A 140,568-nucleotide genomic window follows, 5' to 3' on the forward strand; every position below is an offset into this window, starting at 1 on the left:
ATGGCTAGTTAAAGAAGGGATTAATCGGTTTTATAACACAACATTCAAACCAAAATAATTTGTGAAGCATCATTTGCACTGACTGTACTGCTCTGCTTTCCCAGCTAGTGCAAGTGCCCAAACGCCACCTTCAGTTTCAAATATTCCAGCAAAATGGATTCTCTGCAGATACCTGCAGATGTTACTCCAGCCTCATTGAAAGTATTTCCAAATCAGTTAAGTAATAGCTACAGAGACAGTTCTCTATATTCCCAATTACTATTCCCAGATTTGTTTTCCAGTATAACCTTTTCTCCGTTTAAAACCCAGATAGAAGGGTCACCACTGATGAGATATTAATAACTCTAAAGGATCTGTAGTTGCTTTTCACTTCCTTTAATCCATCCTTTGCCCTCCGATAGAATGGGCTCCATCCCTGGCAGAATGACTAATGCCATCTTCCAAACTCAGAGTATGGAACTGGATCTGTCTGTGGCATCTAGATGTGTACAAGCAACACTGCCAAAGTCCTGGATCAGGGCAATGATTTTGTTGAAGAACCTGCCCTAGGGAAGGGGCTCCTAGGATGAGTCCCTGCATCCAAAGATGCAATTGTAGGCTCAGCTGGCTACTGCCGTGCTTGTTTTCCTCCAGATACTGCTAGACACCATGTTGGAGGCATGATAGGCTGGGTTACAAAAGACCAACCCAAATACTAAACCCTCATCCTTGGGGATTTTGGGTCCCCAATGACATTTGTCCAGGTCATTGCAGGAGAGCACAGAAAGAAGGGTAGTTCAGGAGTGAACTCTTCCAGCCCAGGTATCCCTCCCAAACCTTGGTAGATCCATGGGACATATGGGCCTCTGTGCAATAATATCTCCTGACCCACAGCAATCTATCCTGGCTGAAGGGCAGAGCTCAGAGGGTCGTGATCAATGGGGCAGAGTCTGGATGGAGGCCTGTCACTAGTGGCGTTCCCCAGGGGTCTGTGCTGGGTCCAGTCCTGGTCAACATATTCATCAGTGACCTGGGGGAAGGGACAGAGCGTCCCCTCAGCAAGTTCGCTGATGATGCCAAGCCGGGAGGAGCGGCTGATGCACCAGAAGCTGTGCTGCCATCCAGCGAGAGCTGGGCAGGCTGGAGAGCTGGGCCCAGGGGAACCTCAGGGAATTCAACCAGAGCCAGTGCAGGGTCCTGCCCCTGGGGAGGAACAACCCCCCGCACCAGCACAGGCTGGGGGGGACCTGCTGGGGAGCGGCTCTGCTGAGAAGGCCCTGGGGGTGCTGGGGGGCAGCGAGGTGACCCTGAGCCAGCACCAGGCCCTTGGGGCCAAGGGGGCCAGCGGTGTCCTGGGGTGCATGGAAAGGAGCGTGGCCAGCAGGGCGAGGGAGGTTCTCCTCCCCCTCTGCTCTGCCCCAGTGAGACTGCATTTGGAGCATTGTCTCCAGTTTTGGGCCCCCCAGTTTAAGAAGGACAGGGAACTGCTCGAGCAAGTCCAGCGTAGAGCTGCAAAGATGATCAGGGAACTGGAGCATCTCCCTTGTGAGGAAAGGCTGAGGGACCTGGGTTTGTTTAGCCTGAAGAAGAGAAGACTGAGGGGGGATCTCATCAATACCTATAAATATCAGAAGGGTGGGTGTCAGGAGGATGGGACTGGACTCTTCCCAGTGATGCCCAACGACAGGCCAAGGGGCCACGGGCACAAGCTGGAACACGGGAAGTTCCCCCTGAACATGAGGACAAACCCCTTCCCTGTGCGGGTGCCAGAGCAGGGGCACAGGCTGCCCAGAGAGGCTGTGGGGTCCCTTCCCTGGAGACATTCACCCCCCGCCTGGACGCGGCCCTGTGCCCCTGCTCTGGGGGTGCCTGCTCCAGCAGGGGATGGGACGGGATGAGCTCCAGAGGTCCCTTCTGACCCCAACCATTCTGTGATTCTGTGAACCCCTTGACAAGCTTCCAAAGATCAGGTGAGGGAGCGATAGTGGCCTTGGGCTGCTGGGGAGCCTCCTGCCAGAAGAGTCTAGGGAGGAAGCTTGAGTGATGGCACGCTTGACAAGGCTTTAGATAGCCAGGGCTAGTGACACAAGTAAATCCATGGAAAAAATGTAGAGTCTCAGCAAAAACATGCAGTGCAGACCCCAAAACCCTGGCCAGAGTCAACACATGTTGCTTGAGCTGTTAAACAGGGATGGAAGAAACGTCATAAATGATAAACCACAACCACAGGAGCCTTCTGCACACAGCTGACCTGCAGAGACACCTGCAAGTAACCTGCCACAAAAGTAAGCGGTGGTCTGCAGCAGAGTGGCTGAGGTTTCCAAAGATGATCATATAGTGGATGATATCCTGAAGCCACGTGGCCATCTCAGTAGGGAGAAACGGTAGCTCCTTGCTCTTCAGTTATACAAAATTTTGGTATGTTAGTTACGAGCTGTTGGATTTGACTCCTCGCTGATCTGGTCCAGCCCTCACTAATCTATATATAAAAGTATTGAAGCGAGTGATAATGTCCCCTTCGAAAAACAACACTCATGTAAGGATTAGAGGAAGGCAAGACCGTCTTTTTTTCAGCAAGGAATTAAGATAGTAAGAAAAGCATGACAGTGTACAGCCTAGATTTACAGCAGGGTTTTTCAATTTAATTTGTCATTGCCAAATACATTACGTTGGGATTAAACTGTACAGGTTATTAAATACTGATTACAAGACAGTGTGCTGTGGCAGGCAAATAACTTACAAGTTATTTAAATTAAGGCTTTGAAAAGGTTTTAAGGGAATTAATGTTTAATTAATGATTTTGATATATAAGGCATTCCAGTAATAGCTTCAGTAAGAGATTACACAAACCTGCTAGACATTTGTAAGCAGAGGGATACTTGGTGTTAGTGTCTTTTTTAATTAATCCTGCATTGAAAGACCTCCATGAGGAATTTGGAGTTTGGTGTACAATAAAAGGGTCATCCCAGTTAGCCGGCTCTTCACCTTCTGTGCTATTTTTAAGATGTTCAAATTTATGTGCACATCTTTTTAACAACGCAGCATTAGATGAACTCTGAATTTAGCGTGACTGAGAAAATTCCTAGTTCAACACCCCAAGTTAACTTGGATGTTAAACTGCAGGGAGGGTTACAGATATGAGATGGTTGGCTTAATAGTCACTTTTATCTTCCACTGAATTTCATCTTTCTGCTACTGACTTGCAGAAACAACATAAATCAGCAGCAACATTTAACTTTCCAGTGTGACTGCTGATGTATGTTAGAAAACTTATCTTACCCTAAGGAATTGTTACGCAAAGTCTTTTCTTCTTTTCACTAAAAAAAATGTAGTGTATGTAATTTCTTATAGTCAAACCCAAGTCACGGATCCTTTACTGTTTTGCTCACTACATTCACCTCGATGATCTGACATTACTTTCACAAGGCTGTAAGCGTCATTAAGGAAGTTTAAAAGATGTTTGTGTCAGTAGCTGTTAAAATACAAACAGGGAAGTCTACGGAACTGAAAACAGTATCTGGCATCGGTGCCTCTGCAGAGATGATGTTACAAAGACTCTTCTACAGAAAAATTTTCATTAGGGTATTTAATTTCATGGTAACTTATAAGTGCCTTGGCAGGAGATAAATCCCACATGAGATTCAAGATATCTAAATAGTGGGCCTGTCAAGTTCTGTAATTATACAGGTGCTTTTTAACTCTTCTGATCCTGATGGGTTATGGAGATACCGGGACGATACAACTCCCATTACAGATACTGGAAGGGGAAATGAATATGTTTTAGAAGATTTCAGTACAAGAAAATGGCAGTTTATAAGTCTTTAAGTTCATCTTCAGTCTGCAACACATCACCTATTTGCTGATGTACTGAGCAAATAAAACTGCAAAGACGTTTTGGAGGATTCACAAGGCGTGATAAGTTTGCAAAAATCACTTTGAAAATGAGGACTTCTTTCCTTTTCCTCCTTGTCTCCTGGTGCAGCTGGACCAAAGCCAACATCACTACACAATTTTTGGTTAAGTCCATCTGGTTACAAAATGGATCTGGCTTTATGTTTAAAATATATTAATACTCATTACAGCTTACTAATATTCATTACAGCTAATTTTTATCACTGGTTATAATATGCTTTGTTTCTCCTCATCACTTTGGCTATAATCAGTTGGTTTAATACACAGAGCACGTGTCGTCTATGCTGCCTGCTTAATTATTTTCACCTCTTTTTATGTCACATTTTTCAGAACAATAATTATGTCAGATCATATATCCCATCCTACAGTGACAATAATAAAAACCTGACGGATAGTAATAGTTGTTTTGTAACACGGAACAGGGTGATTCACTTTAACTAAACACTTAATTTCTTTCTACTTAGTTTAATTAATTCAGCTTAATTATTTAACCTGCTAACCAAAGGTTAATTAAATTGAATCTCAAGCACTCTCTTACTATATTTATAATGCTTATTTTTTTGGAATGGGACTAGTCTTTCATTACCTCTCTTGCTCATTAATTTTAGTGCTGCTGTTACTCGTTCTTGAAACATTTGTTTTCTCCAGGGCCAAATTAATCCATAATTCAGCGCTAATGGTAAATCAGTTGTGCATTACCCGCTGTGCACGGCCCACAAGGAGACGCCAGGGTTTGCGTGCAGGAGATGGACTGCATTGTCTCACCGCGGTTAGCATCGGGTGACAGGACCCACTGCAGGAATGCACCTTAGACAGCCTCAACCGTCCTGCCTTGGGCTTTAAAAGGACACCTTCCACCTGCTTTTCATACTTTTTTTTCCAATGCCGTCTTCTAAAAATATGTCCCTGCTCTTCTTCCCACGCTGCAAGGGAGCAGGGTGGGACAGAGGCGGCAGCCCCGTTTCTAAAGGCTGTTTTGAAGAGCACCTTGAAAAATGAAAGTTCAAAGCAAACGCCACAGTACAAACCAGCCAAGGTGTTAAAATCGAACTCAGCAAACCCAAGCCCAAGAGCTGTTGGGAGCAGCCCAACTGTGTGGCCACAGCTGAACTGAACTGCTCCCACCCAGGGAAGTCGTGGGTACCTGCAGTGCCTGCCCTCGTCTGCAGGGCTACCATGGCAGGCTCACCTATAAACTGTTATCTCTCCAAACAACTTACATAATGATAATGGCGATAGTCTAGAAAAACAAGGACCAGGGAATAGAAACACCTCTATTGCCTGTACACTTAATTTTCATCGGACACGCTCGTGGCTAGGCAGCTAAGCATCGGCGTAAGCAGGCTGTGTTGGTGACAGGGCAGAGCCACGGCACGCCAGGGGACGGACTCCCTGCACCACATCGAAATGTGCCCCACACGTGCCAGCAAAGATATGGATGGTTATGACAGGCTGGGGAACCTGGCAGCCTCTGAGGGAAAGGACCAGACCTTTCTTAAGAGACACTTAACACAAAAATCCATCTACTGACTCTGAAAAACTGAGCTGGGGGAGTTTACACAGAGGAAATGTGCACAAAGGCTCCAGAACTGCTTGACATCAAATTTTCTCCAGCACTTCAGAGATTTTAATTCCATCTCTGTAGGACAGCAAACTCTGCACCTGTAACCCACAGCCCAAAACCCACTTGAAGTCCCAGCCCAGCAGGTGCATCTGTTGCAAAAGCACTCACCTACCTACATCCCAAGTACCCAGAGAAGCTCAAGAGTCAGACCCACCACCTTCAGGCTTAGATTTAACAAGCCCCTGCTAAACAGAAAGCCGGATGAGATCACTATCTGGTCCACGGCCAGAAAGTAATGGTGCAGTAATGGTTTTATTGGCTTTTTGAGAAGGAGCTGTGTGATTCGAGAGACAGAGCAGAGTCAACAGAAACATTCACTCCTGCTAATCTCATTTCCAAAAGCATGCTGAGTGAGAAGGCGCCTGGGCACAAAGCTTTGCTTGATTGCTCTCTGTTTATCTAGGATTACATTAGGAGCCCAAGACGCATCTGAAAACAGCCCAGGGCAAGAACCAGGGTTTTGCGAATGGCTTCTGCAGCATCAGGTTCCTGGGAAGAGATATTCCAGTGTTTCCAGCAAGTTGTTGGCTGGATCGCAGCCGGTGTGCTCAGTACAAGTGCTTCAGAATTAACAGAATAGATGTGCAGGAAGGGGAAGATTTAAGGATGTAAAAATAGCGCCTTTCTGTAAAAAAAGATTTTAGATGTGCAAGCTTCAGACATGCAAATTTTAAGACAGTGACAAAGCAAGCACTACAGCTAACAAGTGTTGATTAGGTAATCTGATTAATTTAAAATAAGGTATTTACCTTAAGGAAAGAGAAATCGAATGCAGGAGTGTGAATTTGGCCTGGGTGAAGGGACCTTGTACGGGGAAAACATGACAGCAGAAGTTAGCCTGACGATGATCTGGCCTGTTGTTCACAAGATAGTTGTTTTAAGAACCAAAATTACCACCAAATCTGGTATATCAGCTCTTTATTTCAGTGTCTACAACACAAAGAGATGGCTTGCATTTTGACACCAGAACCACACAAAGCACCTATACACTGAGAACAAGATACTGAACGAGTGTCTCTCTCCTGCTACATGTGGAAAAATTTAGGCAGGAAGACTCCGTTTTCCTGTGTGTTCTGCCCTATCCTTCCACAAATCAACCAGCTGCCAGGGGTGATAATTAACCTTCATTCCATATCAAATCATTTGCCACTGAACAGTATTCCATCATGCCCTGAGCTGCTCAAATATGCTTCTGTAAACTTCATCAAGGACCCAGTCCTGCTCTCGGTTTACAAGGATGAAGTTCCAAACATCTCCAGCTACAGGAACAGACTTTAATCAGAGGTACTGAATTAATGGAGAGCAGAATTTGGCTCAAAGGATGATCATCTCCATACAGAGGCCCAGAAAAGGCCCTTATTAATGTCCCAGGCAGAGGGATGTAGAGACCACCCTAGGCTCAGAGAATTGTCATGTGCACAGAGGACAACTAGACATCCTGAACTATTAAAAAACAGTGGTATAGAAAATTAAAAGGCATAAAATAGTGGACCAAAAAGGTTCCAAATAAGGCATCGGTAGGTCCCGACTGGATGCGTTCCCATTGTGTGCACCACCCTCCTAGTCAGGGTGGTGAAGGATGCATTAGGATTGTATTTCTCACCTCAGTCACTAAGCACTCTGAGCAACCAGAAGGGTTCAAGTTCTGTTCAAAAAAGGAAAAAAAAAAACAAAACTAAACTAAAAACAACCCCCAAAACAAGGAATATTCTTTTTGGTAAGTATTTCTTAGAAAATAAAATAAAAGGTTAAAGCAATTTGTTTAAATGATTCTTTAAAAAAAGACAACATTCCTGTAAAGTAAAAATATATATATATAGAAATAGAATATAATTGGTTTTGTTGTTTTTAAAAAAAGACATTCAGTATCACATCAGCGGATTCTGATCAACTTCCCATCCGTCTTCTGCGATAACCACTGCTCGTTAAGGCAAAACGTCAGGTTGGCACCGTTACAACAGCTGAATCAAACTGGCCGAAGGCGAAGCAGAGCAGGCAGTGTGCTGGTGTCAGCGAGGCTGCTTCTCCCGCACGCTGACCGAGCCGTCCTCCATGCCGAAGTACACCACCTCTGCCATGTCAATGAAGAGTCCCGTCTCTACAACACCTGGGGAACAAGGAGTCACATGCCAGTTAATGCCAGAGCCACTCCATTACTTGAATCCTCTGCTCTGACCATGGTTTTGTTCATTAAAAGACGCTAATGTCTCCATCGGAGGCTTGGAAAGAGGTGTCCAACCTGGGTGACGTTGCATCAGCCACACAGGGAGCCTCCAGAAAGTCTTTTCCATGTGGCCACCCCAGAAGAAACTCTCCCCAGAGAGTGAGAAACAACTCCCAAAGCTCCCCACAACATTCACAGCCTCCCGGCCACCACCGTTACACTGACATAATCACGAGCGTGGCTTTTTCAGCCACCTGACGACCCACAGGAGAAGCAGCAGCTACACACAGCCACAGGCTTAACTCACTCTGCCATTAAATGCATCTAAAAACCTATCCTGTTAGAGAACACCTGGATAACGTTTGAACAAGTGTTAAGACACAGCAGAACTGATGCAACCTCTGCAATTTGTAGCTTGTTTGCAAATATACTTTTGGTTGCATTTAATTATGGGGTGCTCCTAACTTCACAGTGATCACAGAGCCACAGCCAGGAAGGTGGAAAGAAATGGAGGACAAGCCCTAACACAAGCACGAAGCGGCCAGAGCCCTGCTATCACCACTGTGTTCAGGCTTTAACAGTTCTGCTCATCCACTTTTGGGTAGTGAAGATGCTCTTCTCCCCTTAGCAAGCCCATTTCTGAGCAGCAAATGGTGCAGAGACTATCTCCACACCAACATGATGGAGCAGGTACCATCACTTAATTTACCCCTTCATCTCTTGACCACAAGAGATAAAAGGAAGACAACCTTGCGGAGAGGCTGTTTTGTTCACAAACAGCATAACCAACCACTGTTTCTCTCTTGCACAGAAACAGCTCTAACGATACAGACATTCGGACAGCCACGGGCAGCAACCACATCAGGATACAGAGCGCTGCACCAGGGACAGCCCAGAGCAGCTGTGGACACCAGTTCATTTACATCAGTCGCTGGTTCATTTAGATCTGCTCCTGCTGAAGGTCCAAACCTGCCATATCTACTGCTGGCTGCAAGAAAGTGCCAGGTAAGCAGGCTGCAAAGACACCAGGACAAGCAAGGCAGAGGTGGCATCCTAACAGTTTGCTCCTAAAGTAGGAAAAAGAAAATGGGTGTATTTTCAGTAAATCAGCCTTCTAGGCAGCACTGAGGGAAGCAAAGCCATTGACCAGAAGCAACTAGAAGTTACTGGCAACTCTTCACCTGGCCTACACCCGCAGCCTCTGCCTCAGCTTGTGTTTTAATCAAGGTGCCAGGACAATATATTGCCACTTTGTGGGGATGTCGGGGTTTCTGCAATGGGATTCCAACCTGTTCCTGCATGCTCTGACAACACATGGTCAGTGAAGGCAGCGGCGTTATGGACTTCGGGGGCAAGCAGGTATCTGGGATAAACTCAAAGATTAAAGATACAACAATAAGCTGACCAGATTTAAGAGCAGACTTTGCCAAAATAACCAGACAAGGTATCCAGGTGTGGTTGAGCCAGTCTATCTGCTGCTTCACCGAAGTGCAGCCAGTGCTGCTGCCACCAGACAGACCTGGATCACCCAGAAGCAGCTCTGGCCTGGGCAGCAGGTTTCATGCAAGGCAGGAGTCCTTGCAGAGAGGCTGTTTTGTCTGCAGTGGAATTGGCCGCTGCTTCTCTCCTGCACGGCAATAGCTGCAGCAATAGCTAGGATATGCTGCACCCTCACAGCAAGGTGAGCCCATAGGACTACGCAGTCGTAATGGGATGCAGAGCTGTAAGCAGCTTCTTGAAAATGCTGTAACCCAGTGCAAACCCTTGCTCTAGGGTCCACCAGTGCTTCCATTAAAAGCCCCTCTCTAAATGGGCACAAGGAGAGTAAGAAAGAGCACAGGATTTGCATATCTAATGGAAAACAGTATCAGAAGTCACCCGGCATCACCCCAGGTTTTCACCACCATACGGGGATGCCATTTGGGTACAGTTGTACTAATTCAGCTGATAGATGTCTCAAGTAGAAAGAAATGTATGGACCCATAGGAAGGCAGTAAACATACACGCATTTCCTCCTAGGCAGGGGAGAGCTCCCACAGTCAGGGTTATTCTCTAGCACAGACCAAGCCTTAGCGGGCTTTTGCTTTTTTTTTTTTAATAATCACAGACATTACCTGGTATCATTTTTATAGCAGTGTTAACTTTACTCCATTCATGAACCTCGTCAAACTTCCAGTCCAGGATGAAGTTCCCATTGTCCGTCACCACGGGGCCCTGGGAATCAAACACATTTGCCAGCACTGTGAGCTCCTTGTCTAACGAGCACAGCCAGGGACTGTCACAGCCTCTCGCCGGGAACAGCCGCCCCTGCTGCAACAGTTCAGAGTCATCATTCAAGTAAATCAGGGCAGTCCACAATAAGCCTGTAAGTAAAGCCACTGCCCAAGGTAACTGCTCGTTCCTCATTCTCCGGCGTACAAATAATCATGCAGAAGCTGGAAACAACAGTGCAACTTCATCACTGCAACAGGGGATCCTTTTCACAAGAGTAAAGCTACATTAATGTCCTAAAAAGGCTATTACAGGCAATTAAAGCCAAAATAAGATGCCTCCACCCCAGTGATAAAAGCATGCTGCTGGCTGCCATGGGGAGGTTTTGGAGTTGAAGACTTGCTGGCCTTCAGCATCCCAGATGTTCCCAGCACTCTCTCAAGCCCAGCAGAAGGAGCAATTGGATCCTTTCAACAGAGCAGAGACAGCTGGGGCTGTGGACAAGGCGTTTCAGCAGCGCTGAGCAGGGCGTGCAACCACACGTGCCACGAGGGACCGGCATCCTCCAAGGACACGGCTCGTGTCGGAGCAGTGCATTCCCTGAGTGAGGCTGGTCTCAAGTTCAGAGAACGGAACGACTAGTTTGCTCTTCCCAGGCACCCAAATGCAGTCTCTACAGCCTCTTGGGATTAGACACATTAAAAACAAGCATTCGGCCTTTAGGCATTAAGTCCAGCCATTACTGCAGACTCCTCCTTCCCCTGCCATGCAACGTGGCCTGGCAAAGCCCTGCTGCCCAAGTCAGGATAGGACAGTGGCAGCAGAGGCAAAGCAGCTTCAGTTTTAATTTAGTCTGGCTCTGTGTGGTTCAGAGGAGCCTGGGACGGACCGTAAACTGCCCCCCAACCCAAGCCTCTGTTTGGCAACGCAGACTGCCCTCCAGCCCCACAATATCCCCGTGGAGCAGCGGGTCAGACCTGGGCTGGCAACCCCGCCTCTCCCTGCTCAGGGATGCTTGCTTTAGGAGACATAAGCCAGAGAGAATTTCCACGAGCAGGCTGAACACCTAAACACACAGTTCATTAACCAAAGTATAATTAGGAGGAATTACACAAGATGCCACTTGCAGGAGTGAAAGCCCAGACCTCTGGTCCTCCGTTTGCCCACGTTCAGGCGGCTCCTCAGGGACACGTACCGCTTTGCTAACAGCCATCCGCAGCTCCGCACTGCCTCCAAAGTTTTTGGTCAGGGCTCTGGTGACGGGGACATAAGCCATGGGGATGACTTCAATAGGAATTCCCTTCTTCCATTGCTCCCCAAGGCTCTTTGATTTTTTCCTGAGGGCACAGTTTGAGGTGGGATTAGCATCAGACGTTGCATTACTAACACCACTAACATTATCACATTACCTCTTGCAAACCCCTCAGGCACAGCAGTCAGTTCACATGTGCACACATGTAGGAAGAATTTAATGCACGATGCTCTATTCACTCATAAACCCTGTTTTGACCTGTTTTGGACAAGGTGGACATGAGTTGCTTTTTTCTACAGCCCTGCGGCTGTACATACAGGAGGGGAAATTTATTCCCTGCTGACAATCACTGAGCTCAAAGAGCAGAGCAGCCATTTCCCCACAGGCTCTGCTGACTCCGAAGGAGGCTTGCTAGGTTGAAAATCAAGAAAAAAAGCTAAACTGAATTGCTGAAGCACTGGGAGTCAGGCTCATTTCCACCTATTCTTGCTCCCCGATCCCCTGGAAGGACAGTAATGGCCTAACATAACCGAATACTCCCATGAGACAGGGAAGTATAATGAATAGTAATATTTTTACCTGTAATCAGCAATAACAATGAAGCATTTTGCATATCCTGCAACTATCTTCTCCTGCGTCAAGCAACCACTGCAAGGGGGAAAGAAAAAAAACTATAAAGATCAGAAAACAGGCTGATGGTCCTAAAGCCCATCCCCTCCACCACATTCTTGCTGGTTTTGGTGCTCCTGTTGCCCCATGCCACGACTCTTTCCCCAGCCCCATCACTTCAGCCCGTTGTCCCCTGCACCCGCTCTCGGACAGGAGCCATCTCCCACTGCAGGTGCACGCACAGCCCCGCACAGGATCCCGTCAGCCTCTCCAGCCCAGCCCCAGAGACACATGCAGCCAGACAAGGACGCTTAGAGGCCACTGTCACCAGCGCCGTGCAGACAGATGGGCAGCAAGGCTCACCCGCCACCTTTGATAAGGTTGAGGTCAGAGTCCACTTCATCCGCGCCATCGATGGCGACATCAAGCTGTAGGAAGAGGAGAAACTTGGTGTGGAAACCTCACCCATGCAACATGAAGGCGCTGCTCTTGGCACAGCTCGGGAGGGTGTCAGGTCCCAAGCAGCAGCCGAAGATGTTTGGTTCAGCGAAAAGCTAAAACAAAACATGTGGTTTAGCTGGGACCATCTTGATGCCAGTCTTGCCAGAGACGAGCACTGGATCAGCCACCTGAGCCTACCAGCCCCAGCTAAACCACAGGCGTGTGAGAGCAGGAGAAAGAAATACCAAAACCAACTTCTAGCCTTCAAGGCACATCATTTCAGCCTCTGGCATTGTCACCTAAGGGGTGGGCGGCTCCTGGGGAAAATCTTGGTCGCAACACTTCAGCAGTGTCATATTCCCATCTCAGGCCAGCAAGCCTCAGCCTGAAAGAGGTGCCAAACACTTGGAAGAAACATAACTCGGCAGCCTACCTGCCATCTAAAGGGACAAGCACTAAGACAAGACTAAGGCTTGGGGAAAAAAAAATAAACTAAGCTAACTCTTGCTTATGTTCAGCAGTGTGGCTGCCTAAACTCTCATCCTCAGGGGAGGACAAAGGAGCCTGATGGTTTATGAAGGACCAGATTACAGGAAGGTCGGGTGAGGTCTCACCTCCCTGGTCCCACTCACCTCTGGATGTCGGTCCAAGTCACTTAGCGTTAAGCCGTTCTGCAGGATCAGCTGACGGGCCTGTGCAACAAGAAGACAGCAAACACCATTTACTGGCGGCAGGAAAGGAAAATGGACTCGTGGCATCATTCCCATGGCTGCGACACGGATGGAGTCTCCCTGGGAGACCTCCACTGCTCCACCCTGAGCTGGTGGAGAGGCTGCAGCCAGCGGTGGGAACACATGGCAAGGAGAAAACAATGCTTTCAGACCAGATTATTGTAATCAAAAGAAAACCCTGCTGCTGATTCCAACTAAAATGCTCATGTGGTGCTCCTGGGTCCAGGTCTCTGTACTACATAGCAGGAGGCCCCATCAGCTTGGTGGGAACCACTTGTATCTAAGCATTACAGCAGATATGGGATTTTTGAGTCCCATGTTCTTTCAGCTTGGACATCGTTCTCCCTCACACCCATCCAGCCCCTCCGATTTCCTTTGGCTGAAAAATGGGAGCAAGAAAATTAAATGTTTACACCATAACAATGTGGGACCAACAATGAAAATATTTTTCATATTGGAATAAACCAAACAAAAAGGCAAAAAAGGAAAGCACAACTCATGGAAAAAGTGTGGGAAGCCTCCTGAAACAGCTGTTTGGTGGCTCGGATCTACTTTTCCTGCAGTGGCTGTGTATTTCCCTCTAGTGGCAATACAACACAGAGCACCCGGAGCTACCCTCCACTCCGTCCGTCAGTTTAAACAGGAGTTCGAGCTTGCAGAACTTGGAATTGGGTGAATTTTCTGCGTTACAAATCATCACCTGGGTGAGACACCCTCCTTGCATGGACACTGCTCGAGTCTGAACTTCCTACCGTGCTGCAGCTAGTCCAAGAAACCCCAGTGCAATAGCCTGGATCAACTTATTGCCCTGAATTTTACGCACGAACACTAACAAAGCGCATAGTCACATGTATTGGCGTCCCAGAAGCATTAAGAACTAAGCAGGCGGTAGTCCTGGCAATGAGATCTGAAATGCCATGGTAAAGGGTTCAATTCATAGCATGCAATCTTAACACCCATGGGCTGCAGGTTCTTGATCTGTGCACTAGAATTGCCCTAAGAACTCACAAAATTAAGAGAATGAAAATCAGTGGGTTTACATTCATTACGTGGTGTCCAGGTAATGAGGTATCGGGGATCTGAGCACTGAAGGCACTGAAGAACATTGTGCTGCACATGCAGGCCAGATCCTGAACAGGCTCAGGGTCAGCGGTGTGGAAACGAGGTGGCTCTTTTCAGGCTCTCTGCTTGCAAGGCGATGGGAGCAGACCAGCGGGAACCAAAAGCAGAGCTCCCGCAGCTGGGGGAGGAGCGTCGGTAACTGCGCAGCACTTGCCAAGAAGGGCCTCGCTCTGTGCTCTCGGCACACGTCCAGGTGAAAAGAAGAAACAACGCAAAAGCCAAGGGACAGATACTTACCCCGGCTCTAGTTTTACTGATGGTGATGGAATAACCCAACCTGACCACGGGGAAGGGAGGAGAATAAAAGCCACTGAAACCAGTTCTTCCTTGCCAGTGACCTCAGGCAGCCATTTACACCTGTACGTAGCGAAAATAAGATGCTGTTTTGCTGACCTGGGAATGCTTCACTTGGGACTGGCTGGGGTCTAAGACTGCAAAAGATACGAGGCAGCCCCGTGTCTGGGGGATTTTGGCTCCTGCAGGTGTATGATCTAACTCTTCCCTTTAACAGCAACGTTTTTGTTTTACTGGTAAGAAATTCTATAGAGTTACATGAACTATCCAAACGTTTCAAGGCAGGACAGGCTCCAGCCCATGTTCACTACGAGAGCTTTATCAATATTTTCTGTAAGACCTAATGACTGAACTCAGAGGACTTTTCCTAGGTGAAAATGGGATATGGTATCTCAGGGTGGGGACCATTTTAGACAGGTCAAAGAAAGACCCTCACCTCAGTCTATATATGCCACAGAAGTAGTGATATAGGTTAAAAAAGAAAAAAAATAGTTTTTTATTTTTTGCCCTTTGCAGCAGCCTGTATTATACCCCAGTTGGCCACTGGTTGTTTGCAACAGCTGGGAAAAGGGAGAATCCCATCATCCCACACTCACACTTAACATCTGCAGGGTAAGAGGATGCCAAGTTTTCGTAAGATTTTAGGGTAATTCAGGTTGGTCTCTATCCAACCTCCAGGTCAAAGCAGGGTCAGCTACCACTTTGCTCAGGGCTTTACCCACACAGGTCTTGAAAACCTCAAAGGACGGACTCCGCACAGGCTGCCTCACTGCTTGATTGTCCTAACGGTGAAAGAGTTGTGACAAAAGTACAATCCCAAGGTCCACACCAGGACCATGGGAAGGACGCATGCCCAATTTCTAGACCAGGACAGTGCCACCCAGCCTTGAAAACCCTGCAGGTGGTCCCCATCATGTCACGTCTCCCTGCCCAAAGGGGACAAGGTGACAGCTGCTCCTCCACAGCACCTTCCCCTCTGAGGGAACAGAGGCAGAGAGACCAAAGCCAGTTGCCTAAAGGCATGGAAGCAGCTCAGAAGCCTCCCCAAGCAGCTCTGCGTTTCACCACCAAGCCACGTTCTTCCTCTCCAAGCAAACCTCTCAACAGCTAGCTTGGTATGAACCAATCCCTGCAAAAGCTGTGCAGCAAAGGAAAGATTAAGCTGATTTCTCTTCTGCAATTTCTTATAAAAGCCAGCTGATGCATTTTAAGTTCCTCCTGGAAACACATGAGCTTGCTACTATTGCTTGCAGTGTGATTTTTACAGCTCTCAGGACTTGATAAGGAATCAAAGGAGACTAAGTGTCTCCAATGAGTTTTGCATTATGAGTCTGGTTCACCACTAAACAGCAGTCTTCTACAAGCAGGATCCAGACCAAGCCACACGCCAGCACTGACATAACCAGCATTACCACACTGGTTCAAAGCACGCCTCCTGGCTCTACAGCGTCCCTGCAGCTCAGGTCAGCGTAACGCAGCACCATCACCACCAGCTTCATGAGGTCCACCTGCGGGCCGCATCGCGGGCTGCATCACAGCCTCTTTCACCACAGTGCTCACACGGCGATAAGCCAGTCCAGAAAGCGGTGAGGTTGCCTCCTGCAGCCAAAGGGAAGATCCCCTGAGTGAGTGTTTGGACTAGCAGAAAGTAAAGGAGGAAAGTGCTTACCTGAAAAGACGTAGGGATGCAGACAATCGTCAGGTTCTCCTGTTTAACCCGCTCGGCTGTAGGGGAAAAAAACCAGAAGCCTCGGTTTGTTCGTTGCAGAAGGAATAAAAATAAACCAACTTTCACTTTAACAAATCTCAGTCCAGAGGAGCCCCTTTGAATCATTGCAATTACTTGCTTGGCTTGCAAATAACTCAGTCACGCTCAAAATGCAAACAGGTGCCACCCTGCTCAGTTTCTACAGTCAGAAACGTTTACACACCCACCCCGGCTCAGCCCAAGACACCATTAACCTTCCCGTCTCCAGCAGCAGAGGAGCCTCGTCAGCAAATCGTCACCTGGGACGTGAGCCCCACTCCCCTCTCTCTCTCTCCATTAGACAGGTTTTGCTGTGCTCCTTGTAAACAGCTTCAGCAGCTGTCTGAAAGGTTTTCTGGCTTGTTGCCTTGGGGACATCACTTTCATTTATTATAGAACATTTAAATATATGGCAGGAAAAGGACTAATAAAATAAAGTATTCCATTAAATGGAAGGAAATATTTCCTCCCCCAGGTTAACCTCAAATGACTAAGATCTATTACTACGAAATCATTACAGACAAAATGTTGTTTTAGTAATTACAATACTTCGGCATAAGCCAACAGCCCATGAGAGCAACAGCTCTCACACCACAGCAAACACACGGGCTACATGCTTCAAGGCAATGCTGCTGCTGAAAGGACTGAAGATGCAATACATGAGGCTGTATGTTGTTACGACCCACATCCCAGTGCCAATGCGTTCAGTAGGCCCGAGAAGTCTGAGTTTGCAGCCTGGAACAGGCACTCCACTTAAATACTATACTCATTTATTTGGAGACTGATTCTGTGTTAAGAGTTGGGAGTGGTTGCAATACTGAGCCAAACCCAGAAAGCTGAACCACAGCTCCCAGACAAATAACTGTATTATACACACGGCATGGGGTGCTGTTTTCCTGCCAAGCGAAGCGCTGAGCGGTGCTCAGACCTCAGCCCCGCTCGCCCATGGGCTGGGGACAGTGCTGCCCAAGGGAGCTGGGGGTCACAAGGTGACTTCCCAGCCACGCAGAGCCACCCAGGTGGGACACACTGAACTCTGCTTCCGAACGAGAGTCGCCCTCCGTGTCCGAGCAAGGCCCCAGGAACGACAGGGCTGATGCTGTACTCCAGACCTGTTGCACATGGCTGCTCTGTTTTGCATCCAAGGACAGTGAAGCAGGATGAGGTACAGCACCTCCTCAAGCAGACCTGCCCTAGGGCTGAGAATGCCGGGAAAAGAAACTTTAAACCTCTCCACTCTCTGTAATGAGGCGTGAGGACAATTACCCTCATGTTCACTGTGCTAAAATGCCTTACTTAAATATTTTGCTGAAATTTTCTGAATCACACCTTGAGCAAACTTGCACCTGGGGCAAGCAGACAAACCTAGCTGTAAGGTATAGTAAAAAAAAAAAAAAAAATACAGCTGGATTTTTCATTCCTCATTTTCATCACACCTCAGCAGGACCCTCCATGTGAATAACGTGGATGCGAACAAGCAGCATCAGCCACATACAAATGGGTTAATGGAAGCAGAGCAGCTGCATGGCCCAAAGCCACAAAGCAAGTTAGGACTGGGCAGAGTTGGAAGGAACGGAAACATTTAGCTCCAGTTTGTGGTGGGTGCCAGTAAAGCTCTTTGCCTGGCTGCATGGGGAGAACAGGTGGCAATCATTACCGCCTCGGGACTCCCTATGCAATAAATTGGGAGCACAAGACTCGGTTTTAACCTTCAGCTTCAAGGAGGACACAGCCCTCAACGAACAGACCTGACGCATGAGCTCTAAGTCAGCATCCCGATGATTTAGCGTGGTTTTCAAGTAGTTGGGACAGCCAGACAAGGGGATTTTCTGCAGTGGGAGGAACATGAAGGGGAGCACCCTACCTAATCGATGCACTGCGTGGACAATCGTAGAACCACTTCCAATCCCAAGAACTTGATTGTTCTGCAAATCAAAGAGACACAGGAGAGCTGTTACTGAGGGCTCGGCACAAGGGCTGTCCGCTTTTCCCCGTTGTCCTGCTTTTAGCTGGGATAGAGTTAATTCTCTTCACTGCAGCTGGCACAGTGCTGCATTTTGGGCTTAGTATGAGAATAATGTTGATAACACACCGATGGTTTGGTTCGTGCTAAGTAGTGCTCACACTAGTCAAGGACTTTTCCAGCTTCCCAGGCTCTGCCGGGTGCACAAGACGCCGGGAGGGGAGGGGGCACAGCCACGAGAGCTGATCCAAACTGGCCAAAGGGATGTTCCATACCATACGACATCATGCCCAGTATATTAACTGGGGGAGTTGGCCAGGGGAAGCAGCGATCACGGCTCGGGGACCGGTGGTGTTGGTCGGCACATGGGGAACGGTTGCATCACTTGTGGTTTGGGTTTTTTCCCCTCTTCCCAAGGTTTCACCTCTCTTTCTCTGTCGTTATTTTCCTTTTTATTATTATTACTACTGTTTTATTGTAATTATTAAACTGTTTTTATCTCAACCCACGAGTTTTCTTACTTTGGCCCTTCCCATTCTCTCCCCCTCCCCACAGGGGTGGGGGGAGTGAGCGAGCAGCTGCGGGGTGTTTAGTTGCTGGCTGGGGCTAAACCATGACACCGGTAGACCCGACATTATAAACACACGCAAGAGGAACCTTGCCCAGAGATGCACACTGACACACGCCATCTTAGCACACTGTAGGCAAGGAAAAGAACACACCACACTAGCAAGGGCACAACCACTGCCTGCTGCTAAGGGATTCTAAGCAACTCACCCTCTCCTTACAGGACATGTGCTTACTAAATACCAGCACAGTCTGACTCTCAGGGTGTTCAATGCACACTCACTGCTGGTTGCTGGCACTCCATGCACCCGCTCCTGCCGGAAAGCTGGGAGCTTCAGACAATACCACAAAGGAAGAAGCTGAAACAACCTCAAGATAACATCTCCCACGGAAGCCGCACAGTAAAAGCATGGGTTTGGTGCCAACGGTATTGTTAGTAAACAGTACGGATGTACTGGCGGCCAAAGCAAAGAGCACAGCAGCAGTTTCTGGAGTCTAATAAAAAATGCCCTCCAAAATGGAGTATATAACTGTCTATATGAGAGTCCAGCAACTCACTTGAAAGATGGGTGAGCCTGGCAGGGTATGCTGAAGACAATCATAGTTTAACCACAGCTCAGCCCTGGCCTTTCTCTGCTTATGGTCTGGTTTAAGGAGGATTGCTACTGCCTCATCAGTAATACAGACACGCTTCTAAAAGGTGCTGCAGACTAGGGGTGGACTGAACTAAGGGTGCGACTGTGTCACCTCCAAAAAAGGATGTTCTGCGATGTAAATCTCTGTTTATTATCAGCTCAGTCTCCCACCCATGGAGAGCTACGTGCAGCCCCTTGCACACTTCCAATTTTCAATGTACTTCCCCTTTTTTGGATGGGATCCAAAGCGTAAAACGACTTAAGGAGGCCCAATATCCCTACAGAGACTTCAGACAAGAAAGACTTGAAGCCAGACAGAGATGCAGGCACAGAGTTGTTGTGCATTATCTCTTGGACGTTAGACAGGTCTGGAGCTCCTTCTCCATGCGCAGCAAATCCAGAGTTCAGCAGCTGTTGAAAAAGCCACACCTGCAGCATTTCAACCATCTGAAATCTTCCTGGAACACCAACTTGCCTGGAAAGGTGGAGGTCAAGACAGGTCATGCTCCCCCAAGATTAGTGATTTCCCTTGCTTCTGCAGGTTAAAAGCTTAAAATCCCAAAAGTTCTCCAAAACCCAGTACACATACCAGAGACTCAGTTTATATGCCAACCTTCACTAACCACTGTGACTCTGCAAAAGACGTGGAAGGCAACCGATCGCAGCTGCACGCCTGCAACACTGCCAGCAGAAACCCAATAGCTCCCGAGGTTTCTTGGTTTCACCTGCCCAGCAGGCAGAGCCAAGCGTGGCCAGCCAAGGAAGGAGCAAGCAAAGCTGCACGGAGGCTGGCAAGACACAGGCAGTACTGATGCTCCCAAGAGAATTGTTTCGACCTGGGAAGAGGCTGTTTCTTCTCTTTGCCCTCATTTCTATAGGGTGGGACAGCTTCTCGGAACAGCTGGATGCCCTAAAGGGATGGGGAAACACCCAGCATCAGCCACTCCACTGTAATGAAGTGGGAAGAGCTTACAAGGGTCCCAGCCCACCGCTGGAAATAAACTTGAAGGCATTTATCAGTGATGAGTGGTGAAGCGGTAGAAAGACCTTGGGCTAAGTGGGTTTCCCAGAAAAATGGTTGAAGCCAGTCTAAGCTGGTGCTGTCACAACCCCTGCCTTACCTCAGCTCCCACCTCTCCCTCCTCAGCTCCAACCCCAGCCAGACCAGGGGCAAACCTAGCCGAAAAACATTTTCTTTTAAAAACAGGCAGGGCAAACATGGGTGAGAAGCAGACCATGAGGTCAGTGTGCAAGGGGCAGGCCCAGCTCACAGCACGGAGGAGCAGCACCCCATGCAAAAAAAAAAAAAAAACAAAGAAAAAAAAAAAAAGACATTTCAGATTGTTTGCTAAAACCCCAGCAAACAAAACCAAGGCTCTGAGCCACAGCACAGCTGAGGACCTGTGTGTGGACTCCACGAGCGGAGCAGCACAAGCATGAGCAGCAACCACAGCGTTTTCTCCGCTACCCCAAGGGCCTGGAGACGCTGCCCAACGTTACAGATGCCGACAAGGCAGCACACATTGAGTGGGTATCGGCAGCACCACACGGGCTGGCTGGTCCAGCCTAAGTTTCCAAGACTACAATTTACATGGGCAAAGAGCAGGAGTTAAATACAGTGCAAAGACTGAAGCTTCCTCTTCTTAATCTTCAGCCCTCTGCGCAGCAGGACCTACAGCTCTTGCCCATCTTTTCATTTCTAATGGAGACGCTAACAGGGCCTGCCTTTGGAGGCACTGTATAAATGCAAAGCCAGCTCTCCCCAAGCAGCTTAGGGCCCTAAAGCCCCGAGCCACGTGCCAGCCCTCTCTGCCAGCCGTCACGGCACCGCGGCTTCTGAGGTTGGTCGTCTTGGGGTCCGCTCCAGTACTGGAGGACTCTGTCCCTACAGCTGCCCAGGAACAAGTGCTGTGGGTAAACACACCAATCTGGCTTTAAATTAAAAAAAAAAAAAAGGAAAAGAGTTCTCCTCTCCTAATCCCCACACCGACCCCCAGGGTTATATCTGCTGCAAGCCGCAGGAGAAGCTGCTGTACTGGCACAGATAAGGATGGACGTGAAGGAGGATGCCAAGCAAGGAGCCTGGTCTAGTACCAGTACCAAGCCCCTGGTGCCACAAGTTCATGGCACAGGTAAGCAGAAGAGACTTGTCCAGCATAACCAAGCCCTGAAGTCAGTGGCGTCTCCCACACGTCCCTGCCGTGCAAGGGAGGGAGCCTGCAGCTTTGCTTTCAGAGATCACGTTACTCCCTCTGTTAACAGCAATAGCTCTAACGGCCAAACACAAAACCATCCGTTACAAACAGCAGCTGCACCTTCCCAGCACAAGCTGAAGGGAAGACAGGTTTTGTCTGACAGCCGAGGCCATTTGGCTCCTTGGCGGCGACTCTAACCTGCTTCCCCACCGTTGCTTCAAGCCAACCTGCGCAGCAAGCGTTGCAGCGTTACCCTGGCCACTGCGTGTTTTACTTAGTCAGCCTCACTAGCCAGGCCCCGAACTTTAATCAGCTGGGTCGTGACTAGAAACATCATCCCAAGTTTGCTTGACCATAAAACAGCGCAAAGGCCTGCTATTTCACCTAGGAAAAGTCCAAAATTAAGAGTCGCGTTTCAGCCCAAATCAAAGGCGCGCCCAGCTCGTGACGACCCGCAGCAGCAGTCCTGCCTCGGCTCCAAAGTCCTTCCTCGTGCAGCCCCTCAGTGCACAACTTTGGGGCTTGCTTTGGGTAAGAAAGGAGTTTTTTACGCAATTGCTGGTGCATCCCCCAGGCTCCCCCCACCCCACAGACTGCTTTCGAGCGCGCTGGCCTGGCAGGGGGCTAAGTCTCACACAGCACGTGGCTGTGCTCTCTGCAGGCAGGTTCAGACTGTTCAGAGGAAGGAGAGGCTGGAAAAGAAGTAAACATTAACGGGACATAAGCGAAGCCATCAGCAACTGAACCCAGCAGGGTGGGAGCAAGAAAGATAAGGGAATTTTTCCCCCCCAACTGCTAACATCTACCTTCTTGGCAGCAACTCTAGGACCGTTTCATCACTGCTGTTGCAAAAGGGCTTGCAGAGCAAACATTGCGATAAACCACTGCGTGACTTTAACTGTTGATCTTCCAAGTGTTCACAATCAGACTGTGCCAAACACCAAGCAGCTCCAGCCCTATTTGACCTTCAAGGGGTTGATTAAAGCCCTTTGCCGCGCTTCCCTCCCTGCAGGGGACAGGACACGACCCCCTGATTAGAGGCTGTTGATTCTTGCTTGGGTGCTCTGAAACAGGATGCAGCAGCCGAGCACCCAGGACTTGGAGAAAGGAGCAGGACATGGCGTTAGCCTGAACTCCCACCGCAGCCCAGCTCACAAACCGGTGCGCAGTGAGGTGCAAGCCATTACCCCAAACTCGGGGTGCAGCGTGCTGAGCTGGGCAAGGCGCGGAGCCGCTGCCTGCGAGGCGTGCGCTGGGCGAGCGCAGAGACCAGAAGGGAAAAGTAGTTTTCTCCCTTCTCTCCAGGCTAAAGGAGCGCGGTCCAAAGCCAAGGAGGAAGAGGCTCGGCAGCGCCCGTCCATGCGCCCCAGGGTCCCTCCATGCATTCCGGGACCCTCAGCGCTTGGGGGGGCCGGGGAGGGGGAGCAAGGGGTCCGTGTACTCCACAACCCGTGTGTGCACACCGGGGCTGCTCCGTGCACTGGAGGGGTCTGTGCAACCCAAAGCCCAGACGTGCATTGGGAGCCCTCATACACCCCATGGCCACTCCGTGCACTGGGGGTTGGAGTGGGGTGTGTCCCTGCACCCCGGAGCCATGCCGTACACGACAGGGTCCTTCCCTGCACCCTGTGGCCCCTCGGTACATTGGGGGGGACTCTGTGCACCCCATGGCTGCTCCATGCACTGGGGGTCCATCCCTGCACCCCAGGGCCGCTCTGTGTACTGGGGGGCTCCGTGCACCCTGTGGCTGCTCTGTGCATTAGGGGGTCCCTGCACACTGGGGCCCCTCCACGTACTGGGGGGCTTCGTGCACCCCGGGGTCCGTCCCTGCACACCACGGGCGCTCCGTGCACCGCGGGGGTCTCTGCACCCCGGGTCCGCTCTGTGCTCCTGGGGGTCCGTCCCTGCATCCCACAGCTGCTCCATGCATTGGGGGGTCCCTGCACCCCGCGGGCGCTCCGTGCAACCCGGGGTCCGTTCCGTGCATTGGGGGGTCCCCGCACCTCACGGACGCTCCGTGCAACCCGGGGTCCGTCCCTGCACCCCCCACGGGCGCTCCGTGCATTGGGGGTCCCCGCACCTCACGGACGCTCCGTGCAACCCGGGGTCCGTCCCTGCACCCCACGGACGCTCCGTGCACCCCGGGGTCCGTCCCTGCACCCCCCACGGGCGCTCCGTGCATTGGGGGTCCCCGCACCCCACGGCCTCTCCGTGCACCCCGGGGTCCGTCCCTGCACCCCCCACGGGCGCTCCGTGCATTGGGGGTCCCCGCACCTCACGGACGCTCCGTGCAACCCGGGGTCCGTCCCTGCACCCCACGGACGCTCCGTGCACCCCGGGGTCCGTCCCTGCACCCCCCACGGGCGCTCCGTGCATTGGGGGTCCCCGCACCCCACGGCCGCTCCGTGCACCCCGGGGTCCGTCCCTGCACCCGAGCAGGGCTGGGGTCCGAGCTGCCTCACCTGGACGTGCTTGTCCACCGCCGCGCAGGCTGCCAGCCGCTTGGCCTCCTCTGCCATGGTGCCGCCGAGCCGCCCGCGGGCCAAGGCGCGCCTCCCCGCCGCCGCCGGCCCCGCTCGCAGCCTCCCCGGCGGCCGGGCAGCCAGCGCCGTGCTGCGGAGCGGGCCGAGCCGGCCGGGGAGCCGCATGCCGCCGCGGCCCGCCCCCGGGGGGCTCTCCCGCACGGGCTGCAGGCCTGGGACGGGCCGGCTCCCTTCCTCCTCCTCCTCCTCGGGGAGGCTGGGACTTGTAGTGCTGCGAGCCGCCAACTACAGCTCCCACAATGCACGGCCGGGCCCGCCCGCCGCGCCCGGCCGGCGGCACCGGGGGCGCCCGGTTTGGCGAGGTCCAGCCGCGGCACAGCGGGCGGGCCCGGCATGCGGGGGTCGAGGCTTTCCCGGGAATGGGAAATGCTCCACCTGCAAGTGCTGGGGGAGGAGGGAGGGTGGCGGGGGCAGCCGCTGCAGGGCGCTGGGCAGCGGGGTGAGCTCGGATCGGGGCTTACCGGAGCTCTGCCGGGGCTTCCAGAGGGTGTAAGGAAGAGCCCCTTTCCCAGACTTGTACTCAGACTTCGTAGCACGAAGCTGGGAGCGACGCTGCGCTGCAGGACTCACGAGTGGGAACAAGCCGGGGAAGTGGGCCTGTGAGCACCTCCTGAGGTTCAACGAGGCCATGTGCAAGGTCCTGCACATGGGTCGGGGCAATCCCCTGTATCAGCACAGGCTGGGGGGTGGGGGGATGGAGAGCAGCCCTGCGGAGAAGGACTTGGGGGTACTGGTAGATGAAAAGCTGGACGTGAGCCAACAATGTGCGCTCGCAGCCCAGAAAGCCAACCGTGCCCTGGGCCGCATCCCCAGCAGCGCGGGCAGCCGGGCGAGGGAGGGGGTGCTGCCCCTCTGCCCCGCTCTGTGAGACCCCCCTGCAGCGCCGCCTCCAGCTCGGGGCTCCTCGGCACGGGAAGGACACGGGGCTGTTGGAGCGGGGCCAGAGGGGGCACAGAGATGCTCCGAGGGCTGGAGCCCCTCTGCTGCGAGGCCGGGCTGGGAGAGTTGGGGCTGTTCAGCCTGGAGAAGAGAAGGCTGTGGGGAGACCTTATTGGGGCCTCCCAGGGCTTAAAGGGGGGCTGTAGGAAGGATGGGGGCCACCTCTAGCAAGGCCTGTTGTGACGGGACAAGGGGTGATGGTTTTAAGCTAAAGGAGGGGAGATTTAGACTAGATATAAGGAAAGAATTTTTTACAATGAGGGTGGTGAAACCCTGGCCCAGGTTGCCCAGGGAGGTGGTCGATGCCCCATCCCTGGAAACATTCCAGGTCAGGTTGGACGGGGCTCTGAGTGACCTGATCTGGTTGGGGATGTCCCTGCTCACTGCAGGGGGGTTGGGCTAGATGGCCTCTAAAGGTCCATCCCAACCCAAACCATTCTGTGATTCTGTGATCTAACATGGACATGAATAAAGATGCTGGTCGTCTGACACCGCTGCTATCAACCAGCAGGAGGGTCATGATAAAACCCGATGGAGGTTTTCTGGAGCACATAGTGTCTTTTTTTTTCTCCCATCTTTTTTCCCCCTCTATCCTGGGTTAGCATCTGCTGAAAGCATTTGTGAAAAATATTCGAGAGGCCAATCAATCTCCCAAGTGCTTCTGCAGCAGCATTTCAGACCTGGGAGCCACGTTAAGGCCACGCACAGTTTCTCTCCAGGCTGCAATCCCACCAAGAGGGATGAGAACTGCAGGTATTTACCCCTTACTACTCGACTCCAAGGCCAAACCACAATGCGCAGAGAATAATCTTTATTAGTTGCACGACAGAAAAGCCGCTGTTGGCTTTTTTTTTTTAAATTCTGTGCATGACTGACTTGTTTTGCTGCCAACCTCTGTGATTCTGCTGTGATTTTTAAGGGCTAGAAACGTTTCCTTTTGTTTTCCCTGGGTTGGCTCACCAGCCTTTGAACAATGCGGTGGTATTTCAACAAAGACTCTATTATTGTTGCCCAGGCTTAGCTCGGTGCAGTTAGGCCTCACCTTCCAGCAGAGAGCAGGTGACCTGCTATTAAGAGTAGCACATGATTGTTATTCTGTTGTTCGGTGTTTTCCGCTAGCTGGCAATGATCTTTCCTGCCAATTACTCGTTTAAAAGTGTAAATACACACATCTAGTGGGATATATATTTCAGAAAGAATCAGGCCTAAGTACTGGGTTATTCCACGATACATTAATGGCACAGCCAAAGGAGCAGCTGACTGGGTTTGGGGTTATTCCCTTCAGTATCCCAAGTGTCTGACTGCTGCTCGAAACAAAGAACAGTCACTGGGGTTTTACACCGATTCAGGAAGCCCGTCCCGACATGTGGGCATCTCTCAAGTCTCACTGGGATGGGGAGTGTTAGCCCAGAAGTGTGGGGTGATAAACCTGTTTGTATCCTCACAGCGACGGCTGATGCCTTTGGCTTGAAACACACCTTGCAGTGCGCCTGCCTGGAGGAACGCAGGCGTTTCCACTTAGGGATAACGGGCCTTTCCGTTCGCAATTCATCTGAATCCGCTGCTGAGGTACAGTCTCAGTGAACACAGGAAAATCATTTATGGTGTGCTGAGCCTTCCTTATGCACAAAAAGGCAGTGCTGGACATTTTAGAATTTAAGTTTCAGCGACAACCAGCTCCGTCTGCAAACAGCTCAAAGTCCTTTTGTACCAGCCTGTGCTTGTCCCATGTCAAGGCCTCTTCGAGAGCCAACTCTCATGCTCTCTGCTTCAGTACGGAGGGAGGTGTTTGAACCTGCTGTGTTTGAACAGATGTTTTGCTTGTCGGGTGGTAACTGCGAGGCGTTAACCTTAGCGAAACGCCACACTGAGGAACGGAGCAGCTCGGGCCATCAGGCTGGCAAGGGTGGCAGCATGATTTTGGGTACTGAATTCTGCATCGGAGGCTGGAATTACCTGTTAGGAAATTACACGGTAGCTGAGATAACAGCTTGCTGTTGAAAAAAAGGGAAGCTCCTGCTCTTTCCTCCCTTTACCATCCATCCACCCTCCGCTCTCAACCTGGGTACAGAGTTTGTGCTGGCTCTGGCATTCCTCTGGCCCTGTCTGGTTCACCTTGCGTGAGGAGCGTTCCCACCCTATGGTCCATAGCTTGCCAAGTTTTCCCGCTACTTCCATGTGTTGGCAGAGAGGTGTTTTTTCTGAAAGGTAATGCAACCAACAAAATCAAGGTCATTTTTCCTTGACGTTTCCTGAGGAAGGCAGCAAGATCAGTCAGTAGGGAGCAGGAAGGCTGTAGGACCATCTTCTGTGGGAGACTTAGCCCAGCTTAAACCTGTTGCAAAAGTGCATGCTAACCTGAGTGAAACCCTAGTGAAGGCACAGCAGCCTCTGGGTGTCAGATGTGTCTATTCAATTAACTCTGTGTCTCTCTCACTTGATAAGGCATAAAACAGCTAAAAACCAACATGACCCATGAAGGTAAAACTTCACCGACTCACTGGAGAAACCAAGTGGAAGATGAAGCACCTCTAACTCATCTTTCCAGATAAACCCGCTTTCTGGTTGGCAGTGGCTCTCCAAGCCTGTCATAGAACCATAGAATCATTAATTTTGGAAAAGACCTCTAAGATCGTCAAGTCCAACTGCCAACCCAACACCACCACATGTCCTAAACCATGTCCTGGAGTCTACGTCTATGGGTTTTTTGAACACCCATTCAAAAAATGGGTGTTGAATCTCCCACCTCTCTGGGCAGCCTGTGCCAATGCCTGACCACTCTTGCAGTGAAAATATTTTTCCTAATATCCAATCTAAACCTTCCCTTGCACAACCTGAGGCTGTCTCCTCTTGTCCTATCACTAGTAACTTGGGAGAAGAGACCAACACCCACCTCACCACACCCTCCTTTCAGGCAGCTGCAGAGAGCAAGAAGGTCTCCCCTCAGCCTCCACCAGGCTAAACCCCCCCAGCTCCCCCAGCCGCCCCCCAGCACACTTGTGCTCCAGACCCTGCCCCAGCCCCGCTGCCCTTCTCTGGACACGCTCCAGCCCCTCAAGGCCCTTCTTGTCCCGAGGGGCCCAAACCTGAGCCCAGCATTCAAGGTGGGGCCTCACTAGCACCGAGCACAGGGGCCCCATCCCTGCCCGGCTCCTGCTGGCCACACCAGTGCTGACACAAGCCCGGGGGCTGGTGGCCTCCTTGGCCACCTGGGCACTGCTGGCTCATGCCCAGCCAGCTGTCAGCCAGCACCCCCAGGGCCTTCTCCGCCAGGCACTTTCCAGCCCCTCTGCCCCAGGCCTGCAGCGTTGCCTGGGGTTGGTGTGACCCAAGGGCAGGACCCAGCACTTGGCCTTGTTAAACCTCATAAAACTGACCTCGGCCCATCGATCCAGCCTGTCTGGGTCCCTCTGCAGAGCCTTCCTACCCTTGAGCAGATCAACACTCCCGCCCAACTTGGTGTCATCTGCAAACTTACTGAGGGTGCACTCAACCCCCTTGTCAAGATCAAGGATAAAGATATTAAACAAGACTGGCCCCAACACTGAGCCTTGGGGGGCCCCACTCGTGACCAGCTGCCAGCTGGATTTAGCTCCATTCACCACAACTCTCTGGGCTTGGCCATCCAGCCAGTTTTTTACCCAGCCAAGGGTACACCCGTCCAAGCCATGAGCTGCCAGCTTCTCTAGGAGGATGCTGCTGTCATGTCCCAGCAATTACATTCTTGCTACCTGATTTTTTATCCTGCAAACTCCAATTCAGTGACATTTCTTTTGAAAAACACCTACTTCGCTTGCCTCTGGTTGATCTGTTGGATGAAGGATTGCTTGGTTTTACTCTGCTTGTGCAAAGACATCAGCAGGGGTGCTGGTATACTAATTACAACACATGCTGCTTTTTGATGGTCTGAATTCTCCCGGGGGAAGATGCAGGCTATAAATGATCATTTTACAGGGGACTACGAAAGGCCCTTGGTACAGGGCAGCCACGAGGTGGCACGCTGGGCTTTCGCTGCTGCGCCTCGCCGCTCCGAGAGCAAGTTATTCAAGAAAAGGAGGCAGATCTTTAGTGGAGTTATGTAAAACATCACTCCTATTAACATCCATCCATCCTGCAAGAACAGGCTGTGATTTCCACATAAATGGCTGGTCAGATTTGAAGTTATTGTCATATGATTGAAATAGATCTCTTATGTCAGTCAGTCAAAACAGAATGGAGAATGTGAGTCATGCTTTGCAAAAAGCAGGAAGTTTGGTTTTGTTGGCACGAATTTTTAATACAGAGAGAAAATTATATGGCTGTATTGCTGTGTTTGTCTTAAGGATTTGAGGATTTGTGAATAACATTGTCCATGCCTTAGAGAAAGGTTTCCAAAACAGAAAAGTAAGAGCTTTTAGATTACAATTGTTATTCCTTATGTCTCAGTGCTAAGGAATCTAGGAGGAGTCTAGAAGAAAATATGTACTCTCATGCAAACTCTTAGAGCCCCCTAAAATAAAAGGCTGCAATGGAAGTCTGCTGATCTGGGGCAGGGGTGGGAGGAAATACAAGAAAATGAGGTAATACTCATGGGTGTGATAGGCACAGTTGAACAGGGTTGTTGTTGTTTTGCCTTAAGGGTAATAAACCTTCATGAACCAGCACAAAGATAGAAGTGCAACCCTACACGTGAAGTATTCCGGTATTCTGAAACTTGCTGGGGTCTGTGGTTACTGCATATCTGTCTCTAAGCCCCTCGAATAACTAGGGGGACAAGAGGTAAGTTACTGTAAAAAGCATGGCAGAGAATAGTTTTTCTGCACAGTCTATAATGGAGTTTTAAATTTAAATATATTAGAGTTACCCTTCAACATGACTGTTCCAAACATTGCTATGTAAGAAACGTCAGTGTAAATGCGAACAGGTGCAGGGGAGGGCTAGTGAGATGAAGGGGGGGAGCAGAGAGCCAAAAGTGTAAGGGAAGGATAAAAGCCTTTGGTTTGATTTGCCTAGTGAAACAGAAGGAATTTGATTACTCTTTATAAACATACAAATGGGTAGACACTCGAGAGAGGAGTTATCTAAATAGAGAAAATATTAGCACAGGACCATATGGGCACTATAATAAAATGTCATTTAAGTTACCAAAAACGACATGAACTGTTTGGTATGCGGCACAGGGTAGACTCTTTCGGACTGTGTTATAATGAACTAAGTAAAAAAAAACCCCAAACCCTCTTAATTGCAACTGCAGCAGCATTCATGACCTGACTTTGCATATATCTGGTGCTTTAAAAGAGCTGTATTTCCAACTCACCAGAAAATAAGACTGCAAGCAGGAAGAACAATTTAGGTAGAAGTCTAAAAATTACACTGACAAGCTCTTTAAAAAGAGTTCACCGAGTGATCAAAATCAAGAGAGAAAAATACATCGACAAGTCCTGTTTTATTAGTGGACCAGAGAGTGTGATTAAAAATGAAAAATAAATAGCCAAAATGAAGAAAGCAGGAAATAAAAAAGTGTTGGTATAAATGAGACATTATGAGAAGCAGAGTAGCTATTGGAAGTGAAGCACGTCAAAGGAAATCCATAGCTGGCAAGACTAAATCCCAGAAAACCCTAGTAATGGTACAGGCCCATTACTAGATGAACATGATTAATATGTCAATAATGATGCAGAAGTGTTCATTGAACATTTATGATCTATGTTTGTAAAGAAGCAGGAAGATATGTGGGTGGATTACTTAACAGCGATGTGATAAATTTGAGTCCATTAGTAACCCATGAAGCTCTTGTCTTTGAGGGATAACTGTGGCCCAGTAGCTCTCAAACAGCTGGCTGCAGAGACCCCTTGTCTGTTGATGTTCATCTTTGAGTTATTTGATATACGAGGGCAATTCTAGAAAGCTAAAAACGTGCCAGGTTGGTATCCATTTTCAGAAAGGACAGTTGTATGATATGTAGTAAATGCAGATGTAAGAACAGTTCCTGGCTGAATACCAAAAAAGTTGGTACGTGGCTCAGACTAAAGAATTAGTAATGCCAGTCAGAGGTTTAATAGAAGTCCCAACAAAGAATTCAATTTCCTCTGGAAGGTGTAATAAACTTTTTAAAGGATATTTACTTAGAACTGCACAATATTTTAATTTAAAAAAACAGGTAATAAAGCATCAGTTAAGCATATATTAAACACCGGCCACATTTTTTTTTTGAATGGTTATAAATCATTACTGATCACTACTGGGATCCCTCCAGGATCATGTATGCTATACTACACATGTACATAATCAATATTTTCATTAGTCATTTGAAAGTAAATACAAAATCACTCCTAATACAATTTGCAGACTATATGCGCCTCAGCCGGGCCGTACAACTGGGACGACAAGGGCCATTGTTCAAAACAGGGCAAAATGGGTGTAGATAAAGAGACTGCCCCATAAGACAGTCAAATGCAAAGCTGCACATCTCAGGTATGCACATGTATGCAGAGGAAGAAAAGCATCGTGCTGTGTGCTCTCTGGTGGCCTACGGAGACCCTCTGTCCCTGTGCAAAGGGGAGGCACACCTCGGGATATACTTCAGCCTTTTCTGCTCCTGGATACAGATGAACACAGCACTCTTTATCTCCATATTGTGAAATGCAATGCTGAATAAACTCGAACAGGGGAAGGACAAACAACTGTAATTTAAGGGCTGGAGGAGATGCCTTACAAGAATTAAATAGTTTGTAGCTAATCTGATTTGTTACAAAGAAGATAAAGGTGTGGGTTGATATACTACATACCTAGATCTACAGGGATGAACGCTGCCACAAAAAGACTCATGGTAGCAGCACAAGGATCATGGTGTCATCCATTGCAGGCCACAGGCATGCAGTTGGTGTGGGCAACAGCCAACCTCCTTGATGGGAGCTGAAGGAGCAGCACCTTCTGTGGCCCAGAGCAAACGGGATAATGGTAACTGCTGGAAGAGGGGGAAAACTGCCCCTGAAGGATGCAGATAAAGGAAATCAACATCTGTGACTATGTGGGAGAAGCATGAGTTCACAGAATCATAGAATGGTTTGGGTTGGAAGGGACCTTTAGAGGCCATCTAGCCCAACCCCCCTGCAGTGAGCAGGGACATCCCCAACCAGATCAAGTCGCTCAGAGCCCTGTCCAACCTGGCCTGGAATGTTTCCAGGGACGGGGCATCAACCACCTCCCTGGGCAACCTGGGCCAGGGTTTCACCACCCTCATTGTAAAAAATTCTTTCCTTATATCCAGTCTGAATCTCCCCTCCTTTAGCTTAAAACCATCACCCCTTGTCCCATCACAACAGGCCTTGCTAGAGGTCGCCCCCATCCTTCCTAGAGTCCCCCTTTAAGCACTGGGAGGCCGCAATAAGGTCTCCCCACAGCCTTCTCTTCCCCAGGCTGAACAGCCCCAACTCTCCCTGCCCGGCCTCGCAGCAGAGGGGCTCCAGCCCTCGGAGCATTTCTGTGCCCCCTCTGGCCCCGCTCCAGCAGCCCCGTGTCCTTCCCGTGCTGAGGAGCCCCGAGCTGGAGGCAGCGCTGCAGGGGGGTCTCACAGAGCGGGGCAGAGGGGCAGCACCCCCTCCCTCGCCCGGCTGCCCGCGCTGCTGGGGATGCAGCCCAGGGCACGGTTGGCTTTCTGGGCTGCGAGCGCACATTGTTGGCTCATGTCCAGAGATGAACGTACCACAGATGGCTTCCAGGGCTGCTGCGACACTTGGCCAACACTTGGGCCTACTGTCACCACATCCCATCACACACACACCCCTACGGGGCCGAGCTCGTCCACTGGAGGCTGGGGCAGCCGTTAACTGCGGAGCGAGCTCCTCAGGGGAGCAGCTCATCCGGCCATCCCCTTTCACGAAGAGAAGGTGATCGCCAGGAGAAGGTGCTGAGGCAACATAAACCGCCGGCCTCGGGACAGGGTGGCCGCAACGAACAGCTCAGCGGAGCGCGCGGGTGTAGCCGACCCCGGCTCGTCGGCCGGCCCCTCACGCCACCCGGTGGGCAATGGCGGGCCCCGGGGCGGGGCACCGCCCACCGCCCCTCCCGCCCGACGAGCCCATTCCGCTCCGGAGGGGCCCTTCCCCCGCCCTCCCCCACCGCACCACGCGCCGGGTGGTGCGCGCCGCTCGCCCCGCCCTGCCGACGCCGAGGAACAGCCACGTCTCCAGCCCGGTGGAGGGCCGGCCGGGAAGGGGCGGGGCCGCGCCGCCCGGCCCTCCAGTCAGCAGCACGTGTGGCGCTTGCGGCCCCGCCAATCCGAGAGCAGGTCGGTGAATCATGCGCTTTCGATTGGTCGGAACAGCGGTAGAGGGAGGGGAGGGAACGGCGTGACTCCAATTGGCTCGGCGGCTGTGTTGACAAACACCGCTCCTTCCCACCTTCGCCGCCGGTCGCTCCAATCAAGAGGAAGAGGCGGGCGGAGCGGCGTGGCGCCGACCCAATGGGTTCCCTCCCCGCTGCGAAGGGGCGGGCGGCGGTGTCAGGGGCGGTTGCGCGCGGAGTGCCGGTACGTGGCGGGCGGGCGTGGTGGGGCGTGGCGTGGCGCCGCGGGGAGGGCTGCGGCGCGCGGCGGGCGCCCATTCTGTGGCGGCGGCGGCGACAGCGGTGGCGGTGTTCATGTCCTAACGGCTGGTGGCGGCGGGCGAGGCGGGGCCCCTCCATGCGGGGGCCGCGGTGCCGCAGCGCTCTGGTCGCCTTCACCTTGCTGGTGGTGTTAGGGGTGGCGGCGGGCGGCCCGGAGCCGCCGCCGGGCGATGCCGCCGCTGTGGAGGCCGCTTTTGGGTTGGGGGCGGCCGCCGCTCCCGCCGCTCTGCCGGCCGGCTCCGCTGACGTGACGGTGGAGGATGATGAGGCCGGTGTGGCCCCCGCGGCGCCCGGCGAGCAGGAGCCTGAGGAGAGCGGGGAGGCCCGGACCGGCGGCAGGTGGGCGGGAGCAGGGGGGTCGGTGCCTGGGCCCGCTGAAGGGGGCGGCTGTCTGGGTGGGGGGGTCAGTGCCCGGGGCTGTTGAGGAGGGGTTCGGCCGCCTGGGCGGGGGGGTCAGTGTGTGGGGCTGCTGGGGAGGGGGTTACCGCCCGGTTTGGCGCGCTTGGCGGGAGTCAGTGCCTCAGGGGAGAGGGGGCAGCGTCCAGGGGTGGTGCCGGCGTGGGGGGTGTGCCCAGGAGTGGTGCTGGGGGTTGGGGGACCGTGCCCAGGGGTGGTCCTGGAGGGAGGGGGGGAGCATCTGTCCAGGATGGGAATCAGTAGCTGGGAGTGCTGGGGAGGGGGGTCGGTGCGTGGGAGAGGAGCTGCACGGTCCCGGGGTCGTGTGAGGGGAAGGGGCGGTGTGGGAGTGGGCTCGGAGCGGGGATAGCGCTTGGTAGGGTCGGAAGGGTTGGAGTGGGAAACGTGGAGAAGAGAGGCGGGAAAGGTGGGCTGTGGGTTGTTGGGAAGGGGGTGCGTGGAGAAACAAGGGTGCCGCAAGGTAGCGCGCGGGGTTGGAGTGCGGGGACACGCGGGGAAGTATCCGAAGGAGGGAGGAGAGGCGAAGGGGTGGAAGAGATGAGTCCCGTGATGGGGCTGGAGGTAGCGCTGCGGCGGACGGACAGGCTGGGCCGAGGGGCGAGGGAGAGGCTGTGGCAGTGAGGGAAGGGTACTTCAGGGCCTCACCGTCACCAGGGGTATTTCAGGAACTCACCATCGCAAACGTGCTTATTCATTTCTGTGGTTGTCAGTAGATTATTCGTCTAAATTCTTAGGCAAGCTGCCGGATGAAATGCTATGTGACATCTGGCCAGTCTGTGCACCCTGGTAATACCAAGTCTCGATCCCTTCCTTGACTTGTTACCGGGTGGCGGTGCTGCGCCTGCTGGAAGGAGACCCAAAAAGCACCGCATCTGTAGCCTAAACTCTTTCCAGCACCTGCAAGTCACAGTTGTTCAGAGCATCGTATCCCTTGCTGTCATCTTTTTCTTTTAAAGGAAATGCAGTTCTCCTGTTTACTTAATTGTCTGTTAAAGACAGACACTGGTGAATGCTTGAAGGGAAGCAAAACATGCAAGACAAATTGCCGAACAAGTTTCAGAATATAACAAGGGGAAATAAAATACTTAATAACCGCATGTGGCAAGAAGCTCTGGCAAAAGGAAGACTTTAATGAATGACTCAAGTGCAAAAATGTTACTGAGCTGTTTCCAGTCTGTTCCTGAATTGGCTGAGAAAGATGAGGTGATAAGCCACAGCCAGAGTTTAAAGGAAGAGCATGACTAAATGCCTGCTATATTTAAGAACCTGTTCTAAAAATTAAAAGCCCAAAGCTTTTTGTTAGTATACCCGAGCATTCATTTAGAGCAAGAAATTGGCTAATAACTTGACATCCTGTTTTCCTTGGGGAAAATCTATTCACCTATTAGCAACAGGATCATCCTTTTGTGTATCACATCATCCAAATCCTGCCTAGTTTATTACAATTCTACTGTATTCAGTTTTTAATAAGACCTTCATTTATTTACCCCTGAAAATATTTAAAAATTAAGATTTGTTTGACTGCTAGAGCTAAGTAAAATACACTGAAGATGTTCAATTCAGTAATTTAAGCCTGAGATTAAATGTAGGTGTTCTCTAATTGATTAGTGCATAGGAATAGATTTGCTGTCATCAAATAGGAATAGAATGCCTATCTGGCCATAGCATTGGCCATAGTATTTGCCTGCCTTTATTTTTTTATCTGTATTTGCGAGATCTCTACTCACCTCAGCTAATTTCCTTCATTAATAAAATATCCATGTAACATAACAGGTCAATATAGTCTGAAAAAAAGCCCCAAAAAACCCAAACCCCAACTGTTTTTGCTGTAGGCAAATGAATGTAATCATCTTGGTTTTGAGGCTTTGTTTTTAATTTCCTAGAAGAAAATGTGAGGGTTAGTGAATTACCATGCTCTTTACATACAAACATGCAGGTTTTGAAATTGGAATAGCTGTTTAGAGTACAAGTTTAGCAAACAGACGTATTTCCAATGCCCCAAATGGCTTTTGAAGGTATTAGGGTATTAGGGTTATGGGTTTGTTCTGGTTTTTGGGGGTTTTTTTGTTTGTAAACTGAAACAGGAATAATGGTAAATGTTGTACTAAAATGATGATAAGTTCTGCTTTGTTTTTCTAACAATAACAACTTATTTGAATAAATACGAAGTTTTTGTGCAATGAAAGGGTGTAGATGCACTAAGTAAGTGTTTCTCCTGTATCCTGTTTACATCTTCCCTTCAATTGCTAAGTTTGCCCTTCTGTTCGTAGGTAAATCAGAAGCCTTCCTTCGGTAAAGTAGAACAGAGCTGTGCTCAGGCCACCTGATCTCAGAAAGTGGACTGTGTTCATGATAGGATGTAAACAATGGTTTTAAGGCCCAGGACTGGCCTTTTGTCAATGTATGTGGAAGTCTGTAGAAGATTTTTGCGTAGTTTCAAGGGGGAACAAGGGGGACTGCACTTACAAGCTCATGTCTGTGAACAAAAAAAGATAGGAAATGGTAAGAAATCATTTCATTTAACCATAGAGGCTGTTTGTAGGTGGTTGGGATGGGTGAAGTAGGTCCAGATGTGTTTTTGTATTGACAAAGTGCAAATAAAATCTAACTATATAGTATTAGCTTATTCTCTGCCAGCTGCTGAGATTACAGATATCTTTGTATGCACTATGTTGTACTGGCCCCTTGCTTTAGTCCTGCTGGCCATCTGTAAGGGCCCAGAAGGGATTTTCTTCTGCTTCATTATTTGGTTCATAATATGCTTTGGAGCAGCAACTAGAGGCAAGGTGAAGTATGTGTCTTCATCATTTTACTGATGTTCATTTTTCAGGATCCTGGGATTTAAGTAATTGCCCAGTTTGGAGTGATTCCTTTCTGTATCTTTTTTTGTTCTGGTCCAGCCTTGTGGAGACTATTAGAATTCTGGTTTTGTGTTGGTGGGGTTTTTTTTTCCTTCTCTAGTATCTGTGTGATGTGATTCGCTCCCTAGTATAGTCTGTGATTTGCTTTCAACAAATGCCTTGCCATTTGAGGAGTTTGCAGCCTTGATGCTGTTTGGCTCTATCCTCCTCACTTCCTTGGCATTACAGTTGTGGCTTTTGAGCTTTTTACCTTTGACCTTAAGTTGGGTAATATTTTGTGTGGGATGGTATGCAGAACTGAGGTCTAGTTTGGTAGTGTTCGTAGAAAACTTGTATGTTGTTGGAAGCTGGCTTCTCTGGTTAAGGTAGTCTTTAAGCTTTACCCCAGTCAGCAGGTGGTGTTGATAAAGCCAGTGATAAGATATTGTTTTGCAGAGAAAAACAGAGTTTATCAGGCTTAAGGGAAATAGAAGCTAACCTAGGAATTCCTTTTCTTTGCAATTTGTCGATTAGGTGTCCCAAAGACACATCCAGAATATCGCTATTTCAGTTTAATGCAGTGGAATTGCAGGTACAGTCCTAACCTCTTCAGCCAGCAAAGGCTTAAAGGATGGTGAAAAGGATGGCTCTTTATTCTTGAATTGTGGCCGTATTCTACTGGTGTTTAAGAATTTGCTGTAAGAACTGGGCATAATACATGACAGTAAACTTATGATAGCACTGTGGGGTGACAAAAAGCAAGTTGCCTGCCTCTTTTTAAGCTCTGAAATAGTTTCTTGAAGTAGTAATCTAAATTGCTTTTATCAGAATGTGTTAATCTAGTGCTTGATTAGACTACATGAAAGATGGGAAGATCTCTTGTCACCGCTTCATACTCTCAGTATGCAAAGCTGCAAGCTGTGGAATCTCACAGAAAGGAGGGAAACTGGAAAAAAGGGAAATCTGGTGGTGAACAAGTAAAACACTAGCATTGGTCTATGGCACATGGAGAGAAATTGCAAATCTTATACCAATTAGAGTTCAAGTGACACGATTTTAACTCACTGGAGTTGGTCAGAGATGGGAAGAACAGGTACTAAGATTTTAATTTATAGAAAAATAAAGTAACAAAGGATTTTATTACAAGAGTAAGGATTTATAGCGGTTTTTTTCTGACATGCAGGATTATTGCTGAAGAGCAAGACGAAGATGGGATCAGAAACAGGACTATTTAGTTCCAAACGAGTCACTCATTAAAAACAGCAGAGAGAAATGAAAGCTTTTCTTGCACCTAGTTTCAGTTCTAAAAGTAGCCACATGCAAGATTTAAGTATAGCTGAGCCAGTCCTGTTCCTGTGTCTAATCAAAGTGTTTGCTCAGTAGGTGGAGTTTGTGAAACGAAGTCCATTACAGAGCTGGTGGCCAAGGGGACTAATAAAGAGTACCACTGCACCCAAGAGAAGCCAGGATTTTTAGGCTTTGCAGAAGTGGTCAGTTAAACCAGTTTCTCAAAAGACTGGGCTATTGGTACAAAGGTTCCCTCTAAAGACATGATTCCCCCCACCCCATCCCCTCTTTCCTAATCAGCTAAACTTAAAACGTAAGTCCAGTTACACCACAATTTGGGTGACTGGAGGTCATGATGCAGGTACAGATTCCAACACTGCAGTCTTGGGCGGAGGTGGTGAGGCTTAAATAATGAGCTAAGGTTGAGGTTTGCATCTGGTGGGGAAAGATAATACAGAAAGGTAAGATACAAAGGCATAAAACATTTGTTACTTGAGAGAGAAGTCAAGCGGGAAGAATTAGATAAAGGAAAACAATAGGAGTAGATGGGAAGGAAACATTTCACAGTGCGATTTTTAGGATTTTTCTTCTCTACAGTGTTACTGCCAAAATTCCCTCTGTTCTAGCTATATTTCTGCTGTTTTTTTATAACCTAGTTGTCAGCTGGATCAACATAACATTTAAATAGACCGACTTGGAATAATATTTTTATGCTATGCTAGCGGGCTTCAGATAAATTGTTTTACCATAAAGCAAACAGATTATGTTAAATGTGTGACCAAGGCTTTAGTGTGCAAGGACTTGTTTATGGTGCTTGAGCATAGAGTCTCCTGCAATCTGGTTTAATATTAACCCAATCTAGGTTTCTGTACAGTTGGAATAATTGTATGTACTCAGCTTGTAAAAACTCGTGTATTCTGCTGTTCAAATATTTGCACAATTGGTATTTTCTTGAACTAAGTTTTTGGAGGAATGTGATGCGTGGCCACCTTCAGAAGTAGGAGCTGCAGTGATATTTTTTGTACAGGTTAAATATATATTTAATTCCCTATTTATTAACAGTATAGTGCTAAAGTACAGTATAAGGTCCTATAAAATGTGTGAGTTACTTTTACAGGTAAAGCTGCAGTTTTACATGACCTTTGTTATAGGTGATGTAATAAGCCGCTGTCTTTAAACATGTTTTTAACATTGTGATTTTAGTTTCTCCCTCTTTAAAGAAAAACAATAGCCCTCATCATCTCCTCTCTAAACTTCAGCTTACTACACTGGTAACTTTGGACAAGTGAATATATTTGGCTTCAGTTCTAGATAATAATTTAGTGTCCCTTGTTGTTTAAAGTAATGATTCATATACATATCTGTGTGTGTGTTACCTCCCCCCGCCCTTTCACCCCCACACAAAAACAGTTAATCTGCCCATCAGGTTTATTTGCACAGTTCCTTATTCTCATTGAAACCAATGTCTATAAAGGTCCTTCTGGGTCACTAGATCCAGACCCGCTCAGTGCAAGCAGTCTGTAAAGTGACCAAGCTCTACTCCCACAGCCTTTGAAGATTGGTGAGCCTGCTGCAAGCCAAAACTGCCAACACATCTCAGCTTTTTCAGGTCAGAGTGAAACAATCTTCAAGGAAGAAAAGGCCCTTCAAAAATGCCTTGTCAGTGTTTTCTTTGGTGTGTTGGATAGGCTTTTTTCCCCCTCTTTTTTATTATTTATTTTAATTCTTGAATTCTAGCCCAGTCAGAAACACTTATTCTAATTGTACTGCTGTGTAAGAAACAAAATTTACTAAAGTCGATGAGGATCAGGCACTGTAGAAATCAACAGCTAGTCTGCCATTACATGCATCCCCAGACAGGTAGGCTGCTTAAAGCCTACGCTGCGTAAGACAGTTCGCTTGCTTTGTTGTCTGCAGACATTGGAGGTTATTTCTAGTGTCCTGTGTATGCCTTAGGGGAGACTTGTTTTATTCTAAGACTTGTCAAATCTCCAAGATTTCAATGTCTCATCCATAAGCATTTAAAACTTGGTTGCTACTTTTTCTTATGTACTGATTTGCTTGGTGAATTTTATCACGTTTTGGTTGTTTTGAAAGGGCATATTAAAGTTCAGCGTGGAAGGGGCTGGGAAAAATAGGATCTATGCTGTTCACATAAATATCTCAAAAGCTGATGTCATTCAGTGTTGTAGTGGTAACACCTGCATGTGGGAGCAAAAAGTCCACTATCTTCCCCTGAAACTGAGCTCTGAAAGTGTCTTACAGCATGTAAATTAGTTTGACATCCAGCCAGAGACTTCAACTTTTCTACTCTCTTGTTGGTCTGGGTAGAGCTACCAAGTTAAACTGCTGCTTTGCAGAATGCAGAGACTTTAAAGTTGGAGTTGCACTGGGTGAAATATAGCAAACAGCTCATAGATAAACTCCATGCTGCTGTAGTTTTGACAGTGAATGCTTCCAACTTGCAGATCTCTAGTAATTATCAGCACTTTGGATGGACGAATTGCTGCACTGGATCCAGAAAACAGTGGGAGAAAGCAGTGGGATCTGGATGTGGGATCAGGTTCTCTTGTGTCATCCAGTCTCAGTAAACCAGAGGTAAGGCTTAATCTCTTTCCTCACCAAATCTCTAAAACCAGAATATTCTATAAGAAAATGAATGCAAATTCCTCTGTATTTGATAGATGTTAAGTAATGCAGCAATCTTAGTATGGATAAAGTTGATAGCTATTGTCAAACTTTTTATTGAGTGCTTACATCATGTTGCCATTTCAAACTAGAGCGTGTCAGCAGTTTAGTCTTGCCATTGACGTATGTGATAACTATCGAACCAGATGATGTAACTGAGTTTGCGAATTGTATGCAATTGCTGATTGAAAACAAGTTACTTGTAATTTGAAGCAAATAAAAGGATCTTCTGCTTTGTATTACTAGAGTATGTTTTGGCAAGTACTGGCTTTTTTTTTCCCCTCAAGAAAAGCAGAAGTCCTTGTGACTTAATAAATGAACAAAGGATTGGGTTTTTTGTACTAGGTAAGCAGGTTGCCTATGAAATAGAATGTGTTAGCAATGTAGTAGAGTGCTGAAGGTCACCCTGAAATACTGAGTGGTAAAGGGTTGCATCACTTCTTGCTGGTGAACTGTAAGATGGAAATCTAAAGAGGTGGCACCAAACAAGAGATTTATTTCCACCATCAGTTTGAATAAACTTAGGCTAAAAGTTAGAAGGAAGTTTGTTGGGTTTTTTTTCTTCCTGCACTGAAGAAGTAAGATCCATGAGTCATTCTCTCCTAGAATTAGGAGGAATAAATATACCAACTAAGAGGTAGTTTGTGGTGATGACAGAGTGCATGGTCTGTCACTGTCATGGATGGTTGGATTTGATGACCAGTGCTATATCGTGCTTTTACACGACGACCTTCAGGGAATGAAAGTTTAATTCAGGTGTATTCAGGCTGTATGAGCTTCTTGCTTGTGGTTCTTTGTTGCTGTTTAGTTTACGTGACCTCTGGTTCGGTATAAAGAAATCTGAGGGAAGATTTGATCTGTTGCTGTGCTAGTGCAAGTATGAGAGCTAGTAATGGTATCTCAGATTGTAAAAGTAATGTGAATGTTAACTCATGCTCCTTTGTTTCTGAGACAGAATTTTATTTACGGATGCAACTTTTTGAGGCTTGTTCAGATATATTTTTGTGTTTAAGAAAAAACACTGGGGAAAGAACTTTCTTAAAAATATGTTCTAGAACAGAATTTAAAAGAATATGAAAACTGAAGAGCTCTGTAAAAAGGAAGGTGCCAGTTCTAAACTGTGGTCCTTCACAAATGTTTTCAATACTAGATATGTAAAATATTGTTCTGTTATCTGTTGCTGCAAATAGCTTCTAATGACCACTGTGAAAATAGAACAACTGGTTATAAAACGCACATGTGAAATATGTGCAAATGTAAACTTAATTTTTCAGTACAAATTAAGACATGAGCCAAGGTTTTTAAAGATTTCATGAATGCAAGCATTTAATACTATAGAAGCGCTTTTGCGTGTCTAGATTTTGTTGCTCAACTGATCTGTCCAGAGGTTTTATTTTTTTTCCCAGTGTGGTATGACTGTAGAAACTAAAGGCTGGTGCTTAGACAACAAAGATTGTAGCTTGTCCATGCAACATCTAATTCCCTTTTGTAGCTACAAGTTAGTAGGTTGTGTGAGTCCTAAAAATAGGCTTTCAAAGAGTGTTTGTTATGCATATAGGAAGTTTTCAGATTTCAAATTGTTACATTTCTACAACTGTGGCCAAAGACACTGATGGATTTTGGCAGTTAAGATGCAGAGCCTACAAGAGAACTAATTTTGGAAGTAAAACTTCATTCTGGCCTCTTAGAAGCCGTTAAGCGTTATGAATATAGGCCTTTTTAGACTTACTGTCATGTAAACAAATGCTGTTAAGATAAGACAAAATTTAACAAGCCAGTGATGAATATTCCAAATAAGTTACACTTAAACATTTAAATGTTTAAAATAAATAGTTAAATGTTGAATCTGCTGTCAGTATCAGGTGAAAGACTGTGCAGTGAATCTAGGCGCTACTTGAGTGAGTAACTGGCCACATGAAAGTTGCTGGGACAATTCTGTTTTGGGTCAAAATACTAAATTCATTGGAGTCTCAGTGTCTGTTATCTCCCCAGTCTGCAACACTTCCCCTCTGATCTGGGCATGTAGCATGTTAAGTTTTACTCTCTCAAACTATTGAGGCTTCTTCCTCCTCTTCCAACATTTTAGAGGTAAAAAAGGTCTCTGCACTTACAATCACAATATTTATCATAAACCAGTATCACTATGTGAATTGTTAACCTACATCTTCTTGCAAGAAATGGCAGATGAGAAACTCTTTGTGTTACACTTGCACTGTTAAAGATTTGTGTTCTTTCAGAGTGAGGGAAGTGTGTGCTGCTGTGTCTTAACTGTTTTGATGAGTTGGGGTTTTTTTAGCTATCTTGGGTGAGAGTGCAATGAACTGTAGTTCCAGGTCCTGGTGCAAAAGCATCAATTTAGTTTCCAAGTGCCTTTTAAGAAAAGACATTAGATTTTCAAGCTTTCAGTGTTTAATAGAACAGTAGTTCCTTCCTTTCCCTAACCGTAAAATGTCAACTTGGCTGTCTGGAGCTCATGTGTTAATTAGGAAAGTGAGGTAGTAAAATTTCAAATGTTCCAGCAGCTCTGTCAAACACTTCAGATCTTGAAACTGCTGCTTAAGACACTGACAAGTGAGATGTTCATCATTTGTCATGTGAACAGATCAATTAGAAAGGAAAGGCTGCTGAACTATTAATTGTGTGTCTGGGTAACTCAAATTCATTCCTTGGCTCTAAGCTCCAACATAAACAATCATGGTCAGGGTGCCAATGCTGAGAAGGTGTGACTCTGCATTTCAGTTGTGTGCATAACAATTTAAAAATTTTGTTTCCCTATCCATTGTGTTATAACGAAAAGCCCTTCTCTACAAAAGCTGTCTATTTACAACTCTCTAGATTTCTTGTTACTTGCACATAAAGATTGCTTGTTGAAGTTCAGGGTGAAATCATTGAATCTCAACTTTTCTAAAAGGGAACTTACTTTTAATGAAAACACTTTATTCTTTAAAATTTAGCTCTGTAATGAATACTTCATCTATACTTAGAAGAGAGTACTTTTGGGGGAATCAGCCTCTTAAAATGATGATGCTTAATCATAAAGAAAATAGAGAACTGCCTCTGAAGCAGTGGAAATGGTTCATAGCACATCATTATGAGACTGTTGATGTTTACAAACGAGGGTGACACGTCCTCTTACCTGCATAGCTTTATACTAAATTACTTAATGGGCTTTTGTCGGTCTTTTATGAGGATCTGTTATGTGAGGGAAATGCAAGTGTGAACTTGCCTCTATATTAAAATGACTGGCCGGTAGTGACTAGCATGCTGATGGGATGGGGAGAGGCTGGAGAAGAGATGGAGAAGAGATGGAGACAGGAAAAAGCCTACTATGGGATGGATAAACAGCAGAGATATTCCCGTGAAAAAGCTGGTAGCTGATGTTTGATGAGAAAGGGGAAAAATAAGTGGGATACTGGATGTTGATGATGTGAGAGTAACAGCTTAAAAATACATTTATGACTGCTACAATTTTCCTTTGCACTATCAGGTGTGCTGCAGGGAGTTCAGCGTGATGGGGCAGCTCCACTCGTAGTAGTTCCAGTGGCAGAGGCTGCACAGGGATGTACTCAATAAAATTAACTGCCTTTGCTCATGATTTGGCTGTTGCACACTAATCTCTAAGTAAGCATCTTATTTCCTTGTTTGAGAGACTAGGAATCATGGGACAAAAAGAGTTTCAGACCACAAGGCTGACATTTATAGCAGTCATAGTAAACATACCACTGTATCCTGGAAAAAAATAATAGGGTTATGCCCTGTCACAAAATCTGTCTACATCCTTATTGCTCTAAAGGCTCTCAGAATCTTTGAATTGCATTGTTTATATATTCTTGTCATTTTTTTCTTGTGTTAGCCACATAAAATAAACTTTTCTACAAACTTTGACATCTGTGTGATCTTTTTTGTACATAAAAGTGGCATATTTTTGTGGAATAGCCCAGTATTATATTTTTTCCTCCAGAGAAAAGTGGAGATGCAAAGAAGTTTTATACTGAAGTCAGCTGAAAACTAATCGCATTGTAGGCAAAGTGAACCCATAGATATCTTTAGCAGATTGTTCCTTTTCTGCCCTTTGGAGAGGACAGACTGATGCTTAGAGCAGTGAATTGAGAAAGGATTTTGAAATCTCTAAAGCTCCACTGGTGACAAGATTTAATGTGCAGTATGAATGTATCTTTTTTTTTTTTCCCCTTTATCAGCATGACAAACACTTTCAATTTTCAGTGTTTTGATTCCCCAAAAGAAGTACTAAGTTCTGCTGTGAAGTGCCAGGTACCTGGGAATCACTTTAAGGTACTGACTGCCTGCACTTCCCTGCGTACTGGGTAAGGTAACCTCTGTACCCGGTCAAGCCAGCGAGCAGCCAGAAGCTGTCTTATGCTTCAGTGCAGAAGAAATTGCAAAACCCACACTGAAGTGGGTCAGGGCAAGACAAGGTGTCCAAACGCCCTCTGAGGGGCTTCAGTTGTGACTTCTGGATTCTTTTATGTGTGCCCCCAGAGGTTAGGGGAGAGTAAATAATTTAACAGTCTCTTTGAAAGAGAAATCTTGTGATACCAGTTTTAGGAAAGTCACACCCACCACTTAGGGCACCCCTGGAGCAGCATTTTATTAACCTGAATAAAAATGAGGTTTTTGTTTGGTCCATGGCTTTCTACTTATTTTTCAGTTAAGTTGCTGCCTGGAAATATCATCCAACAAAAGGTGAGATGTTTGTTTTGGGCACGGGTGAGGAATACTGTCAGTCAGACTAATTTCTTTCACTTAAACGTTATTATAGCAGCTGCTGAATACTATGAATTTCTATTAAATATGCATAAATCTGTTCTGACTCAGCTAACAGTCACTGGACAAAAGGAGATTTGTTTCAAACTACACAAACATTCTGAGAAAATGGCTTTCTTTCTGGCTTTCTGCTTAAAAATGAATAGGTCTGTCTGGCTGACTAGGGTTAATCTTAACTTGTAATGTATTTGTGCATCTTCAAACATCTGGCATGGGATGCATCAGCAACAGAAGCAATCTTTCCTGCTTAGCACTTGGAAGAGTCTTTGTGCACTGAACAGGCTGGTTGCGGGAGCAAATGCTGTGCAGGGGGTCATGCCCCACATCCATTCAGACTTGCATATACAGAGAATAATAGGTTTCTTCTCTTAAGCATTTGAGGGTGTGCAAAACTTTGCTTTAGAAAGTTTTACTCAAGGAAGTGAGGAGTCACAGACTGGTGGGAGTTGGAAGGGATCTCTGGAGCTCATCCCGTCCCATCCCCTGCTGGAGCAGGCACCCCCAGAGCAGGGGCACAGGGCCGCGTCCAGGCGGGGGGTGAATGTCTCCAGGGAAGGGACCCCACAGCCTCTCTGGGCAGCCTGTGCCCCTGCTCTGGCACCCGCACAGGGAAGGGGTTTGTCCTCATGTTCAGGTGGAACTTCCCGTGTTCCAGCTTGTGCCCGTGGCCCCTTGGCCTGGCGTTGGGCACCACTGAAAAGAGCCCGGCCCATCCCCCTGACACCCACCCTTCAGATATTTATAGGCATTGATGAGATCCCCCCTCAGCCTTCTCTTCTCCAGGCTGAACAAGCCCAGGTCTGTCAGCTTTTCCTCCCAAGGGAGATGCTCCAGCCCCTGATCACCTTGGCAGCTCTGCGCTGGGCTTGCTCCAGCAGTTCCCTGTCCTTCTTGAACTGGGAAGCCCAGAACTGGACGCAGCCCCCCAGATGAGGCCTCAGTGGGGCAGAGCAGAGGGGGAGGAGAACCTCCCTCGCCCTGCTGGCCATGCTCCTTTCCATGCACCCCAGGACACCACAGGCCCCCTTGGCCCCAAGGGCCCGGTGCTGGCTCAGGGTCACCTTGCTGCCCCCCAGCACCCCCAGGGCCTTCTCAGCAGAGCCGCTCTCCAGCAGGTCCCCCCCAGCCTGTGCTGGTGCGGGGGGTTGTTCCTCCCCAGGGGCAGGACCCTGCACTGGGTCTGGTTGAATTCCCTGAGGTTCCCCTGGGCCCAGCTCTCCAGCCTGCCCAGCTCTCGCTGGATGGCAGCACAGCTTCTGGTGCATCAGCCGCTCCTCCCGGCTTGGGATCATCAGCGAACTTGCTGAGGGGACGCTCTGTCCCTTCCCCCAGGTCACTGATGAATATGTTGACCAGGACTGGCCCCACCACAGACCCCTGGGGAACGCCACTAGTGACAGGCCTCCATCCAGACTCTGCCCCATTGATCACAATCCTCTGAGTTCTGTTGTTGAGCCAGTTCTTAGTCCACCTCACTGTCCTCTCATCCAACCCACATTTCCTTAGCTTCTCCTTGAGGATGTTATGGGAGACAGTGTCGAATGCTTTACTGAAGTCGAGGTAGACAACATCCACTGCTCTCCCTTCATTGACCCAGCCAGTCACACCATCACGGAAGACTATCAGGTTGGTCAAGCATGGGCCTCTTGGTCAATCCATGCTGACTGCTTCTGATAACCTTCTTTTCCTCTACATGCCTTAAGGTGACCTCGAGGATGAACTGCTCCATCACCTTTCTGGGGATAGAGGTGAGACTGACTGGCCTATAGTTTGCCAGGTCCTCCTCCTTACCCTTTTTGAAAACTGGAGGGACATTGGGTACTCTCCAGTCCTGAGGCACCTCTCCTGTTCTCCACGACCTTTCAAAGATGATCGAGAGTGGCTCAGCCAGAACATCCCACCAGCTCCCTCAGCACTCATGGGTGCATCCCATCAGGGCCCATGGATTTGCGAGGATCCAGTTTGCCTAAATGATCTCTAACCCAATCCTCCTCAACCAAGGGGAAGTCTTCCCTTCTCTAGATTTTCTCTCTCTCCTCTGGGGGCTGAGATGCCTGAGGGCCAGCCTTAGCAGGAAAGACCAAAGCAAAGAAAGCATTCAGTAACTCTGCCTCCCGTGCATCCTGTGCTGCCAGGGCCCCTTCCTTGTTCAGCAGCAGGCCCACAGCTTCCCCAGTCTTCCTTTTACTGCTGATGTATTTAAAGAAGCCCTTCTTGCTGCCCTTGACATCCTTTGCCAGGTTTAGTTCCAAGTGGGCTTTGGCCTTCCTTGTCACATCTCTGCTGTTTAAAATAAAATTTTAAACATTTCCATTAATGCTGTAAAATTATTTTCCAGCTCTAATATGTTGTGACCAGATACAAAGCCCCAAATTGCCACTCTGTTCAAGCAGGCAGAGTGTAAATCAATGGACTTGTTATTAGGGTGACTGATCTGGGGAAATCCATTTCTGTGCAGGTAAGCTAGTATGATTTTAGTTGTCTGGAAGAGTATTCTAGTAGAGTTCCTTGTGTCCTGTAGCTGATCCTTATTTTTGTGTGCTACTAAGACAGACTTAGAACCACCAGATACTTTGAGGAGATGGAGGTATCATTCCTGTAGGGGAGGACTGGGGTGTTATCCAATTCTCCATCGTACAGGTTTTCTATAATAGAAATGGAATTAAAGTGTACTAAACAAAATACAAGATGCAGGGATTGATAAACAATTCCACAGTTTTGTTGAAGGTTGGAGGCGACCAGTTTAAAACTGCGAATACTGTGTATTAAGAGATCCCATGACCGGTTTTCAGCTGCTATCTCGATTCCTCTGCAGGGGAAGGAAATGTGATCCTGTGCTGCCTGCGGGTAGAGAGAGATATTAGTGTCTTCAATGGTCCTGGAAAAGCTCATAATGAATAAGAAGTGAGTGTCCAGAATTGTACTTCAAAGGAAGATAAATTCTAATTGCAATTGAGACAGAGGCTTCTTAGGGCTATCAAGGGGAGCGGAGCCTGTGTTTTGCAAGAAGAGAATAGATGTGACTGCTCTTTAACTACACAGATCTATTATGATTACTTATGGCACAAGCGGTTCTTTTCATTTCTGTTGCTGGAAACGTGCATGATGTGCATGGCTGTGAAGAGCTGACAGGCTGGGAAGCTTGCTGGAGAGTTCTGTGGATTTCTGAGTATAGATCTTTGCTGCATTCTTGGTGAAACAAAGCCACTATAGATTATAATTCTGCTGAGAATAAACTTAAAATTATGTTTAGTGGACAAAAAATAATTTGCAAAAGACTAATTGTTTTAAAATATTTGGATAGCTAGAAGTTGTGCTTTTCTAGGAAATGCAGCCAAACTTTTTAATGTCAAGTGGTAAACCTGTGGAGAAGGGGAATTGCTGTCAGATGCCTGAGCTGAGTTAGTGGTTAGCATGATGCAGCATTATGATTTTTGTCGGGTGAGAAGTAGGGCTATTGCTTAGACAAGTGGTCTTATGTATTTATCAAACTGCACATCTTCAAAGACAGTCATCCTAGTTCAATGTCTTGTTCGATTAAAAAAACAAAAGACTTCCTATAACTGCAGCTTGGTAGCTTTCTTGCTGACACTTGATGTAGTTAGCACTGATAAAGCTCTGATAAAGTGCTGACATGTGTCCTCTAACTCGTACTGTGAGGATGTTTGGGGGGATGATAACTTCCGTTGTAAGACACGTGGGAAGCTACAGAACAAGGTCTTGTGGCTTGTATGATATCCGACCTTTCAACCCCAATCCTCACAAGTGATGCTTTGCTTTGAACGAAGCCAGAAATGTTTCTCAGAGTCACTCTGGGCTAATTATATGTCCAGCTTTCATCTGTCACACTCACAGACATGGTCAAAATGCATTGTTGCAAATATTGGAAAGGATGTTTATCAGCTCACTCTCTCTGTTGTTTAGTTATCTTTACAATAGCTTGTAATTTAATTACATGTGGTACACTGCATGTTTTGTATTGGCTGTTAAGCAGGTCTAGGGTTTACAGATATTAAAATGGACCAACTCTAGTAATGCCTGGTCAAATACCTGTTTCAGCACAGGAAATGGGTAACTTGGCTATTTGGAACTCGGTTGCCCAAAACACAACAAAGGGATTTACTCTGCCCTAAAGCCTTTTTGAATGTTTTGCCTGCATCTTTATCTGTAAAAGAAAGTGCCTGTTTCAAGCGCTGAGCATTTTGGGCATTTCAGCAAATCATTCCTCTAGCAGCACAGCTGTTGACATCTCATTTCTGAATTTCTTCTGGACTTGTCCTCCATATGCAGGTACTAATCTCTGTCAGAGTCACTGCATGTTTTGTGCGCTCTACTTCGTTCACATCCTTGAAAGAGGAGATTGGGCGTGTGCCATGTTCTGATCTTCTCCTGTACTGGGCTTTGCTTTCCTACAGCAGTTGCTCTGTGACTTAATTTTTCAAGATACATGGACTCTGTCCTTCTCTAAGAAAGCACCCTGACCAGGCAGGGCCAGAGGAAGAAACACACAAGGACTGACAGAGATCAGCTTAAATCCTGGACCCCCAAAGTGGCATGGGCTTCTGCTATTGCCCATTCTCCCCATCTCTGAAGAGAAGCGTCTTGCTTAGGTTTGGTGCTGTAGGAGCCCGGGTAGGCTGCAAGAGAGTGTTGGCAAGGAGGGTGGACATCTTAAAACATCCCAGTGCTAGAACAGTACCAATTTTGACATGGTGGCTAATAAGCTTCTATACAGGGCCTGCTTCTGTAGAGGCAAAGTTCTGGGTAATTTTCATTTTCTTCACTAATCTTCTCCCTTATGTGCTATTAGTTTTAAGGAGCTCAGTGGTGGGCTCAGTAGCAGCAGCTCTGGTTTGTCTCAGAAAGGACTGCTCTTAAGTTCCAAAAGATTGTTGCAGTCTTTTCTTATTAGTAAAACTTGCCACGTTAAAGAGGGGGATGGAATAATGTCAAAATAAAATCTTTCTTAAAGCACCATGAGGGTTTTTTTTTTATTATTAAGGAGAACAGTTTTTAAAAGTCTGTTACCATGGAAGCAGAGCAGGCTGGCATCTCTGTAGTCAAAACCCCGAGTCTTGTTTGACTATGATTAAAGTAACGGTGGTATTTTAGTTTGCTAGTCTTCAGAAGAAGGGTCTGTTTGATTGCATGGCAAACAGTATTGGGGACCTGATCTCTTTTGAAGCTGGAGTGGTCCAGTTAACACATTGCGGTTCCTCCGTTTCCCTGCACCCGATCAGATTTTAAGATCTGAAGTGTAGAATCACGACAGAGATACTAACTGTAGTATTTAATAAAGTTGTTGGAAGGGCGTTGCAGGTGTTGCTTTGATGAGAGAGAAAAAAGGAGCTTTCAGACGAGTTCTCTAGTGCTCATCCAAGTACAGGATTACAGCATCACTTCATGCGCCCAACATACACAAAACACAGGGCTGTGAAAGTTATGTTTATGACTTGGCCCAATCTTCTCTAATCAATTAAAAATGAAACAGAAACTACCAGCTCATGGAGTATGGGCGATGGCGGAGGGAGAAGACAGACTTCTGTCATATGGATGTTAACATGTGCAGGAGCAGGGGACCAGGTTTGATCACTTGACAAATCCTGTGAGCTCCGGTTTCTGGGTGTACCGTAGAGCCTGGTGATAAAAATCATCCTGAGGTTTGAGAAACACCTACACTTGCTATGGCTGTGCAGAGCTAGTGTGCCCTTTTGGGGTGTCACACCCCAGCTGAGATTAACCCTATTTCCATGGCTTCTCTGATACGCTGCTCTGGCACAGGCTGGCTCTTACCTCTTCAGAGGAGGACAGCCATGTAATCCTGCCTCCATAAACTGCCTCATAAAATACTGATTCATCAGGTGTCCAAGTGCAGCCTTTCTCACCGTCCTGGTCTTGAAGATGGTCAACAGAAGCAGGGGACAGGTATGCACTTCATAAACAAGTGTAGTGCTGAGATCAGAAGTAATGGCATTCACAGGAAGGAGAGTTTCTGTAGACAAAACAACCACCTGTCTGTTGGCGTTTCCTGCTTCAGCTTCCTTGTTGCCCTTGAACATGTCTCAGAAGGTTGTTTTGCTGATGTAAATCATGGACTCCCCTTTGCAGTCAATTTTCCTCTTCCTTGACTGGTTAAAGAGCACGAAATGCTCTGAAGAATACTTTGCTATTTTACCAGTGCTTTAGGCAGTGGAATAGCTTAACTTGACAGCCTTTGTTTTTCAAAAGATTGTACTAGTGCCTGGTTCTTTGTTCCCTTCTTAAGGAAGCGGTGATGTTGTGGGCCTCGCAGAAAGTTTGAAGAAAAATACCTCCTTAGACTCTAGCTGGCCCTTCATCCCAGCATACTCCTGTTTGATTAGGATTTGCCTTTTAGTAATAGTATGCTGTCAACCTTGTAGAACCCCGTGCTTCAGGATTTCTGCAGGTAGCTGAAGGGAAAACAGATGAATCCACATCCTGAAATCCAAGCTGAAGAGGAGAAATAACATATTATATTGGAAGGAAGTAATAAACCAGTGCATCTGTGCAGATACCTCCCTGCACGGGTACCAAAGAAGCGCAGACAATAAATCAGCTCCAGACGAACCTGAACTAGGAGTGTCTCAAGACCTTGCCAGTGTGTGCGTGTGTGTATATATGTAACTTGCCTGAGAAATCTGTAAACTCTTATAGTCAGGACACCTGTATTACTGTATGCCTATGAATTTTTTTAAAAAATGTGGAAAACAATGATTGCTTTTGCTTTCCCAGATTTGTTTGTGCAGACTCTTGTTTCTACCCTTTAGAGTAAAGCTGCCATATGTGACTTTTAATATGTTGCCTAGATTAATTTTCAAGGGACTTAAAAGCTGTAGTTCTCACTGAGAAGTAGCTTTCTTAAGAACCTGTCTGATATTGGCTTTGATCCTGTTTGCTACAGTGATCCTATTGTAGAGGTAATCGTAGCAGAAAAAAATAGGTACCCTCCTCATTTAAGATCTTATAGGTTAGTCTTCGTTAATCAGTAACTGGGATGAAGCTCTTGCAGTTTATGGTAAAAGTAAGGTTTGAAACCCACAAGCTGAAGTGTTAGAAAAACAAAGATATAACACTTTCTATTCTAAGGAAAATATTTTACCTGTGCTTAGTTATTTCCTTGGAGTTACTGGAAAGTCCAGCCCATCTGAAAACAATACTGTTGACTGTTTTGGCACCAGGCTTGTTTCAGATGTGTCTGATTGATTTTTGCTTCATATGATAAAGTGTGTTGGGCATGGGAAATGAATGTCACGCTTACTGTTAAACAGCTCGTGGAAGCTTTAGTACTTCAGCTTGTTTTGATCTCTGTTTACACAAATTTTTTTTTGTTTGTTTTTTGTTGTTTATCTCCACTGCTATAAATCAGCAGCTTTCTTCCTGCACCAATCAACCTGCTGTGGAACCTCGCGTGCAGTGCCCTCCTTTCCAGTAAAAAGTCTAGACAGCAAATTCCCTGGTAGCGTATGCCATTTCGGATCGTTATGCCTTTTTGCTTTTTTGTGAAGGCTTTTTAGAAACTGCATTACCTCACCCGTCGGCCTGGAGATTGAGCAGCCAGCGCCGCTGATAGGGCTGCGGCACCCTGCGCCGAGCCAATGGCGAACTTCAGCTTCAAACTCTTAATGAGCAAAAGAGCAGCGTCTCATTTAGGGCTCGATAGTTAATGTGGGGTTTTTTTTTTTAAGTGTTACTTCTGAAAGACAAGCCACTTAACAATTATGTGCCATATTGCTGACCAATGAAGCTGAACAAATAGCTATTTACATTGACAGATCAGAGGAATGTGTAAGTGCATCCTGGTAACCTACATTTTCTGTGCCAAGAGATTTGCAGCTGACTGCCTGGGTGACTCACTCCTTGGATTAGGAGATGAGGTAATGCTTTTGAGATACAGGGTGATGTCATTCCTTTACCTGAGCTGCATGCCGATGCTAGCTGCTGGTACTTTCAAGGAAAGTCCCTTTGCTGCTTCTGATGTACTAGAGAATGAGCTGCATAACTCGGATACGAGTTGTTACTATTAAAGTCCTTCTAAAGCCTCTGGCTAAACTGCTCATTTAGAAGATGTCAACACAAGTGCCCACAAATGCCTTTTGTTATGTGCCTGTGTGTGCACACCTGCAAGTATGCACATTTGCATACCCGCTCCATTCTTTAAATAAGGCTATTTTAGTAAAAGTGGACCTTTGTGGTAATCAGGTGCCAGTCCCTTGTCAGCACCCTGCATATAACCCAATTTATAGATAGATTAATCTTAAAAGAAGGTGATTATTTTTTTTTCTCTGTTCTGAAATACTACCTTTGTGATGCTTAGTAGCTCAAACATCTAGCTTGCATTTACTTATGGTCAGTTTAACCCCATCTGCTCGTACTCTGGCATTGTCCTTCAGTGCAATAGCTCTTTCTGCTGCCAGCGCTCCCTTTTGTGATGTGTTCACCGACAGCAGTTGTGTCTTTTCTCAGCCTTTCTTTCCCAATGTCACACAGGACGTGCTGCTCCCGTAGGCACCCTCAAGGTGGGAGCACGGGCAGGTGATCAGCAGAGCTGACCGAAACACTCTCATCTGTCCTCTGCAGATTATGGGGACGAAGGTTTTAACAGATGAGCAGGCAGTACCCCACTGTCAGGGAATTTTTGAAGGCATACAAGCCATGACCTGATTTGACCCATATCTTGGGAGTACACGAGCACGTGTCGCTGAGTGAGCTTCATGCGTGTTGGGAATTAGGGTGTGTGGTTCCCAGAAATGGTCAACATTTTGCCTGTTGTTTGCTAGTGGAAGATTTCCTACTCAGGCCCTGGAGCAAGAGCTTCAGGACAAGCGAGATGCTTAAGGTGACATGTGTCACGCTGTCCCCAGAGCTCACGGAGTTACCCACCGAGAGTCTCCCTTGCTCGGCGGCGATTTCCGGGCAGTTTGCACCTCTGCCTCCTCTCTTTGCACAGTGATGGGATGGTCTGCAGCCTTCGGAGCACGCCGTTACAAAGCCATTGCGGTTGTGGCTTCCAGCAAGTGTATCTGAAAGTGTGAACTTGCGAGTGGCTGTCTAGCTGCCACTGGCATGTGTCTAGTTTGACCACGCTATATGAATTTAGCTGACTGATGGCCAGTAGAATTTCTTCAGGATCCAACTTAAAGTCAGTTGGTGGCTGGGTTTGATGAGCTTGGGCTCTGCGTGCTGAAACAGTGGTACAGGAGTTGGTTTGGCTTTTGTATATTTGGAAAGCTGCTTATGAAAAGAACTTTTGCTGTTTGTTTCTATTTATATATGGAATATCTCATATTGCTGGAGGTGAGCATGGACCTCCAAACTACTTGCAGGTATCTGGACCACATGCAGGAAGAAACCTTCCAGAGGATTTATTAATGCAAAGTGACAGCTGCACAGCGTAACAGTCATTATCAAAATTATTATGTATTTCTGAAAGAATATATTACAGAAACGTTTTATGATGTTACTCTTCTGTGTTGAATGTTTTAACAAGATACTCCAACATGGCTACAGCTGCAACTTTGGCACTGGCATGTTTTGTTTCTAAAAAGGTATTTTCCAAAATCTGCATGCTTTTGTTTCTCAGGATCGCAAGGCTGCTCTTCAATGTGAATGCTTATGTAAACCTTATTTGTTTGTTTTATTTTTCCACTGATCAGGTGATTTCTACAAATGACTCCTCCCTGCACAAATTTTTGCTTTTTTGTTGGTTTATTTCTGTAAGCATATATAGAGAGCCATGTGTGTGTATTTTTCCTCCCCAATGGTAGACCATAATGTAACATTTCTTGTGCATAACAGATCTCATGCAATGTCTCTTCTAGGATGTTTGGCCTTTTTTGCCATAAGGTAAATATCTGGGAAGGAGAGAGCATACCTCATTTTGCTTTGTAAAGAGCTTTGCAGCTACTCTCAAGGGTTTATTTTTATCGTCTCTTCAATTACACATTGTGCTCCTGAGAGGAGTTTTTTATTTTAATTGTCAGTCATCATGAGGCTTTTCAAAGCCAGAAAGCATCGGTGTTGGATCCTTTAGGGATCTTAAATACAGTCACCAGCATTGTCAGGTAACTCACCTAAATTTTCTCTTTGAATAAGGCATGTCAAACAGTGCAAGAAGAGGTATTAGTTGTGACACGCACACATTTACCAGATCTGTCTTTCCCTGCTTGTTTAGGTGAATCCCAACTATGTTTAATGCTGTTTGCTCGTCTGTGACCCAGTTAGAGGAATAAAAAGTCTCAAGTTAGAGAGAATTTTAATCACGTACAAGATGTGGTTTCAGATCCTCACAGCGGCTCCAGAAATAATAACCAGAAACCTTCTGGATCTTTTGTATGGCGTCATAATACGTATCTGTGCCTTGGAGTCTGAGCAGGAATATTTTGTTTAAAGTGGCTAATATGCATGTACCAGAAGTAGTCTTTAAATCCTGATGTGTAAAGTATCTGAATTTAATGTAATTATGTTGTAGGATACTGCCCAAATGGCCAGAGGTTCTGAAAACGCATTAAAATCTTCTATATTAATCCATATCCTCAAAAGCTAAGATTATGTGGATTACAGTTTCTCACTGTTCTTGATGGGCACAGCCACTGTGGCTCCACAGTATTAGTTATGGTCTATCATGCTGATAATGAGTTTCTTAATAAGTCCCTTAGTACCCATTGACAATGACTCATACTTCCGAACTAGGATCTCCTTGAAAATCTCAGTGTAATGGATGAAACGCTGTATCCTGGTGAAGATATTTTTTTGACTTGTTGTCTGTTTAAGAAAAAGCCAGGCAAGTTTTAAACGAACGGTATACTTAAACATAAGACTTTCTGGGGAGGAGAAGTTAGATTTAACTGTCTGGAAAGGCAAAGGGTGGAATATGAGCTCTGATCTCAATGGTAATTGCTCTTTTTGCTTTATAGGAGGACAGATATTCTGCAGTAGTCATTAATTGTAAAAGAGTTAACATACAACCTCAGCTTTTCTTTTAAAACCAAGTTCAGTCTTCTGATCCAGTGAGAATGATTGATTCTGTGTTCAGCAGTAAACTAGGTCTGGAAAAAAATCACCAGTTAAGTAGAACTTTACCTACAATGTCACTGTCTGGAATCGATCACAAACAATCTGCAAAACTTGCACTTTAACCAGGGACTGTTTCTTCAAGAATGCTTCTCCTCGTATCATATCTTCTACAGTTTGGATGAATACTCATCTATCAATCAATTGAGCTTTAAACTGTTTTGCTACAGTGGAAGAAGTGTCACACCCTGAACTGTTTTTTAACTAAGAATAGTGAAATACAGGGTTGATTTGAATGCCTGAACGTTTTCTGTCTTTAGTATAACTTTGAAAAATAAGATTCAGGGATAAAAAAACATAAAACAGGACACTGGAATAGAACGCACTGTTCTTGCTTGTACACCATTTCTGTTTCTATTTATGATCTGTGTGTTTTGATAAAATTGTGGTTAAATGGTAGCTAACTTTCAATTATTTCAGGTGTTTGGAAATAAGATGATAATCCCTTCCTTGGATGGGGACCTTTTCCAGTGGGATCGGGATCGAGAGAGCATGGAAGCAGTTCCTTTCACAGTTGAATCTCTTCTTGAGTCATCCTACAAATTTGGCGAGGATGTTGTCTTAGTTGGGGGAAAGTCTTTGACAACCTATGGGCTGAGCTCATACTCAGGGAAGGTAAGAGCCTGAAAGGTGCCTTGTGTATGTGTGCTTCGAGCACTGACTTGCAAATAGGTTGCTCTTGAGAGTTAAACTTCAGTACAGCTCAAGTATACAGCTGCATGGCACAGAAGAGCAGAATCCGAGCTTCTGGGGCAATAGATTCAGCAGGCTGGAGTAAGGCTAAGGTGCAGTTAGATGGTGTGGCTGAGCCCCTCGCTGCAATCTCCTCCTGCCTGTGAGATCCTGCTGAATCCCCTCTGCTGGCTTTAACACTTGTCTCACCCTTTGCTAAGTTGGTTCAACTTGCTAACACCCACAGAAAACTGTTCATTTTTTATTGGATTAGTTTTGTGCTGGGTTAGCTGTAGCCAGCTCAGCCAGGGGTCGGGGAGTGCTAGAGCCAGCACAAGGGAAGGGACAGGGGTTTTGTGACCAGAGGTGAGTGAGGGGAAGAAAGAGGGATGACCCCTTTCTGCCGAGCTGGGAGAGGAGTTCAGCTTTGTCATATTGCTCTGCTTGAAGTACTTCGTTGTTCAGCTTACTGCATACCAAAGAAGGCTTTCAGTGACATAGTTCTTTCGCAACTAATTTCAGATTTTTTTGCAACTAATGAGGGATAGCTGGTTAAAAACAAGAAAAACACTCAACATATGCAAAAGTTTAAGACACGTAGTTGTCAGCAAGTTTTCTATCTGTTAGAAGAAGTTCTCCTTACATTTTGGTCATATGCAAAAGTTAAGTTGAAAACTGCTTGCTATCTGATGGGTTCAGAAGGTATTCTTTTAAAATCCATTGGTTAAAAGTTGTATATTTTGAAAAAACACAGAAGAAAAAAGGGCTAGAAAAAGCACAGGAATTAATTGCATTATTCAGAGACCAAGAATTGATGCCCCCCTTCTGCTCCTTAATGTCAGATATCATTAAAATGCTTGTAGATACTTTGTGTAGTAACAAACATTTACTAAATCAAAAATGTCAGTGCATTTTAAAACAAGTTAAAAGATAGATTCAGTTAAAAAGTTTTAAACTTCCAATGTTTGTTTTCCACAAAATCATTTTTTTCATTTTGACCGTAAATTTTCATGTCAAACACTTCTATGGCATGGTGTAGAGCGATCACTAGTGATAAAAAGTGTAGACCCAATGCAAGTTCATGAAATCATTTTGATTTCTTCATTGATAGCAGAGGGCACTGTGCACCAACAGACCGCTCCTCCCCCACTGCTCAGGAAGTGGAAACTTTGGTTTCTGCTTTGATTCCTGGCTTATGCTCACAGTAGCAAAGGTGCCTCATACAGGAAATAGTGCCTGACTCTTCGTCGCTAAGAGTTTGGGCAGTCTGTTGTCATTGGCAGTACGACGTCCATTCAGACTTGCTGAAAGTGTGTTCAGCTCGCTTTTTCAAAATACGGTTGCCCGTATAATCCAAATTCTGTTTGAGACTGGGACTGTTGCAAAGTCTCTGTGACTGAGAGTTAAGTACAGTCATCTTTCCCCTTTAATAGCTGACAAGGCAAAGGGGGAAGGCTCTGCACTATTTTATATAAATCAATAGTACTTCATTTGAAGCTAATGGAGTTATGCTGAGACAAATATGGCACGAAAGCAGGATTATGCTTTTGGGTCTTGTGGGAATGTTTTTTCCATGTCCGTAGAAATAGTGGAGAAAGAGAGAGCTAAAGTTTCTGTCTGTTAGAAGTAGAAATGTGTGCAAAATACAGTCAAAAGGTAGTCAAAATAGCCCAAACTGTAGAGTTACTAGAATCCTTTGAAAATTCTAGTTCTGAAAAGCCCTTATCACTTAAACCAGGCTTTTCAACATCCCACAAGTCGAGCATATAGAATCACAGAGCCCCAAATCGCCTGCGAGCCAAAAACGTGTTGTAAGGATGGTTAGCTTTGAATATTGCTGTTGATAACATTTGTTTGTCTTGAAGTTCTTCAGAACTTCGAAGCATGTGCAAGTCTCTTGCCTCATCCCTTAGGTGAAGTACATCTGCTCAGCTATGGGCTGTCGCCGGTGGGATGATGATGAAGCAGAGCAGGAAGAGACACTCCTGCTACACCGAACCCAGAAAACAGTCCGTGCCGTTGGTCCACGCAGCGGCAATGAAAAGTAAGTGTAAGAATTGTTCAGAAACAATCGAATAGAGGGAAGTTCTTAATACGTAATGTTTTAAGGATTTGACCTTTTTAACTCTCCTTAGACTAGGAATTGCACAACAGAGTTTAGACTGTTAACCAAAGGAAGCCGCCAGATTGTTGACTAGGATCTAACCCCTTTGCTCCTCAGTGCTTTTGAAAAATGACTTCAACTTCAGTTTTACAGATGATTAGGCAGAAAAGACATGCGCATGTATTTATTCCCTCTAAATCAAGTGCAAATTACTTTCCTTGTCCTTGCATACCTCAGAGAGTTTGTCACTGCTCTAGTGCACAAGGCAAATGTCACTAATGTTTGTTCCAATTGTTGAATTTTGTGCAAAGGAGACAGTTTAAAAGTCTTCTTATGACCTACTGATTCACTTTTAAGTTCTGTGCCATGGTAAACATGGTAATTGTCACTGTGGGTTTTTCTTATACTTGATGTCTTTAGCTTTCGTTTTAAGTTGATATTTTAAAATGTCTTCAGTCTTATTTTTTAAAAGTCCCATTCTTAAATCTACTTTGTTAATTTCATAGGAAGGTGGTCTGTTCTTTACAAGCTGTAGGAACTGGTTCGATCTGTGACTTTTGTAATGCTGTCACACTGAAGTCTGAATACACTGAGATTTCTATACAAATACAGATGTGTATTCTACTAAAGAAACCGCAAACCCCACTTCATAAAATACAGGTTTAAAGGGCTGGTTGCCATACATATACAATAACTGCCCAACAATTTAGTGCAGAACTAGTCATTCCCTGTTCCTCGTGCTCCCTCTTCTGTTTGCAGCAGGATTTGACAGGTTGTGCATCTGTAGCATATCAGAGATAACCTAATTAGAACTCCAATAGATTAGCAGATCAGATGTCTGAAAAGAGAAGTCTTGGGTTCTGTGGTTGTTGGAGACTGATATTGGCAGGGAGAGATATGTCATAAAAACATACTTTTCCCTTTGTACATCTCTTTCAAAAATGTAGCATGACATCTTGTGCACCAGAATCCTCCTGTCTTTGTCAGAAACAGAGGTGCTTTCCTGGTGACACAGTATGGCTGCTTTGCAATTTACAGGATAGACCTGCGGTTTTAATCTAGAGAAAGAAAAACTTTTAATAAATCTATGTAAGATATGCCAAACTTCTACCATAAGGGCATAAATTCTTTAAGGAGACAGTTTGGGCTCCTGGTGGTTGCCAGACTGGTCTTAAGAAACTTGGGTACTCAAACATACTGTTCAAGAAATTTTTTCCCCCTTCTTGCTGTTCAAGACACAAACTTGCCATCCTTCCTCATCGGTATCTTCTCTACAGCATTGGGCTTTATCATGGAAAAAGGAAAAAAAATATTTTTTCTCTTTCTGAAAATAATTTTCAGTTTCTGCCCTATTTTGTTGCTTTACAAAAATTAAAGAGCTTTTGGCTATGCAAGACCACTCTGTGTTCCTTATACAGTTGTATTTTTTCAGTGTTAACCTATGGGATATGAGCAATCCTGGTATTATGAAGTACCTGTAAGAGATCCTGCATTAGGTTGTTCGTGGGATTAAAACAAAACAAAACAAAAGGCATTGTCCCTCCCCAGCTTGAAAAACATTATGTTTCAAATTAAATCTGCTTTATTAATGAAATGTCTTGTGTAAAATGCTGCTTCCTAAATGCTTTATGCTTGTTGCTTTCATCAGCTACATAACGTTTTCCTACTAAACAGACCCAACTGTGCTACTTGGAGGTTTTAATTGCCCTCTCCATATACTAAACCTTTAATGCCATTGGCCCTACTTCACCAGCAGTTTTCTCAGCTCACCCATCAGGTTGGACAAGATTTTTCAGCTTGTTTGGTTTGTATTCTGGATTAGCACTCCCCCTCCTGGTACAGTTGTGTTTGTCTGACAGTCTGAGAGTTTACTGAGAAAATATGGGCCAAATATAGGTAATTCAGTTTAAGAATCGTCTGGATGGAGGCTTTGGGACTTCCTTGGAATATATAAGTTGTTTCTACAATATTTTTCTCTTTAAGGTGGAATTTCAGCGTTGGTCACTTTGAGCTGCGCTATGTCCCAGATATTGAAACTAGAGCGGGATATATTGAGAGCAATTTTAAATCAAATATGAACAAAGAAGAAACAAAAATTATTTCAGATGTGGATGAGCAGGAAGCTATAATGAAAGATACAGTGATAAAGGTCTCGGTAGCTGACTGGAAGGTGATGGCTTTTAACAAACGAGGAGGACATCTGGAGTGGGAATACCAGGTAGGGGAAAAGGCAGAATATCAAATGTTACAAAAGCAGGAGTTTCACAGCATCATAGATGATGTCTTTCATCTTGGGTTTCAGGTGCTATCTTTTGTAAAGAAGCACACATCTGCTTGTAATTTGGTTACCTGAAGTTGCGGCTTTGAGCTGCTACATCTGTTACAAAAAGTAAAACAAGGAACTTAAGCACATTGATTAGCATTATTTTTATATAATAGCTAGTTAATTCAACATTAATTTTCCAGTTACCTCTCTCTCCTTCAGTTTTGCACTCCAATTGCTTCTGCATGGCTAGTTAAGGATGGCAAAGTAATTCCAATCAGTCTGTTTGATGACACAAGTTACACTGCAAACAATGAAGTTTTGGAAGATGAAGAAGATCTTGTGGAAGCTGCCAGAGGGGCCACAGAATCCAGTGTCTACTTGGGTGAGACACAGACTGCTGCATTTTCTGTAGTAAATACTAGTCTTTTCTCTGTTGATGTTGTAGTAAAGCAGATCTTTCTGTACTGGTAGATTGCAGTTAAGAGGAGCTTTAAACATCCAGTCTGATATTCTGCATAATGAAGGCTGTTAAATTTAACCCACACTGCTTTATAAAGCCACAAAATTGAGGCTTCACTAACATTTATATCCCAGAAAGGCACCCTGACTTGATTTAAAGAGTTTCAAAAGGTAGAGATGCATTCTCATCTCTTCCTAGCCTGCTCTGGTCATCTTTGCTGTTGTCATTCAAAGTCAGAGTTCTGTGTACCTATCTTAGAAATCCTGACAATTACAGAACATACAATATTCCTTTGGCTATGGCAGAATTAATATCTATGACCATTGAGCCTAAGCTGTGATAGTTAAGATTGATTTTTTAAAATTTTAAAACTGTAAATCTTTTCCTTTTGATTCTGAAATGTTCACTGCTTTGTAGTTTCAGGACATTGGAGATGACTGAAAATCCGGAAACTTTTAAAGATAGTTTTATAGCTAACAAGGCAGTCTTACTGCTCGATAAGCAATATCTCCATCCAGCCTGCTAATTTGTCACATTCATTTTTTCCTCTACACTGACTACAGTAACTTACCATGAAGAAATTTCAGTTAAAATTTTATGTGACTAAGTTTTCATCCAGCTGTCAGAATTCATTTGATATGTGGTTTGTGACAATTAGAAATAGAGTGGCCCCAGGGCCTTCTTCCTCTCAGCTGTCTGTCTGTTTCTGGGAGGCGAATGTGCTTTGGTTTTCTAAGACTTTGTTTGCCTTAGCCTTTTTCTGTAAGTCTTTACACCTTGTAGCTTTCCCGTTAGTAGTTATACAGTTAAAGAATAACACTTGGAAGAAGCCATATTGTTCTAGCCTTCCTGGTAATGGCTGTTGAGGAGTAATATGTACTGGTATTAACAAGGGCAGGAAGTTTGAAAGAAGTCTCAGCTGTGCAAAGCCCAAGCTGCTTCATAGCTCTTAAAAGTTGCTGGCATTTTTCTGTAGCCTCAGCTCTCCAGCAGTGAAAGTGAGATGTCCTGATCACTTGCTTTTCTAAAATAAAAAGGAGTGTATTACTTGAATTCATCCAGCCTAGTAACGAGAGTCAGTATCTCAGATTCTCAAAGTATAAAGAAGTATTTTAAAAAATATTGTTAACCACGTATCTTAACTGGGCAATTTTATTCTGGGGGTGAAGAGAACTAAATGTTAGACTAATATGCTCTATGGTTTATTACTCAGGTATGTACAGGGGCCAGCTGTATCTTCAGTCATCAGTCAGAATTTCTGAGAAATTCCCAACCAACCCAAAGGCTCTGGAATCCAGGAATGATAATGCAATTATTCCTCTTCCCAAAGTGAAATGGAAACCTCTAATCCGTAAGTAACAATTCAAAGTTTCATTTACTATCCTAGCTCTGAAAAGACAGGACATCTTTCTGGTTTCCAATATGTACCAAACTAGTCTAATGTTTCCAGCTGTAAACCGGTTCAGGAACTATCCTTGTGCTTTATTAATAACTTAATTGTTTCTAATTAAATGTTTAATGTCTGCTTTCTTTTACTATGGACTTTACAGGGTCTTTTTTTAATAATGAAATGTTGATTTTTCTAAATCGAATTTTTCTACAAAAAGAAGAAGTTTTTTGCAGTGATGTGAATGAGTGAATTGACTTGTCCAAAACTAGTATTTTGGCAGGCTCAACTAACAGTTACCTTAAAATACACTTCCTAATGTTCCTTGCATTAATTTTGGTTCTCATGGTCTGGTCCAACAGACGTTTTCTAAGATTATGCAACTGGAGTTGCCATGAAATTCATACAAGAATATAATTTTTATAACAGTTCAGCTCAGAAAATTGTGTTTTTTCTATGCTTAGATTCTCCTTCCAGGACTCCAGTGTTGGTGGGGTCTGACGAGTTTGATAAGTGTCTCAGCAATGACAAATATTCTCATGAAGAGTACAGTAATGGAGCACTTTCAGTTCTGCAGTATCCATATGGTAGGTGGAAGTCCCAAATTTTGAAGCTTCAAAGAGCCAGGTTTATGCATTTATTAATTATGAAATTCAATAACTGGCCGTGTGTTTGATCTTAAATATGTTTTGGGTTTTTTTAACATGTAATGAACCAGGAAATTATTGCCCAAGCTAGGATTTCCAAATTGTGGTGTACGTACAATTAGTGCCACACAAAGCACTTTGGAGCGCCACAAATTGCTCCTGTAGAGATACTGTGTGTGCTGGTATTGTCACTGATAGTGGGTCTGAGTGGGAAAAGCTTGTGAATTATTATTTTTTTCAGAATTTGCTAACGGTGCTAGAGACTCAGCCTGGCAGTGTAAAGTTTTCGATGTGGGAGGTATTCTGGTTTAAAGCCATCAGAGGTCAGGCCTTCTGACGTGGTAAACTTTGACTGGAGATGTAGTTGCTGTGGAATCCACCGCCTTGGTTGACTGAATTTGCTTATGTACTGTTTAAAGTCATGGGACGTGAACAAAAATACCCTGTGTTTGTTGAGGAAACCTATTAATGAGAAGACAAAATTGTGTTGTAGTTACCTACAAGTCAATCTATGCCCTCTTTGTGTCTTTTTTACACAGATAATGGTTATTACTTACCCTACTACAAGAGAGAGAGAAATAAACGTAGCACCCAGATCACTGTTAGATTTTTTGATGATACTAATTACAAGAACATTCGCAAAAAAGATCCTGTTCTTCTGCTTCACTGGTGGAAAGAAATTGTTGGCACCATTATATTTTGCATTGCGGCCACAACTTTCATCGTACGCAAACTTTTCCATCCCCACCCTTACAGCAGAGTGAGTATATTTTTTCTGAAGGTATTATTTGAGCTTTTTCTTTCAGTTCTGATTCTGCAGTGAGTACTGTTAATAAGTTAATAACTAATGAGGTAACAAAATCAAGAGAGCCTAAATTTACTGTTTAATCTATCTGTGAAGGCTGTCAGCTGCCATGTGCAATTTGCTTAACTGCTTCAGCAAGCAGATTAGACTGCTTCTACCTTATCTGACATCTTTGGAGATATTTACACTGAAATTATTTAATGCCGTACCTAGGGGTTCAAACTGGTCTCACGTTCTTAAGGAGTCTAATTTTTTTGTTTGGTTGGTTTTTGTTCTTGTTTTGGTAACCCTTGTTAGCTGCGGAAGGAATCTGAAACACAGTGTCAGACTGATAGTAAATATGAGCCCAATTGTGGAGATGTTAAAGACACCAGCTGGAGTGATGTCAAGAACTCTGGATACGTGTCAAGGTGAGCTCAGTCCAACACCACAGGTACAGGGTTTTTAGTCAGTGTGAGAACCAATGCTGTCTGGAGGAAAGAGTTGGTGTTCACTTGTTCTTACCTGTCCTAGTCCTGTGACTTTGCAGGATAATTGGCAACTGACACAAAGAACCCTGTCACCCCATTCCCGATGGGAGATTGCAGTTATGATTAGTCTAAGCAGTCCCAGAGAGTCCACAGGATACTTGTGATCAGGAACGTTGCTCCCATATTTCCTGCTGATACGTGAAATGGAAGATAAGAACTTCAAGAATCAAATCGGTGTTTATTCCGCCTGTTTCTATATTCACGGATTAAAGCAGAGAATGGCAATTGCAGTTGGAAACAGATAATGTTTTATACACTGCAGAATAAGCAGACTATATTTGGAACAAACTTTTGTTGCTGTTTCAAAGGAATTCTTTAAGACAGAGCATATAGAGGCATGTCCTGATACGCTGGAGAAAATGTGACCATTGCCTGTACCTTTGTAACTAAAATTAAGAACTGGAGTATTTAAAATGAGGAAGAATAAGAAAGGTAGTGCGATTTAATAACAGCAATGTTTCAGAAGGGATGCTTAGAAGGACTAGTTGCAGAAATATTTATTTGGGGTGAGGTTAAAGGCAAATCATAATTCAGAAAATACTTAGCTGTCACCACCTAGTTTGGGTATAGAAACTTAGGCTACGTACTCGTGGTCCATGATCCAGTAAGCATGCAACCCAATATTCTGAAAAGCTTCTTCAGTTTGTCATGTGCATGCATAATGGATCTTGCCTGGTTGTGATAGACACTGAATAAATGCATAATCGGCAACTGTCCATTTCATGAATAGGTAACCATCTGATTGCCTCAGTGGGTGAGCAGGGAAAAAAGATAAGAAATGCTTCAAGTCAGTCAACATGTCTTGCCTGTACAGAAATATGTCACTCTGAGTCATAAATGACTTTATTTTTCTCCTCTGTCATCCCTCCATTCTTCTGTCCTTTCCTCAAACCCTTCTCCTCCTAGATATCTGACAGATTTTGAACCAATTCAGTGTCTGGGTCGTGGAGGTTTTGGAGTTGTTTTTGAAGCCAGAAATAAAGTGGATGACTGCAACTATGCTATCAAAAGGATCCGTTTACCTAACAGGTAATGAATGAGTTTGTTGAGATATAGAAGAGGTAATGAATGAATGGTGGGATCCCATCCTACACTGAACCATCTGTTCCTGAACCGGTTTCCCAGATACTACATTAGGATGAACGACACACTTTTTAATGCGGGGGGCTGACATAGTTTGGCATCGAGAATTTGGCATGTGCAGTCACAGCAGAAGGGTGACCTGCTTGGCTAAAATACTTGCATAGCAGGACCCTTGTGAGGATGCTGCAGCTACATGGGAACTCCTTTGATGTCCTTGATGAATAGAGCCTTTGATAACAGGGCCAGTTATTTGTAGCACTGTTAATTTGCTTCTCTCCTTCCTCTCCTTACCTTTCCTACTCCACCTTCTCTTTCTCTTCTCTCTCCCTCACCAGCTTTTCTGACTCCATTTGTCCATTTGTTTCATTTTCTGGTCCCACAACCCCTACCTTTTCTTTCAGTCATAGGTGGTCAAGCCATGCTCCTGAATTACCCTACACAGAGCTTGCAGCACTTCCTTTTAGTGGGAGATGGGAGACACTGCTTCTGGAAATCTCAAGTTAGAACAGCAACAGGCAGGCCAGTAGAGGGAGGGGGTAAAGCTATGAAATCTAGAATTACTATTTATATTTAATGTGTTAAATATAAGTGACTATTTAAAGGTTTTGTTCAGAATTTTAAGGTAGCCTGAATTCTTCTTTTCCAAGCATATTCAAACCCATTAAATAAAACCATCTGACTTCACTTGATCCAGTTATGGTCTATTGAAGAGAGTTTAACTTCAGTAAGATAGCAGGCTACCTGCTTTCCTGTCCATAGAATGGAGATAGTCTTTATGCAGTCTCTTTATGTTATGCCAGTTAAAAAAGAAATACTAAGGCATTACAGTCTGTCTTCTTTTGTGTCAGTGTCTTCTACATCCCTGTAAAATATTGCTGTTCAGTGGTCTTTTTTCTATCCTTGTGAACAGTGAGAGAAAGATGAACCTTTTCTTCTCAGTTTTACTGCCCGTAATTACTTGAAAAAGGATGACTAAATACTTAACTGTTATGAGCACAATACTGTTCCTCCACACTTCTAACCTAAAGGAGTTACTCTGGGGGATTTAAGACATACCTGTTTTTTGGTGTGAAGAGCAATACTACTGGCCTGGTTTATACTGGGCTATCTTTGATTAAATTCCTTTGCAGAAACTTCTGTGCTATGTTGTTGTTTTATGTGACAGTGTCTCTGTTTTTCTTCTCACCCCAAATCCTAGGGAGCTGGCTCGTGAAAAGGTGATGCGGGAAGTCAAGGCATTAGCTAAACTTGAGCATCCAGGTATTGTTCGGTATTTCAACGCGTGGCTGGAAGCTCCACCTGAGAGATGGCAAGAAAAGATGGATGAACAGTGGTTAAAAGATGAAAGGTAATTTGTGGGATTGTTTAACAGTTGAATTTGAGGTTGTACATCAACAGAACTGGAGAACTGGTAGACGGTCCAGGAAGATGAAGTGATTATGTAGGAAAGAGATTGTTACTAACTTAGCCTGTCAACTTTTCAGTTGAAAAAGGTACAAATGTATCACCCTTGTCTCTTGATTTTTGGGTCCTCTGTTGTGTTAAGGTCCTCCTTTCAGCTTAGGAGACATTTTGTAGTTATTTAACTTCTGTAACTGAATCTTTGGGTGGTTGGAAGGTTGGAGCATTGCTACTGTGATTTGATTTTAAAGTTTGGCATCTCTGTCCTCTCTGTTCCTTTCCACCACTTTCCTTCTCTTTGTTGTTTTGGTTTAGATGGATGTGGTTCAGTACTCCAGTGGTTCGACAGATTTATTCCAGCATAAATCTGTGAGGGATAATCAGAGTGGTGATTTATAAAGCTTGGTAGAAGTAGGTTAAAAATGGAAAATTTAGATAAAGGAGTTAGGGCGTGTTAAAGGAAAAAGTGGGTGTATGTTAGCATTCAATGAATGAGGCCTAATACAAGACTATTTAGTGGACTCATAATAACATCTTAACATGCCTAGCAATTTTTAGAATGTAGCAACCTTTATATTTCAGGCACCAAATTAACATTTCACAGCTGTAATTCTTCCAAGGCACTTTAAATAGTCATTGCACTGCATGTTCTAAAGGACTGAAATCTTTCAAGCTGAAGATGAGTCTGATTGCATATTGGGAATCCAGGCAGTAGAGCTTGCTAAATTTTCCATTATCAACACTCTTGTCTCAATGAGAAAATATTGTCCTCGCTAAGAAAAACTGATGTTAAATCCTGGTTATTAGTGATTCCCACACTTGGGTAGTTATTTACTGTTTTGGTATGACACGGTTCTCAGAGGTAGCAGTTGTTAAAACCTGGGCTTCTGAAAATGCATTCCTAGTGGAATTAAGTTCTGTAGTATTGATCTCTCGATTTTGTTTTTCTAGCACTGATTGGCCACTCAGTTCTCCCAGTCCGATGGACGTCCCATCGTTTAAGATCAGAACAGAGCCATTTTCTACTAAGGAGCACATTGAAGTTATTGCCACTTCATCGGAGAGGGTAAGGTCCGTGGGAATACCCTGTGGTCAGTCTGATTCATCCGGAAGCCAGTTTTCTCCTCTGGAGTTTTCTGCCATGGACAACAGGGACTTACACCAGTCAGAAGATCCACTATTGAACCTTCAGGACAGTGTCCTTACAGGCTGTGATGTAGAAGACAGTACTATCAACAGCAACGAGCTGGGTCACTTCTTGGAAGTTTGTTCTTCAGCTGTTCCTGTTGTACAGCTGAGGGAAGGGACCTCCTCTTCTATTGTGTTTGAGGATTCTGGTTGTGGAAATGCTTCTAGTAAGGAAGATAAAATCGATGTGTCACATGATGAAAGTCTTTCTGAGGATAAGGCAAAAAGTACAAAGGAATCCAATAACAAGAAATCTGTTTCAGGAAGTCCCCTCTCTGTTTCTCCACCAAGGCCAACAAGTTTAAGCCTGGACCTTTCTAAAAATATTACAGAAAAAGTCAAGCCCACCTCTCCAAAGGTCTACCTTTACATCCAGATGCAGCTCTGCCGGAAAGAGAACCTTAAAGACTGGATGAGCAGAAGATGCATCATAGAGGAGAGGGAGAGGACAGAGTGTCTGCAGATATTTCTGCAGATAGCTGAAGCGGTTGACTTTCTGCATAGCAAAGGATTAATGCACAGGGATCTCAAGGTTTGTATTCACAGGTTACTGGAGGAAATGTGTTGGGTTTGGGGGTTTTCTTGGGGTTTGTTTGTTTTAATTTATTGGCATTATCATCACTGAATACCTGAACTTTCCGATTTCTGGTTGTAACCAGTTATCTCACTGGCTGTGTCCTACAGGCAAACGTATTCTGGTTTAGTATGCGAGATTATCTTTGGAGCTACCATAACTTGTATTACCTGTGCCTGAAGTATCATACAAAAGCCTCTGGTGCTGTGAAATCCCTGAAACACATGGACTGACTCCATTGGCATCACAGGGTAGCTGTCCCTCCACTGTATTACAAACACGACCATCAGCAATTCCAAATTTGACTGCTCCTAATACAGCAGTGCCAGGCTGTTTAGCTCAGCGTCAAGTTCTGCTTTAAATTGACATATCATGTGTGTGTGGATACAGGTAGAATTTTTTTGTAAGTGGGAGTAATATGGCACTGGAGACAAATCCTGCTAAAACAGTTGACTCTTATCAGTGACTTCAGCATGGGTGTTACAAAATCCCAGTTAACGTCTGTACAATAATCTGGAGGTGTAGTGCTCCAGGAAATAAACATTAATCATTCGTTATTGCAATTAAAGTCTTTCTTACAGCAAGACTTCTTGTACCTGGCACAGATCAGCTGCTTTTGTTTTATGGCATTTTTAATTCAGGTTCTTTATACAGGGTTGTTCATTGCTGAGCCATGTGGCAAAGGAAGCTGTTTTGGATCCTGTCCTACCGTTTTGAACACAGTAGAACTTGAAGCAGATAATTGGCAGTGTTAAGTTTACAGTTGGACTCGATGATCTTAAAGGTCTTTTCCAACCTAAGTTATTCCATGTTTCTAATCCTGGTATTTTCCTCCTCCTTTCTATAGCAATACTGCCTAAGGGCAGCAGTGTCACTCCTGGTTAGAGAAAGTAAAAATGAAGTATTGCTGCCCTAGGATTGAAATGTAATCTGTCCTGGAGTTGAATTCTGAGTCGATGCCAACTGTCATAATGCAGCTTTCTGAAGGATTAATAATCTTTATAATGTCCGATTAACATCCAGGCAGTTAAGACCAGGAATGGTGGTTTTTACCTCTGGCATTTAATGCAGCTGAAGTCAGGAGTAACTTTTTGTACCTCTTCCTTCATTTTGCTTCTGATCTATGTTAGTGCCTGATCTTGCCGGAACTTTTAGCACTGGAAGTGTCAGTAACACATATTGAATGCCAGAAATTAATTAAAGAGCCCAGCTGAAGTTAGTTGTCCTATAATAATAAGCTCTGAGGAATGGATTGCTTTTGCCGAACGGTAGAGAGGCAGTTCCTCTTTCCCTCTGCTTATTTGAGGAGGCATTAATACCTACCTCAGTGGAGTAAATACTGAAATTATTATAACCGTTGTAGCTTCTCAGACAGTGATTGTTTGGTATCAGTAGAAACAAAAGAAAAAATCGTCATCTCAGATGTGGCAGAAAAAGGCGATTCAAGTTCAGTAACCCTGAAAGGATATGTCAAAGTTGGAAAAACTCACAAACCCATCCAACTATTTTCTTTCAGCATTAAGCAATTACCTTGAACCAGTTCTCTGAAAAATCTCTAGCGCTTGAGAAACTGACCAGAAAAGTAATTAAATCTCTATACTAATATGTTGCTAGACTTGTTAATTAATAACCTTTCTTAACAATACTGTCAGTTGTAACTCTCTGCAGTCCTTACTGAGATCACTGTTCAGTAAAGCTTATGTAGATCTTCAATTAATGCTGTATTAGTCTTAATCAGCGGTTGTGTAGCGTTTTGTTGGAACATCTTAAGTTCAATGTTGGCAGCAATTTGAACAAGAGATTTTATTTTGCTTACTTGCTATAAATGGGTTGGAAAAGCTCTCCCTGAACGAACAACTTCCTGCTTCAGAAAACTTCCCATGTGTGTAGAGAGGTTATTCTTGGATCCTGGAAGTTTGTCTGTTAAGTGTTAATTTGATCAAAACAACAGCCAGCATATTTAACTTTTTCTACAGTTTTCAGAAGCTCCTTGGAACAGATCTCACCTAACTTTGTAATTTGTCCAAGAGATTGGTCACGCAACCTGAAGTTCGTGCCAGCACTAATAAGCAAATAACCTCTAAAGCTATTTTGTCTTTGCTAGAGGCAGAGCTAGCTGACACCAGAGGGCAGTTCTTGCTCCCACTGGCACCAACAAAAACTCATTGGCCTATGTGAATATAAGTTTGTATGCATACATATTAAAAAGTTCGGTAAGGTCTTTTAAATATTTAAATTAACATTGCACGTTATATGCATTAATTAGACTCCTGCTAATCAGAGATACCGTAATGACAAGATGGCAGGAATCTAGGTAGGCAAGTGAATAGGTCACAGTTCAAATTCTTCTGAAGAAAACAAAGTACAGTAGCAGAAGTCTGTCAAGTGAATTTACTGTTATTCCCAGGATAAGCCGTCGGTCATGCTTGACAGCTCAAAAGAAATTATGGGTTTCACAGAACTGCAAGAACAGTTTTAGATGCATTTTGCAGCCTTAATTGAATTAAACAGTAGTCTTGCTGATGTGTGAGTAGCTTATTCATATCTGTGAAGAAATGGGAATTCTTATTCTGACTGAAGAATCTGGAGAGAAATTTCTTTGTGCGGGTGGCAAGATAACTAAACTAGAGGGTGGTTGTGTTCTTCTGATTTAAATCAAAAGTGTGTGCATCTGCCTTAACTTCCTCTTTCCGAATCTGGTCTCGATGGTTTACTTTTGCTGTCAGTTTGTGACAGCAGAGAGTCCGTTCTCCTTAATTTGTAGAAACTATACAGCAGTCTGTTCAGAGGCAATCTGTTTTCAACCAGAGAAGTACAAGAAACAAAACTTTCTGTTAAGAAGAGTTTTGTTCCGTGAAGCAAGACAGATCTTATTGACTTCTTGTGTGCTGGTTGGAGGAGGAGGGCAACGGAAGTCAAGGCAATGGGGTACGCATCCCTAATGGAGACATTTGTGCCTTGAGCATTAAAGTTCTGATACAAAGATTTCTGACAACATGGGTGTGCAGTCATAGGGTGGGTGCTGTATAAATGCTTCAGAGAGAGCCTGGAGATGCTGTGGGTTTACAGGGTAGCAGCTTTTGTGCACTAAATGAGCTGTGACTCCGAAGGGCACGACATTCACAACAGGAAAATATAGCGGGAGATAAGACCTGGCTCAGAAGGCAGTTTTAGAGGCAGGATGTGGGCACTGTGGAGCTAACACGTTCTATCTAACTATTTCTGTAGTGCTTATCTCAGAGCTGTCTGTTGCTTTTTAAAAAAAAAAAAAAAGCAAAGCCTTTTTTTCTCTCTTGTTTCTTTCTTGCACAGAGTGGGTTTGTCTTAACTGAGGAGGTCAGATGGACTTTGAAATGGGTTGGCTTTGTAGTCCTTTAATCTTGTGGAAAAATATTGCTCTGTATCTCTCTGCCTCCTCCTGTTCCAGGGTTTATGTCAACAAAGCATGAACCCCGTTGTCCCAGCTTTGAAGGTCCAGGAGCATTGAGAGGAGCTTGCCCAGCACCACCTGCCTCTTTACCATGCCTCGGCCCTTTCCCCATACATAGTCCTGCTGCTTCTTCCCCCGTGCAGGATCAGTCTGTTCTTCCTCCAAAACTGTGTCTGTTTTTATTTGTAACTGAGGCAGAGGGGTCACGTTTCAAAGAAATAATAATTCATTTGGCATGTGCTGTTCTATCAGCTACGATGCCAAGTCTCTTGAGAAACCATCTGAGATACGCACCATTAGCAAGGGGGCATCTCAGTTCCAGTCTCCTTTTTCAGTAGGTTAAGCCACAGATAGTGGTACCTGGCAAACAAGCTAAAGGAGAGTTAAGCCAGATCGTCACTGTTGCTGCTTCTGTGAATTGCAAAGTTCTTAAGCTTCTATCAAAAACAAATTTTTAATTCTGTTATGTAAACAGCTGTTGCCGTAGTTAAATTGCACAGCACCAACTGAAAAACAGACCTTGTTCCCACGCTTCCACTGTATCTGTAATTTAACACTAAGATCATGTGCTGGTTGTTAAGATGGTGAACGAGTTTAGCTCTCAGTTTAGAATAAAAAAGACTAAGAGTCAGAACTGCAGCATGTGGTGTGAAGTTGCCACGTGATGGATAGTTGGCTAACTTATCTGTACTGCTCCCCGCAGCTGTTGACTTCTGTGCGTGTTCCTCAGCAGACCTATGTAGTGTTAGTAAACCCCTGCTGGAAGAGAAGGAGTGAGCAGCCTGAGTTTCAGGAAGGGAGGTTGTTTAATGCAGGAGTAATTCCTTTTTCCTGAATAGTCAGGATTCCCAGCTGGTTCTGCTAACCTTGTGTTTAATGAGCATTTTTAGCCTTGACAGCACAGCTTATCTGAATTTGAACAAAGTGTTGTATCTCCTGAAACACAGAGACTTGCTTCTTACTTACATATTTTTTTCTTTTCACTTGTTTGTTTTCATAGCCTTCCAATATATTTTTCACAATGGATGACGTAGTAAAGGTTGGGGATTTTGGACTGGTAACTGCTATGGACCAAGATGAGGAGGAGGAATCAGTACTTACCCCAATGCCAGCTTATGCCAGGCACACAGGACAAGTAGGGACCAAACTCTACATGAGCCCGGAACAGGTTTGTGCTCTCTCCTCTAAAGCTGTATCTGGCAGTGCCTGGCAGACTCCTGAATACCTGGGAGCTCAAGGATCAGGCATTCTTTCTAGGAAACTGTTGCAATCAAGTTACTTAAATTCTTTCTCATCAAAGAAGAGTTTTAAGCTAAATTGAATACCAAAATGAATATTTTAACATATATTTATTATAGCAAAAAAGTGGCTAATGATTCGTATTTAGATGCATTCATTTATCTTGCTTTTAATGTAGTAGAAAGATAACTGTATAATATTCAAGTGAATTGAGCAAGGATGCTAAGGCGCACAAAGTCTAAATAAGTTGAAACATTTTACATTACAGTTGGGTCTGCAAAGAGGAGCTGATGATCAGGACCTTGCTCACCCGTGCTCATTTGATGAACTCTGCCAACGTGCCTGTTTTCAGCTCTGCACAGGGCTAAGCGCTTCCATACGTTGACTCGAAAGGGGGTAGTTTGTGTCATACGTAACTACGTACAGTGAGCAGCTTGGTTGACCTAACAATTTTGAATTTTCAGATCTGTGGGAACACCTATTCGCACAAAGTGGATATCTTCTCTCTGGGACTGATTCTCTTTGAGCTGCTTTACCCTTTCAGCACACAGATGGAGAGGGTCAGGGTATGTATGGTATTGGATTATCCTCGGTTTGATCATTTGTTTAAAATAACTATTCGCTTGGTGAAACACTTGCAAGAGGTTCTTCTCAGTTTTGAAGAAGCCTTGCAATTAGGAGCACAACTTCTTTATCAGCCTTGTACAGACTCCCTGAATCACAGAAAATAAATTGCAGTCTTCCTAATGTGTGAGATTGAACTGAGGCCCTAATTTCTTTACAAAGCTCCTCTGTTGTCGCGCCAAGTAAGAGAAACTATTGAACTAGGATATCCAAGAACTCAAGCAACAAATATAGCTTGTGACTTTAAGCCTACCAGCTTGTTTTTCATTCAAGAATTGGAACCATGCTGAGCATTTTTATCATTTCTTCCTTCGTTTGCATCTGCAGTGCTTTTTCACCCAAAGCAGTTAGTGAAAAACTGCTGTTCCTTTTCCTATAGTGAGTCTTAGCTGTGAGTCTCACTCAGCTTCAAGCACAATCTTCCCAGTAACTGATGGCTTTCATTACATCAGCTGTGAATTGGGGAGGTTTGATGGTGTACAGTAACTCCTCCTTGCTGTTAAAATTCATGTGAGATCCATCTTGCTCAGGAACAAGTTCATAGAGAACAGGGGCTACAGCCAGAAAGGCTTTTCCTCTTCTATATGGTGACCAGTGACCTGTGCGGGAAAGAAAGTCATTGTCACCTGTGTTTATTATCTATATGTGCTTGAGGTGTTTAAACTCTCTTCTGAAGATGGATTGTGTTTAGCAGAGATGTAAAAGAAGCAGCTTGAACCCCACCATGAATGCAGCCTGACCGAATGCTTCGCCTATGCTGATGTTGCATTCTTTTGCTTAAAATGGTCTGGCTTTTCATGGTACAAGAGCTCAATCTAGAGGAAGAATGACGGTGCTTAACGTGAACCCCTTGCGCTGGAACCAGTTTCAGTTTCCCTAAATAAAATCAGTTTTACTGGGAGACATACCCGATAAAGAGCTGTCCTGGATTCTGAAGGTCTCCTGCAGCAGTGACTATAAGTTTTGCCCTTCCAGTTTCTGTCCTGAGTGTAGAAGCAAAGCAAGTAATCGGAGCGAATCCTAAATGGCATCTAACTCCAATGTTTTACTTCATAAGAGGGTAAAAAGAGTGTCCTACCTCCCTCGTTTTCACTGTTGTGCCACTCTTCTTGATAAAATCTAGAAACCCCCACCCCTTTTCTGTCAAGCTCTGGAATTCAGCTACTTCAGTAGTTGTTTCCGAGTCGTTACACTGAAGTTTTCAGTGGCATCGCCCAAGCGTTAGCATTGCTTGCTGAAGCAAAACATGCTCTGCCTGACCAGGTAGCCCAGCAAATTCTAGGAATCTGTGACAAAGGGCTGGGAAAATCCCCAGAGAAGTGTGAGACCTGCCTCTGTCTCAAGCTGTTAGCAGTTAGTCTGTGGCAGTGCAATTCATTTCCAAATTAGATGTTTGAAAACGGATCACTACGCGCAGACTGAATTGGTAGAGGAAGAGACAATTTTTTTGAAGCATTTTATTGTCATAAAACTCAGTTCTCTTGAACAGGAGTCTGACTATTGCCCATCACTATTAACTGGTCAGTTTATACTTTCAGTGGGGTAATAGTGAATTGAATTTTGTTTTACCTTCAGAATTCTTATATTTTGTGTACACGCTTTTGTAAAAGGAGACCCTTCCTGAAAGAAGTTAAGTGCTAAATATTGCCCTTCTGCGCTAAAAAGGTGCTAAAGTGGGTCATGGGTTGGTGGCAGTCACAGAACTTGCCTGCTGCAAATAATTGCGTGGCTGAACACGGGAACACTACTGGCACTAGGTGGAGCTGGTGTGCTGGATACGGAAGGCCCGCTGAAGGAGACCAGCTGCCTTGGAAGGACACAGAAACATGCAACATGGACTGCTTTCGAAATTGCTGATAAATCTGCTCGTTAGTCCATAAACGTTAAGCAGAGACTAGTGCTTACGTTGTTAAGACGAAGCCAGTCATTTCATGTGTCTTAATACTGGTGTAGGTGATCTTGGAGATTATGGGTGTTGCACAGATTTGTTGACTTTGAGCCAAAGTGAGAAGTTACAAGTTCGTGCTTCTGGCTGATTTAAAGCTGCAGAGATCAGAATTCTTGCAACATGATTCCTGGTGCAGGCTGGATCCCAGGGGAGCAGCAACTTGCCCGTTTAAGTATGCTGTGATTTTTAACCACTAAAACAAGACTTTAAACCAAGGGTTTTTCCATCAGGCTGATTTGTTTTCATAGTTAGCGTATTTTTGAAGAATAATATAGTAATATTATTGAAGAATGGTATTTTGGAAAAGTTACACTTTCTTCTTAACATTATTGCAGACCCTAAGTGATGTTAGAAATTTGAAGTTTCCACCATTGTTCACTCAGAAATATGCACAAGAGGTAAGTATATTTGATGCTGTGAATGGTAGCTTTTTCTTTAATAGTTGTAGCTTTTTTATTTGCTTTCCAATTGCGTTGCAAGTAAAAACAACAAAAAAATTTGCTTTCATGTTAAGACACGTTTCTCTATCCATGTACTTTTTACTACTTTTCAAAGATGTAACATTACAGTAACATGGATGCTGATACTTTTGTCACAGAGTTTACCTCCAGTAACTATACAATATTACTTGGCTTCCCTTTGTCACTTGACATCATTCATTTCACGTGCATCCTGACGTGATTTCTTGCAACAAATCCATATTCACAAAGAGAAAGTGCAGAGCTCTAGACAGGTAAAGGGGAGACTGTAGGTAGCACCTTGGCTGTATGGGATCTCAGGTCGGGGGCTGACCTGCTGGCAGGTGGCTCAGCTGAGAAGGCCCTGGCAGTGCTGGGGGGCAGCGAGGTGACCCTGAGCCAGCACCGGGCCCTTGGGGCCAAGGAGGCCAACGGTGCCCTGGGGTGCATGGAAAGGAGCGTGGCCAGCAGGGCGAGGGAGGTTCTCCTCCCCCTCTGCTCTGCCCCAGTGAGGCCACATCTGGGGTGCTACATCCAGGTCTGGGCCCCCCAGTTCAGGAAGGACAAGGAACAGCTCGAGCAAGTCCAGCGGAGAGCTACGAAGATGATCATGGGACTGGAGCATCTCCCTTGTGAGGAAAGGCTGAGGGACCTGGGTTTGTTTAGTGTGGAGAAGACTGAGGGGGGATCTTCTCAATGCATATAAATATCTAAGGGGTGGGTTTCAGGAGGATGGGGCCGGACTCTTTTCAGTGGTGCCCAACGCCAGGCCAAGGGTCAATAGGCACAAGTTGGAACACAGGAAGTTCCACCTGAACATGAGGAAAATCTCCTTCCCTGTGCGGGTGCCAGAGCAGGGGCACAGGCTGCCCAGAGAGGCTGTGGGGTCCCTTCCCTGGAGACATTCACACCCCACCTGGTCGCGGTCCTGTGCCCCTGTGCTGGGTGTGCCTGCTCAAGCAGGGGGGTTGGACAAGATCATCTCCAGAGGTCCCTTCCAACCCACACCGGTCTGTGATTCTGTGATCTCGCTCCAGGAACTGGATCTCTCAAGTAGGAAGCTGTATGGGCAAATTGTGCTGTGTTCTTATTAGTCAGATCTTTAAAGTGATATGGTTGCAGATAAAAAGGAGATGATGTACAAAACCTCTCCAATAAAAACTGAGATGCTTTCAGGTTTTCATGGTAGCTTCAGACCAGCAGCTAAATGAGACTAGGCTTTCCTGCTTTACAGCTGCGGGCTGCCCAGGGCAGTGTGATGTGCTGTGCTCGGCTGGGGCAGGACACTGTAATTCTGATGAAACTTGAGACAAGTGTTCAAACTACCTTTATATTTAAAGGAAAACCTCTAATTCACTGTGAAAAATTACTGTGTGGCTTAAAACATTGTGGCTTAAACTTGAAGCTAAAAATTGTATTTAATGTGTTTTTAAATTCCTTTGATTGCAAATAATGTAAAGGTTTTATAACTCTATTGAATCTTGGGTCAGATTTGATTTGCCAAATTGGCTGTAGCCCTTGTCAGCAAAGGCTGTTTGACGGATGCACAGTGATATATTTTCAAATGTTTAATGCACTTCTAACTACTGTGCCAAAGCACTAATAACCCAATTAATCAGAAGGCAACTGGGGACGTTCTCCACTTGTTCATACAGCCGCAACTGAAGTCAGAATATTAAATAAGAAAGAATTTACAACTTGGTTCATGTAGCACATGTCATGTTTTCTTTTAGTACACCATGGTGAAGGACATGCTCTCTCCAAGTCCCACTGAAAGACCAGAGGCTGCAGCAATCATAGAAAATCCTGTATTTGAAGACTTGGAACTCCCACCAAAGCCAGTGCTTAGGCAGAGGTCACGGACAATGAGTTTATCAGGAAATAAGCATTCAAGACAACCAAGCAAATAATTATCCTCAGGATCACTTCTTCCACTCAGCAGGTTTTACAGGGATTGTTCAGCAGAAGGATCCTATGATGCAGAATGTCTATCTTGGAAATAGTTTACTTAAACTTTTTTTGCCATCTTTAATGTGTAAGACATTTTGGACAGATTTTCATTTACTTCGACAGCCAATGAAAGCCAGTAACCACACTTTTCACATTCCATTTTTATTACCTTAACTCTCCTCGGCGGATGGGTCCAGCTACTGTGCTTACCGATGCTGTGCTCCGTTATCGGGTTTTTTGGGTTGTTTGGGGGTTGTTTTGGTTTTTTTTTTTGAAGCTTGTAAATGTCAGCTTGCTGGGTAAGTGAGAGATCTGTAACATGTAAATAGAATTAAAATACTGTATTTTTATAGAGCAAATTACAGTCTCTAAGCCTAGTGAGTATCTATCCAGATCACTTGCTCTTTGGTGAAATGAAGATGATTTTGAAATGAATTATGACTCCATTTTTGTCCCTGGTGGGTAAACTGGGAATCTGCACTATTTTTAAAGCAAAAAAGTACCACGGTTGTACATACTGTCACTCTCCATAGCCAGTCATTAGAGGAAATCGTTTCATACTTCTGCACTATAATAGATCTTAGGGAATGCATTTTATACAGATAAATCTGTAGAGAAGGAAAAGGAGCTTTTTGCCATTAAAAAAGAGGGTTTTATAGGCAGTGGTTGGAAGAGCCATAGTAAAAATTATGTACAAAAATGTTGTGGTTCTGAGAATTTAAACCTAACGAAGTTATATGTGTCGTATGTAATCTTGTAGATTTGTACTTTTTACAGAATCAACTGGTAGGCATTTGTGTAATCTGCTAATTTAACTGCCTAATGCCATGCTTTTATTTCTCATTGTAAATATGTTATTTTTTATTTATAAATACAGAATCAATCCATTTGGGTTGGTGGTGTACAGAATGCACTTGCTATAATTGTTGAGTGCATTAATTATTGTGACTTCTTTCAAGTCTATCTAAATGATTTAATAAACTTTTTTTATTTATAAAAAAAGAAAAAAGTAGTCGTTTCTCTTCAAAACTTGTGCCAGTGCGTGCTGCAGGAGGCGGCCTTGTGCAGCTGGAACAGGAGGACGGGCGCTGTGTTTCGGAAACTCGCCTTGTTTCCTGTCTCATACGCGCCCCAGCGCAGGGGATGATGCAAACACGAATGTGCTGCTTGGAAGTGAGGCACTATCTGAAGGAAGAAGGGGACTGAGCTCTCCTCACCTGAGTGGATCACGCAGGCAGTCTCTCAGCTGTTAACAGAGAAGGGATAATTCTTATGCTGTTAGAACTGGGTTCGCATAAATGCATTTTCCTGTTTTACAGGCTCAAATTTTTGAAGTCATAGGCTCTGAGGTCAGTTTCTCAGGATGCTGGATTCAAACCCTTCTGGGGATCACTGTGCTGTGGTGTGACACTAGGACTAGCAATTAAACCAGCTGACTCTGCCGCCACAGGATAAGGCAGAAGTGGCTTACAAAGGTTGTCGTCTTGTGCTCTTGCATGACTGTCCTAGATAGTGGCTTGGCCTGCTGGAGCCAGAATGCTGCAGTGAATATTTGGTCAAAACCAGGACTTTATTGAGTTTATCTGGGTTAAACAGAAGACAGTTAAGTGTGTCTTCTTCCCTCAGATTTCCCTGGTAGCATCAGCTATAAATGCACAGTTAGATGGCCACGTTCGAAGCCTCTCTAGCTTCCCTGCCAGTTCAGTGATGACTGGTGGAGCACAAGAAACTAAGAATAAGATATTTTTAATTTGCTGTGTATCTGCTGGATGTGAGTAGCTGCCTATTCCAAGAGCCCTGCAGCATTTCAGTGTCTTGCTTTTGGTACGTGTTCACACTGGGCATGTCTGTGTGCTCTGGGATGTTACTCTTACCTCCAAAGGCAAGTACAGATCCTGCCCTGTGTGGTACGTGCCCAGCCACAAAATCACCTGGCCATGCTCAGCTTGTAACTGCCTCTGTCAGTGAGTCTTTGCTTCTCTTCGCACTGGATGCTGGAGTGTGTTGTCCTGTCTTTACTTCACAGTTTGACTAAGCAAGTCTTCTCTAACCAGCAAGGTTTTTCTCTGAACTCGGGTCTTGCCTGCAAACCCTCATTTCCCTGCCTCTCGCAGCTCTGCTTGTTCTGCCCCTCCAGTGGGAGAAGAGGACATTTCTCTGTGCTACGGAACATCCACCCGGGCTTCAACACCCCCGTCAGCTCCAGGACTATTTCACCAGCTCTTCAGAACTGGGCTGCCCAGAGGGGTGCACCTCCCATGTTGTTTTCCTTCTTTAAGTCAGGTTTTAATTATACCACACTTCCCTGTTCCATCCCTGTCCTTCTGCCAGATGATGTTCTTCTCTTAACTCAGACCAAATGGTCAACCATGAGTGAAAGACTGAAGGCCTTGGGTCTGATGTGGATTTGCTCTATGTCACATCCTGGAAAGGAAAGCAATGAAAGCAGGCTTTTCTTAGTTCTGTACAGGTTGGCAGCAGCCGCTTCCCACCCTCTCTGTGAGATCCCAGCCTTTATATGATGGCCCTGGTGGCAGGAACATCAGGTGGCTCAGAGACAAGTTTCTTTGTGTTCTTTCAGTTTAGGAACATCTAGAAACCAACTGTTCAGACTGTCCCAGGTCTCCCTGTGGCCATGGAAATCGGAGTGTACCTTCCTGCCACCTTTTTTGCAAAGGGTCACCTGAACACAGAGGTTAGCACAGCTGCCCTCTTGCAGCCCTGCAAAAGGGAGCTCTGGCCTCGGGCTCCGCTGCTCTGTGCAGCACTGCGGTCCTGGCCTGTTCTTGCCTGTCCCTCAGCCCCCTCCCACCATAGCTCTTGGGCCTGAAACGCAATTCCTTGTCCCGATTATCAAAATGAACTGGGTGCCAGGGGCAGGAATCCCGCCCCATCCGCCTTTGTGCCACTGGACCTAGATGCTTCCCTGAGAAGGAGGGCAGGATTGTGTACTTATTCTCCTTACAGCTTCCACGTTGTTACTGGAGTTGCAGGAGCTGGAGGACCCAACCCACTCCATGAAGGCTCATTTCACAGGAGTACCAGTGTTGCAAGCCCAGGTCAGGGCTGTTTCTTCTACCAGGCCCCTGAGCGAGAACTTCCGACCCTTGTGCCAGTGTCTTCAGTAGCTGAAGAGCTACTTGCTTTCTGCTACACCTCTGAGGATAGTCCTCTGCTACCTTTGAGCTGGAAGAGCAGAAGGACGCAGGACTTTCACTAACCCCCCCCCTTTTTTTATTTATTAACAAAGTGACATTCTTCACCCCTCTGAGTGTCTTAGACCAGTAGTTTTAGCACTGAATGTTAGCCTGGGTATCTTTCTGCTGTGTTTGCTCTGCTTCCCAGGCTGCAGAAGCCTTGCCTGTCCCAAATAGGTGATTGAGCACTCAGAAAAAGCTATTTCAGAATCTGCCCTTGAAGTGTTTCATGGCCACAGAAGATCAGTCTAAGAGCAGGCTCTGAGTACAGTGACTTTCCCGTGTAAACCAGTGTGAGACCCCTCCAGAACCATGCTGGTGGAAGCGATGGCTGTCATCTGAGCAGTCACCAGCCCTCATGTGACCCTGCTACAGGAAAGCTGTGGTCCTGGGGGCTCAGCTCCTGCTTTTACTCACTATTACGATGCTACAGAGATGTTCAGGAGCAGCCCTGCCTTTTCAGGGTAATCCTTCACTGATGTACTCCGTGGCCCTCCTGTGCGGAGCTGGTGCCCTTTGATGCTGTTTGAAGTCCAGACAAGCACTTGGCAGTGGTAAAGATAATCACTCCCACTTACCGTCATGTTTTTATGGCTGTGTGGTCCAGCAAGACTCTGTAGCTACACTTACAGCATCAAGGCATAGGCATCACAGTGCAAAACACACAAGTAATAATTCTTTTTCACTTCCCTTCTTTGGCTGGTCTTGGTCACCTGTAGTCCCCTTTGAAGCCCCTGGGTGCTCGGTACTGCGGGAAGTCTCGCTCATCTCCTGGAGTCTCCCACACAGGATATTCCCTTCCAGAATTAATAAGGAAACTCACAGATAATTCACAGAAAGCTGCAGAAAGCTCTGAACCTCTCCAGAGCTACAGGCTTGGGGAGGAGTGGCTGGGAAGTGCCCGGCGGAGAAGGCCCTGGGGGTGCTGGCTGACAGCCGGCTGGGCATGAGCCAGCAGTGCCCAGGTGGCCAAGGGGGCCACCAGCCTCCGGGCTTGTGTCAGCCCTGGTGTGGCCAGCAGGAGCCGGGCAGGGATGGGGCCCCTGTGCTCGGCCCTGGGGAGGCCCCACCTCGAATGCTGGGCTCAGGTTTGGGCCCCTCGGGACAAGGAGGGCCTTGAGGGGCTGGAGCGTGTCCAGAGAAGGGCAGCGGGGCTGGGGCAGGGTCTGGAGCACAAGTGTGCTGGGGGGCGGCTGAGGGAGCTGAGGGGGTTTAGCCTGGAGAAGGGGGGGCTGAGGGGAGCCCTTCTCGCTCTCTGCAGCTGCCTGAGAGGGGGGTGTGGTGAGGGGGGGGTCGGTCTCTTCTCCCAAGTAACAAGCGATAGGACGAGAGGAAATGGCCTCAAGCTGCGCCAGGGGAAGTGTAGGTTGGACATTAGGAAAAACTTCTTCACCGAAAGGGTTGTCAGGCCTTGGCACAGGCTGCCCAGGGAGGTGGTCGAGTCACCATCCCTGGAGGTATTTAAAAGAAGGGTAGACATGGTGCTTGAGGATAGGGTTTAGTGGTGGGCTTGGCAGTGACAGGTTAGCGGTTGGACTCGATGATCTTAAGGGTCTTTTCCAACCTTAATGGTCCTATGTTTCTATGATATTTCTGAAGGTAGCGGAACCCTGAGCAAGAGCCCAGACTGTGGAGTGGTGCCTTTGTACAGAAGCAACCTCTGCTCTTTTGCCACATCCCTCCTAACTCACATACACAGACTGACACACATGAAGTTATTAAAACTGGTCAAATCTGTAATGTAAGCTGCAAGATGAGAGCTACAGAGGCTTTTTAAGAAAGAAATACTGTCCCACCTTACATTGTAGATCACCAGGATGCACACAAAAACAAGTTCACATTATCAAACCGATTTCTTTTTTCCCCAGCTTGAAGATGGAATTTATCTTACGAAGTGCTCATTAAAAAAAATAATTACCCAGGAAGGAATTAGCTCCATTAGTTATCACAAATTGCCCCTAAAAATATCAAAGTTCCTCATTCATAAAACTGTGGAAGATGAAGAAATGCATCTTTGTCATAAGCCCCCAGCTGTAATATTCCAACCCCTTCTTCCCCTATTTTCCTACCCATTATTTTTCCATTAGGATGTGCTCTGGCACTTCCTGTACCATCACCTCCAGCAACTGATTCTGAGTCTCTGTTACTTGGGCTTGCCCTTCAGGGCACCACTGGGCACTGGCACTGTAATGCTATATTCTAGGTCTGGAGCAGTCTTCGAAAACGTGGCTATGGAAACCATGTCTTCTCCAACACCCACCTGAGACCTGTGCCTGCAAATGAGCAGCTTCTTCAGGGCCCGTTGGAAGTCCCGGTTCAGGAAAGCATAGAGCATTGGGTTGATGGTGGAGTTGCAATACCCTAACCAAGTGATGATCTTGAAGGTGTCAACCAAGAGAGTGCTGGTGGAGTCGGTGCCTCTGGCAGCGAGCCAGACATTCAGGACAAAGTACGGCAGCCAGCACAGCACAAAGACTGAAATGATAATGCTAATGGTCCGTGTGGCCTTGTTCTCCAGCTGCAGATGGTTCTGCCGCTTGCTGTTGGGGTGGTAGTGAATCTCCAGGGTCTGAGACATGATACGAGTGGCCTTGAGCCGTGAAGCTCGGTAGATGAAGAAATACATGCTGCACATGACCATGAAAGGAACAAAAAATGCCAGCGCAGAAGCCACGATGGCAAAAATCCAGTTGGTGACAAAGATGCATTCTCTGCCTGCATCAAAGTCCACCCCGGGGATCTCGTTCCAGCCTTGCATGACAGGAAGGAAGGAAATGAGGGAGGAGTATACCCAGACCATGCAGGTCATCACGATGCATCTGTGGAAAAGATGGGGAGGGGAGAGAGGATCTGAGTTACTTTGAGAACATCCAGTAGGATTCAATGCCCATGGTAACCCGTGTGGGGTATCACTGCTCAGCAGTCCCACAGGGCTTGGAGAAGGGAAAAAGCTGGGGTACAAGAAGCCCATGTGTGAATGTCTCTAATGACTGGGTGATTGGGTCTGTGGTTTACAGAACTAGGGTCAGTGTAAAGGGTGCTCAGGACTGGCTGAAAAAAGAGGAAGAAATGTTTTGCAGAAGTTTTTTTGTTAATATTTAAAACAACATCATGTAGATTTTTCTATTTGGTTTCAGCTTTAATATCTGGCCGTTACCTCATCCTCTGAGGGGCAATATGGGTGGAGCTGATGGATCCTCAGTACCACAGCCCCCTCCTCGTTTTGGCGACTGCCTGTGCTCCGCAAATCATACACAGCAAGAGTTGCAGTGGGGAAAACATCCCCAAAACAGCCTGAACCCACCTTGTAAAGCACCCCGCAGCTGCACTGTCTTCTCTGCCCACCCTCAGACAACTTTCCCCACCCTGCAGTCCTCATTTCAATATTTCACATGAAACCTTGATAGGAGCTTAGAAACGCCTCCTGTTTTCTCTGCATCTCCCCCATGAATATCACTTCAGAAAATATTGTGAGTTTAAGAGGGGGAAGGCTACTGCTGCATGCATCCTTCTGGATGTCATTTCCCCTAGTCCTTGAGAAAATTCCTATGAAATACCTGGGAAACAAGTCAGCCCACACCACTGGTTTCTACCCCATTTTGCACCCTATCCCTAACTCAAAAAGTGCTTTCCCATGAGCACCACCAAACCAGCGCAGCTGCATTCTCCTTTTCTCCTGCACCTCATTAAATTTTTTCTGCAAAGTTATAAATGGTGCAAAGGTCCTTTTGCCACATCGCGCTGCTTTTGGGCAGCAACTGTCAATAACTCATTTGGTCTCTAGTCAATACAGGCCATGGCCAAGTAAAAATTTGGAGGGATGCAAAGGGAGGAGCAACGCCACTCACCTGCCACGGGACATCCTTCTTGAATAGTGGTACGGGGTCACCACGGAGCAGTATCTGTCCAGGCTAATGAAGCACAACGTGACGATGGATGCGGTGCAGAACATGACGTCAAAGGAGATCCAGACTTTGCAGAACAGCTTCCCAAACAGCCACATCCCCGTCACCTCGTAAATGATACTGCCAGAGAAAATGGGTAGAGATCAGAGCTAGAAGGACTGATTTAATGCATTTCTTCAAGACTCCACTGAAGTCACACCATATTTTAACACAGAGGTACTAAAGATGGGCACACAGCTCAGTTAGAAAGCAGGGATTCATCCTCAAAGTGCAACCCAAGGCAATAACCCGCAGGTGGAGTGTGGCTGAAGAAGGCCAAACCTATACCTCTTGCCTGCGCTCTGTTGTAAGTAGGTGCCTTGACAGAGGTCCTTTGCCTGCCCAGAGCTCCCAAATTCACATCTGCACAGCTTGCTTTATCACAGCTTTTTCCAGCGCCCTATGCAGCACAGACTTTTATGATTTATCCCGAGTTCCTGAGGCATGGAAGGTGCACTCTCCCCCAAGAAACTCCCTTTTCATCTGATCTTTCAGCTTCAAAACTACATAATTTCAACTCTTAGTTTAAAAAAAAATAATCCTGGGAGGAAGCCTATGCAGCTTGTACGTTATATAGTTCACAAATGCTTCAGTGAGTTAAACACAGAGCAAGAAGCAGACATTATGCCAAAATTATTTCTAACAAAGTCAAGAGGGTCTGTAAGAAGAGAGCAGCGAAGGACGGAACATATGGCAGCTGTAGGAAGGCTGATGTGTGTTTCTACAGCGTTCAATTAGATGCCATTCACTTCCCCTTTCTTTCACCAGCTTTCTGCAGCTCCTGGGGTGCTGCTGAAATAACCATCATGTGTGAATTTGATGTGAAAGGCTGGGTAACTGCCTAGTCCTGCAAAGCTTTAATTATCCTGTAACTTCACAGCTTGATGGTCAAATACAATGAAAGTAGGGCTGCTGCACTGCCGTGCGCTCAGGTGGGCTCTGCCGTCCGGCAAGGGCAGAAAGAGTCAACTTGATGTCAGAGGAGTTAGAAACCAACCCTTGCTCTCTGTCTAATTAGCAACAACTTTATGAAGGTTCTTTTAGAGCATGACTAATGTAAGTGGGTACAGTGGTGGCTGAAGGGCCCCAGCCCTCGGCAGCTTTTTGTTACGCAGGATGCTATGCAAAAATTCAAGCAAACATTGGTCTACAGCAGACCTCCCTACACCATGGCGGCCTCCTCGTGGGCAGCATGGAGGGTCCCACTGCACACACAGAAAGGTTCCATGACTCTTTCTTAGGTGGGGAAATAAGACATATAGAAGTTGAAGCACAGGTCCAGCAATGGACTTGGGTGTCTTGGTGGCACTCCTGAGAAGCCCTCAAAGCCAGTGGTCTGAGCACTGCGGCCATTCAGAAGTGGACCATGCTGCTGTCATGAACATCCCCGCGCACAGATCCCAGCTGAGCAGGTACCCAACCTCCATCAGCATCTGGTGGGATGCTCCTAAGATAATTTCTTTTCCTTCTTTTTGGCACATGCTAACATGCCAACTGAGGAGCTATTGTGATTCAGAAGCACAATATAGATACGAAGCTGAGATGGTGGGAAAGATGTATAGCAAGAGCCACTCCATCAGCAGGGCCGAACAATGCCCGATGGAGATGGCAGGGTCCATTCCTCACCACGTGGCCCACCAAGACCTGGAAAGGCTTCAGGCCAGGCAATGCTGGGGCAATTCAGGAGGGGCACAAAGACATCAGTTTCCTAGGTGGCATGGTTTAGGAGACATGGTAGTGTTGGGTTGACAGTTGGACTTGATGATCCTAGAGGTCTTTTCCAACCTTAATGATTCTATGATCCTATCTTTGGCATCTGACGCACCGATTTTCTCTTTCTGGGAGGCTGAAGAGGTCAGCCGCATTTTATTGCGGTAACCTCATCCATGCAGTTGGAAACATCAGAGCTTCTCTTGGGAAAAAAAATAGTGTGTGCTACTGTCGACAGGAGCACAGAGATCATTTCTGCATCCCCTCTGGGCAGGGCAGGGGGAACCATGTTGTTTTGCAGGCAAGCCCAGCTCAGGCCCTGCAGACTCCACCATTCCCAGCTGCAGCCCAGCTCCAGCCCAGTTTAGCCTGCTAGCTGGAAATGGGGAAGGCAACAGAGAGCCAAACTGCTGCGGCCACATCCTCACCCACACTCCTGCTCATCGCTGCTGGCTCAGGGAAGAAGATCAGCCAACCTGGAGACCCTTCCCACCCCTCTCTGGCAAGGAGCCACTTCCAAAATCCCATCTTTCTCCCACATAGAGCAAAACCCCCACTATCGGCAACACAAATTTCCTGGTTAAGTCACTACCCTCATCCCCACGACTTTGAGAGGGGAGGAGAGGTTAGACTAAGCTTCAATCCAAGCCCTCAGGACAGATATTTGTAGCACCAGGTGGAGGGGAGAGACAGGTGAATATAGATGGATGATTTCAGAACCTGAACTTAAAAATTAACCAAGCTTAGAATTGAAATTGGCAGTAATATTTTTTTGAAGGACATCATTAACTGTTTTTTCTTCACCTGACACTATAAACGTATAACCCAGTTAGTAATTGCTTTTTGGGAAAATACCTTTCAGTGCCAAATTCGAAAGCGTAGGCAGCCCTTTGAGAACTGAAGCACAGGACGTGAGAAGAGTTCAGCCTCTTCATGTTGCTCCGAGTGCAGTAAACAGGGTGCAGCCCCCAGCTTTACACAAACCTACAGCCATTTTGCAGCACAAGTCAGCCAGAGCCTGCAAGGAAACTTGTTTCTGGATGCGTTTTACTGTTTTAGCCAGGCAGTGAAGCTCCTGTAAATATAAACCTCAAGCAGGGACAACTGCCCTCTCAAATGGCTCTTCCTCCATTGAATATAGGGGGAGCTTTTGTTACCTCACTTTTATTAATATGAAGTCCTTACATTTACACAGAAAGAGGGGGGATGGACTTTGTCCCCATGACAACGCTGCCAGTTGTCCGCGTGCAACGCAGTCAGGCAATAGGGACAAAACAATTCCCCCAAGTGCAGCAAATCCCGTTTGTTATCTCACTGCAGACTGCAAGTCTTCTAGCCTGTGCGTGCAGGCAAGAGGTTTGTGTCGCAAGGTCACCAGCCTTCCCCACAAACTCTGCCGGTACTCTGTCTGAATCAGAAGGAACAATCAAAATTCTGTGTTTCGCCAATATATGAAGAATAACATCGCTGCAATAGCCTTTCAAGTTCAGTGATATGAAATCATCCATTTTCTTACACTAGTAAGAATCTTTTTTACTGCTCTCTCCCACTACCAGAAATTAAAAGATAAGGTTAAAGAAGTGTAAAATCGAAAGCACAGAATTTAACTCCACTGATTTCATTATAAAGGGACCCATTATAAAGGGTAGGGAAACTGAGGCACAGAAGCACATATAATCGCTGACCCACAGTTAAGCTCTTTGGAGAGCCCAGCCCTAAGCACAGCACGTGAACTTCTAGCCAGCCCTGCTCAAACAGCAGCTCCTGAGCTGGGAGAGAAGACGTTGCACGCACGCACTGCCGTCTGGTCTTACCTTACAGTACTTCTTACCTAAAGGGCATGACCAGACAAGCTACGAGGAAATCTGCCATGGCTAAGGACATGATAAACATATAGGTGACGGTGCGCAGCCTCTTTTCCACCACTGGGCAGATGAAGACTACTGTGTTTCCCAGGAGCGTGATCAAGTCGATGAGGGTTAGTATCAGCCCAATGACCACGTCCCGGAGGCCAATCCCTGCCCAGTTATCACCGCCTTTCACAAAGGAGGAGGCAGCAGAGGAGAAATTAGAGAACCAAGATTCATTTTTGTCCATCGGCATCTTGCCACTGTTAAAGTCTGAAAGAGAGGAAAGGGGGAAAAGAAAATAAGGACTTCAATGCACATGACTTGTAGGTCTATGAAAGGAAGTACAGAAATAATGTTTATGCTTCATTTACTTCAAGAAAAATCCACACACCCGGCTGTGTCTGTGCCATCACTGTCCCATGGTTATCAGTCTGTTAGAAGTGTCTGAAATCCTGAGGGTGAGGATAAATATGCAGCACTGGCTGAAGTCCTTCATGGCAATTAAAAGCCCTCCTGGGAATGAAAATTCATCATGAGGTGATGTGTGGTACAGGAGAAAAAAAAAAAAAAAAAAGCAAAGCACTGAGAGCAGAGAACAAGAGCAAGCAACTGAAATCCCAAATTAAAGCAGCTCTGCTAAATCCCACTGAAGAGCATGCCACGTCCACAAAACATGGGGATTGGAACTATGTGGTTTTTAAGGTCCCTTCCAAGCCAAACCATTCTGTGATTCTCTATTCCTATTATCATCTTTGCCACCCACAGAGCAGGTGAGACTGCTTGCCCAGGCTGGCTGCTTTGATAACCCCGCTGTTGAGTACGTGCTCTGCCTTGGGTTGCCCTGGTACTTTTTTAGGCTCTGAAGTTAAGCGCTTTTTACTACCATGGTGGGCAGCTCCATCCTACAGTCTGAAGGGCCCTGCAGAGCTGTCAGCAACCACACAGGCAGCTTAATGCAAGTAAACGAGTAATCGAGACTTCTCAGGTGCAGCAGTGACCTCAGACTCATGTCCTCTTCTGTGCCCAGCTGGGAGAGGATGCTCCCAACTCCATAACTTTGCAGCCAAGGAAATTCACATGCTTGTGTCCACAGCTCAGTTCCCAGATTTTGCCCAAGCAGTGTCACAGTTACCTGGGAAGGTGGCAATGATGCGCTGCAAAAAATCCAGCAGTTCAAAGTTCACTGGGGCGGCTAATGTGAACACAAAGACAAAACTTATGGGGAAAAGAAAATTACAGAACTATTTCCAGACATCAAATTGTTACAAATGGGTCAGGATAACCATCTATGCGGTCCAACATGCCTTATCTCACAGTGCCAAACTTTGCCTTAGGAGGATTACAAGGACAAGGCAGGATGTAGCAAAATTTCCCAGATGTCTGTTTTTCCTTCCAGCACCTTCTGATCCAGAATTACCTCTAAAGATAGTTTCAAGGACTTCTAAGTCATGAAGTTGTCCTGCTTCCCCTTTGGCTCATGCAAACTTTTAGCATCCATGACCTTCTATAGCAACAACTTCCACAGCAGAGCTACGTACCATGCAAATAAACCACTCTTTTTGTTTCTCTTGAGCCTACCACCAGCTAGTTTCTCTTGATGCCCTCTGGTCCTTGTTCTGGAAGAGCCATCACGCAAGCAATCCCCACCCACACTCTCAATGCCACTGGTGGGTTCTTTAACCTCTGTCCCATCCCTCAGCCCCCTCATCATCTCTTGGTCAGGCTGAGGAGGCTTTGCCAACCTGCTCATTCCTCTTACAGAAGCGATTGAGGACTCCTGGCCATCCCTCCTGCTCTTCTGAGCCTCTGAGATGGACCAAAACTGCAATTTCCAAGAGATAAATGCACTGTGGATTTATATAAGGGCATAATGATGTTCTCTGGTTTGTCCTGCTTCCCTTCCATAACAATCCCTAATGTGGTTTGCTGCTTTTGATTGGCACTTAGCACCAAGCTGACCTTTCCACAGGACCGTCTATCGCCATCCAAAGATCTCCTGCCTGCGCAGTAACAGCCACCTCAGAGCCCGCTGCTTTAGACAGGAAAATAGGATGAAATGAGGAAATTAGGTTCTCTCCATCTTCCCCAGACTTCATCACTTCACAGTTGAATTTCTTCTTCCATTTTAATGCTCACTGAGCCTCTTGAAAGCTTTATCCATCATGCCCTGATTAGGCTTTGTTTCACCTACTAATATCACCACATCATGATTCACATCTTTTGCAGTTACAGATTTATTAAACCCCACATAGGCCAGCCCCTATCCCTGTAAAGAGCATTGCTGACCTCTCTTCCACACGGCACCTCGCTGTCCACTTCTCCACGTTTCACCTTTTAGAGAAGAATTTATTCACACAAGGAACTTCCTTCTTGACTCGGGACTATTAAGTTACCTTAAAAGCCCCCACCACGGGGGACCATATTGAAAACCTTTCAGAAATCCAAGCAGACCACACCAAGTAGGTGCTTCTCATCCACATATTTGCTGGCTTCTTTCAAGCGCTCCCATACGATTTTGAGGATGGGCTTTTGTAAAAGCAACGCTGACCTTTTCCTTCGAGGTAATCGTGTGTTACGTGCACCCACTCACCCTTCCAAATTCTCAGCTCCCTCCCATGACTACTATTTACTTGCTGGATTTAGTGGTTCCCTTACTTTCAAGTTAAAAAAATAAAAAGAAAAAAAGAAAAATCAAGAAATCACTAAAGCCATCTAGAAAAATTAAGAAGGAAAGCTCCTCCTCTGCCCCTCCTCACTGGAGCTGGGACTTGCTGACTGAGACCTGAAGCTCTCCTGCTCCTCCAGCGCTGAGAACAAGCAGGTTTGTTGGCCGTCAAGCTCTGTGGCAGGTCCCTGAGCAGGTGCTGCTATAAGTCTACAGGGTGTCTTAAGTACATCGGTCTGAATGGAAATGTTCCTCAGACAACAGTTCCCATCCTGATAACACCCCATAAAAAGAAAATAAATAAATCCTGTCTCCAGCTGTCACATTATCGGCAGGAGAGAGGGTAATCTGCACCGTTCTTTCTAACAACCCCACTGATGTCATCAGGCTGGATGAGCTCCTGCGGAACAGTTTGGTTTCAGCGCAACCACACTTCCTGGCAGATAAATTGTTCGGCCCGTTCGCCTCCTCCCGCCGTGGTCCGCACAGACGCCGCAGCGGCCGCTGGCTTGCAGAACCACGTCTCTGAGCAGCGATCGCAGCAGTAGAACTCAGGGCAAAGTTAAACCCACGCTGCAAACATGGGGGTGCCCTTTGGCATTAAGCGGGTGACTGAGCGGGGATGCCAAACCCCAACCCCTAGGGTGCGAAACCGCAGCCCTGGGGTCCCAAATCCCACCCCTGGGGGTGAAACCCCTGGGGAGAAAAACCTCCAGTCCCCCAGGAGGGCAAAACCCCAACGATGCTGGAGGGCACATCCCCCGCTGCCCCAGCCCGGAGCAGGGGACCCTGCCCCGGCAGGAGGTCTGCCTCAGAGGGGAGGCAGTGTTTGGGTGGGTGGGGGGTTCCTTTGGGTGGGAGGTCAGGGGGGTACAGGACCTGGCTGGGGGGAACCTGCTGGGGGAGGGGGTCCTACCGGGGGGAGCAGCAAGCAGCGGCAGTCCTGCCCACGGGGACCCCGGGGAGGGGGTCGCGGGGGATGCGGGGATGGGGATGGGGATGCCGGCGGCGGCACTTACCGGCAGCGGGGTGCCCTGGGGAGCAGCCCTGCTCTCAGCCCGCAGGCGTTTCATTCCTCCAGGCACCGGAGCTCCACGTGGAAATGATGCATTTAATTTTTATTTATTTTTTTTTCTGCATTCAAGCCGGTCCTTCCTAACACAGAGCAGCTGCACGGGCAGGGCAACCGCCCAACTGGCTGAACACAACAAACAAAAAAAAAAAAAAAAAAGAAAAAAAGAGGTGTGCAATCGGATTGGTTTCCCTGCTGCTAAAAGCAAAACGGTGCTTTGCTCAAATGAAACCAAAACGCTACAAAATCCCAGACTTTAAGAGGAACCTGGTAGCATTAGCGCTGGTGAGATGTTACCTGCCCAGCCCCTCTTTGCTTTGCTGGGGAGGCTGAGTCGGGCTCGGTGTGATGGGATGGTGGCTGTTGGGTTTTGGGGCAGAGCTGGTCAGGTTGGAAACTGAGCACTGGGTTGTTTAGTCCCGTTCCTGGGGGAAACCCGGCTAAATTGGCTGCTTGGGAAGGCGAGGTCCTCCTCCCAGCTGCGGGTCGGGACTTGAAGGAGTGACTGGCACTTCTTGGGCTCCTCAGGGAGCTGATTCAGCTCAATGGTCTGGCAGAAAATTACCTCAGCAAGAAAAGGTGTAAAAATCTGATTCTTCGAGAGCTTGGGTGAGTGTCACACAGGGAGCTGGGAGTGTGCAAACCTCGTCCAGAGCTCTTGTCGAAATCACACAGAAGTGCATCAACTCTTCCTATTTGCTATTGCCAGAAAGTCATCCTTTCCCACCTGTTTTCCAAAGACAGGCACTAAGGTTTTGGGCTGTATCTTCACCCATCACCAAAAATATCCTTGGAGCATTTTCTCAATGAGTCAGGAAACATCTTAAGGAGGGTTGGTGGAAAACAAAGAAGCCTGGATTTACTGTCCCCTCCCTGGCACAGCTCAGCTCATGGCTGGGCATTGGCCTTTCAGGCTTCAGACCTGTGTTCGCCATTAGCTATCACACTGTGATGGATGAGCATGTTCGGAGCATTCTCTGTAATAGTTATGGTTCAGAAATAGCAGATTGCCCTTTGAAAATAATAACATTTACTTTAAACGATGCTTTTCCACTCCAGGAATGAAAGGAAAGGAAGGAAGGAAGGGAAGGAAGGAAAGGAAGGGCGAATGACTTTGTATCACACCCAAACACAGTCTCATGTCTGTATTGTCATTTAATGAGGATAAAACTTTTTCTATAAAGGTGGAGAAATGACTAATGTATGGATCAGGGTATTTTCTGAGTCTAGATTGATTTAATTTAGTCAACATAAACTTCTGTGTATTTCTTAAAAATTTTTGAAACTTCTGTGGAAAATAACATTATTGTGTTTCAAGTTATCTTCTAATTTACACTTCATTTTTTTTAAAAAGGCTTTTAAAAAACTTGAAATTTGAGCAAAACTTTTTATTCATGATCAAAAGCACAATTTCAAACCTGAAGGAAAGTTGCTGTATGCTGTTCACCAACCATCTTTGCCAGCTGAGCTCTTAAAGCCACTTTCTGCCCCCCTTCCTCACGCTGTTACTGCCACTGAGCCAAACAGGAGCAACTGACCATGGAAAATAAACAAAGGGGAAGAAGTTATAATAAAAATAATTTATGGATTGAGTGTTTTGTTAAAAAGCTTGTACCAAACTCTATTATTTCTCCAGTGCTGACAACCAAACATCAACAAATGAAATTATATATAATATATAAAAAATATATATTAGATTATATCATAGTACATCATTACATAATAATATAGTATATTATATAATAATCTTTTATCTGATTTTTAATAAAATATTATATATCCAAAAATACAGAAACAAGAAAAACCTTGTAATTTTAAATAATGGCTGGTTTATCTTTTCTTTGATGGAACCTTCCTGAAGCATGCTTTTTCTCCTCCTCAATTTTCCTTGAACTTGTACTGCAAAAATAGTTCAAAAAACCCCAAAGCACTCACCTCTCGCCTCTGTCCATAAATTAGCATGAACTGATCATTACCGTGAGCCATCCGGGTTGCCCGAGGGTCCCGGCGCGCCGGGGATCGCTCTGCCTCGCTCAGGCATCATGGCTTTCCTCTCGCTGTGGCTTTATCTTCATGTAATCCAGGAAGGCTGTCAGACCCCAGTAATAGAGTTTTTACAGTGTGGGGGATAATAATAAAGGCTCGCAGTTCTGCAAGAGCTTTAGCACCGATCCCAGAAACCTGACAAGAGGGACAACAGCAAGAAGAAAGTGGTTTGGACAAAGTGCTGCAAATGCCGTGTCACCCACTCGTATTAATGTCACGTGTGATCGACATCAGCTGTCAGCACGTCACAAACCATCGAAAAACATGGCGCGATTCAATATTTGCTGGAATTTCTAGGATATTGCCAAGCAGGAAAAGGCCTCATGGGTTGCTGGGGTTTTGTTTTTATATTATATACCTTGTTAACTGGAAAGGGGAGTGAGGAGAAATAGAATTTAATTGACTTTCTGATCTTGTCAACAAGAAGAGCAATAGGAAGTGTGCATTCCAGAGTTGTTTGTATATCAAAAGCAGCTTGATCTCAGAAAATCTGAACGGTAGTAGAGTTGTGTTCGTGCAGACACTGAGGTACAGCCAAAGGTAGAACGCAACAAATCTCCTTAAATTGCCAAATAAGAGGATACAGGGTGTGGAATACCCAGGAATGCTTTGAGGCTTCATTTACCTTTGGTACCAACCTGGAAAGCATTGGTAAAACCCCTGGGAAGGATCTCTGACAAATGTTGTGTTGCCAAGTGGGAGGATACAAGGAAACACTTTCTTTGCTGGGTTTTAGACATCAAAGCTTCAGCAGTGGGGATACTGCCATGCCATATGATAACCCCATCGCACAAGGAGATCTGCCAAAGGCATAGAGAATAACAAATAAAAACGGCCTGTAAATCACATGGCATTGGAGAAACAGGCCTGTAGGAGGGGCAGGTTTGGTTTTGGGTTTTCTCTTCCTTTGCCTTTCTAAAGGGAGCCTGTCCTGCCCCTTGTCAAACACCGTTCTTAGGGCAGCTGCCTGAACAGCAGAAGGAAGAAATGAGCATTTGATTTCCTGTCTGTCTTGATTTAGGCAGGTGTGAAACTTTCCAGTCATCTCTACTGTTAAATAGCTTTCTAATAACTCTGCTGATGGACAAGGTTTCTGAACAGAAGCCGCCGAAGACACTTGCTAACCAGTTCTTTTCCGGCAGCACCACGGATCAGGGGCAGCCGCCTCTGAAATGTGCTTTCTGTCAGGTTGCATCGGCGTGCTACGCCTGATTTCTGTATAAACGGTGTTAGTCATCAGCTCAAGCAATGAAGTTCCTTTGACACGCAATACCTGCTGTGCTCCCTGATTGTGCTTTTTTTAATATCTATGTGCTGTTGTGTCTGAGACATTTCTTGTACTCGATGAATTCTATCTGACAATTTGCCTTTCAATTTTCCCTCATCAGACCCCATATATTTATATTTTTCTTTTCAAGCGGGATTTGTAATCCTTCTACCCTGACATAGTCACCCCTAAAATGAACACCAAGGGCTTCCTCCTGCAGCCTGCTACATGCATTTAGCTCAGCTGTTCCATGCTGCTTCCAACTTGCCCCTCTGACCCCAAAGGTGGTGGCGCTTTTCTCCAACGGCTGTACAGGAGATATACACTCCTAATTTTTCCTGTCTCAACTGTATCTAATTGATATTGTGAAAGCGAATGGTACGAATACTTCCCATGGCCTTCCACAATTGGCTTCCAGTAATGTTTCTAGTGATACACTTCTAACCCTGCAAGCACCTCCATGACTTTGTGCGTGCCGTAGCTGAACTGCAGCCTGTGTCATTCTGCTGAAAAATCAAGGTCCTCCTGGTTTTCACGGAAACTAGAAATCCCCAAAACATTCCTAGTGAAATCCACAGGGATTACTGGAGCCTGGGATAGAGTTTATCAGACATTTATTATCACAGCACCCATTAATTCAAGGCAGGAAGATATTTTATTACATAACTATATATATAGTTACAGAATTACAGAAAGAATAAAAGAAAAACAATTCTCAAAATTTAAACTTGCTCAGCACGGCAATGGTGTGTAAGCGTCAGGAGGTTTTTATGGAAGTGCTCAGTGGTTTTGGTCTTATGGGGCAATTTTGAGTCATTGGATCGACGCCACCTGGAGAGGAAGAAGGGCAACTGTCATTTAAAAACTTGAAAACTCAAACTCTAAAATGTGATAGAAGTCCCACCCAAGTGCTGATCAATCCCAGTGTTTCTTGGTGTTGAGGATCCAAAGGTGATGTCTGACAAAGAGCAGGACTGGACAGCTGCGATGGAGATCAGGGCAAAAAAGGGGGCAATTTTGCAGGGGAACTGAGGTGTAGCCTGTGCGACTCATGTTGAGAGGACAGGGTATCCCTGGCAGTCTGTTGCTCATGAAAACGAGTTTCAAAATCCTTACTTTGTTATTCTACATGGGTTTCTTGTTGGTACAAAAAAGCAAAGTGTGGTTTCCAGAAGGACCTGTGGTCACTCTCCCCGTAACTCTACTCACACTCCTCAGCTGCAGGGCTCTAGGCACTGAACCAAGTTAGTTAATATGTGGAGTTATGTGTCTAAATTCTGCTCAATTATGGATTGTCCTTTAAGCTACAGTAGAGTCTGAGGTTTGTAAGCTGCAAAGGCATGTTCGGAAACAGAAATGGCATAGCACCGCCCATAACTTGCAACGGTGACAGTTCTTGAATGTTCTTCAACGTTTGGATCGCTCGTTGTGGCTTTATTTCAGTCACACCCAGGCGTTACTCCACGCAGTGAGCAGCTCCAGCTGCATCTTCATGACACCTTCAGGAGACCTTGGGCATTGTATCCCATGGAGAAAGACCTGATACTGTCAGATCACAGTCCTTTCGCACCGCGTGATAATCCAACAGCCATAGTTACACCTGAGATATACCTTATAATTCAAACAGAGGTATCTAAGTCTGGTAGGAAAATACCCCTGAGTTTACGTGAAACCACTCATGACTTTTATAGTAGGACCAGCTGTTACATATCAAGAGGCTCTCTGGGAGCTTTGGTTAGCTGGCATTGAAGTGGGCATGCATCTGCTATATATTCTAATGGAACTGCTTGCCCACACCTCTGAAGTGGCTTTTTTATCTCTTTGTAGCTGCTGGGCAGATGCCTTGTATTTGTGTGGGAGATTCCTCTAGAAATTTGATGGTACTTCTAAGCAAAATGTTTTTGCCTGTAAAAGGGCATGTCCTAGTTATCAGATGGTCAGGTTTTCAACGTGGGCACAGCCCTTTCCCTGGTTTACACCACTGCACATTCACCTGAGGATCACCGTGTTTTGCAAACAAAAACTCATTGTCAAGAAAGAGCCTTGGTATTTTCACCCTTATGTTAATGAGGAATGAACCGAAACGCAGTGAGTAAGACCAACATTCCCCAAAGTGCTCTCTAATTATGGGCACCTCCGTTCCTCAGCATCCAGATTGGGATACCTTGGCTAGGTTTGCAGCAGGGTTGTGTAACTTAGTCTTGTGTGTGCTTTGAGTTCTCACAGACCTTCAGAAAATTCAAGTCCAAGAGGTATGAAGATGCTCAGACTGACTCTTCAGAAATGAGTAGACATTTTTGTAAGCCTCCGCCGCTTGCCAAAAACCATAATGACTCAATGTCATGGTCTGAAACAAAAACTCTGAGTTCTGTGTGTTAACTATTAGTCCATGTCTGATGTGAGGGAGGAGAAAAATATAAATCTAGTCAGAAGTCCCACTGAGTAGACACTAGAGATGTGTTGCAGAGACCACCAAGGGGAATTGCAAAGGCTTTCATTGACCTTGGAAAGAAAGCCCACCAGTGGGCACAGCGATACACAGAACAGTGCCCTGAGAGGGAGGAGAGCGCTGAAGGCCCACAGACAAAATCACCAGAGGAAAACAGACAGCATATCCTACATACTGTAGCAGGATGCAGTATCTACTTGAATAGCTGTTCACTTGGTTCCAACAATTCTGTTTCATGGCTCTATTATGTATTTCTAGCAACAGCGCTGAAATTATTTCATAACTCACTGGGGGGAAAAGCCGTCTAAGAAACTTGTCATCGAAACCACTTGTCAGGCTAAAAAAAGTTGCCAAAGAAATTTTCTTTTCCTTTTTTATTGTTTACCTGACAAGATGGACAAGGGGTGTTTTCTTTTGTGCTGCAAAATCTAATTATATACATACATTAAAAAATAGACTGCACTAAGCATTTGTCTTGCATGACTCACCACTGCCTTTCCAAATGTCATAAATGCTGGCAAGCAAGCTACAACCACGAAACACATTAGTGTCTCACAAAGCTGCTTGGCATGATTGCAGGCTGGCAAGGCTTAGGCTGAGTAATTGGGAGAAGATGGGGTGGGGGGGGAGATTTCACTGGACCTCTGGGATGATTGTGTGCTGGAAACATTGCAGAAGATAAACCACCAAAAGACAATGTCGTGCCTCCAACAGCAATCCCCATCGCAGGGCGTTACAGTTTGTAGAGCCCAGAAGATGTGAAGAAACAGAGCATTGTCCAAGTGGAGGAGGAGACACCCACATTTGGCAACACCTAAGAACAACCATGTCTTGAACACAACCATTCCTTGGGCATGGCTTTCTTCTCATGCACCGTTACTTCAGCAGCCACAGAAACCAAAGCCCAGACCTGCTCCGAGGCTCTGCTGTCATAACTTGAGCTTCACACCCGGACAGACCTCGGGAAGCATGCTGAATGGGACCACAAGCTACACTTGTGCCACAAACACAGGCTGAGTGCTTCTCTGGGGCCTCTGCCTTAATCAGGCTGTCCGATTCTAATCCAGGAAGTCAAGTTTAGCCTCGCATCTAAAATAAAGGTCTGTGAAACTATAACTTGGGCCTCTGGTTTTAAAACAAAAAGAGGACCCCTCTCTGGATTACATCTTCATGGCCACCTCTTGTGCAGGAGTGAGGCTGATGCCCGAAAGCCCTGCTCTGGACCAGGTGGTGGGGAGACCCCAGACATCCTCACCAGGGTGCACCTTCTCACATGGCTGCAGACAGCACTGCACAGTAAATGCACTTTGCTTCCTCGCAGACCTCACTGGAAGAAGGGGGTCCTGCTGGGTAGTACAGCACAGCTTCTCCTCTGCCCTGGGGCTACACATGTTGGGGCAGACCAGAGCCAAAAAGAAGCACGTTAGGCTGTGTAGAAGATGGGGCCAAAAGAGTAAGTCTCAGTCTGAGAGCATCAGACACGATGAATCTGCTATATATAAACTTAAATAAAGAAATAAAAGTTACTTCTGAAATGCTGGACAGCTTTGAAGAATCTCAACCCTTCATAGCAAGGTGGGCAGTGTAATTCTGAAACACAGTGTTTCTTAAATACTCTTCCCTCTTCCTCAGCTTTCATGGCACTGATTTGCTGGCACAGATCTTGGTGCCAGGACCCGTCTGTTCCAACAAGAGCCATTCTCATTTCGATTTTACAATCCCATTTGAAAATACACCCCCTCGCTGTTTAATTTCCCATCCCCGCAGCGCAGCGCTCAGTCTCATTCACATGCATAACCTTTCCCCGTGTGGTTCGAGCCAAGGCTGGCTGCTGAGCTGTGAAATGTGTGTGCTTCCACTCCGCCGGCTCCTTCTGATGTGCCTGGAGCAAAGACTTTATCTCGCCGGGTGACGTCAGGATGCTGGTGCCTGATCTTTACAGAAGATTCACAGTAGAATATTACAAATCTGGAAGAAATACTCAGGTAGACAGGGAAACTGTGAAAAGTAAAAGAACTAGGCATGATGCCTTTTTGGCACCAGACTGTTTAAATCTCAGACAGTCCTATGCTGCATTGAGGTATTGTGCTCTCCTCTACAAACAGCTGCGTTATGTTTTTGTCATTCAGCAAATATAGCTGTTGTTTATTTTTAGCTTTCATTGAATATCTCCTTTCAAATCTTATCACTGCCCACCCACGTCAAGTGGAATGGCCATAAATACAAACATAATGTAGACAACCTTATGCTTAAGATCCCAGCAACAGCAAATTAATAACCTTTTATTCCAAGGCATTTCATCTCGAATCTAGGAGAGATTTGTTTGCTGAGGTGATTCATAGCTGAAGAATAAAACGTTTTTTGTCAAGGCTGGTATTTCATGTTTTAATATAGATTTTCACCCAAGGATCTCAAAATATCTGTAAACCTTAAAGTCTGATCTTCACATTTTTTTTTAGCAAATATCCTTTTTTTAAAAAAAATTAAGAACATGACTTTCCCACCACAGTACCTCTCAAAGAAATCACAATTATAGTTACAAAATACTTTAGAGCTGCACAACTTAATTCCCTTGCCAATATAGAAAATTTTTTAGTAACTTCAGTAATTTGATGATACTAAATCCATAGAGCATTCATATACAAAAAACATACCATCACTAGTCTTCTGAAGCTTAACTAATGCTGTAATATGCCTTGCAGCACCATGGGCGGAAAGCTGAGCAGAGCAGTCAAAGCCTTGCTGTTCCCCGAGAAACTGTGGGATAATTGCCCAGGATTGTGCTGAGATTACACACCTGATCTGAGTATCTGTGGAAGTGTTTGTGTTTAAACTAGCAGGATGAGAAGCACGCTGCTTCAGTGTGGTGGGAAATCAAACTCTGGCAATGGTCATAGAATCGTTAAGATTGGAAAAGACCTCTAAGATCATAAAGTCCTTCCATCAACTCAGCACCCCCAGGCCTCCCATACCCTGAAGTGCCACGTCTACAGGTTTTTTGAACACCCCCAGGGATGGTGACTCCCCCAGCTCTCTGGGCAGCCTGTGCCAGGGCCTGACCGCTCTTGCAGTGAAGAAACTTTTCCTAATATCCAATTTATTTTGGTATTTTGCTCCAAAGGTAAGCAAGCCATGGGGAGAGGAAAGGAGCATTTATTGGAAATTAGACACTATACTCCAAGGATTTTTTTTGCGTGATGTGTGAGTCTTACTTGGCCATAAAATCAGGATGACAAGAGAAGGGCTAGAATATAAATGCAAGGTCAGTGAAGGAAGATAAAAAGTGAAACTGTTTGGGAGCCAGCAAGGATCATTGCACATGTTGTTAAGGGCATGCGTGCAGTGCACCAGCAGATCCTGGCACCTCTGCTGGGGATGCCCAGCTGCGCCTTCCGCCACTGCGCAATTGCATCTGCTGGGTCTCAGAAGGAGCAGGAGGGGGGAAACTTCATTTGATCAGTTATGATATAAAAGAGTCTGAATAGATGATAATACATCATGTCTGCTGAGAAGATGAACTACTATGAGCTGGAACACACAGCCCTTTAGGAGCAGGACAAAAATCCACCTTGTCAAAACCCTATTGGTTCTGTGAATAAATATAAACAAAGTGGGGAAGGGAATGAAAATCTTACAACATCTTTGACGAGGACAACAGAACTTGTGGGGGGACATTGCCCTGCCAGTGAACTGTACCCAGCCAGCAGATCTCTGGCTCAGATCTTTGCTTTCTCCTATTTGCTTTTTCCCCCTTTCCTCCCGATCTTCCATCTCGGTAATTCTCTCCTAGGCATTCGCATCAAGCAGTGCACCAGGTGCTGTCCCTGTGTGGTTCTATAACATGAATTACTTTATCTCTCTGATAACTTATTAACAAAGTCCAAATATGTATTCCTGTTGACGTCTGTGTCAGACCGAGTCCTAAGGATCCCCAAAGACCTCCTTTCACAGTAATAATCTGTCTGCTTTCAGCTGCCTGGTCTGGAATACTAAAACAGATTTACCTACTTTTTGGTTATTCTATTTTTCACGGCTGGCTCTGGCTCTTATCTGAATAATGTTTTGAAATCTTTAATTCTGCTGAACACCTTGGTCAGCTCAATGAAAGAACATCCACGTTTCTCTCATTTCCAGCTTACATGCTTTTCTCGTTTGACCTTCCATCACTGTCACATCTAAGACAGTATTTGGAGGTGTGATATATACTTATGTACGTATGTGTGTACACTGAGGAAACTCTTTACTTAATAACGTAGTGAGGCTGTGTTATATTTTTCAAAGGACTGCTTTCAGGGGAAATTGCGATTCAACATTATAAAGCCAAAGTTATGATTTCTATAATAAAAGGAGAAATAATCCTCCTCTTCTGCTTTCTTCCATGAATTTTATTCCTACCCTTTGGAGACCAGACTGCTGGAGTAAAAGTCTGTATGATTTAGTGTCTGTATTGGCTCTGTGGTTGCACTACGCTCAAATCCCGCTGTCTGCACACAACAGACAGCTTCCCACCTTCTTGGTTACAAGGGCACATTGTTGCCTCACGTTCAACTTGGTGCCCACTTGGGCCACCAGATCCTCTTCTGCCCAGCAGCTTTCCAGCTGGGGAGCCTCCAGCATATATTGGTGCATGGGGTTGTTCTTCCCCAGGTGAAGGACTTTGCACTTCTCCTCGTTGAACTAAATTACTGCTATTTTTATCCAAAAGTCAGCTGTTTCCCCTCTCTGTGCATCCTAGCCATGCTCTGTGTTATTCTGAAAGGTTTTAAGTGCAGACTTCCCTTATTTATGAATTCCTAGGCAGTATCAGCCTCGAGATAAGTAGCTAGGTGTTTACCCAGAGCCAGGGTTCTTCTAGGCACACACAGGAGGATTTTACATTTCTAAGCAACTTTTTCTGGTAGAAATTCCCTGGGACAGGTGTCTGTGACATCTCAGGTGCTTGGCCCTCTTTACGTTTTGGGTGCTTGTTTTAATACTTGGTCTATTGTACTTAAACGGTTCAATTCTGCCGAAGCTGCACTTTAACTCTTTGTCAATGGATCTGCTCCATGTCCAGTGAAGCTGCTAGATCACGCTCTAAATAAAGCCCCTTCTATTGCTCAAAGGAGGCATTTATCAGAAGGCTCTGCCCATATTCACAGCAGGGGAACTAAGGGAGTGATGCCCACGCTGGGTTGCCCAGGATCAGCACCCCATGTTTCTGTCCCCACATCTCTTGCTGGTTTGCCAGAGGACTGCCTGTGTGCACACACTGATACCTATTTTAGTCAAAATAAGCTGCTAGATACAGACCTGTCAGCTACATTTAAGCTCACCTGGGTAATTTTGACTGAAATGCCTAGAAAGATCTCACTAATAATTTGGTTGGAGAGGGGAGAAGAGCAGGCACTGGCAGATGAGGGGCACTCATAGCTGGTGACAGGTACCCCTCTTCTATCTCCAGAGGTGGTTACAGATGTAGCCCTTTTAATCCAGCTAGACAAGGCAAAAGACAGGGACAAAATTGCTTCATACAAGCCAGGCTATATTGGTTTACTTGACCCTGACTTATGCAAGATAAATATGATTTATCCTAGATAAATATAGGTTGGATTCAAAGAACTAGTTTCCAGACTATTTGTGTTATCAGTTTTACTGAATCAGTTTTAATAAAGTTAGGTAAGTAAAATCTGAATATAGAAAAAGAACCAGATACAAACAAGAACACAGGTTATAAGATGTTCTGACACCTTTACATTTTTTTTCTTTGCAAAACAACCTTTTTCTGACTATGGCGATGAAGCTGTCGTTCACCCCTTAGATCTAAGGTGACACCATCCATAGCCACAAAGCTGGCATTTCCCAAATCAGGCAGGCACATCTACAAAAGCAGATAAAGGACAGAGCGAGCTTCAGGCTCACCAGGACGTCATCCAGAGGCACTGAGTTCGAGCCTAACTGCCAACATTCCCCAAAGCAAAGCTTTATGCTCTCCATGCTATCATTCAGGCTGTGCAGCTCCCCCCTTTCAACATCAGGAGGCCCAACCCAAAGAAATCACAGCTGTGCACTGAGGTCCCTTCCCTCCTTTCACTGGGCTGAAGGCTGGTGTGCTTCAACTTCGGCAAGACGGGTATAAGCAGAGCTCAGTTCGGAAGAGGACCTGGGGGATTGCTTTATCTCAGCTTCCTGCAGTTCATTAAAAAGTCTCCTTAGCTGGACCAGCAGTTTGCATGGTGACGTTTGCCTGAGTTCCTGGTACTTGGGAGACTGTGAGCTGCCCAGATCGGTATCCATAGCATAGGTTTTGTTCTTGAACATCTGCATTGTACCTCTGTATCCTCTTGCAGAGGACCAGGCATCTGCATCTGCCCTCGCCATGGCAGAACCCAGAAACAGGACACAGCCCAGTGTAAGGCAAATTCAGAAAGACTTTCTCAGCTCTGTTTCTATCTCAGAGTGAGTTAAGCATGACTTTTATCTCCATATCTAGACAACATGCAGACCTGAGGTACCCTTTATTCATTACCACTTCACACCAAGGACCAGTCTAAGCTCTGGAGAATATGTATCCAGCTGTCATGACAGGGAACCTGCTTGGTCTTGTCTCAAAACCAATAGAAAAACAATCCCTTTGTGGAGAAATAAAGCTTGCCAAAACCAAACATGCGTGCAGTCCTCTGATTTCCTGTCCCCATGGGTCACTCAGCTTGGACACCGGTGTACATAGGCAGGGATGTGGTAGTACAGAGGCTCGATCCAAATCAGAGATCTGTGGTACCTTTGTAAGTGGTGTGATGACCGTTCCTCCACAGTGGGAGTTTATTTCTTCTTACTTTTCCAGCAGCTAACTCAGGAGCTAAAGTACATGGCAAAATGTCTGAGGAGCAGAAGCAGCTTTCCTGGCCCCTCCGTTCAGCCAGGAGGGCTGGCTGGGTGGGCAGGTGCAGCAGGACAACCCAGGGCTAGGGTGGAGGGAACCTTCCCGTCCCACCACCCGGTGGGAGATCAGTTCACCCTGCACGGCTGGCAGAGCACCTCCAGGAGCCTTTGGGCAATCTGATGTGAAGGAGCTGGAACTGGCTGCGTTTTGCAGAAACTTGTGGTTAATAATTGGTGCTCATCCATTAAAGCCGTGGCTAAAGCAGAGTCCTTTGACTCTGAAGGCTGAATCTCACATTATACCAGGAATAAAATGAGGAAAATAACCTGAGCTGAAGACATCACCGTAGACAATGAAGACTTCACAAGCTGTATAACTAGCAGTAGGAGGCTGCCAGCTTCAGCTCTGATGCCTTAAGTGATCAACAGATCCACAAAGCATCAGAGGGAAGAACTGAACACTTCTTGTGTGAAGTTGAATTTAAAGCATTTGAAATTCTCAGCTACATAATGATGAGTGATAAGTACCTCCCTGTGCCTTGGGATGAGTCTACAGAGGAAGACCAGGCAGTAGGCAGCTTGTGCTTCTGATGTGCTAAAATGAGGCCCTGCACGAGGCAGAGCTCGGGCTTTTTGGTTCCAAGTGACTATCAGGCAGGGACTCTGCCCCTCTCTCTGGACCACCTTCCCAAGGGTGGCCATCCTTGTGGTCGGGCCTCTGCTGGGTGGTCTCCAAATGTCTAAGGGTTGTGTGGAAAAACCTAACAGAGATTTAGCTACAAGTCAAGTCCCCGAATACAGAATCCTGCATTTCATAGAATCATAGAATAATTTAGGCTGGAAAAGACCTCTATGATGATCAAGTCCAACTATCAACCCAGCACTGCCAAGCCCACCACTAAACCATGTCCTCAAGCACCATGTCTACATGTCTTTTAAATACCTCCAGGGATGGTGACTCAACCACCTCCCTGGGCAGCCTGTGCCAGTGCCTGACAACCCTTTTGGTGAAGTTTTCCCTAATATCCAGCCTAAACCTCCCCTGACACAATCTGAGGCCATTTCCTCTCATCCTATCACTGGTGACTTGGGAGCAGAGACCAGCCCCCCCCTCACTCCAGCCCCTCTCAGGCAGCTGCAGAGAGCGAGAAGGGCTCCCCTCAGCCCCCTCTTCTCCAGGCTAAACCCCCCCAGCCCCCCCAGCCGCCCCCCAGCACACTTGTGCTCCAGCCCCTGCCCCAGCCCCGCTGCCCTTCTCTGGACACGCTCCAGCCCCTCAAGGCCCTTCTTGTCCCGAGGGGCCCAAACCTGAGCCCAGCATTCGAGGTGGGGCCTCCCCAGGGCCGAGCACAGGGGCCCCATCCCTGCCCGGCTCCTGCGGCCACACTGTTTCCCAAAGCTTTATCCTGGGGCACAGGTCCCGTTGATGGGTCATCAGATCTGAGGCTGTCAGACATTTTTTCCAGATTATTGCAGAATATTAAGAGGGATACCAAGATGACTTTTCTGATATTTGGGGGTTGGTTTTTTTATATAGTTCATGTTGCACAGAGCATTAACAGAGAGTATCATGTGCTGTTCCTTTTTTAATGATAACACAAGATGTCCTCAAAGGCTGCTCTCATTAGAGCAATGTAAGTGCTATTGAGTGAGGTGAATGCTTGGGAAATGCTATGCCATTAAAAAGAAAGAAAGATATTACAGAAATATAGACATTCCCCCACCCACCCCCCCAAAAAAAAAAAAAAAAAAGATTATAGAAAAAACTATTAAGCAACAGAAATCAAAGCAGAATTTCTGGGAAAAGTAAAAAGCCCTGCAATAGCCCAGGGCCTCACCCCACTGCCCAGTTCAGACCTGGCTTTCCTGCCTGCTGCCATTTTGACCGGTTGACAGGTCTTGGTTTTACTTCATGCTGTGTTCAAGTCTTCATTTTTGGTAAAACAAAACCCTATTTTTCTGGCTAGTACTTGCTATAATGGCCTCAGGGGAGCTTTAAATGTTCATTTACTTTACCAGAGTTCAGAAATATTTAGCTCAAGCCAATTAAGTTTTTAATTAGACATGCATTAGGAGGAGAATCTTGCATATGCAATTTCTCCACAACTTTTTTAAGAGACAGAGCAATAAGTGAAGTTTGGCAACCCCTGTGCTACAAGTTAAAACCCAAGAACATTTTTAACCTGCGCTTGTGAATTGCATGACTCACAAAATTGAAGATCTCGGAGCAGAACCCTGCAACTCTATTTCTTTTTCCCAGCATGTTGATTTATGTATTGATCATATTCCCCAGGTTCCTCTGACAGAAAGGCTGTCATTTAAAAAATAAGCAACATTTCATTTTTGAGCACTGTGGTTCTGTGGATTGCAAAGCCAATATATGCAATTCTGCAGCTAGGCTGTTAAAGCAGGAGCGTGTTCAGTAATTGATCTGCGTCAGCATCCTCCACCACTTGAATGATAATATACATTTTAAACAGATTGGTCTTAAAAACTAGAATGAACCTGGCAAAAAAAATGCCTGAAGAGATCCAAAAAAGGAAGATATGATAAAAGAAAGTGTTACAGAGTCTCCTCTGTGCACTGTCTTGAGAGGTGATTTAGGCATTTGGTGTCCAGAAGATGTGGCTGATGCTTGATTTAAAAATATACTTCAGTCTACTTATTGCTTTGTGCTTACCCCAAACAAGCAAAGTCCCATACCAATGGGACAGCAGGTTACAGAAAACATTTCTGTTAGCCGGGTGAGTCTGGAACCCGGTCGCCTGTGCCTGATCGTGGGGAAAAGGAAACTTATTTCTGAATCTCCATAAACTTGATTGCATGTAGGCTGCTGATGCATTTAGTTAGAAAATGAAAAATCCCACCAAAATGCAAAGATATTTTTAGTTTGGTTGAAAAATAAATCACGTACAGTGAAAAACAACCAGCTGTACAGTGAAGACAGGAATGCTTTATAAGGATAAGTTAATCTCAGGTGAAATTGCTTTTCTGTAAGACCAAACCTAACTGAAAGTAATAATGGGAAAATCCAGTGCTCATGTCTTTTCAAAGAAGAAAAATGTCTGCCTTTGAAGATTTTCTAAACTCCTCAGGTGGAGGTACTTAGCAGCAGCTCTTCACTGGCTTGTGGTGTAACGTAAGATAATGAGAATAAATTACTGCAGCGATGTGAGAATTCATTGCAGAGGCAGAAGTTGGTTATCAGAGGCTGGGAATTAGCAGCAGCGGCAACGCTCACCCAAAACATTCTGCCAAGGTACCCAGGAGAGCCTGTGAACTTCCATCAATGCAAACTAGAAAATGTATAAGATTAAACGAGCAGCAGTTCTCCGTGTATAATTTATAGGTTACTGGCAACAATGTCACACATGGCTGTTCCTTCTGAAGTGGCATCCTTCTCCCTTGATTCATCCTCATCCCTATCAAGTAAAAACGTGATATAAAAAACCTGTGGCTGGAGCCAACCTATATTTTTCATTTCAAACTTTCACACATGAAAAATATCCTGTTTTGACTTAGTGCTTGGATTTTAAAATTGTCTCTCCAGTTCTGTGTTTAAGAAAAAGGCCTTTTGCTTTTTAAAAATTTTGTTTCCTGTCATTTATCATTCTTTATCCCTTTAAATGGAGCCCTTAGGTACCTTTTTCAAGTTGACAAAAAACACTGGGAAAATAATTTTTGTTTCTAAACAGAGAAACAAATGTTATAATTTTTTATCTGATAGCAAGTAGAAACTAGTTTTGGAGAACAAATAAACAGAATAAACTTTTCAGATGGGCTGCTTCTAGCCGAGTGTCATCTCCTCCTGGCCATGGCCTTTACCACCAGATCCCAGCGTACGGAGGCAGCTGCATGGAAAAGGCCATGAACTGCAGGAGGAATTTCTTCTTGCCTATCCAAAGTGGGGGATGTTGCCCGATTTCCCACAGAAGGGCTGGGCTCAGCATCTCCCTGTGAGCATGTTCAGCATCTTCCCCTTCCCACTGTTCCTGCAGCACGTTCCCGCATGCCCAGTTGTCCCCTTGTAATACAGTAGGGACGAAGGCTCCAAACTCAAGCAGAAAAGTGCCTAAGAGGCTAACAGTGCTGTGAGATGAGTGGTCTCAGCATTTCTTGTCCACCTTGCTGCAATACTTAGCAATTTTCCAGTGCTTTGCAAGTGCCTGGACCCACAGGTCCCTGACAGCCCTGAAGCAGGGTGGGAACTGGGTGTGGAGAGGAACCACACCAAAGCGGAAGGGTTCGGACAGACCCCCCATGCCAGCCTGGTTCCCAGCCTGTCTTAGTGGATGTTCAAGATGAGGTCCTGTTTGAAAAGTTTGTTTCAAGCATCGGTCCCAAATGAGAAAATTGGGGTAATTCCTTAGATGTGAATTACAGACAGGCTTAGACCACCCCTGAAGAGGAATCAGGATTCTCTTTCTTTGTCAATGGACAACACCCTAAAGATCCTTCCTGCCAAAACCACAGTGACTAACAGACTTCCAGTACTGGCTAGGTGCAACTTTCAAAGCCATAATTTGGACTTGTGTACCTGAATCCCCTTATGGCCTAGCCAAAGTGTCACTGGGACACTTTGGGAATGGACCCACATTTAGAAAACACATTTTCAATGCTGCAAAAAGGAAAAAAAAAAGAAGAAAAGTTTTATTTTCCTTTTTGCCTGCAGGAATCCTTTAGCAAATGCATCAGACAGTGCCTGCTGAGCGCGGTTAGCTGGGACATCAAGCTGGGGATGAACAAATACAGGGGAGGAATCTGCCGGAGTCTGCAGGGTTCCTGTAGGCACTTGGAGATCTGTTCACAAAAACAACACCTATCTCCACATAGGTGTGTAGGGACTGACCTACAGCTTTCTGGCCCCGTCCCAGAGAAGCACCCGCTCCTCCATGGCACGTACAGTCTGCCTGTGGCATACATTACAGCGCCATATACAGCACACCCTCTCACCAACCTTACAAGCGATGACCAAGGTGCTCACTACAGCAACAGGGATGCACAAAGGATTTAAACCTACTCACAGTGCTCTTGCTTGTCCTGAAGATGTTCTTGAGATTCCTGCTATAAACCAATGCCCCAGTGAGATCTCTGGCCGTACTGGTTTGCAAACTGTGCTCCATGAGACTCCAACTGGTGATCTGCTGCTGCCTTGTCAAATTGTATCGCTGCTACGGTATGGTCGTTTGAATTCAAAACCCGGCAGGGGTGAAACACCCCTGTGTTTGTGGTCATCAGTGCTCTGCACCTGGGAGCAAGTTCTGCAGTAAAAAAATAGAGTCTGAGGCTGAAGGTCAGGAAAAGGCTGAGGATAACGTTGTCCGAGCTGCACTGACGTTCCCAGCTCAGTGTCAGACCAAACCAATTCTTCTGTTATCCCTTGCCACATGGCATCCTCACAAAACAAACCAAAACCCCATGAGTTTAATATTTTATTCATAACATGAAAAGCTGAGTGTTCACCTTGCCCTTGGCACAATAAATAGACTAACCGAAGCAAGCGCCTGCCCTTTATAATTGTGAAATGCCCACTGACCCGTAATAGGCCTCAGCAGTGTATGGGTGCTGTATTTCTGGTCACGGAATGGGAGGCAAAATGCAGATTTCATGAGTTGCCAGTGGAGATTTATATTCAGCTGTTAATATTGCTGACCTTTCTTCGCAAGAAAAGTGATTTTAGTTTTCACTGCATGTTGTGCTGTGTGGCCAAGCCTGGCAATGCAATTAGTGCTAAGCTGGAGGTGAAGGGCATGCGGGGACCACCACGTCACTTCTGGCATTAGTGGATATCACCACTTAGCATTCGTGAACTGTCAGTTAAATACTCTTCCTTCCCATGCTGTGTCGGATATGTAACCACCCGGTTTCAGGTCTCTGCAGTCTTTGCTGCCAGAAAATCTACATGACGACAGCACTAGACACTGGCCAGAAGAGATGAACATTCATCATTGTTGCATATCTCTTAATAAATGTCTACAGAGTACCCAGGATGAGCAAAGGTTGGCCCACGGTAAGTGGCGCTGTATGGAAGAAGGTGTGCAGTTGGAAAATATCCAATTGTGGCATTAAAAGCTTGACTTGAACTCCCAAAGCTGATAATTACTGGAGCTTGCCTGGGTGCTTAGCAAGCAGATAAAAGACTTGTATTAATGAAAGGTTCATGATAGATAAGCGGCAGATGGCAACTGAGTGCAGGAGGTATGGTATGATGCACAAGGGACTGATTAAGAGGAGCTGTAACCTGGACTCTTTGGATGCCAGACATCCGCAGCGTGGGGTGTGCATGCTATTTTCCCTGCACATACAGTATTGTGCCTATGATTAGGTTGAGACACGCACATATATATGGATATACACACGCACAAATGTATATACATACAGTGCTAAATAAAAAATGATCAAGACCAAACTCTGGCCACAAGGCTGAGCAGCCAGAACTGGCTTTCATCTGCACTAATTAAGGCTAGTCCTCTATAGCAGGTTTGTCTTGGAGAGCTGTGGAGTAAGCTGCCACTCCCGTTATGTGGACCACAGTGGCCCAGGGCTTCAGCTGATTTCCCTGGCCCTCTCATTTAGCAGCACAGGTGTGCCTCTGGGATTCCTTTTAAACCCATTCTCCGTGGTTTGTTTAAATGTGGAAACAACAAAAAAGTTTTCAGTGCCATCTTCCAGATAAGACTATTAATTATTCATATTGGTCAAGGTTTTGAGTGATCAAGGGACAGACAGGTGGGTTTCTGCCATCTCCAAGGGCAAAAAAAAAAACCCAACACAGTGCCTGAATAGGAAAACATCTATTACAGGATGTGCACTAACTGTAGAAATCACGAATCCAGGAGCAGCTTTGTGAGGGGATGACTCAGTCATTGGTCATCCCCAGAAGAGTGGTCAAAACAGCCGGGAATACAGGGACGGGAAGGCAGCTGCATTGCAGAGCTGAGGTGACTCAGAGGGAGTTTCATCTCCAGCCTCTGAGATTTCTGTCCTGTCATGCAAGCCCCATCCCCAGGAGCATCCCCAATCCATCCTGTCCTTCCTTCCCCAGCAGCTGCAGGCCTGGGAGCCAGGGCCTCACACTTGGGCACTTTCCCCCTCCTTCCCAGGGGTGAAATCTGGGGGTAAGGGAGGGTCCCCTTCAATCCAGCATTCATTCAGAATGAAAAACTGTTTTGGCCACAAAGCTGTTTAAAAATTCAGATGGGTTTCACCAAACACCAAGTGCTGGCATGGTTAGGATGATGCTGACTGTAGGGGCAGCTGAGTCTGCCCTGGAAAAGGTGGGTGATTTGATTTGGTCAAGAATGAATGAAAAAAGACCACTATAATTTTCCAGAAGACTAAGTATTGTCTTTTCTCAAGTTCTTCTTATTTCCTGTCCTATTACTTAAAAGCTAGAAATGTGTCAGTGAATGGAGAAAGCCTGATTCCTGTTCAAAGACTATTCCCAAACTGCTTTTAACCTGTAGCAGTTTGCTCCCCAAACCACAAAATGTCCCAGCCTCACACTCGCTTGACACCCCGCGCCCCGATTCCAACAAGGATGGGCTGGTCCCTGCGCCCCACAGGCACGCCCAGCCGCCCGGGGATCTCCAGGTTGTTCTCCATCACACAGATCTACACCACCACCCTCTTCTCCTAAGCCCTCCAGCCCTTTCTTAGTCAACGGAGGAACTCCGTACAGTCTTCCTATAGTGTCCTCCTCCTTCATGTCTCACCTCTTTCAGCGTGACCTCCAGGCAGACCTCCAAGGACTGCAGAAATGCTGCTTTGATGTTTTCCCTGCAAACACAATATTGGGTTGAGAAAGAATTGTATGCAAAGCCAAAGCACTAGAGCTGGCATTTCCCAGGCTGGCTGCACAGCTCTGTTTGGAATTAGAACCATTTACTTGGTATTAGGCAAACAGGCACTGATGCAAGCAACACAACAGCTGAGTACCTATCATTCCTTGTACATGCACCGGCTGGGTTTCAAGGCGGCGCTGTACAGGCATAAATACACTGATGTAAGTAAGAGTTTCATCACCAGCATCTGACTCAGGCACATGTACCACCACACCAAGTCCTCCACCATCCTCCCCTATATCAAAAGGGCCTCAAAACGTCAGGGTCCCTGGGGCAGGCAGCATGCGTGCTGCTCCAGCAACGTGAGGGCCTTCATCCCCTGTAATGAGCCCTTCATCCTCCTCCAAGCTCAAGGTTTCACCCTTGTATAAGATGTTCAAGTCTCTATGCAGCCCTCAGCCATCGATCTCTGCCCCAGCCCCTCTGCGGTGCATGGCCTCAGAGGGCGTCTTATTCCCCAGGTGCATTAGCTGCTGCTCAGCTATTTTTATTTCACCAATTCTTCACTTCTTTGCTAGGCTTGAAGCAGTTTCTTCCAGTTCTCAAAGCCATACTTCTCCAACAGCCTCAGGGGGTTGTTTGTAGGTTTGAGGGCTCTGTTTTGAGCCAGTGCCCTATTTTTAAGGGCTCTGTAATAAACCCGCCTTTTATATCCCATCACACCTGGCGCCCACCACAGGTCCATGCAGCATGATCATGAAAACAAGCCTAACTCGGCACTGGCATCTTGCAAAGCTAGTGTGAGGCACGCTTAGCACAGAACCCGCAGGCTGGCATTAGTAGCAGCAATATTGGTTTTACTGGTTTTATTGGAGGGAGCTGCAACCACTGCAGGCACCAGGGCAGGGAACGGCGATGGGGAAGGCGAGTGCTTTCAGCTGTGGGACTGCAAGCAAAGAGCTGTGGTGGGGGGCTCCTCTCACCATTTTTTTTTCAAGTGCTGTAAAGTCTGAGCCTCTCAAAATAAGTGTAAATCTTTCCAGGAAATTCAATAGCCTTTGGATGCAGCTGTCAGGGTACGAGCCCACCTGTCCCTGCAGGAATGCACACGGGTGATCATGCTGTAGCGAGAAATGCGATCTGATTTTGGGGCACTCTGTCACATGCGGTGCAACGCAGCTTATCTGGCCCTCCAGGTAAATTATTTTTTTGCTAGAAGGTGTCACAGCTGAATTGAGGAGGGTGTAGGTAATTATACAGGAAAGCTCAGCCTGTATCCGCTCTCCTGCATGACACTCACGGCAGCTCCACTGAAATAAACACTTAAGTGCTTGTTTTCACTTTTTGTATTTATGTCTTTTCTATGCACATTGCTTGTGTAAATACAGCAAAATCTCACACTGTGAACTGAGACAGGAAGCATGAGCAGTTGGTATAGCCAGGCTGGAAGACTGTTACATGTGGATCAGAGCAGGAGCTTTCTGATGTGACTGTTTGCCCTGCTGGCCTATTTAATTAATCAGGTCACTATCAGCAACCCAGCCAGGAGCCATGTATCATCTGTGGGAATATTTTCCCCAGATATGCAGCCTATAGAGAAATAACATCTATTTCTTTTTCCTATTGCTTTGGCATCTCATTTTACTGTTGAGTAACATACAGCTGTATGTCTCCAGCTGGCCATGGAAGGATGAGAACTGAATTTGTAAATATTATAGCACATTTCAATTTGACAATGTTAAAGAAAAAAAAAGGGAATGTTTCATATAGGCTTAGTTTAATGTAGGATTGGCTCCTTCTTAGGAGGATAGGCCTGGCTGGGTGGCACCACAGAGCATTGCAATGCTTAGATCTTACAAATGTCGTACGAGCCCAGAGTACCTGAGATGTGTCCTCTGCTTATATGGGATGGAGGCGAATCCAGCAAGCAGCATACAAGCTGACCATGAAGTGTGCAGAGGTGCCGGTGCCCAGCCCAACAGCAGGCATGCGTGTTCTCTTCCAAGAGGAAGAACTAAGGCACAGCATTTGGTACCTGCCTCCGAGCCGAGCACAGGCCAAGCAGTTGCATGTAGAGGACTTGCCATCACCATGTAGTCATTTATAACTGTAAACTCATTTTTATCTTGCGGCAGCGTCGGGCAGATCGGTACGCCATAAAAGGAGTCATTACATCTCAGTAATACATTCTCTTTCATTTTATACTGGATGATTCATGTAGTTTTTAATCAAAGCAAAGAACCTCTTGTCATTTAAGCAAGCTCATATAAAGGCGGTGAAGGCCACTTAAGGGCTTATGAATTTCTATGAAGGTAGTGTCCCACATTTAAGCGCAGCAGACATGGTCCCAAACACTAACAGAACCTGAGCTGCCACACAGAAACAGGCATGAGGCCAATCAAGGCTGTTTGGAAAGCGAAAGACTTCATTTTAGGAAAACTGGAAGGAGGGGCTGACAGTTGCTTTTGTTCTCGACTGCCAAGCCGTTGGTTAATTCGCAATAAGCCCTTCTCACTTCTCTCTCTTCCTCTCCATCTCTTTTGAACTCCATCACTGTCCCAAGAAACTTTCATTAAAACTATACCTTTCCCAAAGCTTTGTTTAATCATCATCACTTGACAAAAAAACATATTTTGGTGAAATAGGTTAATTAACAAGTTCTTTCCCTTTGTTCATCTTTTCTGCTCAGGTTGGCGGCTGGGCCATGGGCAGGACTTACTGAGACGGGGCTGCAGCCGGCTTCGCATCGTTAACTCTTGCTACTTCAGCGCCCTCTGAAGGGCATTTCCCACCCTCTCCATGACCGTTATATTACAAAATGGGACACGACGAACCTGCTCCAACAAAACTCTTAAACACACACTAGCTTTAAGCACGTGGTTCGTCGTCTTGCAATGAAGAGATCAGAGGACCTGCGCCGGTGGAGTCCCCTGCTACTCTTCTCCACGGTGACCCGTGGGAACTCTGCTGGTCGGCCCACTGAAGCCGTGCAGCTATTGACGTGCTCGGAGTTGTCTGGCTCTATTAGTTGCCAGACAGGGTAGTGGGACTACTTACAAGGCTTAACGTTAAGCACATACTGAATGATTTATTGCACAATTGTCAGGTTGGGTGGTGGCCACGGGAAGAATTTTCTTTGAAACCGGAGGAAAAGTTGATTGCTTGGTGATGGGGCTGAGGATCAGCCTTTGGATGTCCTTACAGCCTTCCAGGAAACGGTGGCTTTCCAAGAGCAAATCTGTTTGCAGAGCAGTGTAGGTGTCCAAACAGTGTCCCTGCAGGCGCTTTTCTTTTACAAATGTCACATTATACCAGTGAGATCCCAAATACCAATGTTTTGATTCTGCTGGGCTAAATTCAGCTCCTAATTAAGTTTGTACAAACACCTCTGAAAAATCATGCCTGTTCTTTCTCAAACCCCTAGCTCTTCCTAACCATGCTCTTCCAAGGAAGCTTTTATGAGGCTGTCGCAGTGGGGTTTCTGCCTGTTCCCATGCAAGGTGCAGACAGCCGCAACCACATTTAAGGTTTCAGTCACCCCTTGGCGAAGTAGATGTTCTCTAGTGGGGACCAGCACAGCCACAGACATATTTTCAGCTGTCTTTCAACACTGCATAATTCATTAAACTGCTCAACAAGGAGGTTTTACACTTCTAATGTCCAATGAGATAATTTGTGGTGAGACCTAGAAAGCCTCAAAGTAAAGAAATAGTCATTGTTGGACTAAACTCTGACGATTTGGAATTAATTCTCCCATAAAGGATGCACAAATTAAGTTCAGCATTCAGTCTGTTCTTCCATGGTGGGAAATATAAAAGGCAAAAGAAAGACAGAAAACGCTGCTTGAAAATTCATGGTGGTGACAAGGGATGAATCCAGAGCATCCTTTGCCCTCAACAGGTGTCTCCATTACGTACCCTAAGACAGACACTTATTTAGCAATTCAGCAGGACGAGGCAGAGCGTGGTACCTTGATGCCACACTCACACCCAGTTGCTAAATGACTGAACCAGCCCATCCAAGGGTGTTTGGACCACACGTTCCACCTCCAAAATGAGAATTTCCCCTTCCACCCAGGAGATGGCACCAAGGCACTCACACAAAAAGCATCATTTCAGCCTTCCCAAAAACCTATTTTCCCTGAAGTTGTGTGTTGGGGAGAAAACCTGCAAAATTTGCATTCACTGGGTTGTGCATCTTGTGAGTCCTAAGAGGGAACACGCTTCTGACGGCTCTGTGGATGCTATCACTTGGATTTGAAGTGGACGGTCCTTCTCATGGCTCCAGTAAGTTTCCCACCAGACAGCTGGCGGATCACAGCAGCCTCCATCCAGGGATGTTCCTCTGTTTCGGAGACAAGGCAGCACCAAAAGCTTTGGAGAAATATGCCCAGGGTTAACCATAGCAATAACAGGGCAACACGCTCCCAGAAAATACCTTGTGATCTGCACCAGCCACAGTCTGACCCACATCCAGATTGTTTCTCTGTCTGTTACTTTTTTTTTCCTTGGACTTTGTTGCTAGTGTAAAACCTGATGTTCATACAAACATCTCATCCCCTTTTGGATCCTGTTGAGCTCATGGCTGGTGTTATCCGGTGCCATAAGCCCAAGCAGGTAATTCAGGGCTGTGCAGAAAAAGGACTGAAAACAGATGGTTTTGAGGTAATGCCAGCATTACCTAGAGCTTCTCACCTCTTTTTGACCCCAGCACGCTTTGATTTTACACCGGTATCACTCACATGAAGAGGGCCCATCCACCAGGTAATGGCAGCATCACTGGGGGCACTGGGGAGACAGGGAAGCTGTTGCTGCGGATGCTCCCTTCTGTCACCTGGACATATTTGCATGCAGCCCAAATGTCCCGCTACAACACAGTTGTGACTTCCTGGGGCAGTGCGAGAGCTCGCTGAAGCCACACTTTGCACTGTGCTGACCGCTGCCCACCCTTTTGTGTGCTTGAACTGCCCTGGGACCAGCTCCGTTTCCGGAGCAGGGAGCTGGGGATGCGGTGGGGGGGAAGCATTAACAGCCATCGCTGCCAATGATGTCAGACAGACCAGTACTGGGAAGGGGCAATGAGGGCTGGAGAAACAGAGGTTTGAAAGAAAATAAATGTAACTCTGGGAAGAGAAACAGCAGGAGATGGGGGTGCAACAGGCTGGATCCTGGGCATGGGGCCCGAAATGTGCGAGTGCAGGTTTCAAAAGCCCCATCTCCAAGCCTGGTTGCCAAAGCTGGAAAATGCCTAAATAAGCCTGCTGCCAGAATATCCAGGAAGGGCATTTATCTTCAGTATCAGCAGCTTCTTTCCTCCTCCCTGGCACACAACTAAGGACCACGTTAGCAAATCCAGCATCCATCACCCTGATGGAATAGCTTCGGTAGTGTGCCGGACAGGGTGTATCGCAACCATATATTCTGATTCAGCCGTTTGTTTCCACCATGGTTGCCTGTTTTGATTAGCATTTAGCAACATAACTTTTTCTTACTGAAGGTGACTTGGAATTACCTGTTATATGTGCCCTAAGCATTTGTCTAGACACAGTCCCTGTCCGTGCAACAAACAGTTGCAGCGGAGCCATGTCAAAATCAGGTTGAGGAGCCTGTCTCGAGCACAGGGAGGCTGGATAACGACGGTTCTTCAGAGGAGAAGCCTATCAGTGAGGCCACGGGATTCATCTCAAGTGATGCAAAAATGCATGTCCCATTAAGAACATCTTTATTCTCATGGTCTCATTCCCTAAGGAAATCAAATGTCTGGGTCTCCTCAGGAGCCTCTGATGTAAGCAAGTATTATTTTTCCCTGTTTTTATGTTAAAGGCAGTTTCACTGTTTCTGCCCTCCAAATTCTGCAGCCATCAGCCCGCTATACTTAGCTACAGTGGAAATACCTTATGCTTCCCAAATGCCACATGGGCTGTGCTCAGTAATGTCCCATGCCCAGGGAGGCAGCTTTGCAGAAACAGCAGACCCTTGTACCTCCCTCCGTCATCTGCTTGGAGCCTGGCCTTGCCAGACATCATTTTGATAATTCCCCCAGTGCTTCTCCTGCAGGGAAACACAGCTGTGCATGGGGCTCTCCTAAGGTCCTGCAGCAAGTTAATGGTAACATTTGCCATGGGTAAGTGGTGGTGGTTTGAAACGCCTGCAGAGTTTAAGAAAGAGAGGTGATTCCCTTTGGTGATAAACTCCTTGGGGTAGGGACCAGTGTGCTGCTGTGTATATATAGTCCCTATATAGTCCCTGTCACCACCAGATCTAAGTATGTTTGATATTACTGTAAAGTAACTTATTTATTGTCATTATTAGTATCTTTTGATATTTTGGCTGTATCTGTAAAGAATCTCTTATCGCTGAATACCGCAAGGATGTCTCATTAGGTGCTAGGGAGAGAGTTCTCTACACCATCTACCCCAGGTGAATTTCGGCAGCAACTCAGAAGACTCAGAGTCAGATCACTAAAGGCACAGGGCTCAGCAGAAAGGCTGCGATGGGCACGGTCCTGCCCGGGGGCATCAGCCCTTCCCAGGTCTCGGATCGGCGGCTCTGCATTGCCATCTTCAGGCTGGGAGCAGCCTTGCTCCTTCCAGAAATCCTAGAAAGCTCCCAATCAGGCACAGCAAATTCAGCTCCTGGCATTAGTTGAAATCGGTGGCTAAACCCGGGAAAAAGGTGTTAAATACAAAGGAGGGGAAGGAGCTCTGCAGGGCTGGCACTCAGCTGCCCTGGATAACACGGGTGTTTCCCTCCCTGCGAGTGCACAAGGCTTCAGAGTAAACAAATACAAGCAATGCTGTTTAACTGCACCACTTCTGGCTGTGAGACAAAGTTTATTGGTAAGTTTTCTTTAAACTATATAAATTGAAACTGCCTGAGAGATTTTAGCCTGCACTGTCCCGAAAAAAGCCTTCTTCTGCCAATGATAAAAGCTCAGGCTCTTGGGAGATTTTAATGATGATATGTGCTTAAAAATGTCCATGCCAAACACTTCACAGGTATTTGATAAATATGGATATTTGATAAATACAGTCATGGGTTTGGAAGAGAGGAGTTTTCCAGGCTTCCAGAGTGATGGAACACATATTGTGATGGACAATATCACACAGACAGCTTGGAGGGCCGAGGAGCTGTAATCACAGAACAGCGTAGGTAACATATCCTAAAATAAATCAGAAAATCATAGAATAATGTAGGTGTCCTGTCCCAGCAGGGCTGGCTTAGATGAGGTTGCTCAGACCTTGTCTCGTCACCTCGTGAACACCTCCCTGCAATTCCCCCACCTCTCTGGTCTCCAGACGGTGTTTGACTACGCTGGTGGCAAAAAAAAATATTCTCCTAATAAGGTCTGGTTGGAAAAACACTTTCTAGGAGCCCTGAAAATTGTAGAATTACAGAATGGTTTGGGTTGGAAGGGACGTTTGAAGGCTATCTAGTCCAACACCTCTGTAATGAGCAGGGACAAATGCTGTTATTCAGAAGAATATTCCACAGTAAAGCTGTTACCATTTTATCTCTGGTCTTGAGATAGTTTGTACCAGGTCTCATAACCATTTATACGTTTTCCCACTGCCTCAGTTCGTGAAATGCCACCATTACTCCCAGCTCAGTGGAAAAATGGATACTCCTGGTACTTACCACAGTACCTGTAGCACCACTCACTAGGCTGTGCCCATCGCAATCCCCTTCCCAAAGGGCAGCCCAGAGCGCAGCCCCGCGGTGGGGATTTGTGACGACCAGTTCGGCCTCCACATGAAAATGCTGTAGCTGTCCTTGTACTCGGATACCCAGCGGTTCCTGCAGAGAACATGGGAAAGGGAATAAGAAGAGGGCCTCCAACCTCTGCTCTGTGCACCAGGAGAGGGGACCTGCCTCCCCTTCCGCAGCGGTTGACCACCCAGCCGGGAAATAGCACAGAGCAAATGAAAGCACATGCCAATGGCATGGGGGAGCGGGGGAACAGCCTGTCTCCATCAGGAGCAGCGCAGATGCTGCGACACACATGGCTGTCATTGGGACCAATCCCCCACCTAGGTCAACCATTGCACAGACTCGGTCTCCAGCCCACACATAACTCCAGGATCATAGATCAAAATCGAGACTTCAGTGCAGAGCTGAAATATATGTGTGTGTTGGGGGGAGGTGGGGGGGATGAGGCAGCAGGGAGGAATTGTCTTTCCGGTGAGAAATGAGAGCTCAGGAGCAGTTTATGCCTGTTTGTTCATAGTGTGCGTGTGAGTCACGTTGCAAACAGCTCCTGCCCTGCCTGATTTGAGTGAGCCCATTCCCAGGGGAAGCCCAGACATGGAAATGTTGAGACGTGCCTCCCGCCCCCAGCCCCACAGGGACCTCGGCATCTCCTTTCCACAGCGATGCATCAGAGGTTGTCCCAGAAGTCTCCCCACTCCTATCAACCCCACTGCAAAACTTTGCAAGAAAAGGCTGAGCAAGCCTTGAGGAAGGATTTGGCCCCAAGGGAATTCGTTTGAGCTCATTGCATAATACAGACATGAAGAACTATGCTTGAGAAACACCTTCCAATCCCAACCAGCTCCGAAACCTCCCTGCCCTACTCTTACCCTGTCCCCACTCCCACCAGCTGCCCTCTCCCCCCAGCCCTCCTCTTTCTTACTGGTTTAAGTGCTCATCTTCGGTGAAAATGTGAGAAAGGCTTTTATTTGCTCTGCAGTATCCACCACGGGCTCCCGGCCACCGCCGGAAATCTGTGTTGTAGGTACTTCTCCAGCCAAGGTCAAAGCACTCTAGTGAAAGAGAGTCCAAATAATTGAAAGACTTTTTTGGGTCTCTATCTCCTGTATCCCACAGCCTGACTGTTCCCCCTTCTCCTGAGCTCCACTGGCTGTTCATGCTTTCAGCGCTCCTGCTGGAGCTACCACGACCAAAGGGTTAGCCAAGTGAAAATGCAAGAAGTGCTTCCCTGGTATCGATAAGGTCTTTCAGACGAGATTATTCAGCCCTTGTTTTCTATAGCCTTTTATGTATGATGGAAGTCATGCAAGGCAGATCTGGAAATGATATCTTATACTCTTCCCTTCTGAACATTGACTTGTCAGGTGGTGTATATTTTCTCCTACTGTCTAGACTTTCTCTTTCATCATGCCAGAGCAATGCTTTATTTAATCAGGGACTAAACCAGGGAAGAGATCCAGGGTCTGCTTAACCCCTAAGTGAGGACCATCACATCTGTTGTGCTATCTTCCCCAAAAATCCATGTAGGAGCTGGTTTGAAGGGGTGCTGTCACCTATCCTGCTCTCCAGAGACTCCCCATCTGTAGGTTAGTTGTGTGTGTGTGTGTGTCCTTCTGACTGAGCAGCTCTGCCTGCAGAGAAACGTGCTGCCACCTCTTGCAACACAGTGGGAAGGATGTGCGAAGAGCAGCCATCAATTGTAGACGTTTCAGATTTTCTGTGTATTTTTAAAATTACATGTTCCTGTAATGAGTCATTAGTAAAGCATTTTTGTTGTTTTCACTGAGGCTGAGGTTACAGGTATTTCACCTGTGCATGACCATGCCAGGCTGTTAATGCAACCCCAGTGGTCGCAGCAGCAGTTCGCGTGCTGCAGCGTTATTTCCAGGGAGGCCACATCAAGAGGGGCTGCGCTACATGGGGTGGCCCATTTGGAAGCTGGGATGAAAGAAAAGTTATTTACAACACTGCATCCTCTTCTGGGAGATAATTGTTTTTCTCTGCCCTGCTTCTCCCCAGTGATGGGCAGACGGTTACAGGGACTCTGCAGACCTTTCCTATGTCATTCACCTTCCCTTCACCTTCCCCGGTCTTTTCCTGAGTTAAATTAAACACCCAAAGCCAGGCTGAAGGCCACAAGTCACCCGCATGGGGCAGCTGCCACAACCTCCATCCACCGACCTTCCACCAAAACAGACGAGCCCAGGACCATGCTCCTGTTTTGCTGAGCATCGTGCTGCCTTTCCCGGTACATCTCCAGGGTTAACTGCTGGTAGGTTGCCCAGTCCGGGGCCAGCTTCTGCCTGCGCAGCAACATCCCTGAGAGATGGGAGAAGAAAAGAGCGTGTTAATCAGGAAGCAACATCAATTACTCACCCAAATCCTACCCTTGGGTGGGAGCAAGCAAACAACAATGGCAAGTTGGAGCCTCGGCTGGCATAAATCAGGGGAGACCATTCACTTCAGCAGAGCTTTGCTGAGGTGCATCAATTTTGCATTGATTTGGTTCATAAAGCCCATAGGGGAAGGATTTATGGTGATGTGAAGTAAGTAGAAGGAGCTGTGTTGTCTCCCTGTTGCCCTGGAGTGCTAAAAGGAGCTGAGATCCTTTGCAGGAGGTTCGTGTATGAAAGGGAAAGACTTTGCAGTGGAAATACTGCACTGCTGGGCTACTCAGGGGTAGAGCAGCAAGGGAAAAACCCACTGTAGCTGTGTCTTTAACACAATGCAGCTTCAGATGGGCTTGGCAAGGAGATGCTTGAAGCCCTCAGATGTTAAAAAGAGTCTAAACGGACAGTCCAAATGGACATCTGTCCAAATGGAGACACGTCCATGCGAGCTGCTTGTCCAGACTTTCCTAGTGAGAGGGGAGAGAGAAAACCTGCCAGGGCTTGCTTCACCTCATCCTCAAGGTGGCATTTAAGCTACGGGAGATGGCTGTGTCTTTTCTACCCACTGATCACGAAGCGAGCCGAGGTGATCGGCTCCACAGACATCCCCCACTGGGAGAGGTGAGCTCAGGGAATAGAGAGGACATTCCTGCTCATGCCCTCCTGTTTGGTCCTGGAGCACTGCTGAGCAATGCTGCACTCTTCTCTCTCACACAGGAGCTCAGAGGAAGATCTCTGCTACTTTGGGAAGGTTGGGCATGGCTGGGTGATGTTTGGTGACCACTAGTTTTGTTTTCCTGACTTCCATCAGCATTTTAGTCCATGTGAACAAGCTGTTAAATGGCACAGCTGAAGGCTGGCTACGAGCCCCTTTGCTGCCAGACAGCTATCCCTAGCAGAAGGGCCCTAAGGGCTGCTGGTTTGAACCACCCAAGTCCCTCATGCTCAACCCCAGAGTCCTTTTGCCTCCCTGCACTTCTGCTTGCCTCCTGCAACATGGGGTTAACTGCATCCCCCTTCAGCCCAAAGGAGCCGTGAAGATAAAACCCCTAAAGACTCTGCAGCGCTGATGCCTTGGTAGCAGAGGGCCTTCATGCACCGAGCGTGGCCCTGCAGAGGTTTCTGAGACTCCAGCTCACTACATCTGTGCTTTGAGCTGGCCTGGTACCTGCGCATGAGTGGTAAAGGGGTGCTGTGCCTACACTGCTAATCCTTGCCAGGCTCAGCCTGGCACCAATGCTTTGTCAGGATGCTGCCGTCCATGCTTGTCCAGCCAGCGTGGACCACGGGCAGGGGGAGCTCAGCTGGCAAAGGCCCAGGCAGACAGCCCCTCGGGTACCTGGATCCGGCCAGTCAGCTCTTTGCGAGCGGCCGGCGCCGGCGTGGGGGAATTACCTGCTGTTCCAGCAGTCTGAGCAGCAGCTGGAAGACGCTGGCAATAAGACAGCTCGTTCTCCTGCTCAGCAAGAGCCTGCAGCCTCTCCGATTTCTCTCCCTGGGTTGCTGCCAGTTCGGTGGCGGGGTAGTACTTTGGTAGGTAGCTTTCTGCAATGGGAAGGACTGAAGTAAAGTGCTTTCTCTGCTGCAAGGCTTTAGGGCTGGAAGCACTACCTTCGGGCTTTCTCCCTCCTGCATCATCAGCACGACTGCTGGCTTTGACGCTCGGTGCTGGGACGACTTCTCTCCCCTGCCAGACAAGGCTGTCGCTGTAGGTCATTGTCCGCTCCTCCTGGGGTGCAGCAAACTCTTTGGCTTTTAGCTGGGAGTCTGCAGTCTGCAACTTCTGCAGAAAGAAGTCCCATGTGAAGGGAGAGGCAGTGAGCAAGGCCAGTTGTGAAAGCATCAACAAGCAACGCTACCTGTCCACAGCAAAGCCTGGGCTTTGGTGGGATCAGCACCCCTGGGGACACAACAGCAACAAAGCAGCTCCATAACTCATTAAAAATGCACAGACCATCACGGCTTCCTCTTTCTGCCCATCTTATGGCTTGGGACGCTGCTGGGCCCCAGGTGGACAGTGGGAGGGAGGGAGCCCCAGCACAGACGGTTTGCTGGTGGGAGAGGGAAGAGCTCCAAGGTTTGTGTCAGGGAAAGGCAAATGGTGGTGCTGGCATGGCTGCTCTGGGGGGGGTCTACCGGCTCCAGCCTCTTGGGCTGCACACTACAGCTCCATCATGAGCCAGTTGCTACTTTCTAGGGGCTCACAGACTCTCCTGCTGTGAGCTCCACCAGGCTGCTGGGGCCAGAAAGGACCATCCTCATGGGGTTTGTTCACTGTTGTTTTGGATGTCCACAGGTTTCTGTTTGTCCCTCAACCTCCAAGGTCCCCAGGGCTCTCCCCAAGGTGGCTTCTCCTTCGCCATGCTGACAGTAGGGCAGGTGGAGGCTGCAGAGCTACCGGAACTACCTGTATCTGGGGGTTTCCCCCATCAAGGATGACCAGAGCTCCTCATGAGGTATCTCCAGAGGAATAGGAGCCTGCAGAAGCCCACGGTGGGGATGGCTCACCAGCCAGTGCTTTCTGCCTTAACCCACAGAGCTCCCCACCTTCCCCTTGGAAGCAGGCTACCCTCCAAAATTTCAAAGAGGAAAATACATAATATTTTTAAAGAGGTTTTATCCTCTTAAAATAAAACCAAAACCTACTAGGGCTAAGAGAGAAACCTGGGCCTCCCAGTACTTCATCATCATGTTACCCTGTGGGACAGCTTTCTTCTGCAGGCCTGGGGCATTAATAAAGAGGCAATAAAGAGACAAAGGGAGCTGCAACCCGATGAAAACAGACATATCTCAAGTTCTCCTTCCCTTTTTATCTCCCAGAATACATCAGGACCTCTACAGGAAGTGTGCAGCCTTTCAAAAACAAAAAGAAAAGTTGAGACACATGGCTTGGAAACTGGTCCAGCAGGCAGGGGTTAAACCCTGCCCTCCCAGCCAGGATCTCAGCTCCTGGAAGCAGAACAGCCACCTAAGGCTGGGGCTGCCCGGGAAGTGCTCACCAGCCCTGGAGAACAGCGGGAGCCTGGAGCTGGACTGTTAATGAAGGCTGCTGGCAGAGGGAGCGCTTCCCTGGGGCAGGAGGAGAGGAGAGAGGAGAGGAGAGGAGAGGAGAGGAGAGGAGAGGAGAGGAGAGGAGAGGAGAGGAGAGGAGAGGAGAGGAGAGGAGAGGAGAGGAGAGGAGAGGAGAGGAGAGGAGAGGAGAGGAGAGGAGAGGAGAGGAGAGGAGAGGAGAGGAGAGGAGAGGAGAGGAGAGGAGAGGAGAGGAGAGGAGAGGAGAGGAGAGGAGAGGAGAGGAGAGGAGAGGAGAGGAGAGGAGAGGAGAGGAGAGGAGAGATCCCTAGGCTGTTACCCAGGGGAGGATGGCAGCAGTTGCCACAGACAGCTCCTCTGCCCCAGTGGGCACCTTCACACAATGATTTCTCTGTTGCTGTCCTCCCCCTTTTCCTCCCCATCCTGAACTTTTTTTTCTCCTCTCTCATGAGGATGCGAGCCCAAAGCACTTTAGCAACCAAACATGCCCCCTGCCACTTCTCTGCAGTGGCCCAGAGCAAACTGCAGCTGTCCCCACCAGGCTGCCACAAGCAATTAAGCCAAGGCAGGCAGAGCGAGGCAAATCAGATTAAATAGCTCAGGGGGTCGCTCGCTTTGCAAGGAGATTAGAAAAAAAACAACCTCAGCTTCCCCACAGAATTCTTCTCAGGCCTGTTTCAGGGCAAGGAGACATCTCCATCCCAAATGCAGTCCCCCTACCCAAGGTGGGACTGGGACGGGTCTAATCCTGATGCACTCCATCAGCCCCACAGGGAGCAAGAGAAGTCCAAGGCTTAGGCGCCAGTTCAGCAAGCAGTTGTTAATGCCCTGACTTAATGAGTGTAATTAGCATCGCCCGCCCCAAACAGCTTTACCGGAGGGCACAAGGGGGATTTCCCGCAGAAGGGATGGGGACACAAGCCAAAGGCATTTGGGCGTGATGTGACCTGCTGGATGGTCAACAGCAGTGGACACCAAAGCAGACCCTGCCAGTGCAGATGGCACCCATGTCTCCTGCCCCCTTGGCACTGACCCTCTCCTTGGCTGTTCTGTAGCCACGAGAGCGGAACTGGCACCACAGACTAAAGAGGCAAGCAAGGAAAAGCCCATGGTACCTGCATATCCTCCTTGTTAGGTGACTTGTACTCCTTGCACCACCGGTAGTCTCTCTTATACAAACTCCTGTACATGCCTGGTGACACAGGCAGCTGAAATGAGAGGAGGCAAACACAAGGAGCTGCTAGGACGTGAGAGAAGCCTTCAAAGCGACGACACAAGCCCAAAATGCTCCTTCATGACTCAGGAGAGGTAAGCTACCCTTTTAGGTGCAGCCTCTGACCCATGGGCCACCCGGGGCCAGTCCAAAAGGGGCAACCCCTTGCTCAGTTGAGCCCCAAGCAGGGTGGCCAGGAAGGTCCTACACTCTTTTGGCAATGGTTTCTGGGGCCCTTCTTGTCCCAGGTGGTCCCTTGCAACACACACCTTCCTCCTGCCTTTCTCAAACCATCTCTGACTGCTCAGATGCCCCCGGGCAGAGCAGTAATATAAAGCTGCTGAAATACTTTGATCAGCTTCTGAGGTCCAGTGTCACTCAGGTTAAATCAGCATGTGCTTCCGTCTCCTATTTCAGTAATATTTCCCATGTGCTTATCACATATTTAAAGTTAAGTGCTGGCTAACGTCAATACTCATTCTGCAAAGTGAATGGAAAAATCATGGAGGAGGACTCTGCCAAGAAATATTAGACCAGTGACACCTGCCCTAATGCCAAAAACCACGGCAGTGCAAACTGATGGAGACGGGGAGAGGATTTTAGGGAAGTCTTGTTTCCTGTGGTCCTCCCTCGGCACCCACCATGGGCACTGCTGGAGCCACGAAATCAGGTGAGATGAGCCTTCAGGCTGACCCAAGAGAGCTGTTTTTATGCTAAAGCATTAAATGTGCTAACTTGTCAATGCATGGCAGAGGGCTGGGGGAGATGAGCTCTTGTGCAGTAATTGAGGGTGTTACTGCGATCTCTGCTGCTACACGAACACGCCAACCACGCAGGGGTGGCTTGGCCGGCCAAGACATGGGTCTGCGCTCCCATGCCTCATGTGATAAAAAGGAACGAATAACAGCACCAGCACACAGCACCTTAGGGAGGGCTCCTTGTACCTCGCCAACAACGTCACCCATTTATAGGCAGGAATATATTTTATACTCTCCTTCATTTTTTTCTAACATTTCACTCTTCTCCCTCTCTGGGCTTCCCAGACCAGTGGCTGCTTTTGGCCAGGACCCAGAAGCTTGCTGTCACCAGCTCCTGTTATCTTCCCAGCCTGGCAAACCCTGCAAGCCCGTTACTCAAACACCAGTGAGGATGACAGTCCCACGTGTACTTCACCTTTGAGTGTGCTGTTTTCCTTGTTGCATCCACCATGGTGAGCCAGGAACCTGCACCAGAAGACCCAGTAAACAACTAGCCGACCAGATCCTCTCCGCACCGTCCCAAGGGATAAGAGATCTAGAGACCTGCAGTTGGGTACTGGCAGGAGGAAGGGCATTCAGCTGGGGCTGTAGGACCCCTGTGCACCCCAAATTGGCAGTTAGAGCATGACTGACTTCATCCAACTTCAGCACTGAGAAATATACCTGTCCAACCCAGCAGCACTTACAGAGCTGCACACCTCAGGGGATGCAGCTTGGTGGGACCCAGCAGAGAAGAGAAGGCAGTACCCCACCACCACCAGACCCAGCAACAGACAGGGGGTGAACACGGGTGTCCCCTCCTGGGATACAGCACATATGCAACAGCATCCACCAGCGTCTGCATGGCCACACTGTTTCCAGGGACAAGGGAACCTCTGTCCCTTTGTGAGAGACCTGCACTCCAGAACCCTGGAGGCCTTGGTGGGAGGGCTTCCCCATGAAGGTGTGAGGTGATGGCTTCTTGGAGGAGAAGCCACCACACAGTCATAGCTGGGTAGCTGCTACCTGCTCTTTCAGCTGCAGCCAGCCATGCTGGGGACATACAGCCAGGAAAGGGACAAAGCCTGCCCTCTGTGAGCTCTCAAAGCCTCCTCAGCTCCTGCTAAAGATAAAGGGAGCAAAAGATGGGGAAACAGGAGGAAAGGACCCACTTTGTGGATGCGTTGTCGGGAGTGGAAGAAAACATCATCCTTACCTCACTGCATGGAAGGGTGGGAAACATTGCAGAAATAAGGCAGGCAGGGATCTACGCCTGGTCTTGGAGGGTGGCCAGGTACACCCAAACTGTCCCATCCAGATGTTGCAGCTCCCTTCCTCTGATGACCTGGAACATAAGACAGCAGGGGATGCTCAGATTTAGCCTTCTGTCCAACGTATGGACAGGAACAGCAAACCAGAAACAGTCTTTACTCTTTAAAAAATGTCAAACATTAATCAGGTTTGGATCTAGCTCATCCAAGACTAATCTCACCTAATTTTAGATGCCCACAAAAAGGGCATCTCCCTCTGAGCTGATCCTTCCTGCCTTCCTGGCTCGTTTAGCCCAATTCATGTGACCAATGTAGATACATACTTGGGGATGAAATAAACTGCTTTCTCAGAAAGCTTGAGTTTGGTCAGCTGAATCACATCCAAGAGTCCAATTTCTATAGCTACGCATGAGCCTGGCTATGGGCTGAGAAACAAGATTCTCTGGCACTACAGTAAGGCAAATAGTAATAAATGCTGGTGATGATGCATGAGTCAGAAAGATGACATCTTGGCTCCAGGATCCTCCACAGAGGAGCGCCGGTCACGGACCTGGGATCACAGGCACCATTGGAATGAGCTGAATTTCTGGAGTTATTTCTCTTTGCACCCTGTTACGCACCAGTGTATAACTGGAGCCCGAGGATGCCAATGCTCTGGCAGGGTGTGCTGCTAACAGCTCAGCACTGGAGTCAGGCAGAAGGAGAAGCCCTTTGTCCCCACGGTATTTTATGCAAATTAATATTAGAATAAATGATGCAACAAGGAAAGAAATTATTTGCAGAAATGTGAAACTCTCGTGTTCTCCTGTGCTTATATTAAAGGGATTACACTCCATTTCCTTCTTAATACAGCTAATGCTCTATGGGAAGCCCTCAGGCCAGGGATTAAAGCACTTATTCAATTAATTAGGAACAAACTTCTGCCTTAAAGTCAAACACACAAGTATCAGTAAGCCCTTGAGAGTGTCTTCTTTCCAGGGCAGGGAAAATGAATCCTATTTCTGATAGAAATGAAATCAAGTCTACACTCTAGCATTATCAGGAATAACATAAATTAAGAAGATTCACTTTTAAAACATCGGTGTACTGTAAAGCAGCAAGGTAAAGGAGGGACAGTGCCATCATCTTGAACTCAGCATCTGAACTCCCATCAGTTACAGGGGGAGCTGAAACAGGTCGTACAAGCCTAATATAAATGAGATACAATTTCAGGATATAACATTGGTAACTAGCTCCAAACTGCAGGCACAGCAGTGTTTGGATATATTTGAAGTTAGGGGTGAAACCCTGGCCCTGCTAAACTCAAAAACTAAAATGCTTATTCAGTAGGATCCGAATTTCACCTAAGGTGTCTGATTCATTACTGAGATAGGAGACAATTTCCAAAACCTGGCTCCAAATCCTGATCTTCCTTGATGATGGCTTGATCCTTCCATCTTCTTGCAGGCGCAGCTCACATGAAATTAAAAGGCATTTTGCCAGGATAGTTCATGCAGGAGCAGCCCACTATTGCCGTTCAGTTTCCCATTTCTTCTTTCCAAATACCAAACGATGGGGCTGATAATTGCCAACAAAATCCCAGTTAGAAGGGGGTAGGAACCAAACTCCCAGCTCTCGTCTTCCTCTGGCTGTGAGAGAGCTTATCTGCCCCCTTAATTCTAATTCAGATATGGAGAAAAAGTACACCAGCCATATACCTTACTTTTTAAAGTGTTTTTATACATATGGACTTTTTTAAACTTCCCCCACAGACGCCTGTGGGCTGCAGTGCCATTATCTCCCCTGCAATACCAATTCCCTGCAATGGTCCCAGATTTCTCTGGAGCCCCCTGATACACGGGAAATCGGCAAAAGGATGCTCGTACATGTCAGATCCCTGCCCTGGCATCCCTGCACACAGTGCTCAGCACGGGCTGCACGTTAGAAGCACCAAGAGGGAGACATCCAACTGGAATGAATGGAAATATTGTGTCAGCTTCACATAGGCTGGAATTGCCCCTTCTTAACAGCATTAACCGCTGCATGATCGTTCAAACTCTGCTGGGCTACACAAAGCAGCACCGGGCACTTCAGTGTTACCTGTGAATCTCAGCCATGGCGTTGCTTTGTCAGCATTTTTTTGACCAGGCAGCTTTCCCTGTGCCTTTTCCTCTCCACTTTCCCCCAACTAAATGCTTTCTATATGTTTTTCTAGAGCTTCCCTTCCCTAGGAGCAGCTCATTGAAGAGAGCTCACTGTAGCCTGCATGGCTGCTGTCTGTGCAGCTGTCTGCACATCTCTAAGGCAGAAGATAATGCTGAAGACCAACACTGTGATATAAACACCTGCAGGAGAAAATTGCTCTTAAATAATTGGTTTATTTTCACAATACTCCAGGGAGGTGACAGCTGAGATTCCCAGGGTCAGGAGCCTAAACCATGTACCTGAATGGAAGTGCTCCTGTTTCTCGAGGCAATAATCACCCCAAACATCCAGGGAGATTTTCACAGGGTGCGGGTGCTTTTGACCTCTCCACATCATGCTACGTGCATGGATACAAGGAAACTGCAGCTAGCCACTCGGGAGCAGATCGTCAAAGGCAGACAATTATGTGTTTTAGTAGCACCTTGGGAGAACTTTCCAATGGGCCCAAATGCACGACAGCTGAGTTCAGGTCCTTTAAAATCAAACAGGAAGAGTTTAAATTAAAGTCAAGGACCTTAATTATAACATAAGACAGTGATATTTGTGTACCTGATCTGTGTAGCTCCTTCCCAACATCCTGATGGATATCTGCCTGTGCTTAGAGGTACCTATGTACCTCTGGAAAGTCGATCTCATAGCCTCAGTAGGACTGCAATAGCATATAGGATGTGACACAGAGATTAATTTCACCTCAATTTGGCCCTAGCTTCCCATACCTGTTGTCTTTTTCCTCTTGTGAAATGGCAACGGTGTTATCTAAGCCTGCATTGCTCTTGTGCAAGGCGCTGCGCTGGGTACCGACAGGGTTCAGGTGAGCCATCTCAGCTATTAACAGCTCAATGTAAGAAAACATGACCAAGGAGGACATACCTCCCTGTCAACCCAGCTCTTGACAAATGCTCTTAGGGCTGGGAATAAGATTCATTGCCCCCGTGAGGATGTTGAAAGAGGGAAGCGATTGGTACGCAGGACCCCCATCGCGTGAAAAAGGCAGGGCGTAATCTGTGAATCTCCATTCAGGTCATCACCATGGGGAGACAAAGCGCAAAGGAGAGACTCTTCTTCAAGGGACGAGTGTTGACAGCCCATTCTGTCAGCACGAGGTCAGTCACCCATTTGGGTCTGAAAACATGAACTTTTGTGGCAGTGCAGCAGTCCAGCATGGGAGGGTTTCCCATGGAGTTATTTATGTCATGCTTCTCTCCAATTTTCTTGATAAATTGGTGGGGGCATTTATGGCATCTTGTGAGCAGAAATAAGCAGCATCCTTCAGCCTAAATCAGAGGCACCTGCAGCTCTCTTCCAGCCACCTAAATAAGTTACTTTGAGCCCTCAAAGTCAAACTCCTTGTTGCACCAACACTCCTCTCTGCAGAAGAGGAGCAGGGCAGCTGGTGAACTCAATGGTGGTGCCCCAAATCTTTGGGCAGTTCCGCTGTAGCCTGCCCAAACAATCAGCTGTTTTCTCAGGGTTGCCCCTCCAAAAAAAAAAATCCATCAGCAGAGGATGGCTGAAATCTCATCACTGTCTATGTGATGTGTCCTGTGATACAAATCAATGCATATTTATGCACCTGTGTAAGGCAAATAGATATATGTATTGTTGGAGAACCTAAATCTGCTCACTAATGCTGTTGTTTAAATAGCCCTTTAACCACATCACTTTTCTCCTCGTTAGATTAAGTCGCTAGAGGTGAAAAAGCCCTTCCAAAATGGTTTTCACTCACTCACTCAGTCCAAAGTAAACATGCCTCTGGGACCATTATGTGTATCAGATATCCAGCTCTTTGTTAAGAGCTTGCCTGTTAGGTAAATTCTGCTTCTCCTTCTCCTTGGAAAGAGGTTAAAATTAGAGATAGGCTCACGCAACAGCACCATGCGTTACAGACACGTTGGAGTAACAGGCGAAATTCAGAGCAGAGCACACAGGTGACCCAAGTCTTGGGGAAGCTCTTGATCTAACATAACTCTGGTTACAATACGACATTGGCTTGACTTACTCTTGTCACTTGCAATCACATTTGTCATAGATCTCACGGTGGCTGAGAGCCTGACCTTTTCACCAACAGTCCGTGGAGCCACCATATAGAGCCCATAATAACAAACACGAGTCCTTGCTAGCTATAAATATAGGGGGACTGTGCATTTATAGCACATCATGGAAAATCCTCAAGCCATATCCCTACATGTCTGGAGGAGCCCATGAGGAGTTTCAGCCAGATGGCCATTCCTTGAGCCTCACCTCGCAATACAATCACATCTACTTCTTAAAGGCAAGTTTGACAGGATAATGACCACTCCAAATCAGCTCATCTAGACCTCATCCACAACCGACTACAGTGAAGAGGAGCCTTTCCACTGACTGCACCAAGGTCTGGACTGGGTCTGCAACCGGGAGATTTTCCCACTGCAGCCATTAGCTGTTCAGCTGATCTAAACTTGTCGGGGAGAATAAAGCAACCACCTGCTTCCAATGACAAGAAAAGTAAAGTGAGATCAAACGCCAGCAGGAGGAGAGAATTTAAGCAATGTGAGAGGTGGTTGCATGTCATTTCAGAAGTCACCTTTTGTCTTTGATCTGTGCTTAGGAAGCGGGCACCGCCTGGATCAGACGGTCATTAGAGAAGTGTGCCACCGAAGTCATCCCACCTTGAAGTCTCAAGTGTTTGCTTTCCTCGGGGATCCTCCTCCTACTTCCGTCACCATGTAAATCATCTGCCCTGAGATTTCCTTTAGAAAAGCCAATTAATACAGGTTAGGGAGCAGGGCCCAGGACTCGTGTCCTCCTCTAATGCCAGGATCATTCACTGCAATGAAGTTGAGACTGCTCTTTTATAACTGTATTATACACGCACAGGTAGGTCCTCTAAAGATCAGAGAAGAGTTATTATAAAAGCTGTTATGCCAACAGAAAAAGCCCTGGCCCTGTAGAGCTTACAGTCTAAACACACGAGACAGATAAAGGACTTTGACTTGAAGGATTTTAAAGACAAAGCACTCTGAGACAAAGCAGCTGCAGATCACACAGAAAATCTGTGGCAAAACTCTGGATAAATCCCGCTTTGCTGAATCCTCACTGCTGCTCTTAACAGCTCCTTGGAGCGCCGGCTGGTTAGTGATAACAAAGCATTCGTTTCAGCAGCGCACTTTGGGGAAATAAAATACTGTGCAGTTTTAATGTGGCAAGCGCATGCGGCTACCCTCTAAAAGCAGAGATTTACAGCAGTTGTGCATGCGGATATTTGCCAGCCCTGAGCTTGCAATAAAATAAATCCTTTGCATTTAGTTTGTTGATACCTTTGGTGAGTGTTAACAAGAGGCAAAATCATGGGGAAGTGAGAGCCTGGTCTCAGGTTACCCCATAAATTGGTTAAGGCTGCAGAGAGGATTACAGTCCCAGAGCCACCCTAAGTACCGAGATGTCATTACGGCAAAATCAAAGGCAACCATGGTGCTTGGCAGGTAACTGTCAACAGCTATGGGAAAGAGCCAGCCCGGGAAGGAGCTCTGCATCAGGATGAAATTCAGCCACCTTTATTTTCATTTCAGGTGAGGGGTCAAGCAGAAAAGCTATCCCCAGCAGCCTTTATTTACAGTTTTCAAGGGAGCGGCTGATGAAGCATTTAGAGGAAGAAGGATGAACCCGCTCGTCCCTCACTCACAGAGACCGGCCCGATGACAGACAGAGGATGCTGTAATGGCACGAGAGCTGGGAAGATGCCTTTTATGAATGAAACAGCAGTTCTCCGAATGAGTCATTAACAAAACTCCCAGTGACTTGAACAGGGCCAGGACTTCATATCTGCAGTGAGACCAAGCAAAAGATCTTACTGTCAGGACACTTGCTTTCTGCAGCGCAGGAGCTCGCTCCCGGCAGTGATAACAACAGCAATGCCCCATAAGCAGACTTCAAGGCATTTCCTCAACCTGAGGGATTTTTTTTACATTTCTTCTCTCCATCCTACCTAGGCAACAAGTCTGAATTTCTAGAAAACCACAACATGTTCATTTTTTCTCTCCTAGACACATAGACAATTTGCTATAAAAGCCTTGCGAGGTTTTTTTATTTCTCTGGATGTCCTGCTGATGAATGAATATGAAAGCTATTAATGGTTTTGTGTTGTCAAGTCAGAGTAGTTACATCCATGCTGGAGAAAATACCAGGGACTGTTCTTTGGCCCTGAGCTCACCTCCACACAGCCCAGCCAGCATTCCCCACAGCAGACCAGTCCCATGGAAAACGGCTACTGAGAAGTTTATAGCCTTTGAGCCATGCCTGGGCATGGAAGAGTACTGTTAATCCCAAAACATGCCTGGCCCATGCTAATAATTTAACTTTACAGATGACAGCAGGTCACTGGCTGGACCCACGACCTGGTTCTGTTTTATGCAGCAGTGGAAATACAGCCAGCGTGTGTGTACTGAGCATCCAGTATTTGTCTATGTCACTATCAAGTAAATGGTAGATGACTTGCAAGGGAGTTTTAAGACCTCACAGCTTCAGACTGGCCAGTACGGGGAGGCAGAGGGTGATGGCACCCCGCAAGGACACTGCAAGGCACGGCCCCGGCTCCTCCACAGCCCATGGGCTGCAGCAATGAAGGAGCCGAGTGCCTCCTGCCGTGCCCAGAAATCCTCACCCAGCGCAAGAAACAGAAAACAAAAGGTGAAGTTTCTCCTTTTCCACTCAGACATGGGAAACCTTCCTTCACCCTCCCTCCTCTTTAAAGACCTAAACCCTAGCAGCATCCAGTTTTGCAAGGGTTAACCAGCATGAAATGAATGTGGAGAGACAGTCCGGGACCGTAATCACTTATTATTTTCAGGTAATATGCTTTATCTCTGACTAATCTCCTCATCTGGAGAAACACTCACTGCAGACAAGAGTCACCGAGGTTATCTCTGATGATGGGGCTCTACGGACTACTGGCTGCGAGGGACTGAGGAGAGGCCAAGGAGAGGACTTCAATTATGGCCTGAACTATGCTCTGGTAGCTGAAAGGCCATTGTTTAATCTACTAGAAATCATCTATTTTAGCAGATAAAGGGATTACTTGGGTTTTCTTTTCCCCAAGAACAGCGTGTTATTCCAACTACTAATGGAACACTCAGTATTTAATTAAAGAAAAAGCACAGGGAGAAGCAACGCAGGCATCAACATCACTTCTGGGGAAATTCAAATTGATTGTCACCCTTTGATGCTGCTCAATCACCTCTGTCTCACTCACCCTTCCTACAGTCCACATTAAATCATCTGGTTCTCTCCATCCTGCACATTTGATGATTTTTTTTTTTTTTTAGGGATCCCATCCAAAACTTTGGGACTACACAATGTGAATTCACGGCTCTGCAGAAACCTCCTGACTTGTACAGAGCCAGATTACCCGTCAAGAGGATAGTGTGGAAACTTGAGTTGGATTTTGCCTCTTCTGCACGCTTGGTGCTGGTTGCTGTCTGGCAGGGCTCCGTCTACCTTGCCCATTAGAGTGATCTGGTGTCACAGGTCCAGTGTTCGGAAACTCAAAGTGGCTTCATTGCTCAAGGATGAACTTGAAACTGCTGCATGCATGAATCTTCTCTTTGCCCCTTTTCCCTCTTACTTCCCTTGTTTTTGCCATCTCCATTTTCAGAGAGGTTTGCCCTTTATGTTTTTGTCCCGCAGACTAATGACCATAGAGGACAGTTACAAGTCATTCTCACGTGCTCCACTGTGTTCAGTAAGTACAGGCTCATTTTCTTATGACATCCACCCCTTCAGGTCTACAGACTGCAGATTCAAAGGGTCTATGAAGGAAGATTAGGAAGCAGTAACTTACAGAGGTAGGTGTAAATTCAGTATGTAGGGGTGCACACCTCTGTTGACAAAATTGTAAAGCAAAAAAAAAAAAAAAATCAAAATTAAAACCAATAATTTTGTTTCTCCTACCACCAGCATCTTAGTCCTCTTCCCTTTACCAAAACAAAGAACAGGGTACCTTGAAAGTGATTAGCCAGCCAGCCAGCAGCCAGCGTTCCCTCACACAGATGACCATCCCTTTTGTAAATCCTATTGCTGACTGTCGCATTTCTGACATGGTCTCACAGTCTGTAACATTTCTTTGAAAATACCAGCCATCTTTTTCTGTTTTGCCTTCCTGAGCGTCAATTTCTTTGCACATAGAGCAAGGACAATGACCTACTGAGTAGCCTGATTTTTGCTGTCCTGATTTGTCTGTGCTTTTTCATGACTGTTTCAGATGATCTACACCCACGGGCACCAGCTACATCCTCCTTCAGATCTCTGTAGAGAGATCTGTTGCTGTGTGGTGAAATTCCTCAGATAAATGGGGTGGTCCATCTTGTCCACCCGGCTGCTACCGGCCTGTGTAGTTCTCATCCTTTCTCCCTTTCCTCCTGGTCTTCATCTGGCCCACACCAATGTTTGATCTGCATCATTCATCACTGGACACAGCAACCTGACTTGGCACATCTGATGAACTGGCACCACCACTGAAGATGTGATCATCCTCAGGCTCTTGATCTCCTTGTCTGACTTTGCCCGAAGTCTTCAGTGACTGTAACCCCATCCTTCACTTTCTACAGGCAGCTCCAGAAGTTGCTGCAAATTATCAAGTCACCCTGTCTGCTACCAGTCATTGTGCTGAACCAGTTGTTCAGCTTGCTCTTGACCAGGACTGCTGACCTCACCTCTTCATAATGTTTTTCAGCAGCTTCTTACACATACATATCATATAGCCCTAGGACACTCCACACACCTATTGCAACACACTGGGTCAAATGACTTTTTGAAATTGTGCAACTGAAGTTCAATATCTCTGAACTTGCCAGTGACCAGCCTCTTCCACTGGTTCTGCTGTACTGTCCCTCTCACTTTGTGGAAACTGAATCCACCTTCTGAATCCTCCACCAAGGAACACAGTGAGGAATTTGCTTAGGTATCAGGAAATGCACAGAATTTGGAAGGTCACCATTGTGGGGATTTGCTTACTAGGGTCCACTTTTCCTTGTTCAGGGGATCTTTTCTTCCCTAATAACATACAATTGCCTGGCTGGGTCAATGACCCATGCTACAGCCCCATCAATCCATTCTCAGCCCCTCAGATTTCCTCAGTCTCCTGACCCTTCTTTGCAGCCTCTGCCAGCAAGATTCTTCTTCTCATCCTGCTCCTGAAGCGTTATAATCTCCCAAACACTGAGCATCTTTTCATCTCTTGATCAGTCGTCTGTAAAGACTCTGGTAATATTTCACCCATCTCTTCAGCCTGTCCTTTTCGAAAGCAGGGGGCTCACCTCAAACTTAATGTTGTGGACCATACACTTGTTCTTCTTCCTTAGCATTTATTATAAAAGGCAATCTTCATTTGGACTTTGACACGAACGTTTTAATGCTGCCTTGCTTTTTAAACCAATTCTCCTTGACTGCCTTTGTTATGTCACTTTTGCCCAGCTCTGGGTATGCCTGCTCAGGGTATGTCTTTTCACCTATGTATTCTTCTTATCACTGGCCAGGTGGAAAATATCTCCCAACACCCAGGCTCAGTGGCTGCCTGCTTTCTTTCTCACCAAGCCTGGTTAAACAAATGTTGTCAAGACAGATGATGAGGTTATGACTGCAGAAGACCACTGCTCCAGGGGACACCCAGTGCTTGCTCTTCCTCCAATCACTAATTTTGGTCTTCCTAAACGCCAATCAGAGCTTTTCAGCTCTGCTGCCTGTTGAGTTTGCAGTTGCACCTCTTTTTGCATATGTAGAGTCCGTAGAACCTCAGGAAAACCTGCAGGCACTTGCCATATTTGCTCCT

At 46.2% G+C, this 140,568-nt stretch overlaps 4 protein-coding genes and 1 long non-coding RNA gene across 5 annotated transcripts; 1 reads left to right on the top strand and 4 right to left on the bottom strand.

Moving 5' to 3' along the window:
- Nucleotides 1-6,416: 6,416 nt before the first annotated feature.
- RPIA (ribose 5-phosphate isomerase A) lies at nt 6,417-24,174 on the bottom strand. The gene is made up of 9 exons (XM_064448883.1): nt 23,909-24,174; nt 17,951-18,011; nt 16,009-16,064; nt 12,825-12,884; nt 12,115-12,179; nt 11,722-11,790; nt 11,086-11,227; nt 9,794-9,893; nt 6,417-7,622 (listed from the first exon to the last, which is right to left on the bottom strand). Exons 1-9 carry the CDS (start codon nt 24,092-24,094, stop codon nt 7,525-7,527), a joined length of 837 nt encoding a protein of 278 aa, XP_064304953.1. The 5' UTR covers nt 24,095-24,174; the 3' UTR covers nt 6,417-7,524.
- A 1,555-nt stretch (nt 24,175-25,729) lies between these two features.
- LOC135313238 (uncharacterized) lies at nt 25,730-32,958 on the bottom strand. Its single transcript, XR_010372868.1, has 3 exons — nt 32,613-32,958; nt 31,696-31,897; nt 25,730-26,884 (listed from the first exon to the last, which is right to left on the bottom strand). It is a non-coding gene; the product is annotated as an uncharacterized LOC135313238 (long non-coding RNA).
- A 511-nt stretch (nt 32,959-33,469) lies between these two features.
- EIF2AK3 (eukaryotic translation initiation factor 2 alpha kinase 3) lies at nt 33,470-80,397 on the top strand. Its single transcript, XM_064448884.1, has 17 exons — nt 33,470-33,853; nt 40,527-40,656; nt 57,043-57,237; nt 59,208-59,338; nt 61,382-61,616; nt 61,884-62,046; nt 63,338-63,475; nt 63,976-64,098; nt 64,698-64,918; nt 65,261-65,373; nt 66,400-66,522; nt 67,775-67,924; nt 68,929-69,697; nt 74,170-74,337; nt 74,873-74,974; nt 77,316-77,378; nt 79,172-80,397. The coding sequence occupies exons 1-17, from the start codon at nt 33,591-33,593 to the stop codon at nt 79,346-79,348; spliced, it is 3,264 nt and encodes a 1,087-aa protein (XP_064304954.1). The 5' UTR covers nt 33,470-33,590; the 3' UTR covers nt 79,349-80,397.
- Nucleotides 80,398-84,325: 3,928 nt separating this feature from the next.
- On the bottom strand, nt 84,326-90,790 carry LOC104040676 (octopamine receptor). Its single transcript, XM_064450800.1, has 4 exons — nt 90,481-90,790; nt 90,071-90,359; nt 86,434-86,610; nt 84,326-85,404 (listed from the first exon to the last, which is right to left on the bottom strand). Exons 1-4 carry the CDS (start codon nt 90,497-90,499, stop codon nt 84,729-84,731), a joined length of 1,161 nt encoding a protein of 386 aa, XP_064306870.1. The 5' UTR covers nt 90,500-90,790; the 3' UTR covers nt 84,326-84,728.
- A 30,267-nt stretch (nt 90,791-121,057) lies between these two features.
- On the bottom strand, nt 121,058-128,566 carry LOC135313239 (uncharacterized). Its single transcript, XM_064450801.1, has 6 exons — nt 128,478-128,566; nt 125,728-126,115; nt 124,124-124,261; nt 122,865-122,994; nt 121,871-122,029; nt 121,058-121,394 (listed from the first exon to the last, which is right to left on the bottom strand). The coding sequence occupies exons 1-5, from the start codon at nt 128,550-128,552 to the stop codon at nt 121,894-121,896; spliced, it is 867 nt and encodes a 288-aa protein (XP_064306871.1). The 5' UTR covers nt 128,553-128,566; the 3' UTR covers nt 121,058-121,394; nt 121,871-121,893.
- Between the last annotated feature and the right edge of the window lie 12,002 nt (nt 128,567-140,568).

Source organism: Phalacrocorax carbo, chromosome 4 (assembly GCF_963921805.1).
Source record: "Phalacrocorax carbo chromosome 4, bPhaCar2.1, whole genome shotgun sequence".
In the NCBI taxonomy this organism is placed as follows: domain Eukaryota; kingdom Metazoa; phylum Chordata; class Aves; order Suliformes; family Phalacrocoracidae; genus Phalacrocorax; species Phalacrocorax carbo.

What these genes read in the sequence shown, in the direction of transcription:
- EIF2AK3 (XM_064448884.1), top strand. Translation starts at nt 33,591, where the DNA reads ATGCGGGGGCCGCGGTGCCGCAGCGCTCTGGTCGCCTTCACCTTGCTG. An exon ending in ATCTGGAGTGGGAATACCAG is followed by an intron (nt 61,617 to 61,883) that starts GTAGGGGAAAAG and finishes TCTCTCCTTCAG; the next exon opens with TTTTGCACTCCAATTGCTTC. An exon ending in AGTTCTGCAGTATCCATATG is followed by an intron (nt 64,099 to 64,697) that starts GTAGGTGGAAGT and finishes TTTTTTACACAG; the next exon opens with ATAATGGTTATTACTTACCC.
- LOC104040676 (XM_064450800.1), bottom strand. An exon ending in TGTCTGGTCATGCCCTTTAG is followed by an intron (nt 86,611 to 90,070) that starts GTAAGAAGTACT and finishes TTTCTCTGGCAG; the next exon opens with TATCATTTACGAGGTGACGG. An exon ending in AGAAGGATGTCCCGTGGCAG is followed by an intron (nt 85,405 to 86,433) that starts GTGAGTGGCGTT and finishes TCTTTTCCACAG; the next exon opens with ATGCATCGTGATGACCTGCA.
- RPIA (XM_064448883.1), bottom strand. Translation starts at nt 24,094, where the DNA reads ATGCGGCTCCCCGGCCGGCTCGGCCCGCTCCGCAGCACGGCGCTGGCT. An exon ending in AACCTTATCAAAGGTGGCGG is followed by an intron (nt 11,791 to 12,114) that starts GTGAGCCTTGCT and finishes TCCCCCTTGCAG; the next exon opens with TGGTTGCTTGACGCAGGAGA. An exon ending in TGCTATAAAAATGATACCAG is followed by an intron (nt 7,623 to 9,793) that starts GTAATGTCTGTG and finishes CTTGTTCCCCAG; the next exon opens with GTGTTGTAGAGACGGGACTC.
- LOC135313239 (XM_064450801.1), bottom strand. Translation starts at nt 128,552, where the DNA reads ATGTACAGGAGTTTGTATAAGAGAGACTACCGGTGGTGCAAGGAGTAC. An exon ending in TCAGACTGCTGGAACAGCAG is followed by an intron (nt 124,262 to 125,727) that starts GTAATTCCCCCA and finishes CCCATCTCTCAG; the next exon opens with GGATGTTGCTGCGCAGGCAG. An exon ending in CTCGTCTGTTTTGGTGGAAG is followed by an intron (nt 122,995 to 124,123) that starts GTCGGTGGATGG and finishes CTCTTTCACTAG; the next exon opens with AGTGCTTTGACCTTGGCTGG.